This window comes from Ursus arctos, unplaced genomic scaffold, assembly GCF_023065955.2.
Source record: "Ursus arctos isolate Adak ecotype North America unplaced genomic scaffold, UrsArc2.0 scaffold_11, whole genome shotgun sequence".
Classification (NCBI taxonomy): domain Eukaryota; kingdom Metazoa; phylum Chordata; class Mammalia; order Carnivora; family Ursidae; genus Ursus; species Ursus arctos.
The window spans coordinates 30,715,244-30,841,448 of record NW_026622775.1 but is presented as its reverse complement, the minus strand read 5'-3'; the positions used below and the strand labels follow the sequence as shown (position 1 = coordinate 30,841,448).

At 37.4% G+C, this 126,205-nt stretch overlaps 3 protein-coding genes across 3 annotated transcripts; 2 read left to right on the top strand and 1 right to left on the bottom strand.

Annotated features, from left to right (window-relative positions):
* Positions 1-17,740: 17,740 nt before the first annotated feature.
* Positions 17,741-55,098, top strand: MGAT4D (MGAT4 family member D). Its single transcript, XM_026499384.3, has 11 exons — positions 17,741-17,893; positions 20,028-20,165; positions 24,577-24,710; positions 27,483-27,529; positions 33,961-34,074; positions 35,772-35,847; positions 37,154-37,268; positions 39,868-39,998; positions 45,452-45,559; positions 46,878-47,045; positions 54,039-55,098. Exons 1-10 carry the CDS (start codon positions 17,785-17,787, stop codon positions 46,890-46,892), a joined length of 987 nt encoding a protein of 328 aa, XP_026355169.3. The 5' UTR covers positions 17,741-17,784; the 3' UTR covers positions 46,893-47,045; positions 54,039-55,098.
* A 4,994-nt stretch (positions 55,099-60,092) lies between these two features.
* Positions 60,093-109,410, top strand: CLGN (calmegin). The gene is made up of 15 exons (XM_026499383.4): positions 60,093-60,229; positions 73,383-73,535; positions 75,572-75,645; positions 76,302-76,360; positions 79,394-79,535; positions 83,179-83,260; positions 84,695-84,887; positions 87,794-87,983; positions 96,289-96,402; positions 96,565-96,715; positions 98,997-99,212; positions 100,306-100,431; positions 104,097-104,265; positions 105,328-105,428; positions 107,634-109,410. Exons 2-15 carry the CDS (start codon positions 73,392-73,394, stop codon positions 107,712-107,714), a joined length of 1,842 nt encoding a protein of 613 aa, XP_026355168.2. The 5' UTR covers positions 60,093-60,229; positions 73,383-73,391; the 3' UTR covers positions 107,715-109,410.
* Positions 109,411-114,399: 4,989 nt separating this feature from the next.
* SCOC (short coiled-coil protein) lies at positions 114,400-123,633 on the bottom strand. The gene is given in 5 exon segments (XM_026499382.4): positions 114,400-116,006; positions 117,520-117,603; positions 117,947-118,018; positions 123,443-123,578; positions 123,580-123,633. Coding segments are annotated over 5 exon segments (489 nt in total). The 3' UTR covers positions 114,400-115,863.
* Between the last annotated feature and the right edge of the window lie 2,572 nt (positions 123,634-126,205).

Sequence of the window (126,205 nt, the reverse complement as noted above, 5' to 3'; positions counted from 1 at the left end):
TCAAGAAGTTGAGACTTTGCCTTAAACCCAGGAATATCTGGAGGAAGAGCATTCCAGGCACTAGGACGGCAAATGCAAAGGCCTCGAATCAGGAGCATGCTTCATAAATGGGAGAAAGAGCAGCAAGGCCAGCGTGGTTGGAGGAGAAAGAACAAGGGGGGAGTAGAATGTAAGTACAAAGGACAACGTCCATTGAGAAATGACTTACCCCTACCCACCCACAACTCCCAATCCCTTAGCCCCCTTTCTCAAAAGCAAGCAGTATTAGTTTCTTGTTTATACCTCCAGGAATATTTTATGCAAGTGTGTATTTGCATAATCTCTGCATCCCCTTGCTAACACACAATGAAGCAGCAATACACACTTTTCCACACTTCAACATTTTTTAAAAAGGTGCTAATTGTAAAACATTAGACCTGTGAAGCCTCATAGAAGCAACCAACAATCAACTTGGTGATTAAAACTGGACTGTATAACTATGTACTATAATATTAATCATAGAATCTCAGATCTTGAAGGGAACCTAAAGATCATCTCATTGAATTTTTTTTTATTGTACATGAAAAGACTCAGAAAGGCAAAGTACACAGCCAATTTGGCAAATTAAGAAGTAGAAACAAACTTCTATTTCAAGGGTCTTTCAATTATTACAAAAGATCTTTATATAGTTGAAAGTGAGATAATCCTGTAGTACAATTATATGGTCCCATTACATTTTAAATTTGCTATGCTGAGAGTAGGAAGTATAAAGAGAAACTCTGTCCTTGTCTCCATGCTGCCTGTTGGCCCACTTCTATCCATGTTTTTCTCCGAGAGAAAGTAATGTTAACCTGTTTGGTCAGAACCTGAAAAGTTGATAGAACTGCATTTATTGGAAGCAAAGTCACTGTACATTAAAATGTCATGTGCATATGTTTGCCTCTTCTATTTTCCACTAATTCGTTTGCATGTAACTGGCAGATATATTAAGCCTGTCTTGTCTCTCAGGGAAGATTGTCCTCTCTTTCTGTCTTGTTCTCTTTGGTTTTCTTCTTCCATGTGGCTGACTAAATGGTGGTTAACTCGGGATTAGAATTCCGGCTTCAAGGAGAAGGTAAGAACTACTTAGGTCTCTGAACTAATCTGTTGCTTCTACCTGACCCTATCAAATCACATAATGTGGAAAACAAAGGCTATAGTGTGTTGGTTATATTTTTGAGTAGGACTAAGGAATCCCAATTTTCTTAAATTCTCAGACTAAACAAGGAAGCACTGTTGATTTTAGAAATTGCTTAATGGAAAGCTTGTTTGGCATGACTGCTAATCAACAGCTCGTTGCAGTGTTCAGCGTTTGATGCATAGAGGAATCAAATTAAATATCAATGTCCCCTTTTGGAGTGTGTGAGGTCCAAAATGCAGCAAATTTATAGTGAGAAGGAAAATTGTATACTCCTTTCACTAAGAGTGAAATGAATTATCTCTGTGGAAGCATTAAAAATATTAAACAAAAAAATATTAAGGACAGTGGCAACCCTGATTGGTTGAATGATGATTTGTGCTATATTTCCTTAAAACTATTTTAAATGCTCTATTAGACACTGTAATTAGGGGGACCACCTCATATGTATGTGATTACCCATATGATTCTTTTAGTGGGAGAACAGGAAATATACAGAATGCCAAAGCAGATTGTTTCTCATAGCTACCTTTACTGAGCTTTTTTTTTTTAAGATTTTTAAAATTTATTCATTTGAGAGAGAGAGCACGCACGCGAGCACAAGTAGGGGGAGGAGCAGAGGGAGAGGGAGAAGCAGACTCCCCACTGAGCTGCAAGCCTGATGTGGGGCTTGATCCCAGGACCTGGAGATCATGATCTGAGCCAAAGGTGACACTTAACCATCTGAGCCACCCAGGGACCCCAACCAGTACTGAGCTTTACTGATGAAAAGAAAGTTTAAACTATTCAGAATTAAGCCAATTGCCTGGGGAGAAAATGGTAACCAGAACAAAGGAAATAAACATTGAATCAGGTTAAATGATTTATATGATTGTTTAAAAAGGAAGGGAGGGTGAGAGGTAGGGGAGAAGCAGGAAATGGGACGACCCAAGAGGGGTTTGGAGGCACATTTGGTGGCAATAGTTGAGAGGTGGGACACCTGCTCCAGCTCCTACCTCTACTTCCCCTAAGCTAACCTATCAGACCAGTTCCAATTATCCCAGCCTGGGAGAGTTTAAAGCCAATGATGCTAAAGGGAAAGAGGGAAATAAAGAGTGTTTAGCACAGGGTGGTGATTTTAATTCATCCACTAAGGTTGTGGGAGAAAAGGACAATTAACTTGAGGGTCAAGAAATCTTCATTTGACCCCTGGTAGGAGGTCCAAGATTGTTTGATAAAGTTAATGTTGAGGGGCAGAAGGTAATGGACTACTTTTTGGGGGATTATTGAATGATGATGCAAAATGTAGCATAATACCAGCAAGGGAATGGAAAGACAATATTAAGGTATGAATATTAAAGTTTGGAGCACATGAAAGTGTTAGAGTAGGTAGGACCAGAATCACCATGAAGCTGAAGATGAAGAAATAAGAAAAAAAGACCTGAGAATTGCCCAAACCTTCCTTTGTAGTAAATATCAGACAGTGTCAGATTCTGGAAGGACAAGGAGACTCTCACCTTTCATTAAGGAAAACAATGGGAGCAGAGGAAGTAATCTCCACTAATGCTTTGTATTAATCCTTTGTGGCCCAGGACAAAAAGGAAGAAGGCTCTTGAAAATTATATGTTCACTATTATGGTTTAAACAAGGTAGTTTCCATGATTTCAACAAGTGTCTGTTGTGCGAGGCATTTTAAAAACTGTAAGAGGTTCAATATGCCAACTGGGACCGGGATTTTATATGATCATTTCAGCTAATGCTGTCTTCTTGGTCCTACTCTCAGAAGTCAAGCACAATTTTCTTGTACATGAGACGGAATGTAATGTATGTTCATGGTCCTTGCCCAAGATATTGACCTCTCCAACTCACTGCCACAATTGGTGAGATTGAGTTTAGACATGATAACCATCAAAATTAATTCATTGTATTGATGACATTATGATCATTTCCCCCTTGAAGGAAGAAACTCAGAAGATTTCAGCTATGTAGTGGCAAATATGACTAGCCAAATGGTTCATCAATCCAGATAAAATTTAGAACTTATTGCAATCCTTGAAGTTTCTAAACATAACTTTGGGCTACGGAAAGTATTCTGTGAACAATAAGTAATATATAACTCTCCCTCCAGTACTCAGCCAATAAAAGATAGGCACAATATCTTTATGAACTATTTGGAAAGCTATGAAAAATATATAATGGGCAGTGGCCCAAGTGTGCTCCGAGACCCTCCCATTCTAATACATTCGCATATAATTTTCCAAGTTTCTGACAGACAATACAAGCAGATCGGGGGCTTTGAATAAGATCGAATACTGCCGCCTTGTGGCGGCCTCTGGGATTTTTTTACCCCAAAAGTTCCTGATGATGGCGCTAGAGAACTGGTTTGCCAGCATGCTGTTGGGCTCTGATGAAAACAGTCCCCATAACTTAAGGGGAGCACATTATATTAAGACCTGAACCACCGATGATATGATATGGGTGATATCAGAAGGAAGTTGTGATAAAGAGAAGTGGACTGTGAATTAGTCCTAAAGCAGAGATGCTACTTGGTCATGGGTGTGTTACAGCTCCTCAGAGACCCTTCTCATGACACAAATTCCATTTTATTTGAGAACTTGTTGAAGCTGATTTACACGTTTGGGTTGAGAACTCCACCAGGATAATCTGGAGAAAACCGTGACACGGGACCCCTGAGCCGCTGCCCCAATGGTAGGAGATTGGCACTGTCATTTGGGTTGTGATTTATGAGCCGTGTTTGTTTTTCTGCTGCTTTTCTAGGTACCTTATGTGGTACTCTAGGTGGCTTCCTAGTTTTTGTTAGGACTGGTACAATGCCTTGTCCTTGCTCCACTCCTTCCAGGGATGGCGAGGCTGCCAGCAGCCTACTCGATGCTTTTGTGTGCATTAGCATAAGATGCGTTCCTTGCTCTGAACAGACGCAGTCCGGCCCCAGAGTAGTCGGAGCGCGTGCTGACTTCAGCCCTCCCCTAGGCAGGCTGCTTTGGTAGCATTACAGTCTTTCAATTCATGGCACGATTCTAGAAACTTGAAGCCCTCCCCCCCTCCCATCAGGCCTGTCTTGGTACATTCAGGGATATGAGACAAATTTTTATAAGTATTGTTAACTTGTAGAGTATAACGACCAGGGCACATAATGGAATTCCCCTCACTGGTAGCAGAGAATGTGGTGTCTTTATTAAATGGGTATTTTGGGGTGGTTTGAGCAAAGAGAATAAACTAGGTAATCTATACCTTTTTCTAAGTACGACCTATGATTCTGCGAAGTGCTATTGTGCAATGATTCCCAAAATGTCATCCCTTGGACCAGCAGCATCAATATCATCTGGGACTTGTTAGATATGCAAGTTTTGGAGTCCCAGCCTTACCCCACTGAGTAACTGAAGGTGGGCCCAGAACTCTAACAAGGTTTCCAGGTGATTCCTTTTTTTTTTTTAGATTTTATTTATTTATTTATCTGTCGGAGAGAGAGCGAGCAAGCACAAGCAGGGGAAGCAGCAAGCAGAGGGAGAAGCAGACTCGCCACTGAGCAGGGAGCCTGACGTGGGGCTCGATCTGAGGACCCTGGGATCATGACCTGAGCTGAAGACAGATGCTTAACCCATTGAGCCACCCAGGCGTCCCTCCAGGTGATTCTTGTTTAAGAACAGCTGTCATAGATGGTCCATAAAAGTTCCTTTCACTGCTGTCATTTTCCTAAATTGTGCTGAGCAGATGGCACTCGGGTGGGTACGGATGACTTATTCCTAAATAACTTGAAACAGAAAACAGGGCCAGGACAACTAGCACTTTATCAAGTTATTATCTTTCAGATCCTTTTCACCTTCAGGATCCCATATATAAAAAACTAGGAAAATCTGTCCCCACTAAGTTTATTTTTCTGTGCTAATAACAGTCGTGAGACCACCATCAGACTAAGGTTAACTCAAGAAGCCCTGATGGTTATAATGCTGGCAATACCCCCAGAGGATACTCTTCCCATTCCGATTATTATTCCTATAAATACTCTTATACATATTGAACAATTATTTGGCCTGGCAATTCTCTGCTTCTCATGGTCTGAATGTGCCACTAATTCTAGAAAACAAATCACGAAAGGGAAGTCTGAAGGTCTTTGAAAACGCTACTTCATTCTTTATCACTGGATTTCCTGGAGTGGTATTTATTGTTGGCTTAAATGGTAGCAGCTAGTAACTGCGTAGTTTGTTGAGAGTATTGCTCAGTTGTACTACAGGCTCGTGTTTCCTTCTTTAAAAAAAAAAAAGGTTTTATTTTTTTGAGAGAGAGAGCGCACAAGCAGGGGGTACAGCAGAGGGAGAGGGAGAAGCAGGCTTCCCCCCTGAGCAGGGAGCCTGATGCGGGGCTCGATCCCAGGACCCTGAGATCATGACCAGAGCCGAAGGCAGACGCTTAACTGACTGAGACACCCAGGTGCCCCCAGGCTTGTGTTTCAATCACTACTTTTGATCTGTAAAACACCCTTGAATCCACAAGGGGAGACTAGGCTATAGAAATATGTAAGACATGCTCTTTCTCTTGTAGGGACTCGTAGCATGGTAAAGGAAATAAAATATGTACATAACAAATAAACATGTACATAACAAATAAACATGATGCACGTTGGGTGTCCTGAGAGAGGACCCAAGGGCTACAAGATTTCAAAGAGAATAGAGGTTTCTTTACACGTGGGTGATCAACCAAGTCTTCATGTGAGGTCATTTCAGCTGAGTCTTGAATACTTTTGGAAGGTAGGAATATGAGTGTGTGCGGTGCAGCCCATGAGTGAGCATGAAGAAGGCGGAGCCCAGAAAAAGCGGGTGACTGTTTGTATCTCTAATACCTAGTTCAGTGATTGGCACAGACTGGATGTCCAGTGACGATCATGTGTTCTGACTCATGGACAAACCATTGACTGATTATCATGGTTTTTTTTTTAAGATTTTATTTGTTTATTTGAGTGGGAGAGAGCAGGGGGTAGGGGCAGCGAGAGAGGGAGAATCAGATTCCCTGCTGAGGAGACGCAGGGCTCCATCCCAGGACCCGGGATCATGACCTGAGCCAAAGGCAGACACATAACCGACTGAGCCACCCAGGCGCCCCTGATTATCAAGTTTTTGGTTTTTCCTTTCTTCAGAAAAAAAGACAAAAGAAAAAAATCACTATATAAAATGTAAAAATCAGAAGACATATGAGGATTTCAAAAACATTAAGATGTGAGAGCAAAGTGCTTTTTTGAATCTTGAAAACATGATATTTGGTGAGTCTGAGCGGAGTAGAACTTTTGAGCACTGCATTAGGCATCTACAGAGCGGAATCGGGAGATGGAGCCAGACTGCAAAAGGCCGTGGATTCCAGGCTAAATCTTTTCACTTTCAACAGAGTTGCTGAAGGATTTTTGAGCAGATAGTCTGCTCAAAATAATAATATAGAAAAAAAAAGATAGTTAAATGCCATAAACTATGGGAAAGCCCTCCACTGCTTTGTGGAAAAAATAATAATTAGAAATTATTAGTGAGAAAAAATAATTAGAAAAATTACTGAGAAAATTGATACTGCTTCTGATGATCAACAACAGAGAACCAAATGTGTTGAGCTTGACCTGACTATGAGGCACGTGCTAATTGGTTTTGAACATTATTTACCCCAGCAACCTTGAACAGACATTACTCCTGTCATCTTTTTGTTGAGGAACCCTAGCTTAAGGAGGATTAAAAACTTTCCCAACGTACTGCTAGTGGATTCTGACATCATTTGCTTTTCAGTGCAAAGCTGACAGTGGGAAACTGGAGACCAAGTAAGAGGACTGTGAGATATTGAATTTGGAGGTATCCTGTGTTACATGGCCTCTTGCCCCAGGTCAGTCTGCTCCACATCTTTCTCCACCCTGCTCATACCCCAGGAGGCGGGTCCTAAGACCTAGTACATTACACAGAACTTCCTTGCCTTCTGGTTTCCAGTAGAGCTTAGCCAATGGGGGACACTGGCAAGGGCCCAGAGGGATGAGGGAGAATAGAGTTGAAGTGTTCCTCCAGGCTCCCAGTCCTGGGATCTGGCTGCGTCACCGCTCAACTGAAGGTCACAACTCCTGCCATCAGCACATGAGAAAATATAGCTTAGAATGGCATCCTCAGGCTGGCATGTGTTCAAGTCTTTCTTCCCTTTCAAGGAGCCAGAAACGAGTTCAGCCACAGTGGTGTAGTGCTGGTTTGAAGTAGACGCTTACTACCACATGCCGCCAATGACAAGGTTGATCAGCATGGAGAATCCAAATAGCAAACCACAGTTCAAGGAGCCCAAAGAGAGTCTCAACCTACTGTCTCCTAGTATTTCCCAGCCTTGGTTTTTCAGGGGCTTGAGAAACCAATACCTTGAACTTGGCATAGCTTAGCAAGTCTCCCTTGTGCTACTCATCTTATATATAACTTTTTTCTTTCACAAACGTTGATTCCCTGCTCCTTTCCTGAGGGAGGGGGTACCAAAATATAAAAGATAAAGGGATTAAGTTGAATGTCTGGCATTGGCCATTTCCCACACAAAAATCTAAGCCCCTGAAGTTATTTGGGCATTTGATGGCTTTCATTTAAAGCTAAGGATACATATTTTATTTAGGAACTTTTCATATTTTATTTATAAACTTATCTATGTACACGATTTGTAGAAGAACCACTTCCAGCTGTGTAATCTGTCACAAATTGCTCAATTTCACAATGGCTCCTATTTTTCAAGATAAAATGAAGAGAACAATAGCATATTAGAACTATTGTTACCTTGCCTTCAAAAATTTGGGATGTTTGAGTTTTTACTGAAATAAGAATATATACAAACTGCTCAGCCTAGGGTCTGGCTACTGGAAAATAAAGCAACAGTACTGAGCACCCACCAACCACAGGGCTAGACAGTGGAGAGCTTTCCCAAAGTTTATGGCATTGAACTACCAGCGGTCCTAGCAAGGGGTTTGAGATGCTAAGTGCTGAGCCACGGAAGGGGGCTCCCAAACGGCGGGCGTGCTGGGCTCCCCAGCGACAGTGGCGGGATGGGGGCAGGGGTCGCGGGGCACGTGTCCAGAGGCGCAGGCGCGGCGCGCGCTCCTCGTTCGCTGCGTGTCGCCTCCAGTCGCCGCGCCGCGGGCAGTCAGGCCAGCTCCATGAGGACCAAGCACGTGAACGTGCTGATCGCGCTGGCCGCCGTCATGCTCTTCAGCTTCTCCTGCTTCTGCATCTCCAGGATGACTCAAACCAGTAAGCTGCAGGTGGCTTCTGCGCCACCTTTCCCGCCCGCCTCTCCGGCTTCGGGGCTCGGGGATTGCCAGGACCGCTGGGGTCCGGGGGTCCGGGAGGGGGGAGTGACGGGGGGCGACGTGAGACAATGGAGCTGAGACCAGCTCTCCTCTGAGGTGTTTTACAGATGTAGGCCCCCGCACCCTCGTCTCCGTTGGCGGTTAAGCCGCAACGGGCGCCCCTAGTCTACCCCTCGGCCGCCCCCGGGCGCGCGCGCTAACGGATCCGCGTGCGGGGCCTCCCGACGCCGTCCAGTCTCCGCGCGCCCTTGCCCTCCGAAGGTTCGAGGGTCCAGTCTGTGCCCAGCTTCCCTGCCGCCGCCCGCGCCTTCCTCTTCCCCATCGTTTCCAGAAGGGTGACTGTCTGACTTAACTCTTCTTACAAAGCCAACATCTTTCCACTTTTCCTGTTCCACGTTCTGTTATGGAGCCACACTTCAAGGCTCCCTAGAGTATTTTTTGGGAAGCCGAAAAGGGGTGAGGTGATGGAGAGACGGTTCAGAGCACGGGTACAGCACCGGAACTTTCTCGAATGAACCATGCGGCTTGCGTTACTACTTCGAAACACACCGAGGTTTTAATTCATTTTGTTTTAGGGTTCCCAATTTAGCAAATAAAAGTAGAGATTTCCTGGGGAAATTTGAACTTTAGATAAACAATGAGTAAGCTTTTAGTATAAAAATGCTATTTTATACCAAAGCCTTATTTATACCAAAAGACTTATTGTTTATCTGAGCTTCAAATTTAACTAGGTTTCCTGCATTTTATCTTTCAGTTCTACTTGTCCAATGTCCAGTGTAACATTGTAGCGTCCATGTAGTTGGATTTTGAATTTAAGCTTAGGAATCCTGTAAATATGTTAAGCCAGCCTTACAAGACTGTCCTTAGGTTGTTTTAGGTTAAATATTCATTCTTATTAAACACATTTATGACCCAGAGTTCACACAAAGTAACCTTGGTGGTAGTGTCAAGGATGGAGTTTGGAAGTGGCTTTAGTCTTCCAATTAATACGAAATTTTATCATGTATACACAATATCAACATTCTACTCCATTTATTTTGAAGGATTAGAAATATGTAATAATTTATCTGTTTTATGCTACTGATCTTTAATCATTTTATACACTTTCCCTCTTCTTCATTTTCTGTAAAGAACATTATCCAAATGTGTTTTTATGTATTTTAGGACAATAAACAATTACTACTTTTATAACAAAAAATAAATCGTTACTCCTAATTAGAAAGTAAAATGTAAACTCCCATTTAGAGTAATTTTGGAAGACAGTTTGGATTGGTAAAGTCAGAAGGCATTTTAATACAGCTAGTATTATTGTATTATATATTATAAACTGTGGACTTTGTGTTATGACTGGGAAAAAGAAGTTTGATCCCTCAAAGCATTTATACTCCCATCATTCATATGTTCAAATTCAGAAAATGAGATATTCTTGAAAATGCACCACTCTTAGAATAACTGATAAAACAGATTTCTCATGTTTTATGTTTATGTTTCTGTGTACCCTAGCTCTAAAATAGTTATAGAATCAATCCTGAGATGCTCTTATGTCAACGAAAGAAAAACTTCATTTAGTTTTGGAAGCAGCGTTTTGATAAGAACCAAAGGTAGTCCCAATGTTTTTTAAAATTTGATCCATAGTTGTAATTCTTATCAATGAAAACTTGGGAATATTTATTAGAAAGATGGCCAGGGGGTGCCTGGGTGGCTCAGTTGGTTAAGCGCCCAGCTCTTGACCTCAGCTCAGGTTTTGGTCTCAGCCTAGGGAGTTCATGCCCCACCCTGGGCTCCATGCTGGGTGTGGGGCCTACATATAAAAAACTATAAAGTCGGCCACAACTTAGTGCTTTATTCTTTCCCCTTATAAGTTTTTATGTGCATATAACCTTTTGTTCGTTTCTCTAAGCTCATAGTATTAACAGTTCATTAATTTGTTTAATAAATATGTAAGCTCCATGAGGAGAAGAATTTTTTTTTTCTGTTTTTGTCTGTTTTGTTCACTGCTGTGTGCCCAACATCTGGAAAAATGCCTGATATAATAGGTATGTTAAATATTTGTTGAGTGCTTGAATGAATGTGTGAATTAATGAATTTGATAAATACTTCTTCATGTTGTAGGAACTAGGCAACAAAAAATTTTTAAACCCTCACTTTCAGGGAGCTTAAATTCTGGTTAAGGGAAATAAACAACAATAGGAATGATATTGCTCTATGATGTCAGGTGTTGACAAGGGGGAGAAAGTGCTATTTTAGATAGGGTGGTTAAGGAAAGTCATATTAAGGCCTATTCCTGAATGAGGTAAGGGAGACTATTGAGTGGATATCTGGGGGAAGAGTTTTCCAGGCAATAAGAAAAGCAAGTGCAAAGGCCCTGTGGTGTAATCAGCTTGATGTGTTTGAGAAGCAGCTAGGAGGTTAATGTGAACAAGGAAGAGTTGTAGAGGTTTAAGATCATGGAGACCATAGCAAGAACTATGACTTTTATTCTGAGTAAGATAGAAAGCCATCTACATGAAAAGATCGTCAACATCACTAATTATCAGAGAAACGCAAATCAAAACCACAATGAGATACCACCTTGTATCTGTTAGTTTGGCTATTTTTAAAAAGACAAGAAATAATGAGTGTTGGTGAGGATGTGGAGAAAAAGAGAACCTTCATGCACTGCTGGTGGGAATGCAAATTGGTGCAGCCACTGGGAAACAGCATGGAGGTTCCTCTAAAAATTAAAGATGGAACTACTCATATGACCCAGCGATTCCACTTCTGGGTATTTATATGAAGGAAGTGAAAACACTAACTTGAAAAGGTATCTGTACTCCCATGTTTATTGCAGCATTATTTATAATAGCCAAGCTATGGAAGCAACTTAAGTATCCCTTAATGGATGAATGGATAAAGAAGTTATATATATTCTATTATAATGGAATATTATTCTTTCAGTCCCAGGTGTAGCTCAAAGTCAGCAGAGTCCATGATGCACATGTGAGCCATTCAAGACAATAATTTAAATGTCTTGTGGAATTTAAAGTATCTAGAACAACAGAGCATGAAAACGATTACAAGATAAGATAGGAGGGGATAAGGAGGAAGGAGAACATAATCTTGGAAGGAAACAGATGGAAAGTTTAAGGCTAAGGTAGTAGTGGGTCTGTGGATGTTTCGTTATGTGACATGCATTTCTGTGTCCTAGCAATTCTGCTAGTCAGGACTGAAATTGCTGTGCAGCCTTACGCAATGGTTTATGGCCCAGCTCCTCTTGTCACTGATCAGTACTAATGCCATATAGGTTGTTCCATATTTAAAATAACATCCCTACCACCAGATATATCCAAGGGAAACTCTTGAATATATTGACCTGGTATATTCTTGGTAGCATTTTTTATAATTGTCCATCAACAAAGAGAATTTATCTCTTCTAAGATAAATATGTTACTGTATATTCGAAACAGTGGAACATTTAACAGTAGTGGAAATGAATGGACTAGAGCTTGACTTATTGGTATGGATGGATTGCAAAAACATAAATTAAGCAAAAGAAGCAAGTACAGAAGAACACATATAAGTATTATTTATTAATATCTAAAAACAAGTATGAGTCAGCTTGCACAAGTGGTAAAACTTGAATGAAAACCAATGGAAGATTAATACAAAATTCAGAATTCTGCTTATTTGGGAGTAAGGAGGAAATGGAACATAATCTTGGAAGAAAACAGATGGAATGTTTAAGGCTCAGGTAGTAGTGGGTTCATGGATGTTTGTTTTTATTACTATCTTTCAAACTATTTTATATATGCTCTTCAATGTCTGAAATATTTCATCATAACCTAACGCATAGAGGGACTCACCACTCAAAGGGAGTGCAAAGGGTGTTGTTCATAGTGTGATTTGATTATTGCAAAGCATACGTGGAGTAATCTAAAATATATTTTACCTTTTTAGCTTCATCTCCTACCAACTGCCTCAGAGAGTCTTTCTTTGGAACCACATTGGGTACAAATAAATGAATAATAAATTTGAAGTGGCCTGCCTATGCTTCAGCTTCATGCCATTCATTCCCCTTTCTTTTGACCCCCCTGAGTGAATGACTGGCTTTCCCCTCAGTATGCCATACCATTTCGTACTTACGCGTTTACGTTGCTATTATCTTAGTTTGGAATGCCCTCCCCTGCCCTTTGCTGTAGGGCAACATTCTGTACATTCTTCAAGTTCTCAAATATTCCCTCTTCTCTGAAACCTTTTCCCTCCTCCTTCTCCCACTCCTCAGTCTTCCTTACTAGTTAATCATTTCTGCCTCTCTCTGCCCGTGGCATTTGAGGAGAACTCCATTTTCACAATTCTATTAGTTGGTTGTTGAAATACATGCTCCTTCCTTCATCTCTTGTCAGGTGATTTAGAGCAGGAACCGGACTTTATCCCTGTTTGTTTCCCTGTCGCATAGCTCAGTGAATAACACATGGTAAGTATTAAGTGGCAGAAAGAATGCGTACCCGGAGATGCTTCTCATTGCTGGAGGGGTTAGTGAATGAAATAGGGTGGAAGAGTCAGGTCATGGCCATAGCAGGCAAGACCTTGTATATTAAGGCAGGTAGTTTGGACTTAATTCAGTAAGCATTCAGGGAACCATTTAAAGTCTTTGAGCAGTGTTTCCAGAAGATTAATTGTGGATTGGAGGTGAGAGACTAATTAAGAGACAGTTGTAATAATGCAGCTAGAGGCAGTAATGACCTGAACTATGGTAAAGTCAATGATGAGAAAGATAAAACAATTAAAGAGATCGATAACAATGCTTCTCAAATTTTAATGTGTATACCAATCACCTGTGAATTTTATTAAAGCACAGATTCTGACTCAGTAGGTCTGGGGTGAGGCCTGAGAACAGGATTTCTTTCTTTTCTTTTCTTTCTTCCTTTTTTTTTTTTTTTCCGAGAGAAAGAGAGAGGAAGCACGCACATGCGAGCAAGGCAGGGGAGGAGCAGAGGGAGAGAGAGAGAGAGAGAATCTCAAGCAGGCTCCATGCTCAGCATGGAGCCCAGTGAGGGGCTCGATCTCACAGCCCTGAGATCATGACCTGAGTCAAAATTGAGTCGACACTTAACTGACTGAGCCACCCAGTACCCCAAGAGATACTGCATTTCTAATAAGCTCACAGGCGATGCCAAGAACGTGCTGTCCAATATGGCAGCCCCTATCTAGGTGAATGTCGAGCGCTTGAAATATGGTTAGTGCAACTGAGAAAACGAACTTTAAATTTTGTTTTATTTTAACTAATTTAAATTTAAATATAAAGCCTGAAGCAGTGTAAAATCTTCTCCACTAAGCAAAATTTTATTGTTTTGGTAAGATTGCATTTCACTGTTACTATTAAAATTTTGCATGTGAGTTAAGATGTACTGTCAGTACAAAATATACACAGGATTTAGTATACGTAGTACAAAAAAGAATGTAAACTATTCCATTAGTTATTTTTTATGTTGATTACATGTTGAGAAATATTTCAGATATATTGAATTACATAGAATATATTCTTTACAATTACTTGTTTCTTTTTGATTTTTAAAAATGTGGGTACAAGAAAGTTTAAAATTACAAATGTGTCTTATATTCGATTTCTACTGGATAGCCGTGCCTTGGACTCTTGCTGTGAGATGGAAAGGTCAGTGGTACTTAAGATCTTACCTGGCCTCTTTCTTATGGACGGAAGTCACATTGGCCCATTGCACACATGGACTGTTGTTTGTTTTCACAATTTCACCACAATTAAGTCAAAACATCAAATTATTGTTCATTTCAAACCTTTCCAACGTAGTTTTATAACATTTCACCCTCACAAAATACCTGAGCGAATATGCAAGTAATGTAAATATTTTAAATAGAATATCTTTGAATAGAATTATCAAGTAAAAATATATAAGAAGCAGATCTAAGACTAGGGAATATATCCTTTAACTTTTTTGTATGGTTGTTTCTGTAAATACTACTTCCTCTAGAGAAAACTCTTTTCATGTTTTCCAAATTGATCCCTCAGGGACTGACTTAACATTGTCGAAGCTTAGCTATGTTGCATCACCCTTGATATATCAACTTCAAATACATGATTCAGTTTGCAGAGAGACTATTACCCCAGGAACCCCAATAACATAGAGTTATACTGGTTAAGCTATGTCTACTTCTAAAGTTTGTCGACATCTTCAAATAGTATCCATTTTATTAATATTCAGGATTTATCTGGGATAGTTGCAGTTCATTCGATTAAAGCACAGTTCAGTTTAAAAATCATTCGGGGCACCTGGGTGGCTCATTCGGTTAAGGATCTGACTCTTGGTTTCCGCTGAGGACATGGATCTCAGGGTTGTGAGATTGAGCCCTGCATCAGGCTCTGTGCTGGGTGTGGAGCCTGCTTGGGATTCTCTCTCTCCCTCGCCCTCTGTTCCCCTCCCTCTCAAAAAGTAAGTTGTCCCCCTGCTCTGTCTCTAAGCCCTCTCGTCCTGCTTTCTCCTGAACCCACTCCAGCTAGGCTTTCTCTTCACTGCTCCACAGAACCACTCTCATCAAGGCCCCCGGGGACTGCACACTGCTGTCTCACAGCCCTCACCCTGTCCTTGTCCTCCTTGTCCTGTTCAACAGTGCTTGACAGTTGATGGCTTGACACATTTTTCTCACTTGGTTTCCAAGGACTTGACACACACCCGAGTTTCCTCCTGCCTTACCAGCTAATCCATCTTAGCTTTGTTACTTCTTCTCATTTGTTCAACTTACAACTTTGAGGTGCCTTAGGATTTCATCCTTGGGCCTCATCTCTTCTCTACTCATCCTCATTCTCCTGGTGGTCCCCTGTGTCTTACCACAGGTCTCTCTAAGTGTCTGTGTCCAGGCCAGGCCCGTTCTCCCGCTGGACCCCCACATGGAGCTGCCTCCTGAGATGTGTGATAAGCATCTCAAATCTGACATGTCTCAAACTAGGTTCCTAATATTCACACCAACACTTGCTCCCTTCATCTGCTCCATCTTCATAAATGGCTACTCCTTTCTTTCAGTTGCTCAGAATTTCATTGCCTCCTTTTTTTTCATATCCCACATCAATGTCAGCAAATCCTATCTTCTTTATCTTCAAAATAGATCTAGAATTAAACCATTCCTCACCACTTATCCCCCCAACAATCTTTTCTAAGCCACAGACATCTCTTTCCGGATCCCCCGTCTTCAGTCTTAGTTTCCCCAACTCTGTTTTTCACACAGCAGATAGAAGGATCCTGTTGTGGTGAATCGGAGTAGGTGACTCCATGCTTACAGACTTCCACCGGCTCCCCAGTTTGCTTAAAGTAAAAGCTAAAGTACTTACAAAGGTGGCTTTGTAATTTCATCACCTACTGCTCTTCCTGTCTTCAGTTTGCATCAGCCACACTGGTCTCCATGCTGTTTCTGGAGATAATGGGCACGCTCCTGCCTCAGGGCTTTTGCACGTGCTCTTCTCTCTGTACCAAAGTTACCTACAGCATTTCTTCATTCTCTCTGTTCTTGTCTGTGCTCACACGTTATCTCCTTAGAAAAGCCTTCTCTGATCACCCTGTTTACAGTAAAATCTCCCCCCACCATCAACACTCTAACCTTTTTCCCTGCTTTGTATTTTTTTTGTATTCACCATTTTCTAATAAAACCTATGATTCACTTATTTCTTGTTTGTTCCATCCAGTCAGGTGTAAGTTCCAAGGGGGCCAGGAGTTCTGTCTGTTCTGTGCATTGTCATATCCCCAGGCCATGTAACAGTATTTAGTGTAATATTTGTTGAACGAGGGAATTAATTGAGTGGCCAGGCCATTGTTCTGGCTGGTGAGATGTAGAAGGCCCTGAGAAGAGCATCCCTTCTCAAAGAAAAACTCAGGCTTTGCTTAGAACTATAAATGAATTCTGAACCCTCCATCAAGTGTTTCAGGAAGAAACAGAAACTTGCTTTGACTCTTGACTTCCCCCTCTCTGCTGAGACCAAATGGTTGATCTATCTGCTATACCCACATCTTTCCATCTGTAGAGAATATGCAAAATCCCTAGTATTGCACTGTGAGGGCAGTGATGATCGACACAAGTTGCCAGCCAGTACACTGACAGGTCCTGGAGACCAACCTGTCATTGCTTCAGCTGGATTGACTGGGGGGCCCAGATTAGGAGGTCTTCAAGAGGCTGCTGAGAAAAAATTCGTTCAGAGCAGCAAGTCCTCCGTCTTTTCTTACTGGGTAATTTATATGTACAGATTACATTGTGGATTGAATCTAGCAGTGCCTTTTCACTCTTGTCATTTGTCATTCACTCTTGTCTGGCCTTTCCTGGGAGGTGGATTGAGGGAGGAAACCGTGTCTCTGGTGCCACCACCCACTCACAGAGAAGACTAGAGATGTAGAGCCTTGAATTGTGCTGCTTGTATCGTAACAGGCTAAGGACTTGTGCAGGGATGGGGCATAACACTCACTGCGGAAGACTGCCAGAATTCTTCATAATTATAGGATTCTCTGTAATGATTAGCCAGCCAGTTGTGTCTTTCCCTAAACCTCCACTGCCCTGTTTCAGCAAGCCTAACAATGCATAAAACCCGAATCTACTTGTGTGTGTGTGCGTGTGTACCCCGTTGATGGGAGCCCCTGTTGGCAGGATACTCCATATAATACGAAATTGTTGCATTTGGGAGATTCAGTGACATAGACTTGGAGTTGGAGAGGTGTTGTGACAGACCCTAGAGATGGAGCTGGCTACTGAGTGAGGACTGGAGAAGTGGGGTCCCCTCCAACCTAAGAGGGAGACACAAAGCATCTTGTTAGAGAGCAGTGAAGCAGCAGGTTTACTTTCCTCTGTTGTATCTTGGGGTGCATGATCTATGGAGGCTTGGCAGAGAAATATTGGATATTACAGTTTATTAGTGGCTTCCTATCTCCAGTAAGGTAGCTCAAGTGATGCAAGTTTTGTTCCAAGCTGGCCCATCTGAAAGGTGAATGGAACCAGCAAGATGGATGTACCGTGCTTTCAAGAGGAGCTGAGTCTGCCCATGGCCAGGGATTCAAGGCCTTCGGGAACCTCCCAGATAGTACTGTTTTAACATCTCACTCTTTCTCCAGCCTCTTATGTGTATCATATATACGTATTTATATATAAGCTGTGTATGTGTATATGCACACACACATATATATAGTGTTATCGCTACATTGAAGCATGTATTTTATTTTTTTTTGTTATACATTATAGAAAATTGTATGATACCATTGCTACTTATATAAATATATACACATATGTTTCCTTTGCAGGTAATCAACTAATTAATTGTAGAAACCATATTTTGGAGTTTAAAGAAAAAATGCTACGTTTAAAAAATAAAACTGAAAGAAATCGTCAAGAGCTGATCAAAGCCTTGAGTAAAGTGAACTATGAAATGACACAGAGAAAAAATATGTCTGTAAACTTAGGTTTGTGTTGCTTTTGTTTTTGTGTGGTGGTTTATTTGTTGGTTTTGTGTTTTGTGTTTGGGAATTTAGATTTCGTGCTTTCTGATTTTAGGACACTTCTCCCCTACAAATATAACTAAATTGGTACTTGTTCTTTTATTGCGAGACATACACAAATCAGGTAGAGAGATATCATTGATATGCTTCCTCCCCTCTGTAGCTCAAAAATGGTCTTCCTGCGTTTTCTGTGTGACTTGCACCACCATCGTGACCCATCAGCTAGATGCAGCCAGAACCCAGAGCGTCAGTCTAACTGCCCCCCACCCCCACCTCCTCTCGCATATTCCCATTTCAGTCAATAAGCAATCCTGTTGATTCGCAGTCCTATGTATGTCACACATCTGTCCACATTTTCCCATCACCATCTCTGCTACTCTAGTCAAGCCGCCTTCATGCCTCGTCCGAATGACTGCTAACATCTCTGTTTTTTCTCTCTCTCCAGACTTGTCCCCGCCTGTCTATTTCCACTGTAGCCACAGTGAGGGCTCACTGTCCTGTGTATCATCCTGCAGTGGCTCCCATTTCTCCAGGATAAAAAGTCCTGCCTCTGTTTCCCCTTTTGTAGTCAGGTAGTCCTCACTCTTAATCCCTTGCAACCACTAATCAGTTCCCTGTTCTTAGAGTTTTCCCTTTCCCAAAAATGCAATAAAAATGGAATCATGTAGTGTGTAATCCTTCGAGACTGACTTCTTTCACTTAGCAAAATTCATGGAAGTTGTTATGGGACCCCATTTTTGTTGCCTTCATATTGCTGAGTAGCATTGGATTATATGGACATATAGTGGATACAGTTTGTTTAAACTTTTACCAATCAAAGGACATGTAGGTTCATTTTTTTGACAATTACAAGTACATGTTTCTGTAAACATTCATATACAGGTTTTTTGTATAAAAAAATTTTCTTAAAAAAAAAAATATATATATATATATCCTGAATACTTACCGGCATATTGGATGGATATGTGATTTGGAAACGTTTTCTTCCAATCTGTGGCTAGTCTTTTCATTCTGCTTATGGTGTCCTTCAGAAAGCAAACATTTTTTTTTAAAGATTTTATTTATTTATTTGACAGAGATAGAGACAGCCAGGGAGAGAGGGAACACAGCAGGGGGAGTGGGAGAGGAAGAAGCAGGCTCACAGCAGAGGAGCCTGATGTGGCTCAATCCCATAACGCCGGGATCACGCCCTGAGCCGAAGGCAGATGCTTAACCACTGTGCAACCCAGGCGCCCCAGAAAGCAAACATTTTTAACTGTGAAGTTCGATTTATCAATTTTTCTTTTTATATAATATTTTTGATGTTATCTTTAAGAACTCTTTACCTTCCTCAGGGTCATGAAGATTTTCTTTTATGTGTTTGTTTTTAATTTTATAGTTTTCGGTTTTACATTTGGGTTTCATTTGAGTTGATTTTTATAAATGATATGGAGTACAGGTCAGGATTCAGTGTTTTTCATGTGCATGTCCAAGTATTCTAGCACCATTTATCAAAAGGCTGTCCTTTCTGCATTGAATTGCCTTGGCACCTTTTCCAAAAATCAATTGATGCTATTTGTGTGGATCTATTTCTGGGCTATCTCTTCTGTTCCATCGGTCTATGTATCTTTTTTTAATGTAATATCACACTGTCTTGATTACTATATTATGTATTATGAATTACATAGGGTATGAGTCTTCTAATTTTGTTCCTCTTTTTCAAAATTATAGAGGTATCTTCAAATGAATAGTACAAGTAGAGTCACTAAATGTTGAGCCACATAACAAAGTTATAGAGATACAAACTTTAATGTGATATTAATCAAAATAGCAGATCAGATTATAGCATCTTTCAGTTATACTTCATTTGGAACTGACAGTTCTGTTAGTCTGATTATGTAGCTCATAGTGCTAGACTTAAATATTACTTCTTAAATAAATATGAATCAATAATATTTGAACTATATTTTATAGCCATATGATTTCAATAATTCACATTTAATTGTATTTCTCTTATATATTGAATACTAAATCCGTTAATCTCATTATGAAAAATTGTACCAAAGAGAGAAAAATCCCTATGGTCATGCACTTAGAAACCCTATTTTTTCTCTTTCAGTTGAGAAGAAAATGAATACATTGGGTAACAATGAAACAGCATCTAATACATTTGAAATCCTAAGGTTCTTTTTTCCTCATCTAAGGAAAGTAGGCAGAATTTATCCTGATGTAATCATTGGCAAAGAGAAAACAGGTGGTAAGCAAACTTAGAATTAGAAAATCAAATATAGATATTTTGATCTTTGAGGATATGCTTTTAAGTTTTGTTGTGTTTGTTTGTTTATTTTTTTTCAAAGTAGGCTCCACGCCCAATGTGGGGCTTGAACTCAGAATCCTGAGATCAAGATTTGCGTGCTCTACCGACTTTGCCAACCAGTTTTTAAGTTTTTTTGAACTCTTCTCCAATTATTATTGTGTTTGTTTTTAAGTTTTAAAATGCAATCCATTAATATAATACTCTGATATTTAGACCATGAGCCTATGTGACATTAATTTGGACTACCAGAAATCAGTATATGACCTGGCAGAAAAAAATAGTTCAATAGATATTTAGAGACTTGAATTCAAATTCAATTTGAATACAAATGTTTTGAAAATAGGTCATTATAAGTCACATAATACATTTGACTTATATTAAGCATCGCTAAGTACCTGGCAACTCTTGTCTCCCTTGGTTTTGATCAATTCATTCTTACCCGGCTATCTTCCTATTTCCCCATCTTGCTGGGGACCAAGGTCGGCAAAAGCTTTACAGAAGAGGTGATGTTTGAGCTAATCCTTAAATAATGAATTCAACTTCAGCAGGTATTAAAGAAGAGAGAAAGCATTTAAGTTAGAAACAGGGATTTTAGGGCGAGTCCCAGAATGCTTGCCATTCTTACAGACCTTGTTTATTCTAGTCGAGTGAGTCATTCAAGGCCACTGGCAGCAAGCTACAGCCCACAGGCCAAATCTGCTACTTTACAATGAATATTTGTTGAACCCTAGTCAGTGCTCATTGTTACTTGTCTGTGGCTGTTCTCCTGCTACAGCGGCCGAGTGGAGTAGTTGGGACAGAGACTGTATGGCTGGGAGACAAAAATGTTTACTATCTGGTCCTTTACAGAAAAAGCTTACCGACCTCTGTCTGATCTACGTGGTTCCTTGGGAATAAGTAGTGTTGTTCCATACGCCTCTGCCAAGCCCGCTGTGTTGGGATGGCGGGGCCGCGTGGCATTGTGTTGCATCTGCATTCTCACTGTGTTCCATATACCAAGTTACTGTGCTTCCCTTCTTTTTTTCTATGTTTTCTTTCATTGTCTCATTTGACCCTCACAACCCAATACAGGAGGACCTATGATTATCTCTATTTTACACCTAAGAAAATGGAGGTTTAGAGATATTAAGGTACTTCTTGAGATCACATTTGAGTCTTTAACGGATTCCCTCTTAGGAGTATTTTGAATGTGGTGTGTGTATGTACAGAGACATGCATGCATGGGTGTGAATATATGAGAAAGTGTGTGCTACCCCAAAGCTATAGGTAACAGGAGGAGGAGAGGAAAGACATAGGGGAAAAAAAAACAAAAAACAGTACATAGAAACTATAAAATGCTATATACCAAGAATAAGCATAGCCTTAAATAAACATGGGCAAAGATAACCAGAAGCCCATGCCAGAGAGTGAAAGGAAGGAGGGAGAGATGTTTGTCATTGGGAAGAACAAAAGAACTCTTTGTATAGGGGTTTGGGGTGTTGAGGTAACCCAGTTAGCAGAACTGTGTTAAATCCTGAATAATTTTCTAATTCCCTAGCTATTTCCTGATTTCCACCCATGCCGTATATATTGAGGCCCCTTTGGTGGATTTTCATAGGTTCTTGGGAGGAACAGTTTGCCTATAAGCCTTCATTACCAGAGCTAATTTAAAAGGAGATTTTTTTTTTCCTGGTAACTAAAAGATCATAGCACACAAAACATTTGTAAAAGCACTGAAGCCTGTGGCAAGGCCCACTGGGGAATCTGTCATCAGTCTTATTCTATATTCTGAGTATATCTCAAAAAATTTCTGCTCTCTACTCTCTGTAACTGTTCTTTCCGAGCTTTCATTTCTTGCCCAGTGTATCGAAATAGACTTGTAAATTGACTAAAGTCAATCCAATCTTCATTCCCTCTTCAGAGCTATGTACTGAAATGCATAACATCATGCTCAACTCTTGCTTAAAATCCTTTAGTGGATCCTAGGGCATATAGGATGAAGTTAGCTCCTTGACATGGTGTATGCACAGAAGACTGTATCTTTCAAATCTCAAGTTTTGTCACTTCCCCTCCTTTCCAGTAACCCCAAACACATACAGGCCCTATGAATAAGCCAAGATTAGCACATTCTGATCACTGCCTGCAATGAACCCACCACCTCCCATCAACCACAGCTAGCTTGTCATGTAAGTCCCTTCCCCAGGATGACTTTTCAGCTTAACTGACAACATTTTTTGTGCAGTCCTCCATGTCCTCAAATAACCAGCTTCTACCAGGGGAATAGTGGTGAATAAGACATAGCCCTCATCCTCCTACAGACACGTGAGAGAGCAATAACAGTATAGAGTGACTAGTCGCTATAGAGTGACTATAGACAGAGTGACTATAGTATTTCCCTGTCACAAGGGAAATACAAGATGGAGCAAGTAATCCATACTTGGGGAAATAGGACATTCTGGACTTTCTGGACAAAGTGACACTCACCTGAGTCATGAAGGGTGAACAGAATTGGAATAAACTAAATAGGGGAAAAGCGGATGATGGATAGTGGAAAAGTAGAGGGTGTTCATCCAGGTAGAGGAAATGAAATAGGAAAGGACTAACAGCAAGAGGGCCTGTACAAAAAGTGTGGCATGTGTGCACAATTGGGGCTGGAAGTTATTGTCAGTATCACATGGGGCAGACGCCAAGTAATAAAGGGACTTGGCCATTCACTTATTCACCCCAAATTTATTGCCATTATTATGTATTCTAAGAACAAGAAGGGTGATAAGTACTATGTGAGATGAAGTAAGAATATATAGGTGGTACACCCAACCTAGTTTAGAAAGAATGTGTAGAATTAGCACAAGGAACCTGGAGAAGAGTGTTCTAGGCAAAGAAGGGATGGCATGTGCAAAAGCCTGATGAGAAAGTCCTATTCGGTCAACTTGAGAAGCTGAAAGATGTTAAGTAAGACTGGTTTAAAGAGAGGATAGTTGAAACAGAAGAGGTAGGTCGGGACCAGGTCATTAAAGGCCTTGTAAACGTTTGTAAACCTGTTCCTTACCATAAGGTATTGGGAATTATTTCAGGAATTGCATTTTAGAATGGATCCCAAAGTTTGAAACTTGATTCCTGCCTCACACCAGCCCTAAAAATCAATTCCAGGTGGGCTGCAGATCTAGATATAAAAGGCAGACAATAAACCATCCAGAAGATATTCAGGAAAATATCTTTATGACCTGAAGATAAACAAAGATTTCTCAATAGGAATCAAAAAAGCACTAACTATATAAAGGAAGAGATGGTTAAATTGTACTATATTAAAATTAAGAATTTCTGTTCATCAAGAAGTAAAACATTGAAAAGGGAACCCAGAGTGGGAGATGATATTTGTAATACACATAACTGACAGAGCATTCATATTCAGAATCTATAAAGAGCATTAATAAATAAGAAAAATCCATACAACTCAGTAGAGAAACAGATAAGAGCTTAAGCAGGGATTTCACCAAAGAATGTCCAAAGACCAATAAACATATGAAAATGTGTTTGAACTCAATAGTAATCAGGGAAAATAGTAATCAGGGAAATATTAATTCTTACTGTTCTCACCAAAGTTCAATAATTGTTTGTTACATAAATGTTTCTGAGTTTGTTGTATACCAGGGCCCTGATTGTTTTGACTTTTTTTTTCTAGTTTTATTATTGCTTTTTTAGGGAGAGGATTTTCTGAGTTCTTTACTTAGCCAGTCTAGAAGCCCTTATCCCCATCTTGAAGGTGGGGAAATGGAGGCTGGAGAGGCTGTGTATCTTGCCCAGGTTCATATGTCAGGCACTGGTGTTGAGTTTGGGCAGACTTTACTGATATAATCTTAGCATCTATTTGGATGACGTGAGATCTGTTCTCCCAGTGTTCCAGTCAGTACTGGGCAATACAGGTAACTTAGGGGTATGGATTCATTCTATTAAATCACTTGGAAATTACCTCATACATCTTTTTTTCACAGATGAAAACATTTCATAGTGTTTGTCCTATTTTGGGTTCCAGCATCTCCTTAGAAGAGAAGTAGAGAATCTGCCAATGTGTGACATTTTGTACCAAGTTAGTTTTATCTTTCATTACACTGAAACCCTCCAACATGAGAACATCTTGGAGTCTACTTAATGCTTTTACTAACAGTCCACTGCAAATTGGAATTTGCTCAGGCAGAAAATGAACTTTGTGATAAAAATTAATAGTAGTTTGGATAATTTTTTGTAATATAGTTTCAGACACTCTTTATGACCATACAACTAACCCAAACATACTAATAAGCATAGATATTAATGATAAATTGTGTTTTTCTCTATGGCTTCAAATGATGATTCCATGCTCCTGTGTCTGCAGTCTCTTTTGCTCTGGGTATTTCCACTGTTAACAGAGGAAATCAGAGTTACCTGAAGCAAGCCCTGAATTCTGTAGTCTCCAGGATGACTCCTTCAGAAGAGAAGGACTCGGTGGTGATTGTCTCTGTTGCAGATGTACGTATGAAAAATAAGTGGCTCTCCTCATGCCCAGCCTGTGGTCTCCAAATACCCTTCCTCCGTGGTAATCACTGTATCGTTTTAGATTTTTTTTTCTTAAATTTAAAAAAACAATTCATAGATGCCTTTTTTGGGTAGCAGACAATGTATTTAATACTTGTTTGACACTACTGAGAAGGAATTAAATATGTTAATCCAAAAAAATACAGTGGTTCCATGTGGAGAAGAAATAAGATTGCACTGTTAAATATGTTACTAGGAGCCCTGCATACTGTATAGTACAGAAATTATATTTACAAATAGAACATCAAAATTGAAGCTATAGTAATAAAACCTGCTGGCCCAAAAAAGGTAGGGATATGAATCAAGAGATAATTTATGTAATCTTAAGTAACAATAGCCACCATGAATATTGAGGGGCTCCTTTCTATATCTGGAGGATGGTAGACAATTTTATATACATTATTTGTAGCCCACATTACATCCCTGTAACGTAGGTGTAGCTATCCTGATTTTACAGGTGAAGAAACTGAAGCTTATAGAAAATAACTTGCCCAGTAATTAATACAGCAGATTCAAATCCATGTCTAATGGCCCCCAAATTTCCTTTTTTTTTTTTAAAGATTTTATTTATTTATTTGACAGACAGAGACAGCCAGCGAGAGAGGGAGAACAAGCAGGGGGAGTGGGAGAGGAAGAAGCAGGCTCCTACCGATGAAGCCTGATGTGGGGCTCGATCCCAGAACACTGGAATCACACCCTGAGCCTAAGGCAGACGCTTAACGACTGCGCCACCCAGGCTCCCCTGGCCCCCAAATTTTCTATCTTGCCTCTAATGCCATGTAAAATTTATATAAAGCACTGGATAAATATTGACACATAAAACCTTTTGGAGGGGGAATTTGGCAACTTGTATTAGATTTAAAGTGTGTATATATCCTTTGTATCAGAAATCTCAGTTCTGGGAAGTTAGCCTAAGGAGATAATCAGGCAAGAATTCCAAAATAATAAAAATATGACAGAATGTACAGTATCTAGATCGCCAAGTTTCAAATGCCAGCTTCTCCATTTCCTGGCTTGTGAACTTGAACAAGTTCCTTCACTTCTCTATGCTTCACTTTCTTTCTCTGCAAAATAGTGATGATAACATTACCTATGTCATAGGGTTGTTTTGTCAATTACATTAACTATTATATTTTACAGTATTTGGATTGATGCATGGCACGTAGTAAGTGTTCAGTAAGTAATTATTTTAAGGATTTTAGGTGCACAATCGCTTTATAAAAGCATAATACTGGAAAGCACCAAAGATGTCTATCAATAAGAGGCTGATTAAATTTTTGCGCCTACATTGCAATAATCTGCAATGCAATTGTAACCATGGAAAAGAGAATGAATAGCTGTATTCACTGACATAGAATGATGTCCATATCATTAAGTGGGAAAAACGTAAAGCATCACATTTAACATAATATTATCTACATAAAATGTGATAGACGGAGGAGGAGGTAAGAAAAGATACAGACAGATGAAATGTATAAAGAAAAAAGAAAATGAGCAAACCTTGGAACGATGGTCTCCGAAATATAAATAGTGGTTATCTTCAGATAGTAGGAGTTGGAGGGATCTTTGTTGTCCCTTCAACATTCTTTTCTGTATTTATATTTTCTATAATAAACATGTCTTTGAATGCAGAAAAAACTCAAAAAACAAAACAAGTAATTGAAGAACTAAGAGGAAAATATAAATAAAAGATTAAACAGTCATTCTCTCCAAGTTTAATTTCTTAATATTGAAAGCATATAGTCTCCAAAATGTGTCAGTTTCTGTATGTAAATATTACGATCTTTATTTCTTTGCTGCTGACACAGTGCACGTGTGCCTAAAATGTTTAAACCAGTAATAAAATATTAGGGGCAAATTTTAAAATGAAAGATAGAATGCTTAAAAAGTGTAACTTTAGCACTATGTTTAAAAATATAAAATATTTCAGTGTAACAAATAGCTGATTATTCAATTTATGGCTACCTTAAGAACCTTAAGTACTGTCATGGAGTTACCTGCATCATGATGGATATTTTAAAATAAACAATCTGACTGTATATGTTTCAGAGTACTCGGATTTGACAATAGAACTGTCATTATTCAAAATTTTTCAGAGTTTTATATTAGGACTGCTTGGGGCCCTGAGGCAATATTGTATAAATGCTATCACTTTGGTTAAAAAAAACAAAAAACAAAAAACTGAGAATGTACTACCAAAAGTTATTTACAAATGAATCTGTCATGTAATCTAGCACAGAATTTGATAAAGAGTAGGCACACAAGGTTTGTTGATGGATGAAAATTTGGGAATTAAGCCAAGTAACACCATCTGTAAAGCTGTGGTATAATTTTGAAGTATGTTTACTATCCTATACTACTCATAAAATGAAGACACTTTCAAAAAGAGCAGTTCTTAGAAACAAGCCATCCCATTTTTAGGACAAAATTGTGTTAGATACATAGGTTTCTGCATACTAATTTTTAAGTGTAAATAATGTGTAGTGGTATTTTGTACTGTGACAAAGGAAGAATGGAATCTTTTCAGTACTCAAGTTAGGTCTTTAAGACACGTGGATATTTTAAATTCTTTTATAGACGGTGAAAAAACAAAAATTCTTAGGATGAAATGACGTTCCACACATAGACTAGACTCACATGTAGCAAGCATGGTAGCAAAACTATGAGGCATGCTTAATTTCAGTAAACTGTTTTTCTCATTTTCAGAGAAATGAAGATTATTTAAAGTCTGTTGTTGACATGATTACAAAAAGGTAGGTACTGTCTGATAAGTTTAAAAATATGTTCTTTCATTTTTCTATTTTATTTTTTCTGCCCAATTATATTATTGTACTAGTGATCATATTCATTCTGATAAGCATAGCTGTAGAGAGAGAACTACTTAGAACTACAGGTACTTCGAAGCTGTGACAAAGTATAGCTTATAACTTTCCCCAATTTTGTAGGTTGTCTGCCTAATAAAATCCGCCTTTTCCATGTTATTATCATTGTATGTATTCTCCATGAAATCCACTTCCTCTGAGAGAAGCCCACTAGAATGTTTTTTAAGCGTTCTTGTGTTCCTTCCTGTATGAAGTCACATTCTCCACTTCTGCTTACCAGCTCCTGCTGGATATAGCCTGGGAGATGCATGCACCTGATGATGAACCAGTCTTCCAGATCTTTATGTTCAAGTGCATGATACAACTGGTAAAAAAACAAATCACAACCAGGAAGCTGGTGTTTCGTATTGGTACAGGGAGGGCAGTAGGAGAACATGCACAAGGGGAAGTCTTTCACTCTACCTGCAAGACCTAAAGAAAGTAGTAATTGAGCTGGGTCTAACGGTGTAAGTAGGCACTCTTAAAGCAGATAAAAGGAGAAAGGGACTGCCTGGCAAATAGAATTGCTTGAGAAGGCAGAAAGGCCAAAAAGAAGCAGGCTAGCTTTTTGGAAATGTAAGTATATCCTGGAGTATGAATGTTTGCGATTAAGGAAGGAGTATCAGTGGGAGTTAAGACAGGCTGTGATAAGATCATGAAGAGCCTTGGGTAACATGCTAAAGATTATGTACTTTATGCTACAGACCAGGGTTGCAAACATGGCCCTCAAGCTGAATCTGTCCAACAGACAGTTTGGCTTCGCCAGCAAAGTGTTCTGCTCTTGTTTTGTTTTCTTACCAAATAGCTCAAGGGGATGAGGCAGTTATTTTCGTCAAGAGAATTCTAGCTAATAGCTGTAAAATGAGTAGAATTAGAAAATCACCGCTTTGAAATAACTGGCTCAGGCATGTCATTAAGTGACCCGTGCATGGGGCGCTTTGCGAGGAAGGTATATCAGCCAGCATCCAAACAGGAAAACCCTTGGTAATTCACATAGAGGGAATTCAATACAAAGAATTGATCAAAAAGGTGTCTACAGGGGCTGAGAACAATAGAGAAGGAAGGAAATGGGAGAAGCATAAAGGAAGATGGGGTTGTACGTCACGATCTGACATTGGGCTGCACCTGCTGCTGTGCTGTTGAAAACATGGACGATAGCAGTGCCGCCCCTGTCAGAGCTGTAACCTCCGCCCACTCCACTGCCTGCTGCTGCTGGAGCCTTCACCCCGACCCCAAGTAGGAAGGATGGCCTCCTCTTTCACTGCCTTCTAATCTCTTAGTACTGCCTCCCCTAGGCAGAACCTACCCAGAAGCTGGCTAGCAAGGGGGGCTGGGGTTGTGGCATGCAGACACCCTGCTCCGACAGTCCCTGGCAGAGCAGAGTGTGAGAATGGGGGCTGAGGCTCAGGCACCTTCTGCAGGAAGGGCTCACGTGCCCACACCTGAGGCCCCCACCTGAGCACCTGAGGCTGATCGGTCTCAGCATCACTGGAAGTTAGACAGACATTTTGTGTCTTCTGTTGTGTAGCAAATGAAATACACTGTGAAATAACTATAGAGAATTATTGCCCACCACCTTCCAAAATACAATATAACACAACACAAGACAGCACAGGCTTTTTTTTTTTTTTTAGTTTCAGAGGTAGAATTCAGTGATCCATCAGTTGCATGTAACACCCAGTGCTCAATCCATGATGTGCCCTCTTGATGCCCATCACCCGGTTACCCATCCCCCCACCGATCCCCCCACCCCCACTCCAGAAACCCTCAGTTTGTTTCCTATGATTATGAGTCTCTTATGGTTTGTCTCCCTCTCTGTTTTCCTCTTATTTTATTTTTCCTTCCCTCTCCCTGTATTCATCTTTTTGTTTCTAAAATTCCACATATGAGTGAAATCATACATTTCAGACAGAACAACCTTTAATCTGATCTAAAGTCCAGTTTAGAGTATACACAGTGAATAGAGGAAGCAATCTATGGTAACCACTAGAATGGAGGACATTCTATAGGACAGTTGACCCAGTTCTATTCAAAAAGATAGTTGAGGGAAAAAGAGAAAAAGTGAAATGACTGGTCTGGATAATAAGTTCAAAAAAGAAGTAAGAGGTAACTGGTTATAATGAGAGGATCCTAAGTGAATGCTCACTGGAACACCCCTGCCCGCACCTTCACCCATTAGATACTTGTTAGGATACTGGGCATATTTGAATATCAACTGAATATTAAGTAATATTAAATAACTATTCCTAGCCTTGTAAGGTGTGATAATGGCATGTGGTTGTGTAAATGTCCTTTTTTGATTTTGACACTGAAGAATTAAAGGGTGAGAACTGATTATCTAGGATTTATTTTAAAATTACCTCAACAAGAAAAAAGGGGGCTAAATGTATGAAACAAGTATGGTTTAAAAAAAAAGTAATGGTTATTTAAATCAAATGATTTGGGATTCATTGTAGTCCCGCTTCTGTGTGTGTGTGTGGTAATTTTCATAATAAAAGTTTAAAGACTTGAATTAGACTATTCTCAACAAGCTCAGACTGACGGGGAGAGATGTTAAAACACAGCAGCCTGAGGGAAAACTTGTGTTTGGGGAGGTCCGGAGATGGGAGCACCAGGGGTGGTTTTATACATGCTCTCATTGATGGGGAGGAAGCTGATGGACAAGGTCTGTGGGGGGCAAGGGGGTGGGGTTGGATGCAAGGTACACATGGAAGGAGATTTAGGGGGAAATGATAGGAACGGGTGAAGGAGTAGAAAAAAATAATTAGTTTGAGAAAGGAAAGTGAAATGATAGCATTCCCTTCTTAAAGGGTTTTCTTTTCTCTGTGAAAGGAAGATAGTAGTTAAGAATGAGGGATTTATTGGCAGTGTACTTGAACTCGAGAATGGTTAATGAAGCCTTGAGGTAGATGTTGTGTGTGGAGGGCGAGACAGCACTGGGCAAGATTAGCTAAAGCACCCTTGTATGTTTTGTTTTACCCAAAAAAGATTCCCCAGGAAAAAAAAAGTTGCCTCATACTTGAATCCTTAAAATATTGTCATATTCCAGGATACCCTCTCTTTGTTGCTTTATTCTGCATAATAAACCACTATTTGGAGAAGACACATTAGCCTGAAATGACTTAAATCTATGCTAGTTTGGTGTCCTTATAAGGGAGCCTTAACAGAATCTGTTACAAAGAAGGTGAAGGTTTACAAACAGTTTCTGGGGATATGTGTTGAAATCTTTTGAAGATGACTTTAAAAAAGAATTATAGGGGCTCCTGGGTAGTGCAGTGGTTAAGCATCTGCCTTCGGCTCAGGGTGTGATCCCGGCGTTCTGGGATCGAGCCCCACGTCAGGCTCCTCCACTGGGAGCCTGCTTCTTCCTCTCCCACTCCCCCTGCTTGTGTTCCCTCTTGTGCTGGCTGTCTCTCTCTCTGTCAAATAAATAAATAAAATCTTTAAAAAAAAAAAAGAATTATAGTATGTGGTTACTTGTGGAGATCACAAATAAAAATACTACTTGATGTATAGAAACACTCATGTTTTGCTATAAAATGTACGAAGACAATGTCATTAACTGGAATTTTAGTTAGACTTAACCATCATGTGTATCAGAGAACTATGTCAGATGATTCAAAAAGAGATTTTCATGTTGATAAGAATGTTAATGTCAGCAATCCAGGATAAAGAGTTGGAATAAAATTGTTTTATTTTTTGTGAGAATAGAATAAAACTATAATTTAAAAATAGATATTATAGAATATGCAATTTTAAATGAGATTATATCTAAATTAATGTAGACTCGTAACTTTGCATTTCTATACCTAAATTTTTATATATTTAATTTAGCCAAAACCCTTTTGCTAGGTCTTCTCATTGGGGTTAATGAGAGATTGCTCTCTATATTTTTTTAGAGATTTTATTTATTTACTTGACAGAGATAGAGACAGCCAGCGAGAGAGGGAACACAAGCAGGGGGAGTGGGAGAGGAAGAATCAGGCTCATAGTGGAGGAGCCTGATGTGGGGCTCCATCCCAGAACGCTGGGATCACGCCCTGAGCCGAAGGCAGTCGCTTAACGACTGCGCCACCCAGGCGCCCCGAGATTGTTCTATATTTTATTGGTCCTAAATTTGAGACTATAATTGTTAACGGACCCAACTAAGGTTATATATAAACTTATATGAAACTGTATATAACTGTGTACTTTATATAAAACTATACAGCTGTAAAGTTTCCACTTTTTTAAAACTGTAAGGTAGAATCATTCATTTATAATGGCAACAATGTATAGCTATACTGTTTTCTCTAGCCATTGGCAGCTAGCAATTCTGGTATCATCTCAAGAACTTTCGATGCTATCCATAACCTAACAAGCTAGAAAAGATTTAAAGAATCTTAGAAGGGTGTCACCACACAGGATTTCAAAAGTCTTACTTAAGACAGACTGAATAAAGCTGAGCCTGGAATCTTTCTCTTTATTAGTAATGGGAAATTATACCATCAAGATAGAAATTACTTGTAACTTGTCTTTTGTTGCTTTGGGACTTTGCATGAAATTTTCTGGAGGACAAAATCTACTTATAAGCATCTGTAATCCAAACTTTTGGGTGATTGTATATACTGCAACTTAATGTTATTTCCACTTGCCTCCGCTCTTCTAAATTGCTGTATAAAGTTATGCAATTTCACTTTTAAAAATACAGCTATTACGTTACTAATTTTTACCCCAAACCAAATAGAATTCCTCATTCTTTTCTTCCATACCAACATTTTCTACTCCTCAGGGAACATACTAAAGCGAGTTTTTAAAAAACCTTTCCATTTGATATACCATAAAATCAGAAGAGCCAGTAAGACTTTCATCCCCTGCACTCCCCCATTTATACTCCCACCTAAATAAATAAATCAGTAAACAAACAGACAAATAACCAGGAAAGCTTCCACTAATGCATAGAGCCTGAGAAGAATCGAGTGTCTGTAGATCAGTTCTTTCCCTGCAAGGGTAGGTACTTAGTCCAGTTTTACAGATGAAGAAACCAAAGGTCAGAGGAAGTAAATGACTTGCTTAAAGTGTGTAAGTGAAGGAAGCAACATCGGTGGAGACCCTTTTCTGGGTCTAAACCCCATATTCTCTCTAGTACCGCTAGAGGGTAGCTGCTGCTACCCCATGCTCACGGTACATACCTATTATGAAACATTTGGAAACCATTTAAAAAGCAAATGAAAGGAATCCAATTGTCCACATTCCAATGGCACCAAGAGGCAACAGGACCACATGTGTTGCTGTCTGTAAGTGACTAGACAACAGAGTAACCGTGATCAGACACCTAGAGTCTTTGAAAGGAGCAGTGAGATGATGATATGCATTCGTTATTTATATAGCGATTTGTGAACTGAAGAGTCAGAAGCAAGTTTGTACTTTATGGAATTATTTGTGGTTAATACAGTGTGATGACTCAAATTCAACAGTGTTGTTGAGGGAGACTTATTTAACTGACACATGGTAACCGAGATTCATGCATAATAGAATTGTGCAGAGTGACGACTGCCTATTTTGCACATAATTGAGATTGTGCATATAAAACCCCATCTTGCTTCTTCACCTATTAGCATAAAACAAACATTTTCTTGAGATTTAACATTTTAATAAATAATGTAATGCCTAAATTTAAATCCCATTTAAAGTCATATTATCTGTCTCTAAAGGAAAACTGTTTAAAATGCTGTACCTGGTGTGTCCCATCCTTTACCTTGACGGTACAAGATGTGTATTACAGCTTTTGTGAGCAATATTTAGTGCATTTTAATGATGTCCTAGTTGGTCTATAAATATTAACTTTTAAAAATAAAGATTCTAAAAAGCATGCATAGTCATCCAGTGGGTTATGGACAAGAGTCACACTCAATCCTTGTTTGCTGTGGGGAATCTGTAGTTTCAGCAGCCATGGTGCTATTCAGTAGGACTCTTACTAAACTCAAAACTATGAACTTCAAAAAATCATCCAGTGTTCTATGCTGACTCGTTAGTTCCATTATTTTGAATCTTTTAGAGTACATATCTGATTGTAAACTTGCAAAAATTTAAAGTGTCTATAACTTTTACAACAGGAAATTAATTTTATATTGTATATTTTAACTTTTTGTTAAGTTGCTTACTAATTTATAAAAGAAATACTTAGGCTAAAAAGTATTCGTTTCATAATGTGGATATCGTGTATCAACATGAAATAATTCAATAAAAATATGTGGACATGCATGGGGACATTCTTTTTAAGTATTTGTTATTTTGGTAAATCAAATATTGAGTTGCAAGCTTCCGTTCACTTCTGTTTACAGATTCAAAAGGCAACTAAGGTCTGGATCCTTAGAAATCATTTCAATACCTGCCTTTTTTTATCCAAACATATTACATGTCCAGCAGTCAACTGAGGACTCGGGAAAATCAGAGAGGTAGGACGTATTACCTTAAATACCTTCATCAGATGTAATGTTGGAGCCAGCATCTAATAGATCCCATTTCGAACACAGCCAGCTCCTATTAGCTTGCAAGGGCTGACTATGTGCAGCACTTCCCAGTCTGTGTCCAGTGACCTTAAATTGGTAGTGTGAAATGAGCCATGGTAGGAGCATTTACACCATGGAAATGGGCAAAAGCACAAACGATATAGCTCAGCCCTGCCACTCCCCGAAGAGTCAGTTGTTAAACGTCTACCACCAGCACACCATCGATGATCTGTGTTCACGTGTTCAGCCAATAATTAGCAACGGCATAATGAAGGGGGAAAGAAAGCCTGGGGTTATAAATTATTACGTGTACATTCTAGTTTCAGTTTTTCTCTTTGCTATAGGTCTTCCTAGACAGGTAATTTAGCCTTTGTCTTCTTAGCTTCCCCCTGCTTTCCCACGTGCAAAATAAAATCTACATTATACATTTGGAGAAGTCATTGTAAGAATAAAATATGATAGTATTTATGAAAGAATTTTGAAGAAAAGGTCTATACATGTATAAAGAATCACTATTGCTTGATTATAAATGTTGTAGGTATTGTAAGAAATGTAATAATTTGGTTCCTTGAAACTTAATAGAGTAAAAGAAATGTCAGAATTCAGAGAAAAGTCTGATCCCAGGAAACTTACTAGCTCTGTTTTGTTTTATGATAATAAATGGTATGTCAGAATCTGAAATCTCTTAGGGGTTTTCTTTTGCTTTGAATTAAGTAGTCAGTTCTTAGAGTCATAAAGCTGGGAGACATTGTAGATCCTGTTTTTCCTTCTGCTCATTATGTCTCTATCATCATTTCTTTTTTAAAAAAAAAAAAAATCTCTCTCTGCATCCTCCCTCTCATCCCCATTCCTCTGCCTTGGACTTAGTTCAGGCCATTCATGATCTATTTGTTTTCCCTAAGCCTAGCCTTGCCTGGCCTCTCTTCCAGTCCAATCTCCATAGCGTAGCCAGAAGAATCCCTTTTCATAGGAGATCAGGTCCAAAGTTTCCTTCATGATCTGGTCTCTGCCCACCTCACCATCCTCAGCTTTTCCAACCACTCCTGGTGCCCTGGATCTAGGGTGGCACGCCCTCTCGTGCGTTTAATGCCTTTGCAGTGCTGCTCCTTCCACTGAATGCCCAGCCTCCCGATCCACCCAACCCATCTTATTGTACGCCGTCGTTGCCAATGTCTCTGTGTAGCACTTACCTAATTGTTCCGATTGTATTACTTTTCTGTCTTTTCTCACTGGGTTATGAAATGTAGAAGGGCAGAACTGCATTGTGTATTGCTCTTTGTATGGGAACTGGCTTAATACCTAGCTTAGTTTTAAATTAGAATAAAGTTTCTTCTTACTTTTATTTGAACAAAACCTAAGACCAGAAAGAATATTAACTTTACCACACAGATCAAGATTTAACCAAGACGTAAAATAAATAGATTATGCTTATCGTAGTTTAGTGATGACAGATACTGTGCACTGAATAAAGATGGGAAACATTTTAATATAACTTTTCAGTGTAACATATTCAATTGCACTTACTGTAGATAGTACTCTATGTTAGCTAAACATAAAAAATTGTTTTTAATTACTGAAGTGTGATTATAAATAAAAATTATATAATAATGACAAATGTTAACAGATTTTATTACTCTCTTTAGTTGGCGCATCAAACAAGTACTGGATTTTTGTTTTTTGATGCTGTATGCCCAACCCAAGGCCATGTATTATTTACAGGTAAGATCGTGGTATATTTTATATAATTTAAAGTGGAAGGATTATGTTCTCCTTCCCTCTTTTGATTCTTTCTTCCTCGTTGTATTCCTCCACCTTACTTTTGTATTCAGAAAATACTCATTATATTAAAGTTCCAAAAGGAAGTTTAAAGTTGATTTTATATTAAGTCTTCCTGCTGAATTTACTATTAACAGAGGAAATTATAATTACCTGAAGCAAACTGAAATGAAATTCTCAAATTAGAAAAAAATAGAAATTACACTCCCTGCATTTCTCTTCCCACAAGTTTATTACATTAAGCAGACATATTTTGAGCATTTATTGTATGCCAGACAGTGTATATGGTTATCATTGGTACCCTACATTGGCTCGCCTTGTATAGTCTACCTAGTTCTACAGTGTCTTACTGTATTTCTGAAATAAATCCATTATACATAGCTTGTATTCCCTGAATTCTGGCGTATTTTTAAATAATAGTGTTATGTTTCCTAGCAGTAAGTATACGTCTTACTAATGTGACAATATGCAGTTGTAAGAAGAGTTTGCAAAATATTATTGGAGAAGAGAGAATGTTAGAAAAAGGCCCGAAGCAGGGTCTTCTCTTTTCCTGGAGGAAAAAAAAATCTCTTCTGATTCCTAGTTAGTGGCATGTAACAGAAACATGAGATCCAGCCAATGTATTCTTCCCAATTTGAAACAACACAATTCTCTTTTATGCTCTGGTGATGCACTTGAGGACTTCCACATTTTTCTGAATCATTTGGGAGGCCCTCTGAGTGCATAGAATACATATTTATGAGATTTTTAAAAAAAAGAAAATTCTAGTTTCTCTTTCCCCCTCTCTTGGGGAGAACTATTCTTAGGTTTACGTGCAGCGTCACTCTACCCAGCTAGTGGTGGATGAGAGTGCCGGCTCCCTTTTGTCATCTCTTGGCCAGCTACCCTCTCTGGCGATAGGACATGGCACCTGTCATCTCAAACATAAAGCAAGTTGGCCTTAAATTAGAAATGGAAGTATTTGTAAAGATGAAAATGGATTCAGATTAGCAAATTTTTTTCAATGAGGATTTAGATTGAGTGTTCCATACTAGCATTTAGGAAAGAAACAGATCATCTCTGGTCTGAGAATCTGAAAGTGAAAACTAATAATAAATACCCTCTCAGCAAATTGAACTAAAAATAAGATTGATCTCATAAAAACATTTTCTGAAGTGTATCCTATTGAAAGTATTTTCAATTCTCAAGCTAATGCAGCTTATTCAATGGAAATATCAAAGGAACTAATGACTTTTTGTTTTTTCTCCAGCTAGAAGATGATATCATTGCTAAAAAGATGTACTTTACAAAAATCACAGATTTTGTGCATAACATCACTTCAAAGAATTGGTTTTATATTGAGTTTTCAATTCTTGGATTTATAGGTAAGCATAGATCTATTTTTTAGCACACAACAATCTTAAAAGTTCTTAAGAACTTAACCAGTCTGTTACTAAATGGAAAGGAATGGCATGATTTCTAGAAAATACTATTAATTTAATAGCAAGATTAAATTCAAGTATCTGAATTTCAGAAGATGTATTTTTAAACCAATTTTTTCCTAGATGGACAATATAAATTAGGAGGTTGACATATACGTATATGTTATAAAACCGTAAGAAAGCTACCACTTGCTAAATGCTTGCTGGGAGTCTGGCACACATGTTAGCTCAGTCACTAAAATGTACTTTTCTATTTTACATAGAAAAATACTTTCAGTTTACATAGAAACTCAAGGACTTAAAGTTATAGAGAAAGGAATTCTAACTTAGGACTCCCATACTCTAAATTCCCTGTAATTTCCAGTATGCCAAAGCTGACATACTTAGGAAAGTATAAAAATATATGAATCCGACCCACCACAGAAGAGTTTCTAAAATTGGGGCCCGTGATGTGATTTTTAAAAAATTTCTTCTGTGAACTTTCTTTTTTCTTCCTTCCACTCTTTTCACCCTTCCTTCTATACTTTTCCTTTTATTTGAACCTTGAGGCAGCAAGTTGAATGACCATACTCATTTCACGGTGCACGTCATCGTGTCTTTGTGCAGGAGCCCTCTCTTATTTTATTCTTTTGTTTTCTGCCCAGTCCCTCCTCCCACTTCCTCCCACCCCCCAACAGGTTTGCACTTCAAAGTATACATATAAATATGCATGTATCCAGGTCAAATACTTGGTGTTTATCATGTTTGTACCTGCTTAAAGTTTACATAAGCGGGTGATGTGATAAGCCTATTCATGGCCCTTACATTTGTGTCCTCAAAACTAGATTTTAAAACAGCCAACATGTCAATTTATGTCCATTTAGTTTATTGCTCCTTCCGGCTGTTGCATAAGCCCTATGTAATAATCCATTTAATTTATCTACCTCAGAGTGTTTGACCTTGATTGCTTCCAACTCTCTGCTGCCACAAAGAAATGAAGTGACATATCTGTCCCCGGGAGCGGGATCCCTGAGGGTCAATGTAGCAGTGTCTCTGTGTAGCCAGATTGCTTTGCAGACTGGCTGTACGATTTATACTCCCTTAAGCATGCGTGTGACTTCGGGCTTCTCCATATGCTTGACAGCATTTGAGTCTATCCATTACATCTTTTTTTGTTGTTTTTGGCCACTGGGAGGAGTGTAAAGCATTTCTCTGACTGCTCATGAAATCTGTTATTCATATACTTACTTGACCACCTCCTTTCCCGTACTTTTTTGTCAAGTGTTGTAGAATCCAATTTTAAGATCTCAAAGGTTTTTGTTCAGCTTTGATTTAAATAAGAAGACAAATTATAGGTAGCAGTAATACCTGATGAGCTTGAAGAGGAAGTAATTTTGTTGATACATTACTTTGTGAGCTCTAAATTCCTTTTTATCTTTTTCACCAAAGTCAGGTATGAGAAGGATAGAGAATATTCACATTCTGATCACAAGGGCACATTGAAGAGCAGCACTATATATAATGCTGAAGTCTTATTTAAGCTTAAGTTTACAAGGGCTTTGTTTTCTGTTGTTGTAATAATAATAGTTTTCTTACTCAATATTACCAAAAATATGAGTTTGCTAAACAGAATCTTATAGCATACTGACAGCAGGTAAGGAAAACACAAATACTGTATCAGCTATTTCCATCATTAAATTACTTGTTTTGGTCACTATATAAATGGGTGCCAAAAAATTAAAATACAACTGTACATTTGATTAAGTAACCCATACAGACTCAGCTGCCAGTGAAGAAAACAAAGCATGCTTATTTCCTACCAGCATGTTTATTAAATGGTTAAATGTATTTTATACTATTTTCTTTGAAGTGAAAATTTGCCTGAATATTATACCTTCAACTTCACTTTAAAATTACATTAATTTTAAAATTAAAGATGTAGTATATTTGAAAAAAAGCAATTGGACCTAATGAAATATCCTACCTTAAAATATAGCAAATCTGTAAGAATCACAAATATAAAACAGAAATAAAATTCATATAAAATGATGCTCAAATACTGAAATAATACTGTATTCTAATCAAAATTTAGTATTAAACATTTAAAAATCTGGTAGATAAAGTTTTACAAACGTTAGGTTATAAATCAGTTTCTGCAAAATTAAGTAAAATATTATAGCTCCTATAATTTTCATTTTATGTATATATCTTTTTTTATTATTATGTATGTATCTTTCACATGTCTTAGAAAATTGATCTCATTGCTTATCAAAGTTGATTACCTGAGAGTATTCAGTATTCTAAAACTGCTTCACACTTTTCTTGCCCAGAAATGGTAATCTTTAATACTTAAGCAGATATGTTATTTTGTTTTATTATCCTTCAACTTCACTAATACTTTAAGCTTTCTTTATTTTGAAGGAATATGATATATTTAATTTTTAATGATTTTTTTGGTCCTTTCTCATGTTAATAGAATGAACAGCTATATATAAGTGTTATTTTATGATATGTAGTGTAAACACTCAAGAGTTATTTGGATTTGTTTACTTTTTCTTCATAGGAAAGCTATTTAAATCTGAGGACTTAACTGACTTTGTACGGTTTTTTTTAATGTTCTACAAAGATAAACCCATAGACTTGCTCTTGGGGGACATTTTTCAGGTAAAGATGTGTAACCCAGGCGAAACTCCTGTGAGTATTTCTTTACTTTGTAAATACAAAATATTTTAGGAAAATACTGTCTAATATAATTCCCTAAAAATTTGTTTACCAAACTAAACCTGATGAATGCATTAATTATTTAACTTTTGGTATACAGAATTTTTACTGACACTTATACCTACTAAATGAAGTAACGAGAAGCCACAAATTTAGTGAAAAGTGGAAAAAAAGAGACAAAAAACCAAACAAACAAATAATAAAGTGATGGGTGTAAATCCAAATATGTCAACATTTACATCAAATGTAAAAGACCAAAATATGCCCATTAAGAGTTCATCAGGATGGATTAAAAAACACTGTGCAATTACTTGCTGTCTATACTCAGTTTAAATATAATGATATACACAGGTTAAAAGTAAAAGGTGGAGTAAAGAAATACCTGCAGACACTAATCAAAGGAAATCTGTAGTAGCTATATTACTATCAAAGTAGATTTTGGTGCAAAAAAACCCAAAAAATATGACCAGGGATCGAGAAAGATAATATATACAGGTAAAAGGGTCAAATCACCAAGAAGATATAATAATCCTAATGACATGCATCTAATGGCAGAGCCTCAAAATACATTAAGCAAAAGATGACAGAACTAAAGGAAAAAATGGGTTAGTTTGCAATTATAGTTGGAGACTTCAACACTCCTCTCTCAGTAAGCAACAGAGCTGGTGGGTAGAAAACCAGCAAAGAGAGAAAAGAATTGAACAACACCATCTACCATCTGGATTTAATTGATATTTTATTTTATTTTGAAGATTTTATTTATTTGACAGAGAGAGAGCACAAGCAAGGGGAGTGGCAGGCAGAGGGAGAGGAAGAAGCAGGCTTCCAACTCAGCGGGCTTGATCCCGGGACCCTGGGATCATGACCTGAGCCAAAGGCAGATGCTTAACCGACAGAGCCACACTTAATACTGAGCCCCTTAACTGCCATTTTAAAAACACTATGTCCAACAGCAGTAGAAAACACATTCTTTTAAAACACGTATAGAACATTCACCAAAATAGACATGTCTTGTATCATAAAACAAAGCTTCACAAATTTAAGATGAAATCACAAAAAAAATGAAACCAAAATCTGACAACAGTGGAATAAAATTAGAAATTAATAATAGAAAGATAACTGAAAAATCTACAAGCACTTGGAATTTGAACAATACACTCCTGAATAAACCATGAGTGAAAGAGGAAGTCTCTAAAGGAAATTAGAAAATACTTTGAATTGAATGAAATGAAAATACAACCTATCAAAATTTGTGGGATGCAACTGAAGCACTGCTTATGGAGAAATTTATCCCAGAAGAAATCATTATCTTAGAAGAGAAGAAAGATCTCACATTAATAATCTCAGCTTCCACCTTAAGTCACTAGAAAAAGAAGAGCAAAATAAACCCAAATTAAGCAGAAGACAATAATAGCTATGAGGGCAGAAAGAAACAATTAAAAACATAAAAGCAGTAGAGAAAATTAATGAAACCAAAATCTGGATCTTTGAAAAGAGCAAGAAAACTGATAAATTTCTAATAAGATTGACAAAACCCAAAAACATAAATTATCAATATTAAAATGAAAGTATCATGGTATGTATGTATATGTGTGTGTGTGTGTGTGTGTAAATCCAACAAAATATGTAGTTTATCTATATGCTGAAAACTTAAAAATGCTAATGAAAGAAGTAGACATATCATGACCATGGACTGGAAGGCTCAATGTAGTAAATATACAAATGCTTCCTAAATTAATCTATGGATTTAGCATAATTCCCATCAAAATCCCACAGGATTTTCTATGGTAGATATAGACAAGCTAATTCTAAAATTTTTAAGAAAAGGCAAATTAACTAGTTTAGCTAAAATGATTTTGAAAAAGAAGTATAAAGTTGGAGGCATCACACTACTCAATATCAAATCTTATGATAAAGCTACAGTAAGCAAGACAAATATTTATAGGTAAAGAGATAAATGAATAGACCCATGGAACAAAACAGACTGTTCAGATAGGTTCACAAAATATGGCCAATTGATATTTGATGAAAGAGCATATGCAATTCAATGGAGAAAGAATAGTCTTCTCAACAAATGTGTATCGGATCAATTGAAGCTGTGTGTATGTGGGTGTGCGCATGTGTGCACATATATATCTATATCTATACGATCTCAACCTAAACATCACACTTGATACAAACTTTATTTCAAAATACATCATCTTTCGGGGCGCCTGGGTGGCTCAGTCGTTGGGCGTCTGCCTTCGGCCCAGGGCGTGATCCTGGCGTTCCGGGATCGAGCCCCGCATCAGGCTCCTCCACTGGGAGCCTGCTTCTTCCTCTCCCACTCCCCCTGCTTGTGTTCCTTCTCTCGCTGGCTGCCTCTCTCTCTGTCAAATAAATAAATAAAATCTTTAAAAAAAAAAACAAAATACATCATCTTTCTAAATATGAAACATAAACTATAAAACTTTTAGAAGAAAATGTAGAAAAGTATCTTCAGGATTCAGGACCAGGAGAAGAGTTCTTAGACATGACCCTAAAACCATGATCTTTTTTTTTTTTTTATTGCTAAATTGGATTTCATCCAATTTAAAATCTTTTGTACTGTAAAATTTACTGCTAGAGAATAAGACACCATAGACTAGGAAGAAATATTTGTAAATTCCATATATAACAAGGATTTGTATTCAGAATATACATATATATATATATATTATTCTCAAAACTTAACAACAGGAAAACAACCCAATTAAAGACACTACACTAGACACTACAAAGGTGTTTCTCCCTTACTGAAGTAAGCAATGAACTCAGCTTTCCTTTGTCAACAGGTTATTTGGGGGTTAATTTTGGGAGCCAGCATTTGATAATATCATCTCATTGGTACTTCTATTAACAGCTTAGCAAATATTAGCATATTTCCTAAATTTTAACTCCTCAACTAATTTTATATGACCTTAGTTTCAAATTAAATTAATTCTAGATTAGTTTACAGTTTAAAAACAATAATTTAATATAATATTTTCCTACATGTTAGTGCTGCGTAGAAATGCATCTAAGTAACTCTGCTATTTAAGAAATAAAACAAAAAGGCAACCTACTGAATGAGAGAAGATATTTACAAATAATAAAAATCTGATAAGTGGTTAAATATCCTAAATGTATAAAGAACTTCTACAACTTCACACCAAAAAAACCCCAATCCAATTAAAAAATGGGCAGATAACCTGAATAAACCTTTTTCCAAAGAAGCCATACAGATGGGGGCAACCGGGTGGCTCAGTTGGTTAAGGGTCTGCTTTCAGCTCAGGTTATGATCTCAGGGTCCTGGGATGGAGCCCCAAGTCAGGCTCTCTGCTCAGCAGGGACTCTGCTTCTCCCTTTTCCTCTGTGCTCTCTCTCTCTTTCTCTCTCTCTTAAATAAATAAATAGCGATACAGATGATCAACAGATCTATGAAAAGATACTCAACATGACTTATCATCAGGGAAATGCAAATCAGAACCATAATGAACTAGCACTTCACACTGGTCAGAATGGCCAAAATAAAAAACAGAAGAAATAACAAGTGTTGGCAAGGATGTAGAGAAAAAAGAACCCTTGTGTGCTGTTGGCTGGAATGTAAATTGGTGAATCCATGCGGAAAACAGTATGGAGGTTCCTCAAAAAATTAAAAATAGAATTACCATATGATCCAGTAATTCCACACTGGATATTTACCCAGAGAAAATGAAATATAATTGGAAAAAATATATATACCCCTATGTTTTTGTAGCATTATTTACAATAGCCAATTATGGAAGCAGCCCAAGAGTCCCTCAATAGATGAATGGATAAGGAAGATGTGATACACACACACACACACACACACACACACACACACACACACTGGAATATTATTCAGTCATAAAAAAGAATGAAATCTTAACATTTGCAACAACATGGATGGAACTAGAGAGTATAATACTAAGTGAAAAAAATCAGTCAGAGAAAGACAACTATGATATGATTTCACTCATGTGCAATTTAAGAAACAAAACAAATGAGCAAAGGAAAAAAAAAAGAGAGACAAACCAAGAAATAGACTCTTTGATGGGGGAGGGTCAGAGGGAAAAGGAGAGAGAGAATTACCCAGGTGCCCCAAGAAATAGATTTAACTGTAGAAAACAAACTGGAGGTTACCAAAGGGAGGTGGGTGGGGGGATGGGGGAAGTAGGTGAGGGGATTAAGAGTACACTTATCATGATGAGCACTGAGTAATGTATAGAATTGTTGAATCACTACATTGTACACTTGAAACTAATACAACTCTGTATTTTAACTATACTGGAATAAAAATTATGTTAACTATACTTGAAAAAAAGGCATCTCGGTGGCTCAGTCAGTTAAGCATCTGACTCTTCATTTGTGCTCAGGTCATGATCTCAGGGTCCTGATCTGATGGTCATGATCTCAGGTCATGATCTCAGCACTCCATGTGGCTCTGTGCTCAGGGAGAGTCTGGTTGAAATTCTGTCTCTCCCACTCCCTCTGCCCCTCGCCTCTGGGTACTTGCTCACACATGCTCTGACTCTCTCTATCTCTCAAATAAATAAATCTTTTTTAAAAATTGAGTATATAAATTTGAGATGCATTTTTATGAATTTTCTATGTATACAGTATATAACGTAATTCTCAACAATCATAGTAATTTCAGATGTTTGCTTCTAACAGGAATGGTGTCACAGGTCATCTTTCTTATTTTTATTTTTAATGAGAATAACCAAATCTTTTTCCATAAAGTATATTGGTTCTTTGTTTTAATCATAAATTTTTTCTAGTTAAGAAGAAATTAAGGAGGATGTAACTCAGTGTAGGAATTAATAAGTATGGGAAGAGAAAGAGTAATGTAGTCTGAGAGAAATGGATAGAAAAATACAAAAAAAATTTCATCTATGTAATTGAAATAAAAAGAAGGGAGCAGAAATGTATAGTTGGTACAACAGTAGCCTGATTTTCTAAGACAGAGTTCAGGAAAATACATGCTTTAACTAAAACCTTTTTATATTTCAACTTGTGTTTTATCATTCTTTTTTTTTCAATTTTTTAAATGTTTTTTTATTATGTTATGTTAGTCACCATACAGTACATCCCTGGTTTTTGATGTAAAGTTCAATGATTCATTAGTTGCGTATAACACCCAGTGCACCATGCAATACGTGCCCTCCTTACTACCCATCACCAGCCTATCCCATTCCCCCACCCCTCTCCCCTCTGAAGCCCTCAATGTGTTTTATCATTCTTATGAAGACAAAGGTAAGAAATAAAGTCGTATTTAATTTTAAATATTAAAATAAAACTCTGGCAAAAACTAATATAATACAAAATTCTGCCATCCATAAATGCAATAAAAAGGAGTATTTGGGTTGTTACAGAAGATTGTTGTTTCTCTTATTTTTCCCTAGGAAAAATGTGCAGAACGAAATAAGCAAATTCGTATTCGATATAAACCTTCTCTTTTCCAGCATGTGGGTATACAGTCATCATTCCCTGGAAGAGAACAATATTCCAAAGTAAGATTTTGAAATGTAACTTGAGTAATATACAATGTCTCATGAACTTATAAAATATTGTTTAGAAAAGGAGTGATGAAAACATGAGACTATAAAATATGGTTGTTTAAACATAATTCATTTTATGATAACTATGTGTTGTGAAGAGCAATCATCTTTTCAAGATGCAAGTTATCTGGCATGGTAAGAAAAATCCAGCCTTCTTTGGCTTACTGTTACCAGCTGTGCAAGTCAAATAATGACTGCAAATGTGTTTTAAAATCATAATAAAATTCACCATTTTAGTCTAGTATTTAAAGTTATAGAAGAATATTTCTAAATAAAATGCTCCTATTACTGAATTTAAATTTATCAACATTCTTATTTCAGATCACTGTTTACCATATCAACAAAAATTCAGTATTGTTTGATTTTTAATCGTTCTTTAATTTTCCATCATTTTTGGAAGCAATGTTATTTGTAATTGACTTAGCATCTTGGTAGGGTGGAAGAAGCAAAGACTTCAGAGTCAAAACAACTAGTTTTTAGTTATGGTGACCTATGTGATATGGGGCAAACCCTAACTCTCCTCTGTGCTTTTCTCATCTGTAAGAGAAGTTTAAATTAGATGATCCTTAAGATGTTTTCCACCTTTGAAATACTATTGACATCTCTCCCTTCTTAGTTTCTTCGCACAACAAAGCAAATGACTGCTTTAATCCTTTGTCAGTTGAAATGAGAGAAATGTACATATGCATACTCCCATCGTTTCATTCATTATTTATGACCTGTCCTCTTTCCACCTTTTCTACTCCTTATCTCTATGTATTTCTTGTACTGCACTCTTTGGAACACTGTCTGAAACATAGTGTGAATTCAGTAAATGTTAGCTATTAGCAATGAGGCAAACTGAAATTCTAGATTAAAAGTGTTCATTAAGCAAAAGAAACAAGTGCCAGGAATAATGAAAATTAAACTATTATGAATCTTCAGGCAACAAATAACACCATGAAAATACATAAAACATAGCTGCAGGTGATGGAGAAAGAAATTGGTCTATACCATTCTATTTGTTGATGCTATTATAATAGGACACTTTTCTTCCATTTTATTTTTTGCTGAATAAGCTATTTTAACCTTACCTTCGTGAATTCACGACAGACTAGAATATTTATCTAATCACTTATATTTTGATATTATAATCTAGCTTTTTCCTTTTTTATACCTCACCACATGTAAAATAGAAATAAATAACAATGATATGTCAAATGTGGTTGTATATTTTTAAAATATATATTTTCATTATAATTAATTATATTATTTTAAAATTTTCTAACAGGATATTTATTATTAGGAGTTTCATAATTCAAATACCTTCTTTAAAAATGATCAACGACATTCTTTGGAAAAAATGGCATAATAAGGATTAGTCTTAGTTCTCAACTTTCTTCATAGTGGATAAGAGACTATATCATATAAAAAAATTTAAGCCTTTGATAATATAGTGGTAAGTATAAAAATTGATATATAGAAAATTATCAGATATTTGTTAGCCTTATTTTATAATCATGTTTTGTGTATTTTAAAATCTTATACAGATAACTTTCTGATATACTCTAATATTTTGTTTTAGAAGAATGAATAAATATTTTATTTTCCTTTTTATCTTATACAGTTGACATACAATGAATTTGGAAACAATAGATCTGAGTTTGAAACCTCATTTTTTTTTAAGATTTTATTTATTAGAGAGAGCATGAGCAAGGGGAAGGGGAGGGGGAGGGGCAGGGGGAGAAACAGGCTCCCTGCCCAGCAGGGAGTCCAATGCAGGGCTCATCCCAGGACTCTGGGATCATGACCTGAACTAAAGGCAGACGCTTAACTGACTGAGCCACCCAGGCACCCCTGAAGCCTCATTCTTATCAATAGATGCAACAATATGGATGAATCTCTAAAATTATATTATGCTAAATGAAAAAAGCCAGATGGAAAAGACTATATACTGTATGATTCAATTTGTATGGAATGCTGGAAAAGGCCGATCGTGATATCTCATTATGATTTTAATTTGCATTTCTTTAATGACCAATGATGTTGAGCATCTTTTCATGTGCTAGTTGTATGTGTGTGTGTGTATATATATAATGAAACAGATTTTTATGAAAGTGGATTTTAATGAAATGTAATTTTGTGAAATGTCTTATTAAATATTTGCCCATTTAAAAAATTGGGTTGTTCACCTGTTTATTTTTGAACTGTTATAATTCCATATATAGTCTGACCACAAGTCTCATTTATGGCTAGCTCTTTCATTTTCTTAATTTCATTTTCTTAATTTCATTTTCTTTCAATGAATGGAAGATTTTAACTATGATAGAGTTCACTCTACCCAAACCTCCACTCCTCCACTCTGTCCATATAGTTACATCATTGTTTAGCTCAGTATTCAATGACTTTATAATGAGAATATAAATGCAATTTACACTTAAGCTACATAGTATGCTCTATTTTTCCTTTACTATACAACTTTTTTTTTGAGCTTTAAATTGGCTTTATGTCAATGTACTTATCACTAATTCACCCTCAGATCCCCTGTGAATTATCTGAATCTGTTCTCACTAGATTTCAACATTTTAAAAATCGTGGATAAATGTTGAATATTGTCAAATGCTTTTCTGCATTTCTGCCGCTCCTTAATCTTGAAAAATATCTCTCCTGCAGGCTTCTGACCAGTTCTAGCAGGCATCTTAGGAACCAGGGGGTTGATTTTCCTGTTTTCTATATCCCAAATCTGCATCATACTTGGTCTACTTGTTTGTTTTAGTAAAGCACACTCCCCAGTAATCTCTTGAGACAGATTGTGTGGGAGGTAAATCCTTAGAGAACTAAAACATCTTAAAATGACTGCAGTCTGTCAAACTTAATTGTTAGGTTGGCTAGGCAAAGAATTCTGAATTCTGATTTTTGAAGGTATTCAAAAGTGTAACCAATGAAAAGTTAGTTAAAGCCATTTTAACCCGTTTCTTGGTAAGACCAATTTTCCTATCTGTAAATCTTTAACATTTTTCTTGTATTTAGGGTTCTACAATTTCATGATCATGGTATTGGTCTATTTTTATCAATTGTGCTTGATATTTGGTAGGGCTTTTTAATCTGAAAACTCATGTTTCGATTCTGGAAAATATTCACGAATTATTTTGTTGATAAATTTTCTCCTCTATTTTCCATGTTCTTTTTAAGGAACCCCATTTCAAATGTTAGAGTCGTTGGATTAATGTTCTCCCTCTCTCTCTCTCTGGCCTACTTTCTCCTTCCTGTTTCCTTCCTATTTGCTTCACTTTCTGAAAGTTTTTCTAAATTTCGTCTTAGGTCCTGTTTATTTGTGCTTTATTTGTTTTTGGGGGGGGAAGGGCAGTTTTCATTGATTGGTTAATTTTTGTTTTTACTATTATAGCTTTAATGTCTAAGAACCCCTTTTGTGCTCCTAATGTCATTGTCCCCTCTTATAACACTTGGTTCTTATTTTATGATTGAAATAGTTCCACTTAATCCTCTGAGGATTTTAATAGTTTTTTTTAAGATTTTTAAAAAATTTCTTCTTCCTATATAATTTCTATTTCCTCCAAGTTTTTTGTTGTTGGTGGTGGTGGTCTCTGCTCTTCTAGTTGTTGAAGGGTTTTCTCATGTATGTAGTGATCATAGATTGTATGTTCAAATGGAGAAAACTGGTTGGAGGCTCTGAGCACATGGCTGAACCTGTCAGTTTCACTGTATGGGGAGGAGTGGCGAGGCTCTTTCCCAGGGAATCACCTGTGTTAGTGCCTCTCAGTCTTGCTGCGTAGGCTTGTCAAATTGCTGGAGAAGCTGGGGGCCCAGTGGGCAAAGATAGCTGGGGCTTTTGGTGTTCACTTTGTCAATATTTACTTATTTGTCCTGTTTGGTTTTTTTTAAAATTGATTGATTTATGGGGTGGGGAGGGGCAGAGAGGGAGAGAGAGAGAATTTCAAGCAGACTCCCCACCAAGCGTGGAGCCTGACAGGAGGCTAGATCGCACGACCCTGAGACCATGACCCTGAGATCATGACCTGAGCCAAAATCATAAGTTGGACACTTAACAGACTGAGCCACCCACATGCCCCTGTTTGTCCTGTTTATCCTTACCCTGGTTTGAATCTAGATACATACCCTATGTTTGCCTTTTCAGAGAATTACCCTTCAAGAGTGAAGAAAAGATAATCACCTGGCTCTGTGGGGTAGGAGAGGATATTTAGAGCTTTACGCACTGCTGAGATTGCAAGCCATCCTCATAGTTTTGCCCCAACTTCACCTCCGTTTCTGGAAGTAGTGGGGGTTTTTGCCCTGCAGATTGCGCTTCTCTGCTTCCACGGGCAGCTTGAGACACAGCTCTCTCACACCTCCATTTGGTTGCCATTGTCTGCTCTCCCATTCTGTTTGTAAGATCATGTTATCTTCAACTGGCCCTTATGGTTAAGTGTGATTTCTAGAAAGAGTGGAAGTGAATACTTGTGTCTGATTCACCATCTTTACGAGGCATCCTGCTAGTTCATTCTCGAACTTTTACTTTTTGGCTCATTTGTTTTTTAACTTCCAAAAATAAAATTTTAATTTCCACGACTTTCAATTGATTCTTTTTATATACACAATATCCTTCCTATCCTTCAAAGAAAAGTAATTACATTTTAACAGTAGTATATCAGTATATGTGTAATTCATTATTTTAATGGCTTCCTGTACTTATTGTCTGTTGTTGATTCTGCATGATTGCCGTCCTCCTCTCCACTCTCTGCTTCTCAGGGGAAAATTGCGGGAGTACACCTCACAGAATGTCTTTGCCCCACAAAGTGCCATGTTAGATTCTGTCAGAGATACTCTCAGTAGTCCTGGAAGATGGCGGCCAAGAGGGCAGCAGAGGCCTGCTGTGGCCAGGAAGTTGAGTTCACACTTGCTGCCCAGCCAGCTGAGATCACTAGTGGCTTTTCCTGGCTTCCAGGGTGCTGAAAATGGCCTGCTGTTCTGCTGAGGATTTCCAAGTTTCCAGAAGTGGCTTCTTGACCTTTGCTCCCCTAATCCTCCCAACAGTTGAGTTCACCTCTAGTATACTCTAGCTGCATGAAGTCGATTTCTTTATTCAGAATACCTCAAGTGGCATCTGTTTGCTTGACTGACCTCCGTTTCTCAGGATCTGCTGCGTTTCTTGTGTTTCACACCCCCGCCCCAAACTGAAATTTTGTTTCTTACTTATTAAGACTCTCTGTTGTTTTGTCTGTGACTGTTGAGTCTGTTTTCTGTAGCCTTTCTCCAGTATTTATGGGAGGAATGGGCAGTCTACGGCTCACTCTGTACAGAAGCTTTTCTTCTGAGTAGGGAAGACCCCATTCTTTTTGGGTATTATTTTCTTCTCCACAAACAGCCATACTCTATGCCTCTGCTGGACAGTGGTCATTTGACGTCTGCTGCTTGGCATAAGCATGCATATTCCAACTGTGACTCCACAACTAATTCCAGTGGCCCTGCCTGTTCCCCTATATCCACCACCTCTGCGCTTGGGTCGTCCTTAGAGCCACGCCCACCTTTTTAGTAGCTGGCTCCTGTGTATTTAGGATTTTGAATTCCTCCCCATCTAATCTAGTCTTCTCTACTTTCCATTTAACATTCCATCTGCATGGTTTATATAGATGGGAGTGTGTTCATGAAGAATTGCCTTTTGACACTTCAACAGTAAAAGAGGCATAAATGTGGGTGCATTTCCATGAAGATCACCCTGCATTCTATGCGTTTCAGTTAGAACTGCACCATGTTAAAAGGTGTTTTTCTTTTTTTGGTGGGACTGAGATAGCAAAAGTTTGAGGAAGGTAACCCAACTGACAAATTTCCCAGGAATCTTTATCTGTTATGCTCCCAGTCACCTGTCTTTCTCTTTTACCAACTCCTTTCAGAATGTCTCCCTTCTATCCTTCAAGAACAAGAAGACCACCACTTCATAGTTTCCCTCCCACGTTAGAAATTGGAAATGCCTTCAGCAGCCTCCGCTGCAACCACATCTCCCAATCAAAAACAATTTCAGGGAAATAACGAGCTGTCCATTTGCTAAGCCTTTTAGATATTTATTTATTTATTTATTTTTAAAGATTTTATTTATTTATTCGACAGAGAGAGAGGCAGACAGCGAGAGAGGGAACACAAGCAGGGGGAGTGGGAGAGGAAGAAGCAGGCTCCCAGCGGAGGAGCCTGATGCGGGCCTCGATCCCAGAACGCCGGAATCACGCCCTGAGCCAAAGGCAGACGCTTAACAACTGAACCACCCAGGTGCCCCCCTTTTAGATATTTAAAATTAAGTGTTTCCAAACTGAGGAAAGAGTTGCAGAATGGATTACCCCTTTCATTTTCCAAAGGCTGTATTTCAAAATGGAATAAAATTTAATCATAAAAAATTTTTAGCTTTGTTTATATTTTTCAAGTAATATGCACATATCTGGTTAAAAATTAATAAAAAGAGGAGCTTATAATAAAAGGCAACAACCTCTTGCACTTCCCCAGCCCTATCTCACTCACCAGAGGCAATGACATTTAATCATTTCTGGTTTAAATGCCTCTGGTAGTTTTCTTTATATTGCTAAATAATATAGCTTATGCAACTAATTTTTATTTATCCACATTATTTTTCCTGCAGTATAGGTGAATATTTAGCTCAGATACTTATTCATTTTTATTATGTCTTAGTTTGGGCTGCAATGAAAAAAATACCACGGACTGGGTGGCTTACACAACAGAAATTTATTTCGCACTGTTGTAGAGGTTGGAAAGTCCAAGATCAGTGTGCCAGCATGCGGGCTTTTGGTTTACTTCTATTCATCTAGCTTGTGGTTCAAAAATAGTAATTTAATAAACGAAAAATTTGTCTTAGTGATAAATTTTCTAGGTTTTTAGTTTTTAAAAATTTTGCCTATGTCATTCTTTTAAATGTTCTTTATCACTTCATGCTCTAAATCTATAATAAGCATAAAAGAAATTTCTTTTAGAAACAACTAAAATATTTCTGTATGAATAATTTCTGAAACCTCAGGTAAGATACTTACAATTTTGGGGCACCTGGGTGGCACAGTCAGTTAAGCATCTGACTCTTGGTTTTGGCTCAGGTCATCATCTCAGGATCTGGGGATGGAGCCCCCCCCCCCCACCATAGCTCTCTCTTTCTCTCTCTTTAAAATAAATAAATCTTAAAAAAAGATACTTAAAATTTTTTCTGTTGATAAGCAAGAGAATAGTGTATTTCTATAATTTGCTAGTGCTTCATCTCACATGAAAAGTTATTTTTGTTTTACTGCAGTGTACTGGGCAAGGGGCAGGGTTTCGAGGTGTTGGAAGTAGGGTTACCAGATAAAATACAGGAAGCCCCACTTAACCTTGAATTTAGTTAATGACTTTTTTTTTGTATGTGTGTATGACCCGTTTGTTTTGCTGTTGTTGCTAAATCTGGTATGCCTAGTTGGAGGTGGTGGAGGAAGAGGAAGTAAATGGGTATTTCCCATCAAAATGCTTTAACTGAATTGAGTTTATGCTTTTGACTTTTATTAAAGAATGATGTATGGCATATTTGCATTTTCTTCAAAACTGTTATTTCAAGTTTTATGTTTCTTTTCTATGTAAAGATACATTTGACAATTTTCTCTTAGAATTTGGAGCTAGAGGGGCACCTGGGTAGCTCAGTCGGTTAAGCGTCTGCCTTCCACTCAGGTCATGATCCCAGGGTCCTGGGTTCGAGCCCCACATCGGGCTCTCTGCTCAGTGGAGAGCATGCTTCTCCCTCTCCTGCTCCCCCTGCTTGAGCTCTCTCTCTGTCAAATAAATAAATAAAATATTTAAAAAAAAAAAGAATTTGGAACTTGAAAAAAGATTACTTCCCAAAGAACTGTCATGATTCCTTTTGCCCATTGTGGGTATTTTTGTTCCTTTTGACTTAACAAGAAATTCAAAACTAATTTCAGATGAAATGTAGTACTCATATTATATTCACAGCAAAATTTCTCCAGTTCTAATTTTATATTTAGTCTCCGATTTTCTTTCATATATTAATGTTAAAAGATTATCATGTCTTTACTTTGTTATCCTAAATCTTTCAGTATTTGTATTTTAAATTATAAACATTAAAATAAAGTGAATATTTAAAAATATCTGTACCTTATCTGTAACAGTTTGTTGGCTTTAATGATAATCCAACAATATAGATTTCTCAGGTATCCCAGTGATGGAAGTCTACTTTCAATAATTTTAACACCGGGGTAGTATTAAAACTGATATTGTCTAATACATCTTAAGAATCATGTATTTTGCCAATGTAAAATTATCTTCTCTATTTATAAGAGGAAATTGTGGTAAAAAAGACAGAATAAGGAAAGAACGTTATCAAAAATTTTCATGAAAATAATTATATCCTTGTGAATTATTTCTAGATGTTACAGGTTTCTTGTTTTTATTTCAGAAAATATGAAAATAATAAGGATAACAAGAAAAAGCTCTAATACCTTGGAACCTCAGATAACCTTGCTTTCTCATGGCATCTTTCAGAAATGATAATAATGAAAATGCATAACTGTATAGAAGAGAAAACAGTAAACTACTAGGCTTGAAAGTGTTGAACTACCTCTTATGTCAAGAAAAAGTAAAATATTTATGATGTTTGTACCATTAGTATTAGAATTTAATTTAAAAATAGCAAAGCCAGGGAAGTTTTTGAAATTAAGAATTGTATTTTGTTGACTTAGCGAAGCTGTCACATAATCTCAGTAAACAGCTGCAAGTTTAGAAACTTGCCATTGTCTGTGTAGATTGGCATATGCTCTTATCCATTTTGTTAGGACATCTAAAGAAATAGAAAGCACAATTTAAGCAAGCCTGGGTCTAAATATTTGAAGATATCTTCTTATCTTTTAAATGGATTCATTTAAAACTATAAACTTACCCCTAAGTGCCATGTGAGCTGATTACCGACCCCTTGATATTTATGTATTCTCATAGCCATTCAGTTCTAAAGATTTATAATTTCTCTTACTATTACTTTTTTAGCTCATGGGTTATTTGGGAGTGTTTTCTTTTTTTTTCAAATATATTGGGTTTTGCCATCTTTTACTGTTGATTCTTATTTAATTACATTGATGTTAGTGAATTTAATCTGTGTGCTAAGATTCGAGAATTGTTATGAATTCTTATGTTTCATGTGAATTTGAAAATGTGTAGTCTCTGTACACTCCCTTTAAAATATGCTGCATTCATTTGTTTTTTATAAATGTTAGTTTTGTGCTTTAAAAATATCTTCTTAAAATATTCCTATTTATTGGGTACAGGATTCTCTTATATCAGGCTTTTTAATGTACTTATTCAAGTTTTTTAAAAATCTTATGAATTTTTGTCTGTTTGAATAATCTATCAGTTTCTTAAAGAAGTCTATTTAAACTCCCCTATTCTTGTTATTCAATTGAGTTTTACTTTATTTTGAGAAATAGTAAGAGATGTTTCTTCTTCCTTCTGATTCTTCAATAAAATATGAAAGTCATACTTTATACTCCTGGCAATATTAACTATCCTTGAGCGCCAAAACTTTACATATTTACCTCAGTCTGAACTGCGTCACATACCAACATATAAAGAGAATATGAAAGCTGAACTGTTCACATGTGTTCATTTCTTTTTTCCTTTTAGGAGAGAAGGAGCAATATGTCAAGTATATTTTAGTAAAGCTGGGGGCATGTGGGGGTGGGGAGAAGAAGAAAAGACATTACATATATGTTACAAAAATTTTTTAATTATTTTTTTAAGATTTTATTTATTTATTTGACAGAGAGAGAGGGAGAGAGAGCACAAGCAGGGGGAGTGGCAGGCAGAGGGAGGGGGAAAAGCAGGCTCCCCGCTGACCAGAGAGCCCAATTCCAGGCTGGATCCCAAGACCCTGGGATCATGACCTGAGCCAAAGGCAGACGCCTAACTGACTGAGTCACCCAGGCACCCCTACAAAAGAATTTTAATTTGACTTAAATTTTGGACTGAAGTACACTGAGAGAGGCAGATGCTAGAAGGGAAAAAAAAGAGAGAAGTTGAAGAGCAGACTTAAAGATTCAACCCCAATAACTGCTGTCCTTAATGAAGTGAATCCAGGACAGAGAGTTTGATAATCGGCACAAACCATTTCCAGGAAATGTTCATAGTACAGGCAGGAGAGATGCCCCCAGTTTCCATCCCCTTCCCTACTGCCCAGATGCTGGGTGTTTGGACCATTTCACTGACCACCCATGGTCTCTGGTCCAAGGTGTATGAGAAAGGGGTGATTTGGAGAACGCCTGACACTCATCAGGGATATAGCAGAGCAAATAGTGCTTATTGCTTGGTTTGGGCATTTGTTTTATAGCGTTCATATCACTTTCCGGGATGCCTGGGTGGTCAGTCAGTTAAGCGTCTGATCCCAGGGTCCTGGGATCGAGTCCCACATCGGGCTCCTTGCTCAGTGGGGAGACTGCTTCTTCCTCTGCTTACTGCTCCCCCTGCTTGTGCTCTCTCTGACAGATAAATAAAATCTTTTAAAAAAATAAAATAAAATCACTTTCCTTCAAGCATATAGATGAAGGCATATGATATATTTATGCCCCTGACTCAATACAGCAGATGAGTTTGTAGAAACCACATTCAGATAAGATTCTACTGAAATCGTTTTTTTCCCCCTCAAATACTACTTTTGTAGTAAATAGAAGCTCTGCAAACTTTGGAGACACAATAAGTGAAATTCTCTCAAGTATTGAGATAAGCTACCAACAACTGCACTATTTACTATTGAAGTAAATAGTAACATGGTAATATTACTAATATTAGTAGTTATAGCAAATGTGACTACACTCTTGGGTAAAGTTAACCCTCTGCCAACATAGGTGTGTAACATGTCTTGGAGTTTGTTGTATGCTCTTACATGGACCTTCCACTCTGTGGCAGAATTGCAGCAATTATGAACAAATAATGGGAGCTAAATCTGGGCAAGCATTTTCCCATGAAAACTATCTAATTATGTTTTTCCCCTTAATTACCGTTTTTCCTCCTCATTACATTTTTAGATGCTATGTTATTAATAGCCAGTCATACGCAATGAATTATGAGGAAGTTTATATGAGCTGATAGGTTTTTGTTTTGCCAATATTAGTTTTCTTTCTAAAAGTCCAGATAAAACAAAGATTTCTTAGGAGAATTCAGTTTACTAACATTGTTGTGAATAGAGACAGAAAGCATAAACCAATGAATTTTCACAGAAGAAATAGAGAAAGTTATTGAGAAATAACAAGCACCAAGAGAAACCAAGTCTAGATGATTGCACAAGGGAACTTAACTAAGCTTTGAGAAACCAGAGAGTCCCAATGTCTTAAAATTGTTTCAAAGTATAGCAAATAATGGAAAATTTACTAATTCTTTTAGTGATGTAAATATAACATGAATACCCAGTCCTGATAATGATAGCACACACACACAAAAAGAAAACCACAGACATATTATTTATGATGATTGATGCAAAAATCTTAAATGCAATATTAGAAATAAATTCTTAAGCCACATTAAGAAAACAACACACCATGACCTGGTTTTTGATACCAGGAATGCAAGGATCTGGGTAGGATTTTTACTAATAGGTCTAAGGAGATAAATCATATGATTACCTTCATAGATGCCGAAAAGTCCTTTGTAAAATGCAACACCTATTTTCTGTAAGAACATTAAAGAAAATTGCAATGAATGGATATTCTCTTAACATGATAAAATTAAGGCCAGATAAACATATACAAAAATATATGTACTAAAAAATTATTTGCTTATATGAAATTAGAATCTTATCGGGTGTCCTGTATTTTAATTTGCTAAATCTGACATAGATACAATGTATGTACCTCAATTCTAAAAATGGTTCTTTATTTAATGGGTAAACACTGGAGGCATTTCTGCTAGCATCAGAAACAGAGCAAATGATCCCCACTATCTCCAGGACTGTTATGTTGTTCTGGCAAGGTTAGCCAATGAAACTTGATAAGACAAAACAATTACAGACATAAGAATTGGAAAATAAAAAGTAAAGTTTTATTTGGAGATAGCATGATACTAAATGTGGAAAAACTCAGACTTAATCATGAAACTAACTTAAATAAAATAATTCAGCAAGATATCAGGATATAAGTTTAGCATTCAAAAATGAATAACTTCTTAAAAGTGATAATAAACCCCTAGAATCTATGATGAACGAGAAAACCTCTTTATAATAACAGTGAAAAAGATATTTAGGAATAAACCTAAGAAGAAATGTACAAAACCAGGAAACTTTTGAAAGTGATGGAAACAGTCTGTATTTGGATTGCGGAAGTGGTTTCAGAGGTATATATACCTGTCAAAACTCATCAAATTGTAAACTTTAAAGGAATGATATTTCATGTACGTAAATTTCAATGAAGCTAACCTAAAGATAAATGTGCAAAACCTATACAAAGAAAGCTATAAAATACTCCTAAAGATGGAAGAGACTCAAGTAAATAGAAAGGCTTTTCTCTTCTTGGATAGGACATCTGATCAAAATGTTAGTTCTTCCTAAGTTAACTTACAATTTTATTGTGATCCCAATAAATACACCAACAATCTTTTTTTCCTGGAGGTTAGCATATTAATATTAAGGTTTATATGGAAAAAAACATTCAAGAATATCTAGAAAAGCACTGAAAAGGAAGAGCCAGGAGGAGATTTAGAACAACCAGACACTAAAACATTTTCAAAGCCTCTATAATTAAAACACCATGGCACTTTGTACCAGCACTTGAGTAGACAAATCAATGAAATAGAATAGAAGGTCCAGAAATAGACTCAAGTACATACGGATATTTAGTAAATGATAAAAGCAATATCTTAAATCGCTGGGCAAAGTGATACTCTGATAAATGATATCAGGATAACTGGATAGCCATTTGGAGCCATAAGATTCACAGGCTACACAAAAATAACTCCAAATAAATCAAATAATTAAAATTATACAAGCATTAAAATATAAGTGAATCGTTCTACAACCTGGGAGTAGGGAGAGGTATTCTAACTATGACTCAAAATCTGGATGCAATAAAAAAAAAAAACATTGCCCTTATATATAAAAATTTATTCAGCCTCACTTAGAAGTAAAAAAACTACACTGAGCTCTCAAAAAATGCCCCACCATAAGGTTGACAAAAACTCAGAAGCTTGACGGCACATTCTGTTGGGTGAGGTCATGTGGAAATAAACATTCTCATACACTGTTAATGGGGATACAAAATGATATAACTCCTATGGAGGGGATTTGGTAATATAAAACTACACAGCATTTAAAAGCACAGCGAAGGGTGTGGGGTTGAGCGACAGATTCTTGATTTCTGTTTAGGTCATGATCTCAGAGTCTTGAGGTCCAGCCCCATGTCGGCTGGGCACTCAGTGGGGAGTCTACTTGAGATTCTCTCTCTCTCCCTCTGCCCCTTCCACTGCTCACACCCTCTCCCACTCTGCCTCCCAAATAGATAATAAATCTTAAAAAAAAACAAAAAACAAAAAACACCACAATGAGACATCATTATGGATTGACCTCTGGAAGGATTAAGACTGACCATACCAAGCAATGGTGAAAACGTAGCATAACTGGAACTCTCATACTGTATCGCTGGTAGGAACGTAAAACAGCTCAGCATTTTCTTAAACAGTTAAACACATGCCTACCATACATCCCAGCTATTCAAAATCAGTCAAGATTTACTATAAAATATTAGAGAAGGCTGCATGGTAAACCATCAATGGGGCAAAGAAGCCTGTGATTCAATCCTACCTTTGGGCTGTATTTTTATTTTTGGTGCATTGATTAAAAGTACAGGCTCTGAGAGAGATCTGGATTTGAACCCTGTTTGTTAAGCAAAGGTTCAGGCAAGTAATTATCTTTAGTTCCTTCACCTGGGTTGTTGTGATGGTTAAATAAAATAATGAATGTAAAGCCCCTAGAGTACAGTGAGCATAATAAGTGTTACCAATTCTTATTAATTGTATTTCGGAAAGAAAGCAATGTACTATGTCAACATTTAATAGATCTATATCATACACACCCACATGAAATAGGAAGCCTCCCTGCGGATCACAATGACTTCTCATCTCAACATATAGAACTCTAGGAAGTCTGGGGTATTAAGTGGACACTGTTCAGAAACGTGATTTATAGAAAACTCAGAACCCGTGTATGTGCAATAGCAGGCAGAACCTCTCTGAACGCAGAGGACAGGTGCTCCTCGGGAGGAGAAAGTCTTCGGGGTAATGAATTCGTGCTCTGCCAGTCCAGCGGACCGGTCCACCCCACGATTGGCCGGCGAAGCTGGCGCGAGGCCCAAGGGCGCGCCTTAGGGCGGGCTCGGCAGCTCCGCTCAAGCCTCGCCCAGCAGCGCCCCTCCGTGGCAGTTGAGCCCCTCGGTGCAGGTGCGCGCGGCAAGCGCCTCGGGCCGCCACCTCCTCCCCGCCTGCGGCCGCACGCGCATGCGCAGTTAGCAGTCGCTGCTGGGCGGCCGCCGGCGGGACTGGTCTGGGGAAGCGCGGGGACCAAGTGGCAGCAATTCGGACATCTGAGCTGCCACTGCCGAAAACGGGCCCGCAAGACAGGTGCGTGGGCAGTAGGCCACTTTCCTGCTGCTCTTTGCGCTCGGGCTAGGGTGAGGAATGGGAGCCATTGCTTCTACGCCCAGGGCGGAGATTCCTGGGCCGCACCCCTTTCTTTGGCGACCCGCCAGGCTGAACAGGTTGGAGCCAGGTGAGGGGCTGGCTGTTGAGTTCGGGGATGGAGGTGCCCCGAGCGAGGTTCTCGGTGGGTTCTCCCGGCCTCGGGAGGAGGAAAGCCAGCCACGCGCGGCGGGAGTTGATGCCACGCCGGGTCCGTTGGGTCCTCCCGACCTGCTGTGTCCACCTGTGCGCTGAGGCTGGGGCTGGGGCGCAGAGAAGACTGGTCCGTTCTCCATCCCTGCCTGTCCCCGAGGGCTTGAGCGGCCCCAAGTCCGTTATTCCAGCGGTTACCATTTCAGCCCCGTTCCAAGGTCGAGCCCCGGAGGGCGCTCCCGAGGGGTGTACGGAGGGCCGGGGCGTGTCTGGGCGCAGCTCCCCCCACCCGCAGTTTTCACAAAAACGTGAACAAAACCAAAAAAGGCTCAGTTTACGCAATCCCCGCCTCTGTAAAGGCGAAGAGACCCAACCCTCTTAGCGGTGCGGGCCTGTAATTCCTGGCCACTCCCTAGCGGCGCTGCCTGGAGCCCGGTGTGCGCCGCCAGGGAGAGGGCGGGAGGGTTGGGTTGAATCCAGTGAAGCCCTAATTACTATAGACTCATTATCGCCTAAAGCCTGTTTACGATCAATCTGATACTTTAGCTGATTTTATTTATAGCATCGCCCAAGCAACAAGGAGGAGGCATTTGCTTGGGATTTAAAAGCAAGTGGCAACAAAGCTCAGAAGGGGAGAGAGAAAGTGGCCATGGGAAGAAGTCTCAAATTAGAAAAAAGTTAATTTATTTTGAAACTTGTTGATTCATAAAAGCCATCAAAACCCTGATCTAGTCTGAAGATTTTACTTGCTTTAAATTTTTTACATCACTCTAGGAGGTCGTTTAATCACTCTAGGCAGCCTTCCTTTGGTAATTGTAAACTGGCCTCTTTTCACTGTACATTTCTGCCGTCACGTTTAGTTTTCTTTGATCTTTCATTACTATTTAGACCAATCCCCAAAGCCTTAGAGCAAGATAATCTATATTATCTAGTTCATAAAGATAATTATTGTGTTGAATGATGTCAGTATGTTGATGGGTCTCTAGAAGTTGAACAGTGTTATAAGTTAGCCTTACTGCTTTTCAGTGCCTAGTAAGTTTTAGTGCTTTAATGAGAAAGCAAGAATTGTCCATTTTAATGGACCTTTAAATCATCTAGTTTGGCCCCTTCACTTGACAAATGAAAAACAAAACAAGCCCCAGGCAATTTTAACCACTTGCCTTTTTAATAATAGAACTGGGAGCTTGGTGTGATGGTGCCAAGTTCAGTGTACTTTCTGTTGTATCATTCTGTAGTTGGATCCCTCCTGAAGCTGCAGGACAACTGAAACTTGAAAAATAGTGATTTTCAAACTCTACTTTTGAGGCATACCAGTGTTGGGCGAGTCCTCAGTCAGCCGTTGAAAATGAACAGCAGAAAGGCATCTCATTATAAGATATGGTACATAGAATAGTATTAAGTTATTACATACATAGGTGAGTGTGGAAGGGAGTGAAAGAAATGAGTTTTAAAAGGACAGAATTTATGCTGAGAACTGCAGAGAATTGTGCATTTTTATAAACAGTAAAATAATAAGTTTGTTTTAGAAAACTCATGCTAGAGAGAAGGTGGAGGAATGATTTAGAGAATGGCAAGAGTGGAGGTGAAGAGGCAAAGTGAGAGTTTGCTAATCTACTTCAGAAATGATAGATTCTTAAATCAGGCTGTGGCTTGGGGATAGAACAAATCATTTAAGAAATGTCCACATGCGTTCAGCTACCAGTGACATAGGGAGTCCATGAGAAAGAATAGTCTTTAAGATAATGGCAAAGTAACTTGACTGATTCAGTTGACTGGGGGTGCAGTTAATGGAGGAAGAGCATTCAGGAGATAGAGAAGCAGGTTTGGGAGGAAAGACTAAGTTCAAATTAGCAGAAGCTTTGGGACATCCTTGAAGATGGATAGTGATTTGAAAGTAAGGAGTGACTTTTGAGCTGTGGTTAAGATTTGGGAGTCCTTGACTAGCTTGTATAGGTAGAAGCCAAGAGTGTATGTCATGTAAGAAGAGGGCCTGGGGACAGAACCCTAAGGAATAGCAATATTTACAGAAGATTGGAGAAAGTGCCTGTGCACAAGGCAGAGAAGAGGAAGAGAATGATGAATCAGGAATGGTGACAAGAAAACCAAGGGAGGAGATGTTTCCAAGAAGGAGGCACTCAGGAGCGGTAGTCAATAGAACTGAAAAATGTTATTGTACTTAACAATTAAGTACAACTAATAACAAATGTTATTGTACTTAACTTTGTAGCAACAGTTTCAAGCAGCTCAGGAATAATAAATGTATTAGTAGTCATTGCTGCCATAACTAATTACCGTAAATGTAGCATCTTAAAGCAATACAAATTTATTTTCTCTAGTTCAGTAGGTCGGAAGTCTGACATAGGTCTCACCGAGCTAACATCAGGGTGTTGGCCAGGTATCATTCCTTACTAGAAGCTCTGGGGAAATTCTGCTTCCTTGCTCATTCAGATTGGTGGCAGAATTCAGTTTCTTGTGGTTGTAGGACTGAGGTTCCTGTTTTCTTGTTGACTGTCAGCTGAGGGCTGGTTTCAGCCTCTAGAGACCACTCACATTCCTTGGCTCATGGCTCCCTTCCATCTTCAAGGTCCATGTGGTGGGTGAAGTCCCTCTCTTCACATCTCTTCTACCCACCTCTCACGGACTTCCTCTTACTTTTAAGGGCCCGTGTAATTATACTGGGCCCACCTGGGTAATCCAGGCTATTCCCCCTATTTTAGGGTCAGCTAATTAGCAACCTTAATTCCATCTTTAAAGCCCCTTTTGCTATGTGAGGTAACATTCACAAGACCCAAGGATTAGGGTGTAAACTTCTTTGGGGAGTCATTATTCTCTCTACCATAGGAAATTAGAAGTATTAATAATTAATGAAAACATTCTTTCTAGCTTTTGTTAAGGAGAGGTGATACCTAGAAACATTTATGTTATCTAATATGTGATCATTATAGTTCTGATAGTAAGCCAATTAACTTCTTAAATATCCTGAAATTTATGTAAGTGCTCTGTAAAAATTTAAAGGATCATAGTAATGTAAAGTATTACCATGAACTTGTTGATTTTTATATTTTTAAATGACCTTAAACTGCTTTAAAATCTTTGCTAGAAAGATTTTAAAAGCCACTTAAACTAACTATATATGTATGTGCATAAGTTGTAGTTTTGATACACATAAAAATATGGCTTTTCAAATCTAAAACCTACAGAAACTGGAATGTATGTCTAAAGGATGGAATATAAAATGTTTAACCTTATCTTTTATAGACCTAGAACTTGAATCCCATTTGGTGGGGATTAAATAATTAAACCTTCTAACAGAGTCTTAATAAAAGGAATGTATAGCCTGAAACTCAACCTAACTCTGAATCTTCTCCCTCTATTTAGCAGCACTCTGTATCCTATGAGTAAGAATACACTTTCCTTGTGTATAAACGGGATGCCAATGCCTTCACCACGGAGTGCTGCAAAGATTGGAATTAATACGATTGAAAAATAGGAGACAGCACTTCTTATTCTTGCTCCGCTCTTCCCCTTTCAGTTCCTTCACACGTGCTGCTTGCTTTGTCCTTGGCCTAGGGAGATCACTCCTTCCTCTCCTTTGCCTCACACTTGATTCTTTAAAAAAAATTTTTTTTTAAACATTTTATTTATGTGTGAGAGAGAGCAAGCACCAGTAGGGGGAGCAGGAGAGGGAGAAGCAGGCTCCCTGCTGAGCAAGAAGCCCGATGCAGGACTTGATCCCAGGTCCCTGGGATCATGACCTGAGCCGAAGGCAGACGCTTAACTGAAAGAGCCACCCAGGTGCCCCTTTTAAAAAAACTTATTAAAAAGATTTTATTTATTTATTTATTTAGAGAGTGAGCATAGTGGGGAGGGGCAGAGGGAGAGGGAGAGAGAGAATCTCAAGCCAACTCTGGCCACTGGCCAAATTTCAGGACCCTGAGATCAAGACCTGAGCCAAGATCAGGAGTCCAGTGTTTAACCGACTGAGCCACCCACGCGCCCCTGCATGACACTCAAATGTCACTTTTTCAAGGAGGCTTCCTCTGACCTTTCCCCTACCATGTAAATTAAATTCCCAACTCCCAACTCTTGGAACTTACTTTTCTGTCACTTATTATGGTGTACATGTAATACCTGGGTTAATTTTTCAATGCCGGCTTTCCATCCTAGACCATAAGCTCTTTAAGATCAAAAGCTATGTATGTTTTGCTAATTACTGTAAATTCAGTGTCTGACATAATTCCTGGCATGTAATTGGCAATCATAAATATTTGTTAAATGAATTTGTGAATGGTGAATGTTAATATCTACTGGCTGACGTCCCCTGAATTTCTGGACACATCAGCCATTACAAAATTAACAGATCCCTGGTGCAGCTCATTCTGAAGCATGCTAGTTTCTTGGGTGAGAAAACAGCTGCATTTCAGATGGAGTCTTGCAGCGTCTTTGGAAGAAGGCTGCCTTCCAAGATGCCACTGTTTCCTGCCTCTCCACCTTGCATCTTCTGTGATTCTTCAAAGTGAATTTTCTGCGTGCTCCATGAATTTTCTGTGTGCTACATGGAAAACTGCAAGAATGCCCTCTAATTTTGGTGGGAATTTGTCCCATTTTATTTTTGTGATATGATAACATGAGACCATTTAATCTGATTTTTCTGAATACTGTCTTTTCTAAAGTAAATTATGAATTGGGTTGCTAAAATGCAGTCTGTCTGTAGCAAGATTCTGAAATAACTCATAATAAGAGGTGTTTCTTCATAGATGTAGAATAGAATTTTAAAATATGATTAATTTTCCCATATTAAATTAGATCATAAAATGCAAACTTTCTAGACCGTTCTCTCTCTTCTCTATAGAAATGCATTTATTGTGTTAGTTTTACCAGTGTTCTAACTTTGGAGGGCCTGTGTTAGAAGTAGTTACATAACTATTTTTCTCTCAGAACAATAGCTATAGACATTCTGTAAGCATTTAGTCTATAAATTTTTCTAGCAGTTTATTCTAAAAAAGGATTTTTCTCTGTAATGATCTTGTAGACTTTTGTAGACAGTGGAAACTCCCTCATTTTATTTGTGGCTTTCGTCTAAGTGCGTGGAAACCCTTTGGCTAAATGTATCGCTGCTGTGCTGCCTCCACAGCAAACGCATTCTCTTGGTTGCTTAGTAACGTCTGTTTCCCTTTCCCCTCTCACTTAGGCAGTCATTCTTTCATTGGTTCTATAAACGTGTATCTGTCCCTATTCATCGCGTGCTGGCACCCTTGGGTGCTGTGAATACAGAAATGAGAAGGCGTTCCAGTCCTCAACAGGCGTATATTTTTGTCTGTTTTGTGTTTTACACGATGCCTTAAGCTATTCTTTTGGAACTATGCAGAGGCAGTATAAATCCTAAATATGTAAGTACGTATGTCATTCTAATGTTTATAGAAACATGATTTTTAAAATGACCTTAGTATGTAACTCAAATAATGTTTTTATAGCCAGTATTTCAGCTCTTTTCCTTTCATTAGTCTCAGAACTTCAGTAGTTTCTCACTTTATAGGATCAGATCCAGGCTCCTTGGATTGTAGTACTATGGTGTCTGAACTGCCAGAAAGTTGTATTTTCGACTGTTATTTCTGTTGTTATGATTCTTTTTCTACTTTTTGCTGTATTGCTTGAGGTCTTTTCATTGTTTCTAGGTTTTTCTGATTTAGAAAAAAAAAATACCTGGTTTTAGTCAAAAGTATGTATTAGTTAAGGTAATGCTGAAATAAGTAGAAAATAAAAATATCCCAGAGGCCTAACACAATTTCTGGCTGCTGGCATTCTGGAGGAGTGGGTGGCTGTGGCGGTCAGCTTGACTGAACTACAAGGTGCCCAGATACTTAGTCAGAAATGATTCTGGGTGCGTATGTGAGGGTGTTTTGGGATGAAGTTAACATTTGAATGATAGGCTGAGTAACACAGATTACTCTCCCTGGTGTGAGGCCTTCATCCAATCACTTGAAAGCCTGAACTGAACAGAAAGGCTGACTCTCCAGGAGGAAGAGGGAATTCCTCCTGCCTGGCTGTCAGGGCTGGCACTTCCGTCTTTTTCTGTCTCTTCTTTTAGCAGTAACTTCGGCTGTGTTTGGGTCTTGAGCCTGCTGGCTCAGACTGGAACTCATACCATTGCTTTCCTGGCTCTCAGGCCTTCAGACTCAGACTGTACCTGCAGCATTGGCTTTTCTGGGTCTCACCTAACTCCAAAGAAAATATAGTCCAGTCACATCCCCTGGAAAAAGAGAAGAAAGTTTGGTGATCAGCCAGCAATGTCTCTCGCGCTTTACAGCAATTATTAGGTATCCTGTGGTGGTCTTTTCCTCTAGTGCTCCAGCTACCTCTGATGTGGGAGTGAGCACTACTTCAGTACAGTAAAGGGGCTGCACTGTTAATTTGTGATTGTGCGCTCATAGTGGAGACTGAAGAGGGCTTTTAGGTGACGTGGGTGAAACTTTTTGAGGTGGATCAGGCTGCTTGGTCTTAGTTTCAAGTATTAGAATGGTATCTCATACTTGGCAAAATTTACTTATACTTTAATTTGTTATTGAATCAAACCAGAAACAGTGCAGAGAACATACACGAGATCAAAGTTACAGGAAAATGGGTGTGCTTCTCTAGGTCATTTTTAAATGAAGACTATTATCTGTAGAACTGTATTGCCTGCAGAATGGTTTGTGACCAATAGCAGTTTATTTTTAAGTTTTTCACTTCTGTAGTCAGGTAATGTGGTCATTTCTGGGTAAATATCTTCATAGCTTAATATTAATAATCTAAATTTGAGAAATTTCCAAGAGTTTCAAAGTATGTACTATTACCATTTTTGTAATTTCTTTCTGTTGCTTTATAAAAAGCATATAATCAGTGGGATAAGATTAAAATAGGAGGTAGCATGGTATACTGGTGTACAGTTCTAGATTCTGATCTCATTTCACATTTCCAACCCATGTGACTTTGACCAAGTTTTTACATTTGTTTTCAATTTGTAGATTGGAAGTAGTAATGTCTCCTTATTTATGTCCTGGGCTGCAGAGATTAATTTAGCTCATTCCTTTATGCAAATGCATGATTATAACCATAGAACTTTAGAGACGATTCGGACTTTTAAGATGCAAGATTTTCTAAACTTTTTTCCTGAAGCTTTGTCAACTATTTCTGAAGGAAAGTTAGGAAGAACTGTAATATAGAAAATAGAATGGGGTTGTTTTGGATGAAGTAAGAATAGGGTTCTAGTAGAGTATTGCCTGCTTGGTTTCCCCTTAACTTTCCCAGCAGCCCAATACACCAGAACTCAAACAAACCAGTTAGAATATATTTTTTCAACAAATTAATTATTAAGAAACTAAAGTGTGTGTTATTTTGAAGGAGAAGATAAGGGCCACAAGTGATATTAATGGTCGTGATTAAGCTATTATTTTATGCATTTCTGTTTTACTTAAATGTTATTGATAGGGAGTCAGGCAAAACACTTTACTACATTATGGAAATCATGAGAAGCTCTTAAAACTTTAGAACCGAAGCTTTTAGAATTATTAACAATTCATAAGCAGTTTGCAAATGCACTCATTCCTGTGCCAATAAGTAAAAAAAAAATTTAAATAAACCTACCTATTGTTATTGAGTCAAATTGATCTCTTTAAATTTACTTTCTATCTTAGTTACACCTCTTTTTTATGATTCAGGGAGCTCGAACTCTTTTAACAAATAACAGTATACATCATTTTTTGTGTTGTCTTTGTCTGTAAAGAGGGCGGTATTAACATACTTTTGAATATAGAATATTCCTATAATGGTAAATTGGTCGATTTTTTAAAATGCATTTTTCCAAGTAAACTTCAGTGTTCTAGCCAGTGTCCCAAAGAAGAAATCAAGGCTAACTGGCCCACATATTCACATAAAGTTTTGATCTCAGTAGGAAGGGTTCTAAGCACAGATCAATGAAACCGGGAACTGGTTCTTTGAAAAGATCCACAGAATTGATAAACCTCTAGCAAGACTTACTAGAAAAAAAGAGAGAGGACCCAAATAAACAAAATTACCAATGAAAGAGTAGAGAAAACAACTGACACCACAGAAATACAAATAATTGTAAAAGAATATTATAAAAACCTATATGCCAACAAATTGGACAACTTAGAAGAAATGGATAAATTCTTAGAAATGTGTAACTTACCCACCTTAAAGCATGAAGAAATAGAAAATGTGAACAGACCAGTCACCAGCAATGAGATTGAATCAGTAATCAAAAAACTCCCAACAAATAAAAGTATAGAACCAGACAGCTTCACAGGCAAATTCTGCCAAACATTGAAAAAAGAGTTAACACCCATTCTTCTCAAACTATTCCAAAAAATACAACAGGAAGGAAAACTTCCAAATTCATTCTCTGAGTCCAATATCATCCTGATACCAAAACCAGATAAAGACATCACAAAAAAGAGAACTACAGGACAATATCTCTCATGAATATAGCTGTAAAAATCCTCAACAAAATATTAGCAAACTGAATCCAACAATATATTTGAAAAATCATATACCGCAATCAAGTGAGATTTACTCCTGGGATGCAAGATGGTTTAATATTCATAAAACAATCAACATGATTTGACACATCAATAAGAGAAAGGGTAAAAACCATAGGAGTATTTCAATAGATGCAGAAAAAGCATCTGAAAAAGTACAACATCCATTCATGGTAAAACAAAACAAAATAAAAACCCTCTGCAAAGTAGGTCTAGAAAGGAATGTCTCTCAAAATAATAAAGGCCTTATATGAAAACCCACAGCCAATGAGTGAAAAACAGAGGGCTTCCCCCTTAAGGTCAGGAACAAGACAAGGATGTCCACTCTCACCACTTTTATCCAACAGAATACTATTAGTTCTAGCCACAGCAGTTAGATGACATAAAGAAATAAAAGGCATCCAAATTGGTAAGGAAGAAGTAAAACTCACTATTTGCAGATGACATGATATTATAAGTAGAAAACCCTAAAGACTCCACGCAAAAACTACTAGAACTGATAAATGAATTCAGTAAAGTTGCAGGACACAAAATCAATGCACAGAAATCTGTTGCATTCCTATATGATAATAATGAAGCAGCAGAAAGTGAAACTAAGAAAACAGTCCCATTTATAATTGTACCTAAAACAATAAAATATCTAGGAATAAACTTAACCAAAGAGGTGAAAGACCTCTACTTTGAAAACTATAAAACACTGAAGAAAGAAATTCAAGACAACACAAAGGAATGGAAAAACATTTCCATGCTTATGGACTGGAAGAACAAATATTGTTAAAATGTCTATTCTACTCAAAGCAATCTACACATTTATGCAATTCCTATTGAAATACCAGCAGCAGTTTTCACAGAACTAGAACAAAGAATCCTAAAGTTTGTATGGAACCACAAAAGACCTCAAATAGCCAAAGCAATCTTAGAAAAACAAAACTGGAGGTATCACAATTCCAGGCTTCAAGTTATATTACAAAGTGGTAGTAATTAAAACAGTATGGTATTGGCATAAAAATAGACACATAGATCAGTGGAATAGAACAGAAAACCCAGAAATAAACCCACAATTATATGGTCAAGTAATCTTCAACAAAGAAGGAATGAATGTACAATGGGAAAAAGTCTTTTCAACAAATGGTTTTGGGAAAACTGGACAGCCACATGCAAAAGAAGGAAACTGGACCACTTTCTTACACCATACACAAAAACTCGAAATGGATTAAAGATCTAAATGTGAGACCTGAAACCATAAAAATCCTTGAAGGGAGTACAGGCAATAATCTTTCTAACATCGGCTATAGCAACATTTTTCTAGATATGTCTCCTGACGCAAAGGAAATAAAAGCAAAAATAAACTATTGGGACTATATCAAAATAAAAAGTTTCTGCACGGTGAAGGAAACAATCAACAAAACAAAAAGGAACCTGAATGGGAGAAGATATTTGCAAATGGCAAACCTGATAAAGGGTTAGTATCAAAAATATATAAAGAATTAATATAACTCAACACCCAAAACCCAAATAATCCAATTAAAAATAGGCAAAAGACTTGAACAGACATTTCTCCAAAGAAGACATACAGATGGCCAACAGACACATGAAAAGATGTTCAATATCACTCATCATCAAGGAAATGTAAATCAAAACTACAATGAGATATCACGTCATACCAGTCAGAATGGCTAACATCAAAACATAAGGAACAATAAATGTTGACAAGGATATGGAGTAAAAAGAACCCTCTTGCATTGTTGATGGGAATGCAAATTGTTGCAACCATTGTAGAAAACAGGATGAAGTGTCCTCAGAAAATTAAAACTACCCTATGATCCAGGAATTGCATTACTGAATATTTACCCAAAAATACAGAAACACTAATTCAAGGGATATATGTGTCCCTATGTTTATTGTGGCATTATTTACAATAGCTAAACCATGGAAGCAATCCAAGTGTCCATTGATGGATGAATGGATAAAGTTGTGGTATATATTGGTATACACACACACACACACACACACACACACAGGAATATTACTCAGCCATAAAAATAGAATGAAATCTTGCCATTTGCAACACAGATGGGACTAGGGAGTATTATGCTGAACAAAATAAGCCAGTCAGAGAAACACAAATACCATATGATCTCGCTCAAATGTGGAATTTTAAGAAACAAAACAAAAGAACAAAGGGAAAAAAGAAAGAAACGAACCAAGAAGCAGATTCTTAACTATGGAGAACAAACCGATGGTTACCAGAGGGGAGCTGGGTGGATGGATGAGGGATACAGGCATGGGAGATGAAAAAAAGAAGAGTTCTAATCACTTGGGCTAACTGTATGGAAGAAAACGTTTTATAATCCGACGTTTCTTTTTTAAAAACAGCTTTATTAATACATTGTACACCTTCAAGTTCATATGTTTAATGTATGAAAGTGAATGGGTTTTAATACATTTACAGAGTTATGTAACTATTACCATATCCAATTTTAGAACATTTTCATTTCCCCTTAACCCTTTCTTCCCACTCCTTTCCCGAGGCACTCACTGAATCTATTTTCTGTTTCTGTGGATTTGCTTGTGTCTTTTTGTTTTATTACTGGCTTCTTTCACTCAGCATGATTTTTGAGATTCATCTATCTTATAACATATCTGTAATCCATTTTGTTTTATTGGTAATAATATTTTATTGTATAGATAGCCAACATTTTGTTTAAGCATTAGTTGATGAACTTTGGGTTGTTTCTACTTTTTGGTTATTTTGAAAAATGTTTCTTTAAACATCTATATTTAAGTTTTTGGGTAGACACCTAACAGTGGAATTGCTAGGTTGTAGAGTAATTCTATTTTTAACATTTTGAAGAACTGCCATAAGAACTCCCAAAACTTGCATCATTTTACATTCCTGCCAGCAGGGTATAAAGGTTCCAATTTCTTTACATCCTCTCAGCACTTGTTATTGTCTTTTTTTTGATTATAGCCATTCTGGTCGATGTAAATTGCTTATCTCATAAAGCCGGTGTTTCTTAAGCAGACCCATGTAGGGTCTATAGATATTTTCTGGAAGATCTAAGAGTTCTAAGAATTTACTTTTTTAAAAAATTTTTCACGTTGATGGTAACTGGAAAAAAAAGTGATAGGACTGTACGTGGATCACCTACCCACCTTATAACCAAGAACTGGCACACTCTTTCAGTGTCCACGTTACTTTGTGTTTAAAAGGCCATTGGCACCAAACAATAAAACTTGAATTTTAACATGTTAATGGGAATAGAGCAAGGCGTAATTATACAAATCATATATTTCTCCCAAGAGCAGCCAAATTATATTTGGTTTCTGCTCAAGTGGTGCTATAATACGGAATGGACATTTTGCAGGACTTAAATAGAGAAATGGTTAGATTATTGAGTTATCAAAGTATTACGATATATGTAAAAGAACATTATCCATCTTAGTGCACCTGATAGCAGTTCTGATTGTTCTTTACCTGTGATTTGGTTCATGAAAAGACTGTCACATTGAATTGTAATAAAATTATTTTTCTTTAGTTTTTTTTGGTGTTTATATGTAAATGTGCTTTGGCTTTGTAATTATGACACTCTGGTTGTATGTTTGTATATACTTAAGCAACATTGTAATAAAAAAACAAACATTTGAGAATCATTATCCTTATTTCTTTTAAAGGGGTCCACATATTTTTTTTAAAGATTGTATTTATTTGAGAGAGAGACAGAGACAGAGACAGTGAGAGAGAGCACAAGCCAGAAGGAGAGGGAGAAGCAGGCTCACCACTGAGCAGGGCCCAATGCGGGCCTTGATCCCAAGAGCCTGAGATCATGACCTGAGCCAAAGGCAGACGCTTAACCGACTGAGCCACCCAGACATCCCAGGGATGCACATATTATTTGAGTTTCATAATCACTATTGTTTATATCTTTAAGTTTAAATGCTCTTTGTTTTTTAAAAGATTTTATTTATTTATTTATTTATTTATTTATTTATTTATTTATTTGAGAGAGGGAGAGGGAGTGTGAGTGCGAGTGCGTGCCTGCGCAGAGGAAGGGCAGAGGGGAGGGAGAGAGAGGAACAAGCAGACTCTTTGCTGAGCAGAGCCCTAGGTGGGACTGGATCTCAGGACTCTGAGACCAGGACCTGACAGCCGCTTAACCAACGGAGCCACCCAGTTGCCCCTTGGCTCTTTGTTTTTGGAGGCAGGTGGGTAGCTCTAGAATATGTGTCCTGTGGGATTTGAAGTTTGTGTTTTTATTTGTTCGAAGTATAATTTAAGTAATTTTGTAAATGATTTGTTTTAAAAGCTACCCTAAAGGCAGTATTAAAGAAAAATTATTTCTTTGTAAGTATACTTACATATTTTTCACAACTTTCATTTTCACTGATAACTTTTAACTTCACAGGTAACCAGTATGCATTTCCAAAGCTTTTGGCTATGTTTGGGTCTTCTGTTCACCTCAATTAATGCAGAATTTATGGATGATGGTGTTGAGATGGAAGACTTTGATGAAAATTCGGAAGAGGCTGATGTGAATGAAGGTGAACTCTCCTCAGAGGTAAGGTTATTGAGAAATGAGTTGTAAACTATTCCTTGACAGGATGCAGAGGAGAGTGACCTCTTAAGATTCATTTCAGTTCTAAGAGTATTCATTTTCTAAACAAATAGGAAAACACTGTTTTTTCCCAACGATTTCTTGCTATGTTTTAGAGTGCCTGTGTATGACAGAAATGTATGCATTGTACCTAGCACCGTTTTATTACAAAGAAAATACGGGGAAGGAGTTTACTATCAGCACAGGAATTTGTCACTGCTGAGGGACTGGTGGACTTCTGTCTAAGAGAAAGGTTTTCAATCTTTCTTCTGACGTTGCCAGCCCTCTTCAGATAGGAGATAAGGTAGTATAATTTGCAGTTCTCCTACAAGTACAGGAAGTCGGTTTCCTTATTTCTCTGCGGAAAGGAAATGCTAATGAGGAGGATGAATTAGAAAGGGAAGTGATCATGAGGTAGGCCTTTAATAAGGCTCACCCATGTTTGTGGCTCAGCATTGTTAAGATGTGGTTTGGGGGGGGGACTAACAGGAGTCTGAAAAGCCTTGTGGAGATTTTTGTACATCCTGACAATCCAGAAGAATTTTACACTGAGGAATATTCATAGATAATATTGGGACAAGCAGACATTTTTTCAGAGATCTTTTTGATGGTAAGAATGCATCAATGGTATCGTGCTAGCAGCTGCTTAAAGGGCTGAGGACCATAGCATATAGCTTTTACAGACTTCACCTCACTTAGAGAGTTTTTTATCTGCGAAGGAAAGTGTTGTTTAGCTGTTTAAGCTAAATATTCTTTCTCTTGTTAAATTTTAAACTCCACAAGGACATTTCGTTTAAAACCTACTTATGCAACCTACAGAAGTAAGTAATCAAAGTGCCGATGACTGACGTAGGGCACAGCTCCTGCAAGGGTCGTTGGAGGTTAATACTTCAGAGGAGTTGGGAGATACCTACCACTTTAACTGCATTTGGTGATATTTGAAAAAATGATAGGAATGGAATCTTGACCTTTCAGTGATTATGTGGAATTGTGTTTGATTATTGATTTCCACACCCCTTAAAGAGACAGGAAATGTACTATTAGGTTGGGGTAGAGATAGTGAATAGAAAAAATACTTCTGCATCCTTTTCCCTAAAGGCTGAGAAAAGAAATCTCATAATCATACAGGTAAAATCACAGCGATGCAGTAAGGGCCCAAATTGATCTGTTACTTTAGGCAAAATTTATTCATTCATCATCAGTTCAAATTATCTTTTGAATCAAATTTGTCAATGAATTGTTCTGTTGGTATGTTCTGTATAGCACCGCAGTTAAGTGTATAAGCTTTGGAGCCAGACAGCCTGAGCTCCTATCATGTCCTATAACTATCTAACTGTGCGACAGTGGATGTAACATGGGTGCAGTAATAACATTTTGCTCAAAGAAGTCTTACGCGGATTAAAAGAACCACCGTATCACCACCACCAATACCATTATCATTACAGCAGCTGACACTTACAGGGCCCTTGAAACCGTGCTTTGCAGATAATTGCTTTGCAGTGCTTTCTCTATTGAATCGTTTTCTTCTTTGGGTTCCTAATCTCTCAAAATGGTATCCTCATCCTCTATCATGTAACAGTGAAATTTAAGAGTTAATTTTAAACTAGTCTACGTGCTTGCTACATTTTTCATCTTACATGTGTTGGATCATGGTATTTCCTCTATTTCTAATGATTTGTATTCTCAAATATTGTCACCTGTTAGGATCCTCTCAAGGCCATGTCATGAGGCCTTCTCTAACAGAGTTTTCCCCATCCCTCCTGTGTTAGAAGGAATCAGTGTATTCTCTGTTTGCACTTACAGCATTTTTTTTCTGGCATTGTATCTCTGATGCTCTCTTATATCTTACTGCACTAGGATACGAAATTTTGAGGCCACATCACCTTTTATGTTTTTTACTTATATGTGCATTACATACTGTGTTCTTAACTAGTGAGATTATTTAATTAAAATATTTGCAAAGATGAATAACTTTAGATTTAAAAACATCTATTTTCTAGATTAAATATAAGACACCTCAACCTATAGGAGAAGTATATTTTACAGAAACTTTTGATAGTGGAAGGTTGGCTGGGTGAGTATTCAAGAGAATGTTTTCTTTGATTTAATTAGCTTTTTTGAAGTTATTGGTTATTGGTCTATGAAAATTGCCTCTACTACAAAACTATAAAAAATGTTAAAGTACTTTATTTGGCAGTGTGAACCAGTACCTTGATGCTTTTTTGTTATTGATAGAAATGTTTAACTTGAGTTACTCATTTATACAAAGAAAATAATACAAATGAATTATGAATATAAAGTAAAAATTTATAAAATTTCTTCATTCCTAAAGACATATTATTAATCTGATTTCAGATGACAAATTCAAATTACTGTTCCATCCTAAATATTGGTAAAAAAAATAAATGTTACTATTTAATATTATATACTAGACACTGTCCAAAGTAGGTAGGTAGGTACTATCTTTATCTCCATTTTACAGGTGGGGAAACTGAGGCTTAGTATATCTTATATATGATCATACAACTAGTAAATTGTGGATTCCAAATAGGATTTAACCCTAGCCTTGCAAGATTCTATATGGGCATCTTTATTTAGCCTCTAAGCATTTATTTTTTAATGAGAAGTTACTGTTGAGTAATGTTTTGTTGTATTTCTAATATGCATTGTGTCTATAAATTGCTGGTTTTATTTTTAATGATATGTATTTGTTTTTATCTTTATTTACAGGTGGGTCTTATCAAAAGCAAAGAAAGATGATACAGATTCAGAGATTTCCATATATGATGGTAAAATATTTATTTAAATATTCACTAAAACTAGAATGACCGTGAGTTCACTAGCTTTTGAGATTATGTTTCTATTATATATTTCTATTCTATTTATATATAAATATATATGTAATATATATTCTATTATATTTCTATGATATTTTAAGATTATTTCTATATTTCTAATAATATATATGTACACTATTTGGGGTCTGGGGCCCCATCATGCTTCACAACAGAACGTTCAGTCTTTTGTCTCCTTTTGATACTTCCGGAAGTCCCTGGGTGATCCATGCTTAAGCCGCCATCTGGTTTCCTAACTCAGAAGAGTTGAATTTTCACTCCCCCGCGGTAGTCACTGCATGTCCAGCAGCAGTGTTTCTCCAGCTCCTGCTGTTCTCTGTTGTTTCATCTCGAGCATGGGCACATCTACATCAAGTTGTAGCTGAGGGCAAGATTCTCCTCGCCAGTGCAGAGCAGCGTCATTTATAAAGCTACAAGATATGTGGGTACTGCTGGAGCCTGCATCTCCAGGCCTTATATCCACTGTCACTGGGTCTCTGCTAGGAATATCTTCAGGCTTAGCCATAGAGAGAAATGTCCTATATGCAAGGGTCTTTTCTTCCCTAACAGGACTTTTTCGGAGTATGATGAAAGAATTTCTTCCTCCTCCTCGTCTAAAATCAACCTCCTCCTTGGTTGTACCCTAAAGCAAGATCAGCCTCTTCTCAAGGTGACTGATCGTGGAAATTCCCTCTCTCAGAGGACTTCGTACCCATAAGGATGTGACCTCACACACAGACTCCAACAGGCTGTAACATGAGGACAATGGGTGTCAACTGTCTACTTTCTTTTCCTAGTTCATTTAGTGTGAGATGAAGATTGTATGCATGTCTTCCTTTTATAATTTCATTGATTGAAAAGTCAGAGAAGTACAATCCAGTTTTAGCTAAGAAAATGAAACCATTCCCGGATAGGAGAAAACAAAGGCCGCCATGCATACAGTTGCAGATATTATTTCTTATTTAAAATTTTTTTTTGTTTTCCCCAAATCAACCTTTTTTAAAAAATTTAAGTTTAGTTAATTAACATATAATATATTATTTGTTTCAGGGGTACAGGTCTATGATTCATCAGTCCTATATAATACCCAGTGCTCATTACAACACATACCCCCCCCAGTGTCCATCACCCAGTTACCCCATCCCTCAACCCCCTTCCCCTCCAGCAACCCTCAGTTTGTTTCCTGTGATTAAGAGTCTCTTAAGGTTTGTCTCCCTTTCTGATTTTGTCTTATTTTTTCCTCTTTTCCCCTATGATCCTCTGCCTTGTTTCTTCAATTCCACATATGAGTGAGATCATATAATAATTGTCTTTCTCTGATTGACTTATTTCACTTAGCATAATACCCTCTAGTTCCATCCACATTGTTGCAAATGACAAGATTTCATTCTTTTTGTTGGCTGCGTAGTACTCCATTGTGTGGTATACATATTCATCTTCTTTATCCATTCACCTGTTGATGGACATCTGGGCTCTTTCCATAGTTTGGCTATTGTGGACATTGCTGCTATGAATATTGGGGTGCAGGTGTCCCTTCAGATTACTACATTTGTATCTTTGGGGTCAGTACCCAGTAGTGCAATTGCTGGGTTGTGGGGTAGCTCTATTTTCAACTTTTTGAGGAACCTCCTTACTGTTTTCCAGAGTGGCTGCACCAGCTTGCATTCCCACCAACCAGTGCAGGACGGATCCCCTTTTTCCACATCCTCGCCAACATCTGTCGTTTCCTGATTGTTAATTTTAGCCATTCTGACTGTTGTGAGGTAGTATCTCATTGTGGTTTTGATTTGTATTTATCCCTGATGCCGAGTGACGTGGAGCAGTTTTTCATGTGTCTGTTGGCCATTTGGATGCCGCCTTTGGAGAAATGTCTCATCTTCTGCCCATTTCTTGATTGGGTGATTTGTTCTTTGGGTGTTGAGTTTGACAAGTTCTTTATAGATTTTGGATACTAGCCCTTTATCTGATACGTCATTTGCAAATATCTTCTTCTATTCTGTCAGTTGTCTTTTGGTTTTGTTGACTGTTTCCTTTGCTGTGCAGAAGTTTTTTATTTTGATGAAGTCCCAATAGTTCATTTTTGCCTTTATTTCCCTTGCCTCTGGAGATGTGTCTAGCAAGAAGTTTGTGTAGCTGAGGTCACAGATGGATTCCTGTGTCAGATTTAGGCCTTTCATCCATTCTGAGTCTATTTTGTGTGTGTTGTAGGGAAATGGTCCAGTTTCATTCTTCTGCATGTGTCTGTGCAATTTTCCCAACATCATTTGTTGAAGAGACGGTCTTTTATTCCATTGGATATTCTCTCCTGCTTTGTCCAAGATTAGTTGACCATAGACTTGAGGGTCCATTTCTGGGTTCTCTATTCCGTTCCATTGATCTGTGTGTCTGTTTTTGTGCTAGTGCCATACTGTCTTGATGATTACAGCTTTGTAATAGAGCTTGAAGACCGGAATTGTGATGTCACCAGCTTTGGTTTCCTTTTCGACATTCCTTTGGCTATTTGGGTCTTTTGTGGTTCCATACAAATTTTAGGATTATTTGTCCCAGCTCTGTGAAAAAAGTTGATGGTATTTTGATAGGGATTGCATTGACTGTGTAGATTGCTCTAGGTAGCGTAGACATTTTAACAATATTTGTTCTTCCAATCCATGAGCATGGAACTTTTTCCATTTCTTTGTGTGTTCCTCGGTTTCCTTCATGAGTGTTCTATAGTTTACTGAGTACAGATCCTTTGCCTCTTTGGTTAGGTTTATTCCTAGGTATCTTATGGTTTTGGGTGCAATTGTAAATGGGATCTACTCCTTAATTTCTCTTTCTTCTGTCTCATTGGTGTATAGAAATGCAACTGATTTCTGTGCATTGATTTAAAATTTTGTTTTCTTTTTCCCAAATAATCTGTCATGAAAAAATCTTATTGGTCACTGCTGGTAAATAATTAGTAAGTCAGTGTTTTGGGTTTTAGTTTAATTAGTTTGTTTTATATTTTAGGAAGATGGGAAATAGAAGAATTGAAAGAAAACCGAGTGCCTGGTGATAGAGGCCTGGTACTGAAATCTAGAGCAAAGCATCATGCGATAGCTGCTGTATTAGCAAAGCCCTTCATTTTTGCTGATAAACCCTTGATCGTTCAGTAAGTTTTATTATGTTTTTCAGTACTTTTTCTGAAATTTGTGTTAGTTTTGTATAATTTGGCTTCTGAATATAGTTGTGATGGGTATAAAATGGGCATAAAAATCCAGATTTCTTTTTCAGTTTCACTTACTTAAATATATAATGCATGTGTGTACACAGACACTCTGAGGTTTTGAGGGAAAGCCAGGTTGATTTAAAAATTATATAATATATATGTAATATAAAAAATTCTGCCACCATAGACTATAAAATACATACTAAAGTAACCATTTTTATTTTAACTCTTTTCTTAAAATTACTTGCTCTGAGGATATTAACTTCAGTATATTCAGAATAAAACCATAAATGTTGCTGTTAAACCAGGTATAAGATTCAAAGGAAACATTTATTTTAAAAAGGACATGTGTATATAGATCAGTGTCTTTCCACCTTTTATTTTTTTAATTTTTTAAAATTTAAATTCAAATTAATTAACATATAGTGTATTATTAGTGCCAGAGGTAATTCAGTGATTCAGCAGTTGCATATAACCCCCAGTGTTCATTCCATCAAAGGGCACATGTTTTCACAGACAATCCTTCCCTCCCCTCACCCACAACGTACCATAAACTAGTTTTATTACAATGTTGCTTACATGTATACTGTCATAGAATCAGGTATAAATTCTTCAAGATTCACCTACATAAATTGGATATAAAACAAGATAGATCTATACAAATATAATTACAAAGCTGATAAAATTCGAATTCAAAACAAAGAAAAGGAAATACGTAAATGTTATTTTATCCGTTATGTTAGAAGATTTGGCTGTCCAAATTTAATGACAACACAAATATTAACTGTGAAGTATATCACTCTAGAATCCCTTCAGGTTTTTTGTTAACATGTTACACATGTTCCTACATAGGATAACTAAAATGCCATTTTTGTGTTTTAGAGATTTAAAATAATATGGCATTTGGTGTAACTGGCTTCATTTCTCACTTGTGTCGCTTTGGCTTAGTTGCACTGTCACGTCAATAAATATAAAGTTTTAAATAATGTCAAAGAGTATGTGACTATTATTTTAACAAATTAAAAATATTTTTACAAGTACTTATTGGAACTAATATTTGAGCTTGATATCATTTGTCATTATTCAGGGTTTGGCTTTTCTTTTTTCTTGAAAGTTTGAAAGTAAATCCTATTATTCTGTTGAAACTTAGTTGAATAGAATATCACTTTCTATTTTGACCTTTTGTGGCTTAAATGAAAGAGTAAAGAAAAATAATAGAAAGTGTAATATTTTCAGAGTAAAATGAATCAAATTTAGTATTTTCAGAAGGTATAAATCACTGCTAGGGAAGTAAGCAAAAGATAGAAGCAAAGATTGGATAATAAGTCTAGAAGAATTATTAAGTAATTGTGAAATTATGTCCTGAAAAAAAGAAAAGGGGTCCAAGAGGAATTGAATAGCAGTCTTTGATATGCTTAAAAACAACTCAAAGAAGGAGAATGAGTGTCTTCTCTTAATATTGATAAAATGAAATGGGATAAAGAAATTTTATATTAACTACAATAAATACAATGGATTCATAATATAACTTTACTCTAAAGCTGCTTTTCCCAAATGGTGTACATGTTAAAATGCATTATGTGGTCATGTAAGTTTTAGTAACAAAGAATATCCTAACTGTAGACATAAGGAAGCATATTTGCTTGCCCATTAATGACTTGGAGAAGGAAGTTCTACATGCAAAAACCTGTTTTTAACTTCAGTATTGTGTCCTCCAGACATATTTGACCACAGAATTTTCCCCTGTAATGATAATTACTACTTCATAGGACCGTGTAGGGAATAATACTCTCAGAAAATAGGGTTGCCACATACTCTTACACGTCTTCGTTTTTCCTGTGACGAAGGAATAGCAGCAGTCGAGCTATAGGACACACATTTCACTGATCTCTAATCCACTACAAATTGTTTACATTAGGCACAAGTTCATGATTTGAAAACTCTGGAAGTTTGCAGTGTAAGAAATAGACATAATGATTGGGTCTAGGCATATTACAACCACAAAGCTGTGTTCATATTTATGGAGACAGTTTATAACATTTTTTTTCAGTTCTTACCTTTTCACAGAACCCTTTGTCCTTATATCACCTATAATAAAACTATCTTTTTATTTTATTTTACCTAAAATAATATTTACCTTTCATTCATGCTGTGCACCATTTCTTTTACTTTATAGTCTATAAAAACATGTTCCATGAGAACAAATTTGTCACCTACTGCTTAAAAATAGTGACAAGGCTTTGAGGAAAACAAACTGTCCTTTATTTGAAAAATGAAAATGAACAAACCCTTTCTTTTGATCATAACAGAATTAACATTTTGGGCATCTGCCCATTGCCGTGCATGGTATTATTTAAGCATCACAATCCTTTGAGGTCCTTGAGCTTGAATAATGTGGCTTTACCCCCACGTGTCACTAGAGTAAGTGGCAGAATCAAGAATAAATCTCAGGTCTCTCTGGCTCCAGAATACATGATGGTAACCACCGTTGTAGACGTCTTGAGAAACAAAGCAGAGTAGAGAGGAGGGGGAAGATCACCATAATCTGGCAACTCAGACAATCACTTAAAATTTTACTGTATTTCCTTTGTTCTTTTCAGTGCAAAATATATACACTAATTAGGTTCAAACTGTCAGAGTTTTGTCTGCTATTTTTCTCTTGCTTTTACTTTTGTATCACTGCAGTTCTGTTTTTTTTTTTAAGAATCATTTAAAAACTCCTGTTGTTTCTCTAGTTTTCATCTCTTTTTCCCGGAATTCATCAAACCGAGTTACAACCGTTTTGGTTTTTACTGTTTTTCTCTCTGAGGGCTATTTCATTGATTATTTCACATGAAATTCAATAATTTACCAAAAATTCCTCCTAAATACTGCTTGATATGTCTGTGTCTATTGCCTAAACAAGACCATTTCCTTTAAAAAAACAAAAACAACAAAATCTTTTTCTGAAAGTGACACAGCGTTGCAAATCCATGAAAAGGCTCTCACGTCAGTTCACTCTTTCTGTTGTGCTTCTGTATTTCCTGGCTGTTAAGGTGTGAAATACTCCAGGTTATTGATGGATGATGAACTCTCTTTGGCTAGAGGTATTTAATTAAGTGTACAAGTTAATTAATATGGTTTAGGTATAGTTGAGTTAAAATACAAATTAGTGAACTGGATCTATCTAAGATCTACCAGCAGTTTCTTAGACATCTGTTGCTGTAGCTATGGTCCTTATAATCTTCATTTTGTAGTTTATAAAGAAATATGTATGTTGTATACCTTATCTGAATTTGAAGTTTCCTGCTATAGTTTTAAAGTATCTTATCCTTACTTCAGCAGTTTTGATGGAAAAAAATTATTTCAGCAAGTTGGTTGGCTTTTCTGTAGTTGATTATAATAATTCTATTTTTAGTGTTTTAAGGATGTGCATAGAACAAGCATTTCTGCCTCTTCCCTACACGTTGTGCGTATGCTTTGTAAGAGCTTTCTGGTGATGTAAAACATTTATGTGTAAATGAATTGAGAGTAATACATTCGATTTTGAAGAGCAATTAGCAATTTTTTATTTATCAGCAGTATGATTCTTTTTCCCTTCATTTAGATATGAAGTAAATTTTCAAGATGGTATTGATTGTGGAGGTGCATACATTAAACTCCTAGCAGACACTGATGGTTTGAATCTGGTATGATATTTTAATGTTTAAGAAAACCTTATTAAAGTTAATGTTTTTAAGGAGTAATTGAGAAAACTGAAATTTTTATTTTCAGCTGAAATCAAAAAGAACCTTAAAAACCTTTAACCAGCATGAGTTTATATAGCTTGCAGAGCGTGCCTTCAAGTTTCCTACACAACCGTGTTCCTTGATGGCATCAGTTTTGTAATCTTTAGCAACATAATAAAGTTTGCCACGTCTATAAGTAAAAAATAACATGGTGCTTATAAATGTCATCAAAAGATCAGCTTAGAGTTACTTTCTTTACAAATTAAGAATTGGAAGTTTGTTCGGAGAAGTAAAATAACAGAGCAAAGCAGTAAAACGAAACGGCCAAAGAACCACATAAAAAAGGTGGGCCAGTTTAGGGGCTGGCAGTCCACAAAAAATAATGGGGGTAAAAATGTTTTGAGAATGAAGCGAGTGTATCAGGTTGGAGACATTTCTTGTAGCATTCTCCTGCTGGGGGCTGGGTCCAGGCTTCTGCATTTAACAGACATAAGATAAATGAGACATCAGTGAGATATTTGTCCGAATGCATGGCTGTGCATAGGCTGTGAAACATGGACTGAAGGATTCCTGTTACTATTATTAGGATTAGTTAAAGGGGAGGCCAGTTGTAGTGTATGTTGAAGCTCTGGGTTTGGGTGTCATAAGGTGACCATCATTCAAAGGTAATAATGACATAATAAAATTAAATGCTAGGTATTTTTCTAACTACTTTAGCTGATTAACTCAGTTAATCCTCAGAGAAACGTTATAAGGTAGGTGCTGTTATTATTTTCATATTGAAAAGGTAATGAAAGGGGACTACAACAAGGCTAAGAAATTTACTCAGAGCCACATACAGCTGTTTAAGTGGCAGTGGTAGGATTTGAACCCCGGTATCTGACAACAGATCCCATGCTTTTAACTAATAGGCCATGCCAAATAAAGAGAAATTAGTAGTAGTAAAACAGGGAGCATGTCTCTGTGTCTATTTTTGTGTCTGAATCTCTCTTCACTCTGTGCTCAGGAAGGTCATTTTCCGCTGTCTTCTTGAATGAGGAGTCACATTATAGTCTTAAAGACATAAGTATGCTTTCTCTATGCTTAATTTTCTTAACAAAATATTAATAATACAGATTTACATAAAGTAACTAAAGCTGCTTATGACGTTGGTAGGGTGGTTTCAGCTTCTGTCCTACATTTTTAGGAAGGAAGTAGCATGTGCATTTTTTAAGGAATCTTTTTTTGAAATAAAAATTTTCTTTTTTCTGCATCCTTTATTGTCACTTGTGTCAAATAATTCTTTGGTGATTTAGCATTTAATACATTTTTATAACCTCTACCCAATTGGATAGAATAGAAAAATTCATTAAATACTCGAATTCTGGACTAATCCCAACACATCTCTCTTTGAAGGAAAACTTTTATGATAAAACATCCTATACCATTATGTTTGGACCAGATAAATGTGGAGAAGATTATAAACTTCATTTTATCTTCAGACATAAACATCCTAAAACTGGAGTTTTTGAAGAGAAACATGCCAAACCTCCAGACGTAGACCTTAAAAAGTTCTTTACAGACAGGAAGACTCATCTTTATACCCTTGGTATATCCTTTTAATTGATTCATTAATTCAAAAATATTTACTGACTACTGATATTTTCATGGCAGGTGCTTTGGGAGAAACAAACATGGATCCTACTTTTAAGGAGCTTATCTTTTCAGGATAATTATAATGCGTGTGGTGCAGGTAGAAAGTAAAGTGCCATATGAGAGGTGCAGGTGAGGTATGAGTTCAAAAGCAATATTCCTTCCAGTTTGGGGACTCAGAGAAAACTTAGGAAAGGAGATTATATATTAACTAGTTTTGAAGTGTGGCTAGATCATGGAAAATAGGAGGAGAGAAGGATATTTTAGGTGCTATGACATTAGTGGTGCTGTAAGATGAGGAAACTGGAAAATAAGATTAAAGAGGAAGAAGTCCTTGATGCCAAGCTCAGAAGCTTGGACTTTCCAGGCCATTGTGATTGTTGTTAGATCCTACCTCATGGTCCTCGTGACACATATTTAAACTTTGAAAGAGAAAGTATTGAGCAACCACTTCATTAACATATTTAGCTTTACTTTAGTAAATAGGAGGTTCCATAGGCATTGAGCAGGAGTAACATAACAAGGGATTGTTTCTCCTCTTCCCAAGTATGTGTGGTTACGGAGCTTTGATGTGTCCGTGATTATTTAAAATCACAGCGTGTCTGGACCTGACAGGCCAACTCTGTCTAGGACTAAGGTACTTCAGTTTCCTTTCCAATGACTGCAATTGAAGAAACGTTCGTGTCTGCCAAGGCAATGACCAATTTTATTTTTAATGTCAGCATTGATAGTAAAGAGCTTTTTTTGAAATTAGAAAATAGAACTGGATGTTTTGGGGCACATAAACTATAGAGATAATGAGAAATTATAACTAGAACAGGACGAATGAATTTCATTAGACTTTGTACAAACTTGGTGAAAAGCAACTTGGTGTAATATATCAAAGACCGTAAGTTTATGTGTTTTGAAACCACAATTCCATTTTCAAGAATTTATCCAAAGAAAATAATCCGGAAGAAAGAAAATGAGCTATGTGTAAAAATATACTGTAAACTTAAAGCAACCCGAATATTACAGTAGGAATTTTATATACAGTACAAAAATGATACCTATGGAAGTGTTCAGCAACAGGGGAAAATGCTTATAATATTAAAATGTCAAAAGAAAATGAGATTCAAAGTGGAGGTGTATCACCATGGTGGCCATTAGACAAATTACGCAGTTCTAGAAAGACTAGAAAACCTGATACATATCGTGGTCTGTGCTAGGTACTTTGCTTAGAACCATCATGTGAGGTGAGCAGTTTCTCTCTATTTTACCTTAACTTGGGTTAAGTAACTTGCTCTAGGAAATAAAATAACTGGTAGGACTAGAATCGAAATTCAAGTCTGACTCTTAAACATTTGCTTTCTTACTACTACACACAAAAACTTTGTTGTACTAGGATTATTGAATGATTTTTAAAAATTTTTCTGTAATACTATTATATCTTTATAACATCATTTTGTAGGATGTTCTAAGAACCTTACAGAGTACCTTAAAAGGCTTTATAATCCAATGCCTTTTATTGTAAATTCACTTAAAATATTTGGTACAGTTTTAGACAAAGACATCTTTTCACATATGAGTATTTGTTACATGCTTTTTTGTTTCAACTGTAATTTTTAAAAATTTCAGTTGCAAAATTTATTCACATTATTTTCAAGATTTTTCTTGAGAAATGCCTTTTTTTGGAATCAGGAAGAATCTAGTACTTTTTTTACATTAAGATCTTACTCTTAGCTCTACTTAAATCTTGACTTTTCCTTTGGGTGGTAGTATAGTTTTATAATCTCAGCTGTAATAGAGGAGGAAACATGAAGGAAAAGAGAAGGGAGAAAATATTGAGTGTTTGCATTGTTTATCAGTATAAATTGTAGTATTTGATATTGATATAAGTAACTTGGTATTGTTGTGACTGAAACCTCTGGAGATTGTTCTTGCTTCAGAACTATTTCTTCAGAAAGTGGTAGCCCACTTACTAAGTCAGGATGGTCTTGACATTCATTGACAGCTCCTACTTCCTTAGCTTACTGAAAGCAAGTGTTAGGCATCTATTTTCTTCTACCATTCTTTGCAAAGATATAAAGTATATCCAGTGACCCCACCCCCCAAGTTTACAGAAGGAAGAGAGAACTTTTATTTTGTCATTACAATGGAAAAGGGGGTTCATTATGAAACTTTGGACTTGCGTACTTTTAGAGAGCTAGAATTCACCTCCCAACAGACGTAAGTGTAAGCTTGAATATTTTCAATCATCCTTAAGATATTTTACACTACAGTGTATGAATCGTTGAATTTGAAATGCCAATGAAATTTTCTAGGAAATGATAGTAATGTATCAATGTGAATTCCCTGATTTTGGTGACTAGATTGGGGTTATGTAGGGCAATGTCCTCGTTTGTAGGAAATAGACATTAAAACATACAGGGATGGTGTGTGTGAAGTCAGTAACTTACTCTCAAGTGGTTCATGAAAAAATTTCTTTTTAGTGCACTTGCAACTTTTGAAGTTTGAGATAGTTTCAAAAAGTTATTTTGAAATACTGAAGAAGATTGGATTGCATTCTATAATTATAAAGAAGTGAAGCTGACTGATTGTGAGAGTCCCAAACTGAGTTAGCTATTGGATGTTCTTTATTTGAGAAGTATGGGGCATTTCATTAAATTATTTTTATTACTTAAGACAAAATTTTGTATTTGGTTTTAGACAACATTATAACTAGTTATCTTAACATACTTTGATTTAATACATTGTAATTCCTCGATTTCTGGTTGACAAAAAAATTTACCCGTGAAATTTAGGGTAGTTTTCTTATTTAGAAAATTACCTTTAAAATGTCAGTCATTATGATAAGTGTAATATATTTAAATTGGTCTTTAGTGATGAATCCAGATGACACATTTGAAGTATTAATCGATCAAATAGTTGTAAACCGAGGAAGCCTACTAGAAGATGTGGTTCCTGCTATCAATCCTCCCAAAGAAATTGAAGATCCCAATGATAAAAAGCCGGATGAATGGGATGAAAGAGCAAAAATCCCTGATCCTTCTGCTGTCAAGCCCGAAGACTGGTAAGTGAAGAATTCGGTAGCAAAGCATTAGTTGGTGGAATTCAATAATGCGATATTCCATATAAGTGAAGTTTACAACCAGTGAAGCATACTCTTTTAAACATTAAAATTACTTATTTTGACTATTATGGGTGAAATACTTTTCTACAATAGATTTTGTAGGGACACGTGGGTGGCTCAGTCAATTAGGGTCCGAATCTAGGTTTCGCCGCAGGTCATGATCACAGGGTTGTGAGATTGAGCCCTAAGTCCAACTCTGCTCTGGGCATGGAGCCTGCTTAAGATTCTGTCTCTCCCTCTCTTTTTGCCCCTCCCCTCCAAAAAAATCGATTTTGTATATCCTTGCCTTTTAATTATCTAAATTTTCATTTTAATTAATATTTTAATTTTCATGCCTTGTTCAGTATCTTTTTTCTGTTTCCAATGCTGTGTATGTGTGTATGTGGGGGGAGTCCCATGAATCTAAAACACCAACGCTTGACTTTTAATTCCTGGTCTGATCTTTATCATATATGTGTGTGCGTATTTTATACAGTTAGTCTTTTCAGTTAATGATTATTGGCCGTAAAATAGCCACTCATTCGACATCTTATAAAACTATATAGGATTCACTCATACTAGACTGCTTAGCTGAGTATTTGTGTTGTTTTCATGCTACAGGATTATGAGTGTTTTCCTTAAAAGAAATGTATTCAGTTCCTGAGTTCCCATAGCTATGAGTTCAGCTGGTGAGAGCTACCTGTCCGCTCACCCTAACTCACCCCGTTGTAGGAGGCAGGACGCTGAGAGCGGCTGGCTGCCTGGCTCTGGCTCAGGCTGTCTCCTGCGGTTGGAGTCGGGCGTTCATTGGAAGGTTTGACCCTGGCTGCTGGAGCATCTGCTTCCCTTTTTCACCGGCTTATGTGGCTGCTGTCAGGATGTGTCAGTGCCTTGCCGCTTGGGCCTCTCCTTCTGTGCGGTCCTGGCATGGTGGCTAGCTCCCCCAGAGGCAGTGGCCACAGAGAGGGAGAGAGCACAACCACAGAAATCATGGCGTCTTTTGTAACCTAACCTCAGAAGTGACCTGTCATCACTTCATCACTTCAGCTGCATTCTGTTTGTCACACAGGCTAACCCTGTCTGGTCATAAAGGTATAAATACTAAGGTATAATATGAAGGTATTATATGGGTATTATACGTTACTCTACGAAGGTATAAATACTAAGTATGATTTTGTTTTTTATTTCTTTTTTAGAGGGCTGGGGAGGGGCCGAGGGAGAGGGAGAGAGAGAATCTTAAGCAGGCCGCACACCCAGCATGGAGCCTGATGCAGGGCTCGATCTCACAACCCTGAGATCCTGACCTGAGCCAAAATCCACAGTGGATGCTTAACCGACTGAGCCACCCAGGCGCCCCACAATGTATGATTTTTAAAACTTCTGTTCTCAGTTTACTAAAGAGTTTTGTTTTTTTCCATGATTGGGTGTTGGATTTTGTAAAGTACTTTTGTGCATCTGGTGAGATGACCATGTGGGTTTTCTCTCTTATTTTCTTAGCGTGGTGTATTATATTGATTGATTTTCAATATTCGACTAACCTTGCAGTCCACCTGGTCAGCAAATATTGTCCTTTTTATATTTGTTGGATTCTCATTGTGTGTTTTCTGTCAGATTTATCAAAGTATACTTTTCATATAGGCTAATTCATTTATTTTAGATATACAGTTCTATGAGTATTGACAGACATACACAATGATGTAACTACTGCCACAATCATGATATGGAATATTTCCATCATCCCAAAAAGGCCCCTCACGTCCTTTGTAATCAGTTTCTCCCACCCTTATCCCCTGCAACCACTGATCTGATTTTTTGTCTTTTAGAGCTTTTCCTTTTCCAGAATATCATATAAAATGGAATCATGTGGTATATAGCTTTTGTTTCTGGTTTCTTTCATTTAGAATAATACTTTTTGAAATTTATCCATAGTTTGTGTTTATCAGTGGTTAGTTTTGTTTTAGGGATTTATAGGGATTCAACATAATTTGTTTATCTAGTTACACATTGATGGAAATTTCGGTTGTTTCCAGTTGGGGCAATTTTGAATAAAACTGTTATAAACACTTGTGGACAGGGATTTGTGTAAACATAATTTTTCCTTTTTCTTGGGTAAATACCTAGGAGTGCGATTGCTGGATTATACAGTAAGTATATGTTTGAATTTCTAAGAAACTGACAAACTTTTCCAAAGGGTTATACCATTTTGCATTCACACTAATATTAAGAGTTATAGATCTTATATATTTATAGCATTTGGTATTATCTTTTTTTATTGAGATATAATTGACATATAACATTGTATTAATTTAGGTGTACAACATGTCTTGATATGTGTGTGAATTGCAAAATGATTAGCACATTAAGTGTAATTAACATCCATTACCACACAGTTACAAATTTGTGTGTGTGTGTGTGTGTGTGTGTGTGTGTTTGTGTGCATGTGTGTGATGGGAACTTTTAAGGTCTACTCTCTTAGCAACTTTCAAATATACAATACAGTATTATTAACTGTAGTCACCATGCTGTACATCACATCCCCAGGACTTATTTATTTTATAACTAGAGTTTTTACCTTTTGATCTTTTGATACTATCTGTTCTTTGTTTTTGTTTTTCTTTGGCTATTCTAAAAGGTTTGTAGTGATATCTAATGTAGTTTTAATTTGCATTTCCCTGATAACTAATCATGTTGAGCAAATTTTTACTCACTTCCCATTCAATCATTTCTTTGATCAAGTATCTTTTCAATTTTTTTAATTGGGTTATTTTTTATATTGAGTTATGGAAACTCTTTATATTCTGGATACAGGTATTAGTTATCTATTGCTATGTAACAAATTACCCCAAAACCTAGCAGCTTAAAACATTATATCACAGCTTCTGTGATCCAGGAATCTGAGAACAGCTTGCTGGATGTCGGCCAGAGTCCTCTCTTGGTTCCTTGCAATCTAGGCCTCTCCAGAGAGTAGCCCACAATATAGTAGGCTCTCTTCAAGGAGGAAAAAGTGAGGGAAGAGAGAGTGCAGAGAAGATGGAAGTCACAGTCCTTACCACATTAACAGGGTCCTCCACAAATCCATAGCTACCCAGAACCAATGATTATGACTTTATTTGGAATCAGGGTCTTTGCAGATGTAATCAAGTTAAGATGAGGTCATACTGAATTAGGGTGGGCCCTATATCCAATGTGACTGGTGTTCTTAGAAGAAGAGGGACATTTGGACAGATACACACAGGGAGAACGCCATGTGACAACTAAGGCAGAAATTGAAGTGATGCATCTACAAGGCAGGGAATGCCAAGTATTGCCAGCACCACGAGAAGTGAAGGAGAAGCAGAGAAGGATCCTCCCCTAGAGCCTTCAGAGAGAACAGGGCCCTGTCAAAACTTTGACTTCTAGTCTCCAGAGCTCTGTCATTGTAAGGCTGTAGTTTGTGGTACTTGGGTTACAGCGTTTCAGGAACTAATATATTGTCTCTTATAACTTAATCTTGGAAGTAACATCCCATCAGTGATTTCTGTTCATTAGTAGCGAGTTCTTAAATCCGACCCACACTCAAGGAGAGGGGAGCCTACATGGGCCTGAGTACCAGGAGGCAGGAATCATCGGGAACTATTTCAGAAGCCGCCCGCCTCAGTCCGAGATGACTGCAGAGCCGGCCCATTCCTTGATTCCGGCCTGTCAGAGGCCCTGAGCAGAGGACCCAGTAAGGGATCCCCTGATTCAGAAACCACATAGTAAACAGTATTTTAAGCCCCTAAATTTTGGGTTATGCAGCAATAGTCAACTAAGATATGTAGCATGCAGATATTTCCTCTCACTCTGGGGATTGTCCTAATTTTCTTAATAGAGAACAGAGTTTTTAAATTTTTATGAAGTCCAGTCTGTCAATATTTGTCTTTGATGATTCATGATTTTAGTGTCTTACCGAAGAAATCTTTGCCCGAGTGAATGTCATAAAGATTTGTGCTTTTTTCCTAGACAAATAATTTTGACTAAAACTCTGTTCCAAGTTAATTGTATGTAGTGTGAGATCTCAATCAAGATACAGATGTCTAATTGTTCCAACACCTCTCGTCATCACTAATGTCTGTAATGATCTGTACTGATGACTCCTCTTTCATTTCTAATATGGTAATTTGTTTTTTTGATGTATCTAACTAGAGGTTTATCAATAAAAAAATTTTTTTTAAAGATTTTGTTTATTTATTTGAGAGAGAGGGAGAGGGAGCAAGAGGGCACAAGCAGGGGGAGCGGCAGAGGGAGAGGGAGAAGCAGACACCCCATTGAGCAGGGAGCCTGACATGGGCTCAATCCCAGGACCCTGGGATCATGATTTGAGTGGAAGGCAGCCCCTTAACCAACTGAGCCACCCAGGCGCCCTGAGGTTTATCAATTTCATTGATCTTTTTCAAGAACTGGCTTTTGTTTTAGTTTTTCCCTTCTATTGACCTTTTTAAAATTTTGTTATTTACTTCCTTCTTACTTTGAAGCAAATTATTGCTTCTTTTTTTCAGGCTTATTAAATTAGAAAATCTCTTCTGATAGAAGTAGCTGTAAATTTTCTCTTAACACTGCTTTAACTATGTTTTACAAATATATGTCATTTGCAAGAACATTCAATTCATGTTTTTTAATTAGTGATTAGTGATTTTTTTCTTTGATCCATGTGTTTTTATTTTTATTTATTTATTTATTTTTAAAGATTTTATTTATTTATTTGACACAGAGAGAGACAGCCAGCGAGAGAGGGAACACAGGCAGGAGGAGTGGGAGAGGAAGAAACAGGCTCCCAGAGGAGGACCCCGATGTGGTTCTCGAACCCAGCACTCTGGGATCATGCCCTGAGCCGAAGGCAGATGCTTAATGACTGAGCCCCCCAGGCGCCCCATGATCCATGTGTTTTTAAATGTGTTGCTTTGGTGGCAATTATTTGTGGATTTCCCAGATACAATTTTCATTTTGACTCCCATCTTTTAATTCTGTTGTCAGAAAATTTACAAATGTCAATTACATCACTGTGGTTGAAAGCTTCTATATATTTATGGGTTTTCAGTCTGTTCTCTTACTGAGAGAAGAGTATTAAAATCTTTATGATGATGGATTTATCTGTAACTCCTCTGAGTTCTGTTAGTTTTTCCTTCGTGTATTTTGAAGATCTGTTACTACATCTGTTTTCAGTATTTCATGACCTCTTGAGGAGCTAACCACTCTATTGTTACAGAATAATATCCTTCTTTATAAACTCATGTAATACTCTGTCTTGACATCTGCTTTAGTCTCATACTGAGTCAACAGTCCTGCTTTCTTTTAAATCATGTTTCCATTGAATATTTTCCACTGTTGACCTGTAACCTATATATGCCTTTATTTTTAAAGTGATTTTCTGGTAGGCAACTTATATGTGGTCTTGTCTTTTAAGTGGAGTGTTTTAAACCATCTATATTTAATGTAATTATTAATATGGTTGGATATAAACTGTACTTGTTCTCTTCCTACTTGTTTTCTGTTTGTCCCATATATTCTGTGCTTTATAAAATATTTTCTTCCTGCCTTCTTTTAGATTATTTTTAGTCTTTTATTTTTTTCTTTCCTGTTGGCCTATTACCTTTTCCTCTGTGGCTCATTGTTTTAGTGTTGCTCTAGGGTTTACAATATGCATCTTTAATTTATTACAGTCTACTGTCATACCACTTTATGTCTACGTTAATCTTATAAGGGTCCTATATTTTCCTCCTTCCATCCTTCATGCTAGTATCATACATTTACTTCCTCTATCTATACTATGAAGGGCACACATATTTATTCTTCAGTCAGCATCTTTTAATCAGTTATTAGGAGAAAAGTTCTTTTATTTATTATTTAGTTATTGTTTCTGATACTCTTCTTTTGTGTAGATAAACATTTTTGTCTGTTATTATTTTCCTTCTTCTGATAAACTTCTCTTGACATATTGTGTACATGTCTGCTGTCATTGAAAACTCTCAACTTTTAATTACCTGAAAATTTATTTTACCTTAATTTTTGAAGGATGTTTTCACTATTATAGGTTGATAGTTATTTTAAAACAGTCATTTTTTGAGTTGTCTAGAGGCTTGTATTGTTTCTGATAAGTCAGTTGTCATTCTCATCCTTTTACTCCTTTACCTATTGTGTAATTTTTTCCTGTTTGGTTTTAAGATTCATTGTTACCGTTTTCAACAATTTGGTTTTGTTGTGCCTTGGATATGTGTGTGTGTGTGTGTGTGTGTGTGTGTGTGTGTGTGTTTGTGTGTTTGCCTTGCTTTTGGGGATGTGGCTATATAGTTTGTATCAAATTTGGGTAATATTTGGCCATTTTTTCTTTGAATTTTGTTTGTTAATGGCATACAGCTTAAGCAGCATTTTTTTATTAACATATAATGTATTATTTGTTTCAGGGGTACAGGTCTGTGGTTCATCAGTCTTACACAATACACAGTGCTCACCACGGCACATACCCTCCCCAATGTCCATCACCCAGCCACCCCATCCCTCCCACCCCCCCCACTCCAGCAACCGTCAGTTTGTTTCCTGAGATTGAGTCTTTTATGGTTTGTCTCCCTCTCTGGTTTCTTCTTGTATCATGTTTTCCTCTCTTCTCCTATGATCCTCTGTTTTGTTTCTTAAATTCCACGTGCCTTCCCATCTCTTTGGGGGGGGGGACACCATGTAAATGTATGTTAGACTGCTTTATATTGTTTCACATGTCACTGAGGATCTGTTCATTTTTATAAACCAGGTTTTTTTCTCTCTACTTCATTTTGGAAAAGGTCTCCTATTTCTTCAAGTTCTTGTTTGTTTGTAAACATTGGGGTTACTCCGTACTCAGAAATAGAGTAAGTAGTACTGGATAACCAAAAGGGTTTCTTGTAGATAAAGAGAGATACTGATTAGCAATAAAAATGTCTTTGCTTTCAAGCAAATAGTATAATAAGGAAATAGGTTTTACAAGGTAGGAAGAACAGTATGGTTTTTTAAAAAAATAAGAAAAAGTCACTTATTAATACATAACTTTCATGAATTCATACTTTCAGAAAAGGTAGGACTACATCTCTCCATGTGGATTTTCTTACATCGTTTTGTGTTTGTTTACCCATAGAGTAAGGCTGAGAAATAAGTTTGCCCTTAAATGAGAGAAACCGCTTACAATAATCTCTTTCTGATTGGTCATACATGTTAGAATTTGTTTTATAAACTGCTAAAGAAATGCTCCCTTAAATTTTAAACTCTAGTTACTCTGAGCTTGGATAGACTCAAGATAACATTGATATCAGGCAAGTACAAGTCTTTACATTTAGAGAGTTGATTATTTGAATTTATTTTGTTACTTAGGTTTGTTTGAAAAATCATAATGTAACCTCTTGTTTAAAATGTCTACTTTTCTATAAAGATGAAAATTATAATTAGTAGTTCTATTCAGTACTTACTATGATTATGTTTATATACTTTAGAATTTATTTTCTAAGTGTTATTTTTTTAATGAAAATCCAAAATTACTAGAATTAAATATGGAGAGTTAAAAAACTAATATTGAAGTAGGGAAGACATTTCCAAATATGACATAAAATTGAAGAATTGTAAAAGAAGTATCAATAAATTTCAACTACGTGAAAATAAAATTATTTGAATATGGCAGAAAAAAACCCCACCTACCAAAAACTATATCAAAAAATACACAAGAAACTGGAAAAAATATTTTCAATTCATATAGCTGACAGAGGGCTAATTTTGTATTAGTTTCTAATATATTCCAGGATATTCATTATAGCATTATTTGTAATAGTATGTTTTTGGAAACACTGAATGTCCCTCAACAATAGGTAGGTTAAATAAATTATGGTATATCCACAAATTAGAAAACTGTACAACTGTTAAGAAAAACTGTATATCTGACAGCTTGTAGAGCTGTCTTGGCACATAGTGGGCTTCCAATATGTGTTTGTTGATGAATGAATGAGTGTTTAAATGAACAAACGCAATGTTGAACATACTCTGTATAGAATGCTGTCATTTGTGTTTAAAAAAACCGTGTATACCAATGTGTGTATGCATGGAGCACAACAGGGAACATATACAAGAAGGTGACAAGTTAGCAGAAGATTTTGGTGGATGAAAGATGGGGGAAGTAGTAGGCACAAAGACAGAAGGGCAGGAAATGCCTTTTGGTATCTTCTGAATTTTGTAACATATGCATTTTTAAACCTTTTGAATCATTAATACTTGGCACAAAATACTGTATTTGCAGGGATGAAAGTGAACCTGCCCAAATAGAAGATTTAAGTGTTGTTAAACCTGATGGCTGGCTTGATGATGAACCAAAATTTATTCCAGATCCTAATGCTGAAAAACCTGATGACTGGTAAACATTCTTCATCTTCACATGTCAATTTCATACATTTCTTACTTGCTTTTTGTTACTAGTTCATCTGACTGACAGGAGAGACTTGAGGTTGCTATAAATGTGTAGATACACATTTTCATCTGTGGAACTTTTATGTTGAATTTTTTCTAATTTCCTAAGGAATGAAGACATGGATGGAGAATGGGAGGCACCTCGTATTTCTAATCCAGCCTGTCGAATTGGGTGTGGTGAGTGGACACCTCCCCTGGTAGATAACCCCAAATACAAAGGAGTGTGGAGACCTCCAATGATAGATAATCCTAACTACCAGGTAATAACCACTTCTTCCAATTCCATAGTGAGGTTTAAAGTGCTGTGATAGTTCTGTTATAGATCTAGTTTTGATAATGTTGACTTTTAGAAATTTGATTTGTAATAGTATACATCAACTATCATAAGAAGTCAAAGAAAATAGACTCCAACTAATTTATATTTAAAAAGTAAAATACGGGGCGCCTGGGTGGCTCAGTCGTTAAGTGTCTGCCTTCAGCTCAGGGCGTGATCCTAGCATTCTGGGATCGAGCCCCACATCGGGCTCCTCTGCTGGGAGCCTGCTTCTTCCTCTCCCACTCCCCCTGCTTGTGTTCCCTCTCTCGCTGGCTGTCTCTATCTCTCTCTCTGTCGAAGGAATAAATAAAATCTTAAAAAAAAAAAAAAAAAAGAATTTCTTAAAAAAAAAAAGTAAAATATTTTTGGGGCACCTGGCTGGCTTGGTCCATAGAGTATGTGACTTTTGATCTCTGCGTTGTGAGTGCAAGCCCCACGTTGGGCTTAGAGTTTGCTTTTTAAAAAAATTGTAAAGTATTCTTTATGTAATTTTCTGGGGGAATAATGTTAAGAACTAAAGATCAGGGGCGCCTGGGTGGCACAGCGGTTAAGCGTCTGCCTTCGGCTCAGGGCGTGATCCCGGCGTTATGGGATCGAGCCCCACATCAGGCTCCTCTGCTATGAGCCTGCTTCTTCCTCTCCCACTCCCCCTGCTTGTGTTCCCTCTCTCGCTGGCTGTCTCTATCTCTGTCGAATAAATAAATAAAATCTTTAAAAAAAAAAAAAAAAAGAACTAAAGATCAATCACTTCATACTATATTTTTCCCTGGTAATTAATGATCACTCTGGAGTCAAGTTCTATCTTAGAATTAAACATAAGAAATGAGTTCTGATCAGGAGACCTCACACACTGTACATTTTAGTAATTAATGCCTTTGCTTAATTAATGTGCTCCTTGTTTTCTGGTGTTATTAAACTTTGGATTTTTAAAAATATGAATTAGATATCTTTTGAGTGTACTTAGATCTTTGGGTAGAAATCTCTATGTTAACCATTTAACCCTGTAGTTTTATCTAACTGTTCATTGACGTTTGCTAATATTTATTATATGGATGCATTACCTGTTCCAATTGTTCACTGTCATTTTTTTTTTTTCACAGCATTTATCACAGAGTGTTTATTTTGGTAACTTCTTTGTTGAATGTCTCCCTCATTACTTTAAATTTAATTGAGGAACCATGTCTCTTTTGATTATCACTCTGTCCCTAGCATCTGGCATAGTTCCTGGTACAGAATAGACATAGATGATGGAGGAGTGAGAGAGTAATCATATTGTCGAATTTTATCAATTTGGTTTTGTTTAATTATTTAAGATCTAATGCAACTTTTATGTTGAATTTTTTTCTGAGGTTCAACCATGACTGAAAAGTGATGCCCATCATAGGTGTATGTTAAAAGGAGTGGCTTTATGTCTGCCTTCGGCTCAGGTCATGATCTCAGGATCCTAGGATAGAGCCCTGCATCGGGCTCCCTACTCAGTGAGGAGTCTGCTTGTCCCTCTCCCTCTGCCCCTCCCTGCTACTTGTGTTCTCTCTCTCTCTCTCAAATAAATAAATAAAATCTTTAAAAATTTTTTTAAAAATAAAAGGAGTAGCTTCATATTTACCATATAGTAATCTCTCTGATTTGTATAATTTTAATGACTTCTTGCCTTGAATAACTTTACTAAATGTAAAAAAAAACTTGTCTAAAATAGTATCACTTACTTGTGAAATTTAATTACTCAAGTTTTTGTGTGTGTTGGATTTTCACTTTGCCTGTTTTTGCAGTTTAAAGTCAGTTTTATTCATAGGGAACATTGTGTATACAGAATGAGAAGAACCAAGTTTTTATTTCCAATGACTTGCTAATGAGTTAATATCAGTTAATGTTTTCTTTTTTCTCCAGTCATTACTGCTGATTTCACTTAACAGCAATGACTCCTATCTTTTTCTTTTCTTTTCTTTTCTTTTTTTTTTTTTGAGAGAGAGAGAGAGGGAGACACACGGAAGGGGCAGAGGGAGAGAGAGAATCACAAGCAGGTTCCATGCCCAGCATGGAGCCAAATATGGGGCTCATCTCACAACTCTGAGATCGTGATCTGAGCCGAAATCAAGAGCTGGACACTTAACTGACCCACGCAGGTGCCCCATCAACAACAATGACTTCTTGAATAGCATTTATAATGAGATTATTTAATTTGAAAATGTCTTTAAATTATTTTTTTCTTTATTGTTTTTTCCCAGGGAATCTGGAGTCCTCGAAAAATCCCTAATCCAGATTATTTTGAAGATGATCATCCGTTTCTTCTGACTTCCTTCCGTGCTCTCGGTTTAGAGCTTTGGTCTATGACCTCTGATATCTACTTTGATAATTTTATTATCTGTTCAGAAAAGGAAACAGCAGATCGCTGGGCTGCAGATGGTTGGGGAGTGAAGATAATGGTAGCAAATGCTAACGAGGTACAGTATTTACCATAGAATAGTCCTAGGACTTCATCCTGGTTATAGGTTATACAAGTGGCCCTTGAAAGGTAAATAAATATGCTATAATTACTAAATGTACTTAAATAAATTTGTTGATAAAATAGCCTTACTGTATTATGTTACAACTTCATCATGAGCTGTATAATGAACTATATATATATGTGTGTATCTTCATTAAATTATGATAGCATAATGGGATTTAATTTCCTGCTTGCTATTTATAAGGAGACTACTTAATATCCTGGTCACCTTGTCAATTCATGGCCTAAGTGGTAACAGTAACGTAAATATTATTCTTTATTCATTTAAATTATTTTTCACTTAGAGGAGTACAGAGGACTTTAAAATTTATTATTATTAAATTGTGTTCCAATATTTTTTTTCTCAAATCTTAACACTGTTTAGAAATATTAAGCTAAATATTTCAACACAATGCATCTTGGAGAATATATCTTTAAAATCAATTACTGTAAAGAAAAATACCTTACATTTGGTTTCTTTGGACAGTAGCAAAAGCCATCAAAATAGTAGGTAAAGGAGTTTTCATTTTGGAACTTTTAAAATTTAGACATTTAATGATTTTAGATTTTACTTTAATGAGAGAAGCAGTTTCCTCACTGAAGGTGGTTGTGTGTGGAATTTGTTAATTAAAAAAAGAAAACACAATTATTCCCAGGTTGATCTTATTAATAAGTTCTTTAAAAGTACAGAACCAGAAAGATTTCTCGAGCATTGTATACTTCTAAATGAAGGAGGTAGTACATCCATAAAGAGTAGTTCTGTCCTTAAGCTTACCCAAAAATAGTCCTCATTCTTGCGGATAGGTTAGTGATTTCTACCTATGTAGTAACATATCTTCTACTATAAAGTCTCAAAGACTGATACATGCTAATAAGAGTTTAAACTATACCATGTATAAGATGGGAAAATTAAATATTTTTAACCTACAAGTTCATCACTCCTTAATATAAAACACCTACATAAAAGAAGTTGTTTTTTTTGTAGGAGGTATTTCCTAATGAATGTTTATGAAATCTGAATTTCATTTTTATGCTTATTTCTTGTGTAGCCTGGTATATTTAAACAGTTCATGGCAGCTGCTGAAGAGCGCCCATGGCTTTGGTTCGTTTATCTTGTGACAGCAGGGCTTCCGATTGTATTAATTGCTTCATTTTGTTGGCCAAGAAAAGTTAAGGTAAAGAAATTGGATTTCCTTCAACTTAAAATAAATCTCTTAGTGTTTAGGAGTTCTATTGAACAAATGATTCTTTTTTTTAATTTAAATTCAATTAATTAACATATAATGTATTATTAGTTTCAGAGGTAGAGGTCAGTGACTCATCAGTCTTATATAATACCTGGTACTCATAATATCATGTGCCCTCCTTAGTGTCCATCAGCCAGGTACCCCATACCCGCACCCCCTCCACTCCAGCAGCCCTCAGTTAGTTTCCTATGATTAAGAGTCTCTTAAGGTTTGTCTCCCTCTCTGATTTTGTCTTGTTTCATTTTTTCCTCTCTTCCCCTATGATCCTCTGTTTTGTTTCTTAAATTCCACATGTGAGTGAGATCATATGATAATGGTCTTTCTCCCCTTGACTTATTTCACTTAGCATAATACCCTCTAGTTCCATCCACGTCCTTGCAAATGGCAAGATTTCTTTTTTTTTTTTGATGGCTGAGTAGTACTCCATCGTGTGTGTGTATATAAACATCTTCTTTATCCATTCACCTGTTGATAGGCATCTGGGCTCTTTCTATAGTTCAGCTATTGTGGACATTGCTGCTGTAAACATTGGGGTACAGATGCCCCGTCGGATCACTACATTTGTATCTTTGGGGTAAATACCCAGTAGTGCAATTGCTGGGTCATGGGCTAGCTCTATTTTCAACGTTTTGAGGAACCTCCTTACTGTTTTCCAGAGTGGCTGTACCCACCAACAGTGCAGGAGGGTTCCCCTTTCTCCACATCCTTGCCAACATGTTGTTTCCTGACTTGTTAATTTTAGACATTCTGACTGGTGTGAGGTGGTATCTCATTGTGGTTTTGATTTCTATTTCCCTGATGCCGAGTGATGTGGAGCACTTATTCATGTGTTTATTCATGTGTCCATTTGGTTGTCTTCTTTGGGGACATGTCTTCTGCCCATTTCTTGATTGGGTGATTTGTTCTTTGGGTGTTGAGTTTGACAAGTTCTTTATAGATTTTGGATACTAGCCCTTTATCTGATACGTCATTTGCAAATATCTTCTCCTATTCTGTCAGTTGTCTTTTGGTTTTGTTGACTGTTTCCTTTGCTGTGCAGAAGTTTTTTATTTTGATGAAGTCCCAATAGTTCATTTTTGCCTTTGTTTCCCTTGCCTTTGGAGACGTGTCTAGCAAGAAGTTGGTGTGGCTGAGGTCACAGATGGATTCCTGTGTCAGATTTAGGTCTTTCATCCATTCTGAGTCTATTTTGTGTGTGTTGTAGGGAAATGGTCCAGTTTCATTCTTCTGCATGTGTCTGTGCAATTTTCCCAACATCATTTGTTGAAGAGACTGTCTTTTATTCCATTGGATATTCTCTCCTGCTTTGTCCAAGATTAGTTGACCATAGAGTTGAGGGTCCATTTCTGGGTTCTCTATTCCGTTCCATTGATCTATGTGTCTGTTTTTGTGCCAGTGCCATACTGTCTTGATGATAGACAGCTTTGTAATAGAGCTTGAAGACTGGAATTGTGATGCCACCATTTTGGTTTCTTTTTCAACATTCCTTTGGCTATTTGGGTCTTTTGTGGTTCCATACAAATTTTAGGATTATTTGTCCCAGCTCTGTGAAAAAAGTTGATGGTATTTTGATAGGGATTGCATTGACTGTGTAGATTGCTCTAGGTAGCGTAGACATTTTAACAATATTTGTTCTTCCAATCCATGAGCATGGAACTTTTTCCATTTCTTTGTGTGTTCCTCGGTTTCCTTCATGAGTGTTCTATAGTTTACTGAGTACAGATCCTTTGCCTCTTTGGTTAGGTTTATTCCTAGGTATCTTATGGCTTTGGATGCCATTGTAAATGGGATCTACTTCTTAATTTCTCTTTCTTCTGTCTCATTGTTGGTGTATAGAAATGCCACCGGGTTCCCCAATCTTCCTAATTTTTTCAAAGAACCACTTCCTAGTTTTGTTGATCTGTTCTGCTATTCTTTTGGTTTCTAGTCCATTGATTTCTGCTCTAATCTTTATTAATTCTCTTCTCCTGCTGGGTTTATGCTTTATTTGCTCTTCTTTCTCCAGCTCCTTTACATGTAAGGTAAGACTGTGTGTTTGAGACCTTCCTTGTTTCTTGAGAAAGTCTTGTATTGCCATATACTTCTCTCGTAGGACCACCTTAGCTGCATCCCAAAGGTTTTGAATATTTGTTTTTTCATTTTCATTTGTTTCCATTAATTTTTAAAAATTCTTTAATTTCCTGGTTGACCCATTCATTCTTTAGTAGGATGCTCTTTAGCCTCCATGTATTTAAGTTCTTTACAACTTTCCTCTTGTGATTGAGTTCGTTTCAAAGCACTGCGGTCTGAAAATATGCAGGGAATGATCCCAGCCTTTGGTACTGGTTGAGACCTGATTTGTGACCCAGTATGTGATCTGTTCTGGAGAATGTTCCATGTGCACTGGAGAAGAATGTGTATTCTATTGCTTTAGGATAGAATGCTCTGAATATATCTGTGAAGTCCGTCTGGTCCAGTGTGTCATTCAAAGCCCTTGTTTCCTTGTTGATCTTCTGCTTAGGTATCTGTCCACTGCAGTGAGGGGGGTATTAAAATCTCCTACTGTTATTGTATTATTATTGATGTGTTTCTTTAATTTTGTTATTAATTGGTTAATATAATTGGCTGCTTCCATGTTAGGGGCATAAGTATTTACAATTGTTAGATCTTTTTGTTGGGTAGACCCTATAATTATGATATAGTGTCCTTCTTCATCTCTTATTACAGTCTTCGGTTTAAAATAATTTGTCAGGGTGTCTGGTTGGCTCAGTCATTAAGTGCCTGCCTTCTGCTCAGGTCTTGATCCCTGGGTCTTGGGATTGAGCCCCACGTCCGGCTCCCTGCTCAGTCGGGAGCCTGCTTCCCCCTCTCCCTTTGTGGCTCCCCCTGCTTGTGCTTTTCTCTCTCTCTCTCAAATAAATAAATTCTTTTTAAAAAATCTAATTTGTCTGTTATAAGGATTGCCACCCCAACTTTCTTTTGATGTCTATTAGCATGATAAATGGTTTTCCACCGCCTCACTTTCAATCTGGAGGTGTCTTTGGGTCTAAAATGAGTCTCTTGCAGACAGCACATCCATGGGTTTTGCTTTTTTATCCATCTGATACCCTGTGTCTTTTGATTGGGGCATTTAGCCCATTTACATTCAGAGTAACTATTGAAAGATATGAATGTAGTGCCACTGTATTGCCTGTAAAGTCAGTGTTTCTGTATATTGCCTCTGTTCCTTTCTGGTCTTTGTTACTTTTGGGCTCTCTCTTCGCTTAAAGGATCCCTTTTAACATTTCTTGTAGGGCTGGTTTGGTGATCACAAATTCTTTTACTTTCTGTTTGTCCTGGAAGCTCTTTATCTCTCCTTCTATTCTGAAAGACATCCTAGCTGGATAAAGTATTCTTAGCTGCATATTTTTCTGATCTAGCACCCTGAATATATCATGCCTGTCCTTTCTGGCCTGCCAGGTCTCCGTGGACAGGTCTGAGTAAGTGATTCTTAAAAGTAGTAAGCTAAATTTCCTCTAAGTTTTTACTGCTGAGTCACTGTGTTTGATATCAGTGATTGAAAAAAAACCAGAGTTTTGCTTTTACTAAAAATAGCTTATGTTAAACTACCACAGAAAAAATATGAAGATTCAGAGTATAAAAAAACTGACGTATGTAAACCACAAACAAAGGGAGCATTAGAGCAAGAAGTGAAGGAAAAGAAAGCTGCCCTGGAGAAACCAGTAGACTTGGAAGAAGAAAAAAAGCAAAGTGATGGTGAAACTCTTGAAACTCCTGAAAAAGGTAGGATAATGATAGGTGGGTAAGTAGGTAGGTAGGTAGCCAGCCAAAGGCAGGATAGCGATAGTGAGTTACAGTGGGGACCCTGGGTGAAGCTCGTAAAAAGAGCAGATCGTCTGGTAAACACTAGCTCTGGCACTTGCTCATTGTCAAATATCTACCATCTGAATCCCCAGCAGTCGGCTTCTGCGGCAAAGAGGAGTGATGGCCCCTGCCTGGGTGCTGTACCCTGAGCAGCTGTCCTGCTTACGGTTCTTGTTTTCTAGGAAGAGAGAGATTTAGGAGCAAGTATGAATCCCACATGTCGTACCTGTTTGCAGGGGCTTTTCTTGCCTCCGAGAATGTAGATGAGATGGGAGGCACAGACAGCACAGCCTCTGTGGGAGAGGAGTAGGTTTAAGGCAGGTAATTGTGGCCACAAAATTAACACCAAGTCTTTTAGTGGCTGTTGTTCATCAGATAGCTTAATATATTAAATGAATAATTTAATGGCCCGAAAGGACTGCTGAATCATATGTCCCCTTCCCACCCTATACTAAACTCCTAAACAAGTTCAAACTGAAGAACTGAGGCTTTTTGGTGGGTCTCCATTGAGACTTGCTTACACTCACGTAGGTAGCAATCAACTGTCAATGTTCGCCAGGGTCTCAAGTCAGGCTCCAGACTGAGCCCCTTACAACTGAAATTATATCTTGAGCACTGTTTTTAACTTAATAGCTGATGAAACAGTTGACTTAAAAATCATACTCTGAAAAAAATACACACATGTGTATTTACATATGTATCTACATATGTATACACACATATACATGTTTGCTTTTCATATCGCATGTAAGTCTGAATGCTTAAGAATTTCTTAAACCTGTCTCTTCCCTCAAATATGATGATTTATTTATAAAATGTTGTATAATAATGTATATTTGCAATTAATTTTTTAGAAATTTCTCATGATGGAAATTGCTTTTAAATTTTAGAATTTAAATAAATCCCCTTGTTGTGTTTAATACTTCTCAGTAGCAAAATGCTAATTCAAATCTTTGCCTGTAATAAAAACCTGTATTCTAGAAGAGGAAGGTGAACCTGAGGAAAAGAGTGAAGAAGAAATTGAAATCATAGAAGGACAAGAAGAGGGTAATAAATCAAATAAGTCTGGATCAGAGGATGAGGTAAGCAACTCTTTAACAGAAAATAAACCAGATTTTATGTATGATTGTTATCCATAAAAAATTATTTATTTATTTATTTATTTATTTTTAAAGATTTTATTTATTTATTTAACACAGATAGAGACAGCCAGCGAGAGAGGGAACACAAGCAGGGGGAGTGGGAGAGGAAGAAGCAGGCTCATAGCGGAGGAGCCTGATGTGGGGCTCGATCCCGTAACGCTGGGATCACGCCCTGAGCCGAAGGCAGATGCTTAACCGCTGTGCCACCCAGGCGCCCCCATAAAAAATTATTTAAACAAAGCAGTCTTGTTTATAGAGACTTTTTTCAAGGTCTGGTTTACCATATAAAAATTGGCTGTATTTTTCCAAGCTTTCATAAGAGCCTCCATACTGTTTTTAAAATATATCCATAAAGAAGGCAAGAAAATACTATAATTTATTTCATCTTAATGCCTGATGAGAAACAGTTTAAAGTAAGCCTGGGGTTTACAAAATAGAGCTGCATCTGTAAAAAATTATGACTTTATCATTAAAGTATTCTGTTGAAAATTATAATATAAAAAAACCATTTGAATATTTAAAAGGTAATTCTGTTTATTATAAGACAGTTTTCTTTATACCTATTATAAAAACATTCTCATGGTCTGAATAATTTATTGTCACATTTTGTAATATTTCATTCATTGGGTAGTTGAGTACTGTCTGCCTGATAGGGTGTTTTTTCTCAAATCTTGAGTAAACTAGTTTTCCCCTTAACTTAGTATGTCTACCCGTTTCTGCATCCTGATATATGATAGAACTTTCCACAGTGCCTCTCTTTAGTTAGTTGTTCTGGAATCAGAAACCATCCAGGATATGATTCAGAACCAGAGCGTTCTCTTGTTACCCAGCACATACCAAAGGCCCGTTTCCTCTATCTGCCAGCCCTTAGGAGCTGTGTGACCTTACCCCGGTCACCGTCCTCAGCACCCTCAGTACTCAGTGCTAGGCAGGGGGAAAGCGTAGTTTTGCCTGGCCTCTTGCATGTGATGACATAAACTGGCTATTTTAACTGTTTGAAGAGATCTCTCACGTAAATTTGTTTTATTGTTTTTGTTTGTTTTCTAAAGCCTATTCAGTACACACAGTTATTTGTCTTAATTGCCTTGTGAGTTCTTAAAGGACTTTTGGGGGAACATTAGTATGAATATGCATATTAGAGGAAACCCGGTGAAGATAATTTCTTCCAGGACAGAGTTTTAAAGTCATTGTTTCACCTGTCACTCTCTTAATACTTACAATCTAGTTACATTTTGCTCTACAAAACATTTTGTGTACCTTTAAAAATGTCTTAATTCTTTGTCTTTTAGTCTTCTTATATGTCAGGGGGCTAAAATAAGCCAATTTGTGTATAGTATGACCTTGAAAAATGATTATAACTATTTTGTATAATACCGTATAATACCTTCAGTATTTTATTTTATTATACAAGTTTAATTTATGTATGAGTGCTTAGTGGATGAGGAAAGAAAAAACCCAAACTATAAATTTGATGTTTCCCTTCCTTCTCTCCACATTTTCTCTAAGTACTGTGTGTCAGAAGTTCTGAAAGCGTGGGGCGCCTGGGTGGCTCAGTTCGTTAAGCGTCTGCCTTCAGCTCAGATCATGATCCCAGGGTCCTGGGATCGAGCCCCGCATCGGGCTCCCTGCTCCGCTGGGAGCCTGCTTCTTCCTCCCCCACTTCCCTTGCTTGTGTTCCCTCTCTCACTGGCTGTCAATCCCTCTGTCAAATAAATACATAAAATCTTTAAAAAAAAAAGAAGTTCTGAAAGTGTCTCTGCAAACTTAGCTCAGCAAGTCATTACTTGTAGAACTAGTGTGGTGAAGTTGGTGCTTAATAACCCACAATGAAAAGATCATACAGCCTTTAGTTAGCTACGAAATTGAGATTCAGTTCCAAATGATAAAATCGTGAGTTGAGCTGTTAGCAGTGTTCTTGTCAGAGGCACGTTGGATAAGCAGAGTTATTCTAAAAATGTAATCATGCCAAAAGATGAACAAATTAAAACATGGTAGCTCACGTACACATTTTTGATCAGCTTTATGAATTAAAGAACACATACAAGGTGGCACTTGTTAGAATATATATTTTAGAGAATAAGAACTGTGCTATTTACTACTTACCCATTGTATGGAAATAAGCATTCGCATCCTTCTTTCTTCTAGATGAAAGAAGCAGATGAGAGCACAGGATCTGGAGACGGGCCAGTGAAGTCAGTACGCAAGAGGAGAGTACGGAAGGAGTAAACTGTATTCAAGTATTCTGAATTCCTGAGCAAGCTATTTGGCGTTTTAACGTCAGTGTGCCAGAGCCGAACTTGGGTCCATCTGCACATGTTTCTAATATCTAGCATTGTTCTTCTTTCGGACATTTATTTTAGTCTTTCTTTTCAGGAAAAAAAAAAAAAAAACTTTGAAGTTACCTGGTCTTTGAATTTAGAATAAAAAAGAGTGGCACGTTACTTATCAGATTTAAGAGATTAATATCATTAGAAGTTACCGAGTTTTAAAAGTTCTAGAAAGTTTTGGTTTGTACAGAGCAAAATAACACGCAGCAGCTTCACTGCTCTTGGAAGATCGGTTGCTGGAATTGCCTCTTAAACAGCTGTACGACGCCGTAACTGGTAGTTCGGTAATAAGAATGAGAGTGTGTTCTCTTGTAGAGCTAAACGCAATAAAGTTTCTGTGTGGTTGTTTGATTCTGTCCACAGTTGAAAGCGTTGTATGTGGCCCCCGTTTGCCAGTTGTGTCAAATTACAGTCAGGGTCTGTTGTTCGTTTAAATGATAGATTCCTTTAAACAGGTGCTTTGCTGACAAGTCAACAAAACAGAAATGTCTAAGGGTCATTCATGGAATCACTGGTTAATAGTGCAGCATATTGTACATGTGAATACAAAGATAATAGGCTCATCAAAATATAATGGTGGACAGATACTTTTAAGCCTTTATAATTGTTTTATTCCAGAATGGCTTACCCTGCTCAGAAGATTGCTTATGCATACATTGCTCTCGAAAATAAAATTTAAACATTTTTTCTTCTTTAAATTATACCCTCTTTATATACCTGATAGGTAAATTATTGAGGGGGGAGCTTTAAATTATTTTCTTTTTCCTGGTTATTAAGGGATTCTAATAGCAAATAGGTATTAATCATCATGCTTTGTATTTTTATCTTGCTTTTTTCCTGAAAATTCAAATCTACGTTGAGCCTGTTGTCTCGCTTTAAAGCCGCCCCTAAGGTAGACGGTAGATACTGCTCCTCTTTTTAAAGTGGTGACCAGAAATCACCGAACTACATTACAGTGGAGCTGTGTCGTTCCATTTAAAATATTTTAAGAACTTTTTATGTTTGGGTAACAGGTTAGGCCCTTTGGAAGGGGATCCGAATCGTCGAGACCACGGAACTACTTTAATACTATCGAGGGAACTTGACACTAGTTGGGTGACACTTTGGATTTCTTCATGTACATATGCACCCCAACCCTGGGCAGGCGCCAACTCGGTTCCTATACGGCCCGCTCCCCAGTCGTACAGTTAGAGCACACGGATGAGGAGGAGATGCTCGCTTCTCTTTTTACTAAAGTTAAGCCAAACAGCCAGTAATACTTTCATTCCTCATCTCAGAGAGTGAGTCGAAAATAAGCGCTTTATTCTCATTGCTGTGTACTGACTTTCATAAACGGGTGGTGGAAAATCTTAATAGTTAACCATATTTTGTGTTTATTTAATACTAACCGAACGTGACACATCTTGCAAGGACTGCCTTTCTTGCTTTGTATTTGGAACATCCCAATGAACTAGACATATTGAGTGATTCTAGAGGAGAATGTTTCTGGAAGTACCAGGAGAGAAATCCTTAATTTTATGGAAACCTTGCCTGACAAGTGTCTTGTATGTGAACGTTTTTTCCTAAAGATTTATTAAAGGTTTTTTTTTACTTTGTTGGTTGCAGATTCATTTTAAATTGAGTGTTTGGTTAAACTCCATGAGCTAGCAGTGGTAGGATGCGAGCAGCTCGTTTGGCCAGCTCAGTGCCCCTTCCTGTGGGGGTCCCCGCTGTGGAGGTATGATGGCTGATAGGTTTAACCAAAACTTGAACTTTCACATAAACATGTATGCAGAGCCACGCAGTCGATAAAGCGTGGTCTTCCTTATCGACAAGATGTTTTTTCCTTTTACCACCCTATTCTGACTCTGCTTAAAGGACTTCAATTTTATCCTTTTCTCTAATAAAGGAGAAAAATAAGTGTATTTTGCTTTTCTTTATTTTAGTTGGCCTTTTTAGAGGCTTTTTAACTTGACCAGGCTGATGTAGCTTCCTTTTTCTTCAGGATTGTTTTAAGATAGCCTTGCTTCCATTCATCGTCTCTCTAGGAAGACACATATTACTAGGATTAGTAGCCTTTTTGAAGCATCAGGCCACATTTGTAAGAGACACAGGATGGAACTGCTTATATGTTACAATTAACCACTAGCAGTGACTTTAATGTATCTTAGAAATTTAGAACAGTAATCCAAAAATGGTTTTGTATAGTATTGTGACCATGTTTTGACTTTAGCACGATTTAGGGATGAACTGTCATATGGCTAATATAACTACTTTAGTCTCTTATGTAAATGAATAATAGGATTTCTACACAAATTTTAATAATCTCATCCCAAATTTTAGCTCCCATGCAGTCCCATAGTATGACAGCTGTGAGTAGTTTCGTAAAGAAAATCCTTAATCTGGCATGTCAGATGATGTAGGCTGATGAGAGAGAAAATGTATTTGAGGATGCACTTGGAGGCTGTCTCTGGAAATGCAGATGCACAGAGGAGCAATGGTAGTTTTAGGGAAGGTAGGCAATAGGATGATTGGATCTTTTAACACCTAGCTAGTATCTAAGCACATAGTCGGTGTTTGTTCAATGAATACACTTTTATGTTCTTTGTAAAATTTGAAATATTCTCAAGTTTTAATAACTTAAATATTTGCTAAGCCATCTATAAATAATATATAAAATCTAAAACAAGGTAAATACATTGTACAACTGATTATAATACCTGAGCTTCTGTCATCACTCCTCCCCACCCACCTCCATTATGAGGTCAGTGCGATCCCGAAGGCCAACATAAAGTTCTTGTTATGGTAAATTTGTGTTTAAATGCCATGAAGTCTATGATTTAAGAGAAATAAACTGCAGTTTTGTTTTTCAGCTAGAGTAGCCAAGAGGCTGTTAAGTCATTCTCGCTACCAGTTCTTAAACAAACTTGAATGTAATCACCTTTTGTGTTCTTTCATGATTTTCAAGTGGTTTTAAGGAAAGTAATCTCTTGGTCTTCTCTGGTAATTTTGATTGTTTCAGCACTGAAGAAATACCTGTGCACTACCACTAGAGGGTGTTAACTCCAGAGCGAAAAACTGGGAAAAGTGAAGAAAGGTCTTCAGAATTAAGATAGTTTTGCTCTGCTTTGGACCACAAAGTTAATTTTGGATTCTATAATTCACATCTCATTTTTCTCTTCGAAGAAGGACACAATCAAAAGGGAGGAGTAATGGACAGGAATAGAAATGTGACATTATAAACTGGTCAGGGTTCCATGCTTAGATGATTTTGGTAACTTTTCTGCAAAAAATTTTGTTGCAAAAACCAAAAAAATCTGTGAAAAGCTAAAGTGTTTTCATGTTTGACACCAAAATTCATTTGGCAGCCAAACCTAACCTCCCTGACAAGCCTTTATCATACTTAGTATTAAATTCATATATTTGTTACAAAATGTTAATGTGTTTGATTACAGGTGCTGCCGCAAACCATATTCAGAATACTTTATGTAAGCTGAAAAATTCCAAATTCTGGAACATTTGGTCTCAAGATTTCCAGATAAGGGATTGTGATTTATAGTTAATCTGCTATAAAGAAAGTCCAACGGGATTATAAAGTGGACAAATTCTGGATGGAATGCTATTTATCAGTATTGACGGAAGTCCTACTGGGGGAGAAGTGGTTGAGGAAGGAGGTGTGCTGATTTTCCTGACAATCATTCCACCAGCATTTAAAGCTAGAAGAATTAAAGAAAAAATTATTCCAACACTTGTTTAAACAGTGAGGAAGACTTTATTCTAGCTACTACAATAAGTGCCCAAGACTATCACAGTAGGGGAGAGATAATTCACTCAACTCCAAATAAGCAAAGACAGCTGGGATTTAAAGTCAATGGGCAGGGGCGCCTGGGTGGCACAGCGGTTAAGCGACTGCCTTCGGCTCAGGGCGTGATCCCGGCGATCTGGGATCGAGCCCCACATCAGGCTCCTCTGCTATGAGCCTGCTTCTTCCTCTCCCACTCCCCCTGCTTGTGTTCCCTCTCTCGCTGGCTGTCTCTATCTCTGTCGAATAAATAAATAAAATCTTTAAATAAAATAAAATAAAAAAAAAATAAAGTCAATGGGCAAAATCATGGAAGAGGGAAAATTACTAAGGAGACATCAAGGGCAGGGGAACGCTTGCTAAACGGATTTAACCCCGGAAAACCAGGGTGATCAGATGCTGAGGGTGGGGGAATTCTCTCGAAACTGACTTAGCAGGATTCCTTTGAAAACTGGCATAGTCAGGCCAGAGACAGGGCTCATGATGAGGTCCAGTCGGAAAGAAGGCTCCGAAGAGCCTGGTTAAAGTTTGGTCACTGAGTGAGTCTATGTCAGAAGCTAGACACAGTCCCTGTGCACCCTGTTTACCATCTATATTTCTAATATAGAAATTGATAGCCTGAAGTGAGATACTGTCATAAGGAAAACAAAATGTATAGCATTGGCTTCCCATTCACATGACAAGCAGGTGGGACTTGTAGTTCAGGTAACATTTTGTCACCTGCTGAGTTGATAGCTCCATGGGTAGCAGTTGGAAAAGTCAGAATGTGAAATGAATTGCCTGGTCCTTGATTTTTTTTTTTTTTAAGATTTTATTTATTTATTTAACAGACAGCCAGCGAGAGAGGGAACACAAGCAAGGGGAGTGGGAGAGGAAGAAGCAGACTCCCAGCGGAGGAGCCTGATGTGGGGCTCGATCCCAGAACGCCGGGATCACGCCCTGAACCAAAGGCAGATGCTTAACGACTGAGCCACCCAGGTGCCCCTGGTCCTTGATGTTTTTAGCAAGGCATCACAAGAAAGAATTGACCAGTCTCCCAAGAAGAGATGGAATAGAGAAACATCAGATATTAGGAACCTCAAAGGATGAGAAAAGCCAAGTGCTTCTCTACCCTTCTGTACCAAAAAAAGGTCTAAGATTGTTTTCTTTTTGAGGTGTGGGAGGCTAAGGGGGGAGCCCAGCAAGACCTCTCTGTCACTTGGTAAGTCAAACAAAGGGAGCCATCCCTGCAGTGGTAATCTGGGTGTTAGCATTCCCAGTGCAGTCTTATTTTCAGGTGGTCTCAGGTAGCCTCCACTAAAGAGAGACAGGCTCCTGTGATGAAGAAAGCAGACTTTGAGAATTTGGTCTAGAAAAGTGCTTGATTGTGAATCCTTACACGTGGAACTAGAAACATACAGAATTTTTGAGGGAATTTTACTGCCAAAGAAATGTGAGCTCGGCCTTAAAACAACGGGCACCCAGCTCATGCCAGCAGTAAGTGCTGTTTTCACAACTCCCATAAAGGGCACATTCTCAGCCTCTACTTCAGGCAGAGCAATTAAGAGAAGTGGATAAGAGTAACTTTCAAGAGTGGAAGCCATTGAGGGTAATGAACAAGGGAGTCCCTTGCCAGAGAGCAAAATCAGGTTTGGTCAAGGAACTTTTTTTTTTTTTAATTTGTCAGAAACAGGCCAAGCAGGGGGAGCTGCAGGCTCCCTGCTGAGCAAGGAACCCGATGCGGGACTCGATCCCAGGACCCTGGGATCATGACCTGAGCTGGAGGCAGACGCTTAACCGACTGAGCCACCCAGGTATCCCAAGGAACATCTTTATTATCAGGGACAGACTCTTCTCAGGGTTTCCCAGGAATATCCCCACAGTCGCTTTCAATCAACACATTTCCCTTTATTCCATCTTCCAAGTGGAGAGTTTTTATTTGGGTTTCTTGTCCTTACTATGCTATTATAAATGGACAGAGGTGAGGGTGACAACAATTAATTTGCCCATCAGTTTAGAAGTTGTCAGACTATTAGAAGCCACAGCTACAACTGATGGACCTTGATGGAGATCCTGGATTTTGAGTTGAATCAGTAACTGGTGAGGAGGGGTTGAGTATGTTGTGTGTGTGGGAAGAAGGTTGTGCACAGACTTAATAGCAAGAGAAGAATGCTGTGGCTGCTAGTGGCTACCAAAATCCTCCATGTGCTTTTATGGTAATAAAGTTGTAACTGCAATATGGCTTCCCGCCAAAGACATTTCTCAGTTCCTGCAATCTAGATGTAACTAAGTCTCCATGCCGTTAGAATGTAAGAAAACATATGTGCCATTTCTGGGCAGGCCTAACCCTTAAAACTTTGCATGTGTGTCCCATGTAGTTTCTCTGTAAATTAGAATAGTGATTAGAGTGATTTGGAAGCCATGGTTGAAAATGGCAGAACTATCCTCAACTCAAGTCCCTGAATCATTAGGTGGAACAAAGCCTGCTAGCTTGCAATGCCTAACCTCAAAACCATTAGTTGGGAGAGAAACTTCTATATTATTTTATTAGTGTATCTCTTGTTATAGGAGCTTAGCCTAACCTAAAAATAATAACCAACTTTCCCCTGACAATCTTAGATCTTTCTCCGAATTCTTTGCTTATATTTTAAAAAATTAATGTATAATATCCTGTAACATTTGTCTTAATAAAAATATACCCCTTCACATACAGTAACTAGTACTTAAATAAGATATGCTACTTACCCTGTGGCTTTGAACAATCCTGGATATACCACTACACCATTATACACACTACAGTTACTATATTAACACACACACAATCTCTGAAACAGCTTTTTATTAAACAGCAAAGCAAAACTGCAACACAATTTTAAATGTTTGTAAATTAGGTCACAAAAGGAATGCAAAGTATTTGCAGTATAACTATTATATTCATACAGCTAAAGTCATTCATTGAATCGCACACCAATACATATTATTCCAGGATTAAAAGTTGCCCAAATCTAACAACCAAAACTGTATTAGTGGATCTCTTTTCCTATTTAACATTTTAACATTACTTCTGATACTAATTTTCTTACCAGATGAAATCTACAAACTAAATTTTTAGAAACTGTCAAGAGTGACTAAAACTCTGCAAACCCCAAGTAGTTAGGTTTACAGAAAATTCAGGGAGAAGTAGTGAGATTAAAATACTGAGAAAATATCATCTAGTATACATGTAAAACTACCCCATTTTCTTATTCATGATTCTGATACTAATACACTCTAAAGGGATTTGCAAAAGTTGGTCTGCTGGGTACTACAAACAAACGTTAAGACTAAACTCTCTGTAACTGTTCTCTTCCAGATGTGGTTGACATAAGGTTAGTCACATTTAATCTACTTTCCCATATATATGAGAAAAGAGCTAGTCTGTGTCAGAGATCACACAAATCTGGAGTAAAAACATTTTGGAGTTGGTTAGTACTGTCTGCCAAGTACCTTTCCCATCCTATTAATGTTTTTCTCAAAATTACACATTCCAAACGTATAACCAGAGCTCATCTTTTTCAGATACTAAGTCGGTTATTTTGTGCAAAAGGAAGGTTTTAACAACCAAACCTTCCCAATTTGACAATCCAGTTGCAAAGGAAAGTCTTCATATTTATAGCCTCTGTTTTCAACTGGTGAAAGAGAAACCAACAATCCTATCTTATTACTACCTATAACAAGCCCTAACTGAGAAAGTATCTTATATTTTAGTTAAGTTTCAACAATTCAAGCTCAGGTTACTCTCACAGATGATTAACTATTAAAATTACTTTTACTAATGTAAAACCAATTTTTTCCTTAGGGGAAGGGAAATGGGAAGGAAGAAGCAAATGGAGAAGAGGCACAACATGGTGGACAGGGTACATAAAGCTGTGCGTTCAGTACATGATTTTGGTCACTTTTCACAACACGGTGGTTATTTTCTTGTATCTCTTACTATGCCTATAATAAAAGACAGTGCTAAACCTATAAATCAAAGCAAATTTGATAAAACATTCATTTTCAAGTTTCATAAATATATGCATTTCTAATTATAAAGTCTCTACAATACATTTGCACGTTTTCATAGACTAACATATTATACACGAACTCAAGTCTTCCGTTATGCTCTTAATTTTGCCTAGATCTGACATTATCTTCATAAATATTCAATTAAGCCACAAACAAAAGTACTGTAACTTTTTAAATCTATCCAAGTTCTAAAGAAAAAAGATCAGCAGCAATTCCATAAAACAGAAGGGATGTCAATCCCTTACTTTCTTTTGCTTTTTGTGTCAGTGGTTTGAAAAACACTAGAAGCTGACATGAGGTTTTCTATATATTGTCCAAGAACTTGATTTTCTGATTTTAGCTTCAGATTTTCTTCCTTAACTGCATCTACTCTTGCGGAGAGGTCTATATTTAAAAATAAAAAAGCCCATTATGAATAAAATGATGGCAACGACTCCATATTATAAGACTTAAGATTCATTCTTAAAAGACATAACATGATCTTTAAATTTTCTGCTTTTCAATTCAGGTAACTTTAGAAATTAAGGTAAATAAAGTAAACTGAGTGCAAGTTAATAGCCAAAATTCTTAAAAAGAGATTTCACATTAGACTAAATGTTGGTAAATAGCATCTATGTTGAGTAGTTATTTCTTAAAATGGTTATTTCCGTAAGATACAGACTTGGTTTTTAAAAGGGGAATTTTGGTTCATGTCTTATCAACATAAAAAAAAACTGTAACATCTTTGTCAGAAATGCTTAAGAAAATGTGGCAGGTGAATACAACTCGATTTATACACTGGCTATAGAAAATCAGTTTCCAAGCAATTGAGCATTCTGTGTTTTTACATTAGCAAGAAATGGAAAAGACATAATTCATAATGATCAAATAAAACATTACCTCCATTCATTCACTTAACAACTAAGTATTGGGTGCCCTTTAAGAGTCAGGCACTGTCCTAGAGGCAACAGTAACAAAAGTCCTTGCCCTCACAGAGCTTACATTCTAAAGTGCAGGTGGGCACATGTGCATTTTGGGGGCTCCAACCAAGTAGGGGTCAGGAGAAAAAAAGAAGGGTAAAAGTTGCAGGAAGCAAAAGGGAAGCTGCCTTTTTACATGGTATAGTCAACAATATTTTGATAAAGAGAATTTGACCAGAGACCTAAAAGAAATGAGGGCATGAGCCATACAGAATGCAAACACCTAAGGGAAAGAGATTCAAGCAGAGAACAGCAACCACTAAGACCCTCAGTAGAAGCTTGCTGAAAGAACAGCAAGGAGGTCAGTGTCTGAGGTAGAATGAAAGAGGCGGACAGTGTGACATGACTGACTCTGAAAGGTAAAAGGAGGTAACAGATTTCCAGAAAGTATCCTGGCTTTTATTAACTGTGAAATGGGAAACCGGTGAAATGACATGATCTGCTCACCCTGCTGTTAAAAACAAAAACAAAAACAAAAAAACAACCCACAACCTCTTAATTTCATTAAAAGCAAGATGTTTCAGTGGTAGTTATTAATTTTATGCAAGACATTTAGAAAATGCAAAAACTCAGATGCATTCACTTTTAATCTCTGAAGCGAAAACACTTCTAAAGTAAAAACTTTAGTATAAGTTTTATTAAAGTGGACTTAGTAATAACACAATGCAGGGGCTTAAGGGGCTCTCAGGTAATAAACAGCATTACAGTAAACCCACAGGGACGCAGAGGAACACTATTTCACTCTCTTATTGAAGCACATCTACTCTTTAAAATCACTAGTCAAACCTGCAGGCAGGAGGGAAAAGAAACTATGGAAATGGACTTTGAAATTTATACCTTTAAAAACTGGGGGCACGCTAACAAAATTTAGCAGAACAAATGCTTACAATTTCAACTAATTGGATATTATTCAAGAAAACTACAAAATGGAAGCTAACCTTCAAGTGTGTGTTGAAGTTCCAACACTTGATTAATAAGTCGCGTTTTTTCCTCCAGTTCCACCTGATTTTCAGCATCAACTGCTGAAATACAAAGGTTCAGATTTACTATTAATTAAAATTAGGTACCATTTGTGTAGAGTAGCACTTAAAGATATGCAAAATGTTTTATATTCATTATCTTATTTGACTTAAACAAGAGCCCTGTAAAGGAAAGTTAGATGCCCACGTGGCAGAAAAGGACACCAAGGTGAAGATAAATTGTTTTGCCATTATCAATCATTTCTAGAATTAGAAAGGATATAAATAAGTAAACTAGCCAAATCCAAGCCTTCTAAATATTGCTTCTCTGTTCTTTCCATTGCTTAATTAAGCCAAAAGCATCCAAAAAACCAGGAACTCACAAAAAGGAAAATAAAGCTCATACCATCCATGTCGGCATTCATCATCTCGGGTAACAAGCTTTTGGGCCTTGGGTACAAAATCCTTGATGAATGGTCTACAATAAGAGAAAGTTAGAAACAGACACATATAGCAATAAAATACCAGTGTACAATTATTAAATTTTTTAAAGGATATAATGATCAAAGTTATTGAAGAATACAAAATATTAGAAATTCTAAATACGTTATCTTCTTGGAAAGCAGTATGGTAATAAATTATACTCATAAAAACATTTAAGTATTTTTTACTAAGCAATTTCGCTCTTGGAAATTTAGCCTAAGGAAAATTACAAAGAAGGAAAAAAATTATATACATAAAATCTTCACTTCAACCTTATTTACAACCCACAAAATCGGAAACAACATAAACTGTCCAGAGTCTGGTTAATTACTGTAGTTTCTAATCGAGTGGCTACTAATAATAATTATGATGACTATAATATGGAAGAATGTTTACAAAATTGTGTATTCACTGATGTAAATTATGTAAAATATACATAAATACAAATAAAGAGAACAGCAAAATGAAAAAAGCTCTTATGTTAAGGATGATGATAGGGATGAAGACAAATTTCTTTAAAAATATTTTTCCTTATTAAAGTATTACTTTATATATACTGTTTAATACTTTTTATTGATAAACTTCAAGAGAAAAATACTAGTTATCTGAAACTATATTATGGGAAAAATGAAAAATATCATCTTGTTACCTCCTGGTTATGGTTAAAACAGATTAATTAGGATATGAATAAGTAAATAAATATTAACATTTTATTGTTTCTGTAAAAGTTTCCAAAATACTGGGACACCTGGGTGGCTCAGTTGGGTGAGCACGTAACTCTTGATTTCGGCTAAGGTCATGACTTCAGGGTCGTGAGATCAAGTCCCACGTTAGGCTCCACACTTAGCGCAAAGTCTGCTTAAGATTCTCTCCCTCTTCTCCCTCTGCCCCCCACCACAGGCTTGCTCTAAAAAAATTTTTTTAAAGTTCCCAAAATATTAAAGCATAAAATTCCTGTGAAACATGTTCTGCTCTATAGTTAACATTCATTTCATATTCAGTGTGCTCAAGATTTTTAAATAAACCAGATTATTACTGGAAACAAATCCGTAAGCAATCTAATCTACTCACTGAAGCAATTTAGACCTGCTTCTATTATTACTCTTTCAACAAATTATTTATAGAGCACCTGCATTCTTATGCCTCTATATGCTAAACAGTAGAACCCAGACCTACTGAACAAGGATGTCTACATTCTAGAACTAGAATCATAAGAGTTATCAGTGTATTGAATATTCCCTCACAGTTTCAGTCAATAAAATTGTCGACTCTTCAGATACTGGCATGAACATGGAGATAAAATGCTCAGTGTATGATATGTTTAAACTACCTCTGAAATAAGAGATCACTTGTTGGTCTAAAGAAGAAAGACATTAAACATCCTTTACATAGCACTATTAAAGAATTAACTAGCTACAAATGGTATAAAATTGACCAAATGCTTATCTAGCATCTTTCTACTTATCTAGCATTAGAGCTGCTCTCCCTCAAATTGTTTTCAATGGTTTTTTGTACTTCAGAGAACGTTCACACATGTATATGTGACATAATATGTACATATTATATATATATTACATCTGCATTATCCATATGTAATATAATATGTACATAATATGTAATATACATGTAAACTTTTTCTGATGCAACAGCCAAAGCAAAAGTGATCTTGGGAGTACTAAGCAACAGTAGCCTGCAGCTTGGCTATTTCCCCTGCTAAATAATATACAAAAAGTGCTTCAAAATTCTAATATTTAGTGTTTTTAAGAATACAGCTAAACAAAATTTTCATGACGGCTGAAAAGAGTTATAAGATAAACAAGCAAAGCAACAGATAATCATGCAATCAATGAACTGACTTTGAAATCAAGTTTAGTATAGGGATGTGGAAAACGCTGCCTATGTTTCAGTCTACCACTAAAATTAAACCAAAGTCTTCTACAAAAGTAAAGTGCTCCAAACTGATCAATGTAATAATGAAGCTGGTTTCTGAAATTATGGCCACGTGTACCCCAAACAATAGAAAATCTTTGTATGGTTCATCAACAGTTTGACCTCATCTGAAAAAATGAAAGAAAAAAGAAAGGCAGAAAAATGGGGTGGAGGGGGCTTACTAGAGGAAAAATGAAGCTTAGAAACACACATCGAAGACTGGAGTGGAGGCAAGAGCACAAAAGCCAGGTGGGCACAAGGACAGTGCCACTCGATGTACAACACAACCCAAGAGAACACTATTCACAGCATAGTCTATGGAAGATTGCACCTCGAGGACTGTACAGTGCAAAACCTGCCCAACTCTAGGTGGCAGCCCGTGCAAAAGGGCATTCAGGACTCTTCAGTGAAGCAGAGAAGAGCACTGCCAGCTGCCTCTGCACAACAAAAAAGACAAATCGCGATTTTCTCTTATTCTGATGTGATTAAACAGGCTGGCCTTAAAATGCTATTCTTATATACATTCAAGGTCTTCCAGTAAATTTAGAGTAATAAACTGATTTATTTTATATATAAGATCAGAAGGTTCACTGAGTTCTTTATATCAAAGTATTTTAGCTACAGATTTTATTTTCTTTCAAAACAGGATCAATCCTCAAACCTCACAATGTCTACATTAGCGCAGGTACTGTCATAATATGCACTTAATACCATACTGAGTGTTTCAACTATAAAACTCAAGTCTTTTTCTCAGTCTATAGTTGCTATCACATCAATCCAATCTCATGTGAAATGTGCTTTTAAGAGTTCATTTTTGGGGGGCGCCTGGGTGGCGCAGTCGTTAAGCGTCTGCCTTTGGCTCCTCCGCTGGGAGCCTGCTTCTTCCTCTCCTACTCCCCCTGCTTGTGTTCCCTCTCTCGCTGGCTGTCTCTCTCTCTGTCAAATAAATAAATAAAATCTTAAAAAAAAAAAAAAGTTCATTTTGGGGTGCCTGGGTGGCTCAGTTGGTTAAGGATCCTACTCTTGATCTCAGCTCAGGTCTTAATCTCAGGGTCCTGACTTCAAGCCCCTCACTGGGTGTGAAGCCTACTTAATAAAAAAAGGAAAAAGAAAAAGAAAGAAAGGAAAAAAAGAGTTCATTTTCAATTCCTTCTGTTCCTGTACATAAATGCAAAGCTGATGTGAAAAGAAAATCCAGACCAAAGTATCTCAAGCATGAGGACGCTGAAAGGAGTGTGGGGTTCTAAGGCTGATTTGTTTATCCCGTGAAAAGAAAATCCAGACCAAAGTATCTCAAGCATGAGGACGTTGAAAGGAGTGTGGGGTTCTAAGGCTGATTTGTTTATCCCGTGAAAAGAAAATCCAGACCAAAGTATCTCAAGCATGAGGACGTTGAAATGAGTGTGGGGTTCTAAGGCTGATTTGTTTATCCTAAAGCTGCCTTCATTCCGAAATGGTTGTGGTTCTCCAAGATCTGTCAACTCTGACCTAAGCCTAGGTTGGATCTCAAAAGCTTTTCTCAAAAATTACAGTACATTCTGGTGCCTATCTTCATCTAGCCTTGGTCAGTAGAAGAGAATCTAGAATTATTTTGACAATTTAAGTCCAGGAAGCAAGAAGTACGGAGAGAACAAGGGTCAGGAAGTGTGACAAAAATTAGGATGGACCCATTTTCCATGCCCACATACCTGTGATCAAAAACTACTGTTTGACCAAAGGAGACCTCTACTTCCTCTTATAGTACCCTGAATAGTACCACTGTTAAAAAGCAGTTTAGCACAGTGATAAAGGACATAAATTTATATGACCTGGATTTAAATCCTAGCTCTGCTATTTATAAGCTCTGGAACCTTGAACAAGGTTACCATCTCAGCCTCAGTTTCCTCATCTGTAAAATGTGGATAAGAGTATGTACCTCATATTTTTGTTGTAAGAACTTAATGAGTTGCTATATGTAACGTGCTTGCAATGGTACCTCATACATAGAAGGTACTCAATAATGTTGCCTATTATCTCTTCTACCTTTTGGCTCTAATTCAGGCCACAAAAAGAAATTTTGGTAAAATCATCTGTCTAGCTGCCTTATTTTACAAATAAACTGAGGCCAAAGATAATAATGGCTTACCCAAAATCACATAAGTAGTCACTGTCAGAGCCAAGACTACTAGGGTAGTTTTTTCCATCATACCAGCACAGGTATGCTCACCTCTGAGACCTAAAATTTTGAGACTTTTTCCTGATATCCATCTAATCTCAACCACCCAACTTTTCTGCATCTAAAACTGATTTTCATGTCATCTGCCTACTAGTGAGCAAGTAAGACTACTAAAATAATGTCACTGTTCATTAACATACTAAATGCTCTACATATATTATTAGTTCATCAAGTCAACAGAAGGGCATTGTGATTTGTACGTTTGTACCAAGATGTTGAAGGCAGGTCTAAATATAAAGTCCCTGTTTTTTCCATTGTATAGTGGAAATACAGCCCTAATCTATGTTTGCCAAATATTTTGCAATCTCTGATGTTAAATTCCTTTGATATTTTACTAAGCAACTTAAGATAAATTTCATTCCATTCAAGCCGCATCAACTTTCAACACGGTTTGTCTGTTCAGGCCTGTTCAAGTTTTGATTTGTTCTGGTTAGATAAACCCAGTTTCAGATCCCACAAGATTAAGGAATAGATTGGCCAAATGAGGACTGGAACGGAAGCTATATCCCCAGAGAATGGCCAGCTATAGTGATTTTACTCAGTGAGCACAGGCACAGAATATATAGGCATTGCTTTGGATCCTTAGGTACAGACATAAAGTGCTGGGGACGTAGCACAGCAGGTCTTTAACAATGTTACGTCATAGTAGTGGAATCGATATATTGTGTAACAAAAATCCTGCCTTTCGAAAGGCATCCTCTTTCTCCTTTTCCATCCTAACTCCCCAAAAGTTGCTCGGCAGGATCCTCGAGGGAAGCCCAAGTAGAAACTAACCCGGGAGCTCCTTTCGGCGCCAGAAAAGCTGTCGCCAGCCCTTATTTTACCGCTCGCTCGCCACCCTCCCGGCCCTGGCGTCCTCTCCTCCCACCTCCCGGGCTCTCGGCACAGCAGCCACGGACAGGTCCACGCGTGCCAGGTCCATCCCGCCCAAACGCCCCTCTGCAGTCCCAATTCACGGCGGGAGGCTGGACAGCGGCCTTCGACTAAGAGGCGGGAGAAGGCGGCGGGAGATCCGCCTCATGGACGCAAGCAGCCCCTCCCCAAAGGAACCTCTGGGCCCAATACTGAGAAGATAAGAAGGAGATTGCGCAGGGGTTCTGTGGGGAGTCAGGCCTGAGGCGCCCACCAAATGCCCAGGCCCGAGGCCGCTGTTCCCCGGTGCCTGGTGCGCCGGGCCGCGTCTAGCCCTCCCCGCCCTCCAGGCCCTCGGCTGTACCGAGGTCGCAACTCCAGTTGCCCGGAGCCAGACCCTCTGCTGCCCATGACGGCCCTCACCTGCCGTTGAAGGCGCTGGCAGTGGGAGGGAACGGGAAGACGCCTCAGGCCCCAACACCTGGACCGACTGGTACCGGCAGCTCCGCCCTCTGCGCCCACAGAGCGTGCGCCGTGTCGGGAGTCCCGCCCTGTCCCGCCCCGTCCAGCCCCGTCGCCCACCAATCCCCACTCAAGAAGACACGCCTGCGCATTAGCTGTACAACGCCCCAATCGTTCTTTGTCAAAGCCCGAGGATCCACCTTTTGCCATAACAAAAGGACGTTGGCATCCAATCAGGAATGAGGCTGTTGTGGGCGGGTCCGGTGAAAGCAACAGCCAATGGCAGTACAGAAGCGAAGTTAAGCGTGAGAAAGCCAGTCCAAAGAAAGCCGCTCTTTAGTCTCAGCAGGAGCCAGAAAATTGGCGTCAGAAATCCAGTATGGAAAATTCTGACAGCTCCTGGAAGGAGGTTGGTAAAACCACATGCCGGGGGAGAGGGAAATCATTCAAATTTAAGAAAACGGCATTTGTGGACATAATGGATAAGGAAAGCCAGTGCAATACCGAGGTACCTCAATTCTAAAAGCAGACTTTTCCGTATTTTTTAACTTCCCAAATCGGAAAATTCATTAAGTACATCCCCCTCCACATCCTTTCCAAACGATCGTTCCTCTCCACATCCTTTCCAAACGATTATTAAATCCATAGTGCACTTGACCATTTAAGAATATTTTAGATGGTATGTAGAGCTTTCGCTCACCCTATCTCATTTTGATTCTCACAGCAACCCACAGAAAAACATTGAAGCTTAGGAATAACTGCCTTGTGAAGCTCATACATGCAGTGGAAATGCCGTGGCCAGGCTTTGGAATGTAATGTAATCTGGCTTGATAGCGTTCATTGATATCTAGCACTTGTCACAAAGAGGCATCCTGCTTGTGTTTAATATTTGTTCGGTACAAGGTAGTAATACTATGTTGTTTTGGCTTCCGCACACTCTCATGAGCCCATGTCTGCCTGTTTCTTGACTTCACTTCTGGTTCTGTTTGCTGACATACCGTCTTAATCCTTTTAAGGAATATAAAGTCTTCCATTCAGTATTTGAGAACTATACGTTTGGCTAGAACTATGATACGTAATACGAGAAAATGTACTAGAATGCAGCACAGGACCTAAATAAGTGGAAAATAAGAAAGGTAGGTCCAGGGTATATCCAATAGGAACGCCAAAAAGAGAAACTAAAGAGAATGGCTGTGAGCAGTATTCAAAGAATAATAACTAATAATTTTTCAGGATTGTGGACTATTTCCTCAGATTCAAGAAGCACTTATTTCTGAGCAGGTTTAAAATAAAGAATTCCATAAGTGGACACATGTTGATGAAACTGCAGAACACCAAAGACTAAGAACTATTAAAAGCAATTTTCTTGTTGTTGTTAGAGCAGCTTTTTTTTTTTAGTTTTAAATAGAATAAAATATACATAATGCAAAAAACTTATCATTTTTACTATTTTAAATTGTACAGTGCAGTAGTGTTGAGTATATTCACATTGTCATGCAACCAATCTCCGTAACACTTTTCATCTTGCAAAACTGAAACTCTATACCCATTAAAAAACAACTCCCATTTATCTTTCCCCCCAGCACCTGGCAACTGCCATTCTTTCTTTCTCTATGAATGTGATGACTTTAGGTACCTCATATATGTGAAATCTCTTACAGTATTTATCTTTTTGAGACTGACTTATTTCACTTAGCGTGACATCCTGAAGGCTCATCCATATTGTAGCATGTGTCAGAATTTCCTTCCTTTTTAAGGTTGAATAACATTCCATTGTATGTATATATCACATTTTGTTTATTCATTCATCTGCTGATGGACACTTGGGTTGCTTCCAACTTTTAGCTACTGTGAATGCTACTATGAACATGATGTGTGCAAATATCTCTTTGGGACCCTGTCTTCAATTCTTTTGGGTATATATCCAGAAGTGGAATTACTGGATCATATGGTAATTCTATTTTAAAGCAACTTTTTAAAATGTGGTAATGAGACAAGAATAGGCAAAAAAGAAAATTAGAGAGTACCTGTACCTAGAAGTTGGTATACACTAAAGGTGTCTGATAAGATATAAGTGTTGGTCAGGTTGTAGGAAAGAACTATTCGACTGTTGAAAGTGTAAATGGTACAATAACTTTGTTGTTGCTGTGGGGTTTTGATTGTTTGTTTGTTTGTTTTGTTTCTTTGGAGAGAGAAAGAGAGAGAGGAGGGGCAGACAGAAAGTGAGAGAGAGAATCCCAAGCAGGCTCCACACCCAGGGCCAAGCCCAACATGGGGGGACTTGATCCCACAACCTGGAGATCATGAGCTGAGTTGAAATCAAGAGTCAGACACTTAGCCAACTGAGCCACCCAGGCACCCCAGTATACATACTGGTGTTTATGGTGGTTCTAATTAGATTGGCTATTCACATAAAAAATGAAATTAGATTCTGACCACAAAGAAAACTCAATTCCAAATGAAGTAAATGTGAAACCCTCTAAACTTTAGAAAACAGATGTCTTTATGACATCACCATAAGGAAGAAGTTGTTAAACCAGACAAGACAGTACCATTCGTTAATCAAAAGATTAAATTTTGATTGTTTTATAAACAGAAGAGATAAAAGTTTTCAGAACAGAAGACAATTTTAATCAAGTGAAAAACAAATCACAGACTGGGAGAATATAGTTAAGTTCTGAAAATATAAGGAATTCTAATAATTTAATATAAACACTTATTCAT

Coding starts and splice junctions, on each gene's coding strand:
- MGAT4D (XM_026499384.3), top strand. CDS start 17,785: ATGCTACGTTTAAAAAATAAAACTGAAAGAAATCGTCAAGAGCTGATC. Junction 20,166..24,576: donor TGGCAAAGAGAAAACAGGTG/GTAAGCAAACTT, acceptor CTGTGTCTGCAG/TCTCTTTTGCTCTGGGTATT. Junction 37,269..39,867: donor TTCAATTCTTGGATTTATAG/GTAAGCATAGAT, acceptor TTTTCTTCATAG/GAAAGCTATTTAAATCTGAG.
- CLGN (XM_026499383.4), top strand. CDS start 73,392: ATGCATTTCCAAAGCTTTTGGCTATGTTTGGGTCTTCTGTTCACCTCA. Junction 84,888..87,793: donor GACTCATCTTTATACCCTTG/GTATATCCTTTT, acceptor ATTGGTCTTTAG/TGATGAATCCAGATGACACA. Junction 99,213..100,305: donor TGGTAGCAAATGCTAACGAG/GTACAGTATTTA, acceptor TTTCTTGTGTAG/CCTGGTATATTTAAACAGTT.